Source organism: Erithacus rubecula (assembly GCF_903797595.1).
Source record: "Erithacus rubecula genome assembly, chromosome: 1".
Lineage (NCBI taxonomy): Eukaryota > Metazoa > Chordata > Aves > Passeriformes > Muscicapidae > Erithacus > Erithacus rubecula.
The window spans coordinates 76,054,190-76,197,716 of NC_136658.1; the positions used below are offsets into that span (position 1 = coordinate 76,054,190).

The 143,527-nt window shown below is 42.1% G+C and overlaps 4 protein-coding genes across 7 annotated transcripts; 2 read left to right on the forward strand and 2 right to left on the reverse strand.

Moving 5' to 3' along the window:
- Positions 1 to 1,888: 1,888 nt before the first annotated feature.
- Positions 1,889 to 20,664, reverse strand: POLR1D (RNA polymerase I and III subunit D). The gene is made up of 3 exons (XM_079298592.1): positions 20,504 to 20,664; positions 12,622 to 12,696; positions 1,889 to 4,556 (listed from the first exon to the last, which is right to left on the reverse strand). Exons 1-3 carry the CDS (start codon positions 20,527 to 20,529, stop codon positions 4,271 to 4,273), a joined length of 387 nt encoding a protein of 128 aa, XP_079154718.1. The 5' UTR covers positions 20,530 to 20,664; the 3' UTR covers positions 1,889 to 4,270.
- A 154-nt stretch (positions 20,665 to 20,818) lies between these two features.
- Positions 20,819 to 79,619, forward strand: LNX2 (ligand of numb-protein X 2). Of its 2 annotated transcripts, XM_079298422.1 has the most exons (11): positions 20,819 to 21,290; positions 53,520 to 54,042; positions 61,620 to 61,858; positions 62,258 to 62,395; positions 62,911 to 63,110; positions 66,588 to 66,959; positions 68,403 to 68,549; positions 70,713 to 70,890; positions 72,576 to 72,807; positions 74,473 to 74,631; positions 77,364 to 79,619. In XM_079298422.1, exons 2-11 carry the CDS (start codon positions 53,642 to 53,644, stop codon positions 77,497 to 77,499), a joined length of 2,202 nt encoding a protein of 733 aa, XP_079154548.1. In that variant the 5' UTR covers positions 20,819 to 21,290; positions 53,520 to 53,641; the 3' UTR covers positions 77,500 to 79,619. The 2 variants fall into 2 exon arrangements, with proteins under 2 accessions (XP_079154548.1, XP_079154549.1); XM_079298423.1 differs by lacking the exon at positions 62,258 to 62,395.
- Positions 79,620 to 114,686: 35,067 nt separating this feature from the next.
- On the forward strand, positions 114,687 to 119,840 carry MTIF3 (mitochondrial translational initiation factor 3). Of its 2 annotated transcripts, XM_079314040.1 has the most exons (5): positions 114,687 to 114,825; positions 115,971 to 116,141; positions 116,497 to 116,960; positions 118,200 to 118,345; positions 119,567 to 119,840. In XM_079314040.1, exons 3-5 carry the CDS (start codon positions 116,498 to 116,500, stop codon positions 119,777 to 119,779), a joined length of 822 nt encoding a protein of 273 aa, XP_079170166.1. In that variant the 5' UTR covers positions 114,687 to 114,825; positions 115,971 to 116,141; position 116,497; the 3' UTR covers positions 119,780 to 119,840. The 2 variants fall into 2 exon arrangements, with proteins under 2 accessions (XP_079170166.1, XP_079170165.1); XM_079314039.1 differs by lacking the exon at positions 115,971 to 116,141 and having other exon boundaries at positions 114,695 to 114,825.
- On the reverse strand, positions 119,792 to 123,753 carry GTF3A (general transcription factor IIIA). Of its 2 annotated transcripts, none has more exons than XM_079314003.1 (9): positions 123,598 to 123,753; positions 123,329 to 123,429; positions 122,853 to 122,949; positions 122,587 to 122,675; positions 121,605 to 121,678; positions 121,081 to 121,164; positions 120,466 to 120,695; positions 120,320 to 120,376; positions 119,792 to 120,058 (listed from the first exon to the last, which is right to left on the reverse strand). In XM_079314003.1, the coding sequence occupies exons 1-9, from the start codon at positions 123,736 to 123,738 to the stop codon at positions 119,900 to 119,902; spliced, it is 1,032 nt and encodes a 343-aa protein (XP_079170129.1). In that variant the 5' UTR covers positions 123,739 to 123,753; the 3' UTR covers positions 119,792 to 119,899. The 2 variants fall into 2 exon arrangements, with proteins under 2 accessions (XP_079170129.1, XP_079170128.1); XM_079314002.1 differs by having other exon boundaries at positions 120,320 to 120,379.
- Between the last annotated feature and the right edge of the window lie 19,774 nt (positions 123,754 to 143,527).

Here is a 143,527-nt window from a genome sequence, read left to right on the forward strand (position 1 = left end):
GCTCAGAGCAGCACAACCTCCCTGATTCACAGCAGCTGAGGGGTGACACAGAACCAGCCACTTCCCTAGGAGCCTGTGCTTTCTCACAGAGATTTATTTAGCTACACTCTCTCAGGTGCTTGGCAAGGTCTTTCCAGTAGCCATGCCCCACACAGAATCTTGCTGGAGTCCTCAGGGAGGGAGGTGGAGAGCCAGAGCATGGGAAACTTCACCTGCCTCTCCTTGGGGCATCCCTCAACTTAGTAAATGGACACTAGGAGAGAAAGAAGGGGGTAACACTCAAAGTTTTCTAGACAAAACATATTCTGCTCTCCAGAGACTTAGCAAGTGCATTCTATGCATGGAGGGGTTCAGAGAGATACTGACCACAGAGCACTGCCTGGAGGAGCAGTGGTAGGTAGAGAAAATTGTATTTGAATATAACAAACAGAATCAAGACAAGGAAACAGCTCATGTAGAACCTTGGTTTTCCTTCATGTGTTGCACTCCTTAATACTCTCATTATTTAACTTAAACAACAGCTCATTACCAGCAACTGTCAGTTGTTGCTGGTCTTGATGGATTAGCTGCTTGCTGGCATTCTTCTTTGAGAAATTTTAAATGACTAGCATCAGGCAATTCATCCCTCATGTGCTGCTTTAAAAGACACAGGCAATTCTTTTCCAGGAAGACCTGGAGAATTCAGAAGACAGTCTCAAGCAGAGTAGAATGCTCACTCAAGTTTTCCAAAACCAGACTTTGGTTGTAGTTGCACAATAGATATTGAGATGAGTGGTCATATTGCTGCTGCAGCACTTTCTGCAGGCAAAATTGTTAAGGCTTTCTTTTAATTGGAGCTATATGCTCTTCAGCATTTACCCTTGATTATTTCCTATTGACAGTCACTAAAACAAAGTGCATATTAATGCAGACAGGAGTTTCATTCATAGATGGTGAGCTACAACAGGATTATGTGCAAGTGCAAAGATCACTCACATGAATAAAGATTTGGTGGATCAGTGACTCCACTGATAAAATGACTAAAATCCTTCTTCAAACACAATCCAGATATGTTTTCCTGCTACTTATCCAAGCAAGTCTACTTTTGTATTGTTCCAGCTTAATTAACTGAAAGCACATAGTTATTAGTGAGAGCTTCAACAGGACAGGAGAGGAAACATGCTTCTTGGTGATCAACTTGCAGCCAAAACAAAAAAAAAACCCAAACCAGTTTTGTGCAGGAAAAGCAACCCCCTCCTGCTACATTATTCCATTGATCTACAAACATTTACATCTCCTTTGTTAACTAGTTTTCTGTAGAAATTTCATGATCACTAAGGAACACTCTTTCAACTACATCTCAAGAAACTTCTGGTTTAGAGTGATCCAGTCTAAAAAAGAGGGAGTGTATTTGCCTTTAAGTCGTGTTATACATGAAATCTGTCAGGTTTTTCTTGGACGGTCACAATTCATTGTAAATAATTCAAATTGGATTTACAAAAGAGAAGAGGCTGTACATTGAATGCAAGAACTGCATGTTACTGTCTCTCTGACAGTCAAAACTAACAAAAGCATTTCATGAAGGCTCCATAAAATGCTTTCTCCTCTTCCACATTGTTTTGTGATCTACATTCAGTACCAGATTGATGAAAATTAACATTTGGAGGATTTCTATCCAACATGAATAATAAAGTCTAATGAGTAAATTGTTCTGGCTATGGCAAGAGAATAGTCTCACCTGAATAAACTTTATCCACATAATGTGCACTGAAACTAAACACAGACAGCACTGGTAGCTCACAGATTCAGATCACAAGGAACACTTGTGACGTACAGATGAAGCAACACTTAAGGTAAGGTACATGCTCTTCCCATAAGAGTAACTAGGGAAGCTGAGACCAAGAACATACTATTTATTAACATATTTATTTAAAGACAAGCACTTTTACAAGTAACAAGTGCACAGCAGTTAGTAACACATTTGGAAAAGTCATGTACAAGTCTTAATTTTCAGGGTTAAATCCTATCTTGAAGTTGCCTTACAAACATGTTGGTGCTGCACAATATGAGCAACTGCAGACAAAATAAAAAATTGGCTTTGTGCACCCAAGTTCTTATTAAAAAAGTAATCAATGTGCTCCCTTTCAAGTTAACCCATTCTGTGATTCTATAAATAGCTGCCTTAAGAACAGTTAGTGAGCAGCAAAGGATTTTGTTTTTATTAAGTACACTTACAAACGACAGCATTAAAAGATGGAATTAATCAGTGCAATATTAATAATATGTGTGTATTCTGTAAATCAGAAAAATGTGGAATTAAATTGGAACCTACCACCACCACCAATGAAAAGCTTTCTCCAGTTACCAGTGCAGGTTATGTCAGATCCTTTAGCTGAGCATTTCCACTACACAAGCATTATCAGCAATGCAAACTAATTTTGAGAGCATGCTCTAATCAGTTTCCCTACCTGAAAGCCTGGCATAAATTAATATAGCATCAACAACAGCCCTTATCCCAAAGTGGTGTTTGAAGCCTGAGAGTTGAAAGCTCTGAGGACATATACCAGCACAAGCCAGACCAGCAAGAATCACAAAAATTTGCTCTGTGGAACATCTCCAGTCCAAATCCTGACCAATGGTGAGATGAATTCTCTGCTTCAAAGTCACACCCATCCAGCACTGTCACTGCAGCAGAACTCAGTCCATATTATAGCTGCTTAATAATACAAAAAGGATTATTAAGGAGCAAACAACAGCAATCAGCAAAATAAGGACTGCAAACACCATCCGTTTTTTAAAACTGAAGACAGTCCTTATATTCTCCAAAGTACTACTTTTTCCTTGATCCCATTTAAATAGTTGTAAATTTTCTGAAAGGCTGAGAGTTGTATTTTAGCGCTGTGGGCCTTGCAGGGAAATAGAGGACCTGTGCCTAACTCCTCGGGGGAAATGTCTAAGTATCCCAGTTCCCTGGATATGGTGACCCTGGCAGTGTCCAGAGGGCTCAGAGTGTATGTGCCGCGCCGCCACCGAGCAGAGCCATTGCCAGCCCATGCGGCAGCGTGGCAGAGCAGCGCTCCGCAGCGGCGAGGCGCGCACACGCCCATAGGTGGCACTCTTGCCCTGACTCAGCACGGACGCGCCGTGGAGCCGCGCTCCTCCTGTCCCTTGGAGAGGCACATCCCAGCCAAGAAACCCCTGACAAGCATTAACTCCACAGGGCACCTTCATGAACATTTTCCATTTTATTGTCAACACACTCAAAAACAAACCTATGTTGAAAACAATTATTTCTGAGTACAGTAAAATACAAAATATTTCACAAAGAAGTTTGTTAATGTAACACAAACAGAAGTGAGACGTAGAAGATGCCAATGTTTATAATTTGTGCTCACAGTCACGAGTTTAAGAACTGTACAACTATAGAATTGTCACAAAGCCTTGGAAAGTGAGCACTGGACAGTTTAAGCATCACCTCTGTATTTCTAGTATTACATATTAACTTGGAAATTTTTTAGCAGTAGAAAGAAAACAGAAAAATTATGTCTTCAGGGTTTGTTTTGAAAGCACCGTGACAACAGACTGTTCCAACTACTTCCTTACAGAGGGGAGTCTAAACAGAGATAATTATTGCAGTTGCAGCTTTTTAGAGGTTATGTCTTTTGTTATCTATGATAGGTTTGTGAATATACATTAACAAGCAAAAACAGTATTTCCCAGCAGACCCTCCTGGAAAGCAAACCCAGCGCTGCCCATTTTAAATTTGTTCTGTTTTTATTAAAGAAAGTAATCTCTTATATTCTATACAAAATGCATATGCTTGGTCAGGCACTGACCAGCTTTTTCTTCTTCTAGATTCTAACCCACATAAGCAAAACTTCTTTATTGGTTAGCAGCAAAGAAGTTCTGCAAACTCCACACAATAAATAGAATTCTGCTTAATTTAAATGTATTTCCAAAAGAGTAACATGACTAAATGATTTATATTAGACAGTGACACACGTATCACACTCCAACACCAAGACCCTAAGCTTAGTCAGAAGGGGAGAGAAGAATGGAGTAAAGGGAATGTCTGTTCTAAAACAAACTGAAAGTTTTATGCTGTACTTTGCTTTTCTCTTAAAGGTCCCAAAGAAAAGTTTCTAAAGCTACTTCAAGGTTACTTCTCACACAGGCAACTTAGTTCAAAACTCAAGTTTGAACATCAATTCTTCCCGAAAAACTGTAACATCCAGGCTCTCCTACACTTATGACATTCCTGACTTGTAACAACACATACTTGTCACTCTCCTCATCGCTTGCTTGATCGCTTTTCATGTTTATCCTTTGTGTGGTGGCTCCTGCTTTGGTGCCTCGGAGGAGAGTAGCTGACTCTCCTTCTGGACTGAAAGCTGGGTGTATACGGGTGGATTCTGCGCTTCTTTGGTTTCTCTTCTTTCCTGCTCTTGTTTGGCTCAGACTCCTTATCATCTTCCTTTTGCTCACGCTCTTGGTCTTGTTCTTTTTGAGATGGCAATGTGTTTTTGATGGTATTAATAAGAAATCTTTTATTTGTACCAGCAAGAGGACATTTCAACCTGTAAAGACATTTAAAAGTGATCAAAAGAGAAGGTACAAATATCCCATAACAAGATTTTAACTTCAGTGATTTTAAGAGAGATTTGTGATTTTGGCTTTCCTTGCATGCCACCTAGTGTAAACTCTCAGTACATAAAAGTAAGTTCCAGATCATCTCCATTCCCTTTTTGTCTTACTCTTTATGTGAAGAAAATTATTTTACTTCAACACAGTGAAAATCCACATGTGGTGTGTGTAGGGGGAAGCAAAGGATGACAATGTATTTTAAGGCTGATGGTGCCTAACTTAGGCATTCAGAAATCAAACATTTAGTAACATATTCTAAGTCAAATCAGAATGGCTTACAGACATCATGATCTTCTAAAGTCAGCATTATCTAGTGAACTGCAATATTCGAAGGTAAGATACATGTGCATGAAGAGCCCAAATAGCTGTAGTATAAACATATATGAGACATATCACTTTAAACTTACACTTAGCAACCACCAAATTATTTCTTTTTCTTAAGCAGTAAAGATACTTATCCAACTATTTTCCGTTTTTTTTTTTTTACTTTCTCCTCTCGCAGCTTAACACTTCTGCACATAATTTATCAGCTAGTTTTAGGAAACAAGTATTGTAAATTTCATTGATCTTGCTGGTATCAGCTGTACTCTACTTATTCCCAAAACACCACCTCTTAAAGAATGCAACAAGAAAAAACAAGTTTAAATATGTTCCTATAGAAAGCAGAAATCACTCTGAAAACTTTGTATATAGTCAGAGTCACTGGTGTTTGTCTTCACATTTCTGAGAGAAGTCACGGGATTGCTTTTAAAAAAATCAGAGCTGTTAGACATCACAAGCACTTACTGAATCAACCACAGTCATGGAATCCTAACACCACAGTGCTAAGATTATCTCTTCTACTTGAGTATTTTGTGTAAGTGTAGAAATGGTACCCTGACTATTCAAAAACCTTTGACACCTCTAAACCATCAGAGCTATCAGAACAACAAGCAAACTACAACAAAAATAATGTATGACTATTTAGCATACTTCATCACTTAACTGGACATGAAGTTTACCGTGGTGTTTTGCTTCAGGTCTGCCTACTACGCACTCCTGATAATTGTTCTTGTCCTAAATCCTTCAAGAACTTAGGAGAGCAATTTTACAAGTATACAGCCATGCTATTTAATTTCCACTAGGTTATTTTCTGATACACTTCTACTGCATAGAATTTTAGAATTTTCTAAACTTCCTTCATATAAATCTTCACTATTTTTCTCAAATCCTGGTTAAATAAATAGGATCTTTAATCTAGTATAACTCTTCTCTAAATTAGAGAAACTATCCATTAATTGTATTACTGAATAAAAGCATGAGGCTTATAAATATCAGTAGAAAAGGGTTTGTACTTCAAGCTACGCCACCAATGAACATGGTTCTGAACAAGTCATGGCACAGGTTACACTCAAGACATAACAGAAACCAGACAACATTAAAATCCTTTGTATGTCTTATGAGTGCATTATTGTACCTCAACATTTCCTACCAAGGAGGGTGGCCTTCTTTAGGCTGCATCAAGGCAAAATCTGTTCTTCCTCTTGCTTTTTCTTAAGAGCTAATGCACTGATTTAAGCACTAATATATACAATGCTGGAACGAGACAGTCAATCTGCCCTAAATAAATCCATCTGGCTGAAGCTTTTTTTTTTTTTTTTTTGACACTATGAGTGCTGCCTGAGATACACTAAGAATGAAAACTAATGAGAAATGCTGGACTTCAGAGTCAGCTAAGAGATGCCATTAGTTTACCATCACACTGTGATTAAAGTGAGCCACCAGGCTTCCATGGGGCAGCAGTAAGTCATGGCACTGAAGAAAAACATTAGTTCTTAGTTTTACTGACTTCAGACTTCAACAAAGCAAATAATGCCTTTAAAATCTTAAAGCAAACAAGATGTATGGTATGTACTACATCACATGCACACACAGAGCACATTTTTACATATAGCCAAGGTACATATAGAACTGTGAAGATTAAAAGTGAACTGTATGACTTTACTAATATCTTTGAAAGCATCTATAAAGGTGAGGAAATTAACATCTCCAAAGACAAGCCTTGGGTTTGCTGTAGGGTCTGATCCTGCAGTGCTCAATTCACAAACAGGTTTGCCCTCAGGGGAGTTCTGAAGGGCTGGGAGGCAATCTTACCTTGAGCAAGGTGGAAAACAATACTGCTGTGACCAGCAAACAGTGCCACAGAATTGATTTCAGAAACTTTGCTTTAAAACCAACCAACCAACCAACCAACCAACCAACCAACCAACCAACCAACCAACCAACCAACAAAAACCAGACAAGTTAAAAGAACATTAAAGTTCAGAATTGAAATGTGCCCCAAGCAAGGCTGCAGGCATGTGAGGTAAGCACACAAACTGCAGTGCTAGAGCTGTCCTGTCTACCAGACTCCAGTTCTACAGAAGAGTATTCACCCATTGTAAGGTTTCCTTTTTTGCTCTGTGTGCTCCAAAAGCTAGACCAAGTTATTCTCACTGACAGAATCTTGCTTTTCTCCATAAACAAATCTCACACCCCCCAAAATCTCTCCACTGTGCAATAACCAAGACAGTGCAACACATTGCATTTTGACAATGATATTGCCTTTTGAGAAAAAAAATTTAAATCCATCATTGTGAATACAAGTCAAATATTAACCCTACTTTTGACCTTTAAGTCAAGTTCTGCACAATAACAGAATTTCCAACCAGTACCTGTCATCCAGTGCAGCAGTGCAGCTCAGCACAGAAATGTAGTATTCAAGTTCTTAACAGTAAAAACATGCTGACACCATTTAAGACATGAGCACAGTGCCATGTGCCAGTCTTGACTCTGCTGAGTAACTGGACACACCAAAGAGGATTGGCACAGTCAGCCTTATCAGACAGAGTAAAGCCCATCTTTCCAAGAAAAAAAAAAAATCACTATGGATGAACTGACAAGTAAATTTCTACCATTTCCAAACTGCCACAAAAAATATCATATTTCAATGGAAGGGTGACTGAAGGGGGTAGGGGGTGGGTAGAGGGAGGAAGCAGAAACAGCTAGAGGTTGTTTTGCCAAACCAAATAATCTATGCTGTTACTCTGTTCCAGGGGACCTTACAAAAGAGGACACTTATCTCAGAGGACACTGAAAGCTTTGAAATAATAGTCTTGGCAGCCAGGTACAGCAGGCAGGATTTTGTAGGATCATAGAATCATCTGGTTTGAAAAGGACCTTAAAGATCATCAAGTTACAACCCTGCACACAAGGACACCTTTCACTAGGCCAGGTTACTCAGAGCTCCATCCAACCTGGTCTTAAACACTTCCAGAGATGAGGCATCCAGAGCTTCTCTGGGCAGTCTGTTCCAGTGATGACTTAGGATGTGCCCTGGTTACAAGATTTTAACATACTTACTTTTAAATCTCTGCCTGTACCCTGTTTCTCTTCCTTCTCATATTCAAATGAAAGCTGGGGGAGTAACATTGCAGTGCTCCTGCACAGTCACACAACACCAAAGACAACATGCAACACAGCACTTCACAATTCATCATTTTGTATTCTGCTGCACTTCTAACAGATTTGGTATTGAACAGAAAGCTATCTACAGGAATGAAAGCAATTTTAGGATTGCTTTTCAAAATAAAAAAGAGTTTAAAATAATTTAATGCTTCCAATTTGTTTTTTGTTGTAATTTCATCTGCTCTTACAATGCAGAGCTGAACAAACCATCCAAAAATATCCTGTTTTCCAGTTCTTACTTTACACAAGCTTTTCAAGTAAGATGAGAACCTACATTTGCTTTAGCTTTAGCTCATGTTATCAGCATCTTTGAAGATCAGACCTACACACTGGAAAAAAAGCATCTAGAACTTTTTTCACACAGTAACTTCTGTGGCATTTTAATTTCCTTTCTTAGTTAAAGTAGAGCAACTGCTTAAAATGGGACTTCACTGCTATAAAGAAGCTTATGAATTATGTACATAGAATCTAGAGAAACACTTCAGGGAAGCTGAACTTTTGGCTTTATTTTAACTAGACACAGTGGAAACCCCCAAACATTCCATTTAATCTTTGCTCAATAGCCTGTGATGAAACAAATTTATCTAACCATTTCAAATGTTCTTACATTATTTTCAACAACTTCTCACTCTGGATCCAACTGATCCTTCAAATGTTAGCTTCCAGACATCCACTATGATGTCTTTTCTCATCTCAGAAGTTGCAGCATCACAGCATCATCACTAGGATTCAGCCACAGATTCTGCTCTGTTCTGATTAACATTTCCAGGATTAAGACACCTTCAGAAGAGGGTTCTTCCTTACCTTTCTCTCACACATTTCCTTATCTGTGATTAGCTGTACTAATGCTTGAGCCGGATGCATTAGCAGTGAGATCTACATCATGTGTTATCATAAGGATTCAGGAGACCCCCCCCCCCACAACAAGAATCACCATGACCACAGAGTACATACAAAAGGAACACTGGAGGAACTAGAAATACTGCATTGCTGAATGAAATCTACAAATAAGAATATCCAGCAGTTCTTGGATTCATTTACTCTGGACTACATACTGCCCATATGAGCAGTCCTGAGAGTATGGAGGCCAGTGAGCTGATACTCTTCACCAACAAAGAGATCATGCAGCCCTCTGGCAATACTGACAGCTGCTCCATGTCCAGAGAGCCTCAGATAATTTCCCTTCCCGCACAAACTCTTGGCCAATATCACTGCCAACCTCCCTGCTGGTTATTTGTCCCAAACAGGGACAAGCCTTTCTTCCACTAACCTCTAAGGTTGCACCTGTCTGTGTCATCCACTTAAACTTGTAAGACAACGTAAAACCAGCAAAACATCCCCAAACTGGAAGAAATACTAATAGACACTGTCTTGGATTTCAAGGTTCTGTCTTTGTATGAGAGACTGGGCTGCAGGTTGATTGCTTTATGCATTTTTCCTGTACCTGTCATCTAAGCTGGCTTGGATACTTGTGTTTTAGGCTCCAGCAACAGCAGACCACCCATCTGAAATGATGAGACAGTAAAAGGTTAGGCAAGGGTGCTTGGGGAACTTTCTCAAACTTGAACTGGGGAGAACTAATCACTCTGCAGAGTAACAGAGCAATGGCTTGAACCTGAAAGCAGTCCCAAAACAGTGTTGAGAGTCTTGTTGGCTAAAGTTTTGCTGCCATCAACATCCACCAGGAAACACTACTTCTTTTGTAATGGTATGCACAACACAGTCACCCCACCCAGGAATGCCACTTCTCCATACACCTCCCTTTGATCAACTGTCAAATGCCACTGAATCCAGAAATGTATTTCCCAGTATTCAACAGCTGCTGGAGAGCAACATAAACTGGAATCAGTGAAGTATGAGCAGTAGTAGCCTCTGCTTCTCCTTACCCAAAGATAGATGGCAGAACAAATCTTTTCTTCATAGGCTGAGCTGCTTCAACTTTCCAGTGCCAATGCAGGACTGTTGGCCTTACACTAGATGTCTCCAGGGTTTGTGCATCTCTTCTCCAGGACTACTCTGACAAAGGGCTGAGGAATCCCAGAAGTCCTCATGAAACACACCTGTAAGCATTTTGAGTTTGGCAAGGAATGTTGGTTCTGCGTTTTACCTGTTAACATTGTGCTTTTAGACAAGTTGGTGATAACCTCGTCTTTGCTTCTATCAGTTATGATTTCCTTGATCTGGTCTACTAATACACATTTTAATTAACTAACTTTTCTGCTCATTTCATTTGCTATCCACAGAGCTCTGAGCAGAAATTACCTTCTTCTCAGTAGTTTACAGCATGCAAGGTTTCATGTCAATAGTCCTGGATGTAACCCCTGAAGCCCTTCAGAATCAGTTACACTTGACAGCATTTTGCTGCACTGTGATAACTCAACTGAATATAGCTAAGTTTACTTCCAAATATCTTACCCATTATATCCCCCATGTCTTTATGCAATACCTAGCTGTTGTGCCAGTTCAGAAGCACCAGAACAGCATAACAGGGCACAAGTATTAAAGAGGAGACAGCAGTGGCAGCTTGGAACTGGAAGTAAATACTTATTGGGAGTTTACCTTTGGGGGGCTTTATACTTTCCTAACAGCCACACAAGCCAGCCATACACTAGCCTATCCCAAACCCTACAGCAGTAGATTTGTCACAAATGGGATTACTAGCAGTCTCTCTAAGGATAAATTCAGTGCAACAAAAATCCCTGGAGATGCATTACATACAAAGAAATCACCTCTAAGAGCATGATACTTTGAGGTGCAGAAGAAGTACCTTGAAGAAGGTACTATTGAGCATATTCAGAAACAAAAATATTCAGCAAAGCACTTCCTAGGCACTGGGTATGGGCCACTGATGGACACAGGGCACTGCAGAGATGGATCCTTTGTTTGACCCAGTACAGCTGCTCACATATGCAGTCTAAAGTATTTCAACAGCCTGAGTTCAGGATATCACCATGCCAATCCCTATTGTCAACAGTCTTCCTCTGCCTGAAACCTGCAGTCCTTTCCTCCTACAACTTTAACAGAACCCTGGCCTAACCAGGCACATTAATCTGCAACTTCTCCGAAGAACAGGTCACCCTTGCCTACTCCAATCCCTGGCAGGCCTTAGGCATCAGGCTTTACCAAACTGCATCCTAAGATGATCATCACAGCCAGCTGAACAGGACCACTACCCTCTCATAAACAAGGAATAAGAAGGAGCTACATTCAGGAGCAGATGCTCATACACTCTCCTGGCAGATATTCCAGACTGCACAAGTGGCAGCAAAATTTTACATGGACATGTGATTGTCTCCCTGCAGAAATCTTTAGTTTCCATATCTGGAATCAACTTGCAAATTCACGGTAAGTGGATGCATACATCACTTCATGGTGCTAATTGTGTGCACTGGGTTACCTGACCACATGGCTAGGCTGACAGGGTCAAAGCACAGTGGATCAGTACAGCCAGAGCCACTCTGGGGAATTAAACCAATTAAGCTATTTTAACAGAAAGGTTATTAACTGCATCCCTAGAAGAAACACCGAGTAAAGCATACAGAAAATCCCAAACCTGTTGGAAAACATAAAAGAGTACCTTTTTTTTTCAGCAAGACACGATTTTAATTTCTTCAGAGCTACTAAAACAAACAGGCAACTGAGTTGAGAAATTCACCAACAGTACAGGCCTATCTCTTACTACGCTGATGGAGGAAGCCAAACCTTATCTACAAGTGTGTTGAGTGCAGTCAACTGTTGCACTATTTGTGTGAATATCCCTAGATCCAACAGATTATTATCAAAGTTATATACATTATTTTATGATGAATGACTCTCTTCACCATGTTATTACTTCTGTAACTACAATTACATGCATTACATTCCATGACAATCTAGCTATAAAATCTGGAATACTGCATTGAAGAATTAATGCTGTACTTAATTTAAGATGTAAATACTGTGAGTTTTTTTCCCAGTTTAGCCCCTGAGTTTTTAGGGGCTTTTTAGAATTAAAAACTAACCCTCTTCCAAAACTGGATTATACTATTGAGTTCACTGAGTTCATTTTTGGCTACAATTTGCACATGAATTGTTTACTAAAGGACAGTTTATTGTTTCATTAATATAAGGCTTTAGGTTTCTTTGTCAGGTTATGAATTCTTTTCACTTAAAACATAGTCTAACCCAGTAACATGAAGCCATTATGTAGGTACATGCACAGTGAAGACAATCAGCATTTTAAAGACTCGTGAGATTCCAACTCAAACTTTGCAATTCCATCTATTATAAGAACATATTCCAAATTTTCCAATTGCTTTCTCTTCAACACATTCAGACAAGCAATTTCATGCAGACAGAATTTACCTGAACTTCTTTCTTATTTAGACTGGAATTTTTGTCCAAAAATAAAATGTGGATGAAGACAAATTATTTAAACATGAAACACATAAAAAGGTAGAGACTTCTATCCACACATTAAAGATTTAAGATTTATTTTGGCATTAGCATTCATTTCCTCTTGGCACAACTTACCAACCCATAGCTCCCATTGTTTCAGCTCTGGTTCTCCCACGTTTTGCCTCTTTAAGTAACTCTTCCACAGCCTTCCTAAATAAGAGAAAAAGAAAAAGGTCACCTCTTGTGGAACACAAGAACTTGCCACTTTATGCACTTAGGCAAATAAAACAGATAGCTTTATTCACTGTAGTGAATTAAGCAATAAAGAAGCTACCAAAATCACCTTGACTTTAAGATCATTCAAGTTCCTATGCACCAGGATTAAGAGAAATATTCTAAAATATTAAAACCAACTAAAGTTGTTGCAAATACAAAAGTTGTAACACTGAATAAAGAACAGGGCTTGGGGCACTTCAAATCCTTTTTAAGCATACTTCTGCCTGTGAGGATGTTGTGTATTTTATCATGCCAAAAGAACTCCTGGAAAAGGAGTATCTCCCAGGTAAAGCATCATCTGTTGGAGATACCTTCTCCAAGGTGCCACGTACAGTGTCAGCAACCTCACCAGCTACTGCTGCCTTCCCAGGTGAGAGAATTGACAGTGTGGGATGGCTACTTGCAAGAACACCAAAAAAAGGGTGAAAAATATAGGCTGTAGCACTGGAACATGAGAGATGTTGCATAGACAAGTCTTTGTGACATTACAGCAAAATTTGATTTTTCTCCAGACCCAGAATTTGCAATCTGAGTATCCTGAGCTAAGTTACAGCGATGATGGCAGGAACACGTGGCTTTTATAGAAGCTTGCCCTAAGCCTTCAAACAGCAATGTCAGACAAAGGTGAGGAAAGAGGGGAAGAAAGTGTCTGATTTTTAATTACCAGTTACAAAACTTGGTGATTCTCTTTTTAAGAAACGTGACTAAAAGAATAAAAGCCTGTCATTATTATTGAACTATAAAATCCATCACAATTTATACTTGAAATAAGAAACCAAAGAATCTGAGCTACAAAGCACTAATAAAACTCACACATAGGTATTTTAAACAGCTATGATTCAGTTTTCGGGAAAACATCAAAATAAATTAATATGGTAACACCAATTCTATTAATTTGGGTAGGAATCACATGCCTTTAAGTATTTGAGGCTTTTTTTTCCTTATATCAAAGCTCAGACTGACATGGCATCCCCCTTAGCAGCCTTCTAGGTCCACACCTTCATTATCAAACATTGTTTCCTAATATTGTTCTTTGAATATCACCCTTATTCACTGCACCTTTACAAAGCCCTTTCAGCTTGCACAGACAAATGAATGCAATGCCCACATCCTCCCTGAAATAATGTTTCCACTCGCTGAACTTATATCCTCTACACAAGTAGGCCAAAAGCTATGCAAACAAGTTTTTCAAATTTGCTTTTAGAGACCTCGTGGGACTCCACATTCCTTGCTCTCTTCATTTTTACAGCTTGGTTACAATACAAACAGTTCTGTGGCTGCCAGCTTCAATTCTAAAGGCAGCAGCATGAACAGAGGGAATGCAGTATGCAACTTTCACATGAGAACTATCCAAACACTGGGGGACTGATAGAAGGGAAAATTAGGGACAGGGGCACATTTAAGAACCCTGTCATCATTTTGACATCTTTTAAAGCAATGTTACTTAAAACTTGCTGTGGCAATTATTTTTGGGCAATCGAGCTGCAGAATTACAGTAACATAAAGGTACAAGCAGTGATATTTTTATCTTCAAGAATATGGTACAAGACCTGTTTTCATTTCTGAGGGATTAGACTATTTCCTCTCTATATATTCCAAGGTTACAGGCAAAGTTCCCATAGCATGTATCTTAATAACCAGTATCACAAATGCATGTATCAAAAACATAGAATAATTTTAAAGGCTCCTAGTCAGGCATAATGAGAAGTATTTTCTATTCCTCACTCAGGGGAAGAGCTTAATCATTTTTTTCCAAAAGGTCAATGGATAGACTGAAAAAAAGAATAATTGGTAATAAAGAGGTATGTGTGATAGTTACAGCAATGAAAACACCATGTTATTACAGAGACCACCCATGGTTTGTGATTACAGTTGACTGTCAGAAGGCGTATGACGCTGGATCTGACAGCCGAGAGGCCAGGCAGTCACAGCTCCATGTCCAGGTCCAACCAATAGCAAGGCTGAAAATCAGCTCCTAGGAGGCAGATGCACTTACACTGCTGGCCACATCCATCACACAGGCAGACATACAGTGTGCTCACATTGACAGCTTCATCCTGCTCTTCTCTCCAGCCGGGTGTGGGAGCCCCCAGAAGTTCATCCCAACCACACTGCCTGTACAGACTATCACACAGGGCTGACTGGGACACCCTGGTCCCCCAGTATCCAACCCCACTTCAGTCTTGCCTGTAGAAACACACAGGCACACATACACATCTTATCCCTGACCCTACAGTCTCTCCAACAGCTGGTCAGGATTTCCTGGTGGCCCCAACAGCTTAGCTCCTCCTGGCTCTTGAAGATACAAGATCAAATTCCAGCTCTCTCCTTATTCACCCACTTACCAGCTACTCCAGCTTGATCTTCACCAGCAGCCACATGGTCCCTCACACACCTATACCTGCTCCAGTACTACAACACAAATAAAAACATGGTCCCCAATCCCATTTCAGGGGCTAACACTTGGTTTTACTCACTCCATAAAATGTCCCCAGTTGTGAGCACCCAGGCCTCCAGCCCAGGGTCCAAGCCCAACTGCTTGGCATCCAAACCTTCTCATTCCAGTTGCTGGCACCATGGATACACGGTCCTCCAACCCACAGTCTGACTGTAGCTGCTAGCACTGAGATGAACACCCCCTCCCCTCAGAGTCCTTCACTCAAGACAGAGTTAGAAAGGAATTTAACACGAAGACAGGACAGACTGTAATGATTAGGAGCAGGGCACGGCCAGACAAGAATACCAACCAGCAGCCTACACACACATGACCAGACCCTTTTTATCCTCTTGTTCCTTTATTTTCCCACTCTCACTTCTTCCCAAATCACTTAAATTCCTGCCTTCCCTATCTTTGGTTTCTGCCTTGCACATCCCATAATAAGCCACAAGTGAACCAACACAGACAGGTAACTAGGGTGACCACCAAGCCACAGGCAAAATGCAGAGTGTGGATTTCTTTCCTTACCTTGCTAACAAGGCTGTGCAGCAGGGACACACAGGGACACAGGCTCCATTAGGCTCAGTACATCCGAGTGGCCAGGGCAGCCCCCTGCTCGCCTCAGTTTATCAAAGGGCCTTGCACACGTGCACTTCATCACCTTGCTGTACTTTATATCATCTCTGGGCTTTTGATCTCTCTCTCTCAGCAGGAGGCTCAAGCCTGTCAGTGAAAATGCCTCTTAAGTCTCTGATAACATTTATGTTATCTCTACAGCTCTGTCAAATCAGACAGAGTATAAGCAGCAGCAGGCATAATATGCAAAGTCTTCCCACACTGATATTTAGTATTCCCAGCGGCAACATCACTTGAGCAAAACTACTCCCCTCCTGCCAAATCTTCCATTTTTGACCCTTTCCTCCCAACAGGTCATATGTGACCACAAAATGCTTTTCTTTGGCATCCCACAACCCTATGCAGAAACGCCCTGAAGTTCCAAAGATGCTCCAGCACTGACTCATCTTGATGGGCATCATGCCTGGATGCCCAGGCTGTCTCTTGGGATGAGCTCTGTATGTCCCCATACTCCTTTGGGCTCATGAAGATGGAGATCTGATGGGCTGGTCATTCTTGGCAAGGGCCTGGGAGAAGCCAGGACTGGGTGATGTTTGGGCTCCACCATCTACTATGGTCTCTCTGTAGTCCTCACTGGGAGCTTTTGGCATGTAAACTAAAAAACTCTGCCATCTCCACCCATGCCATCCCCTCACTAAAGATCCTGATGAGAACTCTAATGAAAATATACCTAGTGGAATTGCTTCACAGCGCACAGCCAGCTACAGAAGGGCACAGATCAGTAGGAGGGCAGTGCTCATATCCAGCATCTCCCAGTCAGAGAAGGGACAACTTTAACAAACACATCTTCATCAGTGCATTAACAACTGTTTGCAGTCTATTCCACTACTATTAAAGCTCAAAGACTAAGCTTCTCTTCTACTGCAATTGCCAAAAGTCACACTTAAACCTATTTCCTGAGGCACTCTAGGTCCTGACAGAAAGCTGCAAGCTCAGGAAAAACAATTAGCAATTTCAAAAATCAATTTTCTCAAAGCAGTTTTATGCTAACTATACAACTTATTTTTAACTGTGCATGGGACTAGAAATAGAAGTCAATGTTGGTATTCTAATTACTGCTGAATAATGAATATCGAGACCTTCAGTCAAATAAATGACTGAAGACACTGACAGTGTTATATTAAATCTCATGAGGTGGTCCTATCTGCTCACCCTAAGAAAGCTGATGAAAATGAAAGTCAGGAATAGAACCTATATCATGACTACAAGACCAAGAATGAAAAGAAGCACAATACTCCACAAGCTTCCTGACATTTGTTGAAAGGCAAAGACATTCCACATTAGGAATGTGAATGCTCTCATTCTTTGCTGATCAGGTTCTGTACTTAAATAAGTATTCTATTTGTCAGTCTTGTAAGTGCTATTTGCAGTACATTTCTGCACTGATATTCTCACCAGCTTGAGTGGTGAACATATCACTCCATTTCAAACACCAATCTTTGCTCGCAGACCACTTTTGGCTTTTTTTTGTTGGTTTTTTGGGTTTTTTTGGCCAGGAGTATGAAATATTGAATCCTGACACTTGACTTTAGCTGTTAAAATCAGTAGTAAGAACCATCAGTTTTCTCCAACGCACAAAGCTTTCTTGTTAAAACGTGTAGTTGGGCTGCCTGTGCAGCAAAAATATTAGATTATTGATTCTCAACTCAACTACTCTTGTTACAGAATTATAGCAGTCTTTGTGATTCACAACAGCATCTCCTTAGGAAACTCTTAAACCCAAATAAATTAAATGCTTGGCAGGCACTTCCAATAAAGTATGATATTCAAGGTTGTGAAATATTTGTAGCTATTGAAAGACAGAAAGGATTATGGAAGGATTTGGACACGATTTGGACACACAGTATAACAAAGTTACTTCCTCTATTTGAAGAGGAATGATGCATGTTCTGTGCTTCAAATACACAAAACCACCATGACAATACTTTAAGAAGCAGAGGGGGAAGAAATCCGTACTTTTTTTTTAATATAGGAATGAAAATGGTGACCTCCATAATATCTCACTGTATATTTAGCTGAAATAAACTAGGAAAAACACTTACAGGTACTTGTTGATGAAATAAACTGAACAGCTCCTATTAGCTGATTTACAACTTTTTCTACCTCCTTCTTGGGTCATAACTTCACAATACCATTAATTATATGTTAACATAATTTAGAATTTTCTTAAGAATCATATGGAACCTCAAGGCTCAGAGTCTTCACTGATGTACCAGCAAGTTCACAGGGGAAAATCTCAGTTCATACTTCCATCAAAAGTATTGAGTGAGATGGAGCAGAGGACGTGGTTCAGTAGAATGTAGCAAATATTATTGTTTTACAAATCCATGGTATTTATAGCTTTTAGAGTTTTAAAATCCACAGAATGCAAAAGTCACACAGGAACTTATAAGTTAGTACTAGGAAAACTTCGTATCAAAGTGAGGAAAACATCAAAAGCAAGATGAAGTAAGAATCAGACACGGTAAAATTAAAAAATAATATCAGGAAATATGGCAGTAAGGATAAAATAAAAGAAGCTAGATGAAGAGACTCTCCTTAGATGGTAACAAAAAATAGGGCAACTAACTTAACAGATTACCTTTTGGAATACTGGGACATAAAATTCACTGCTGACCTGAAAAAGCATGTACAGAAACATAACATTCTTTCTCCCTTGTGGTAAATTAAATAAAAGCCTCATGTACAAAAACCTTAAGTTTTTACTCAAGACTTGTGCATTGTAAGACAGGCCTGAATTCAGAAACAGACTACTCAAAATATTTCACATAAATCCATTTTTAAACACTAAAAATCCACCCCAAGTAGTTAATGCTGTTGCTACAGAACAGAAATGCTATTATTGGTAAGTTAAAGCCATATTATAAACCCCTTAAAATTATAAGCCTAAACTACCGTTGCTACACTATACACAGGAGAATATGATCAATAAGTTATTGAATATGAATCTAAGGCTTAATGTCTGTAACCCAAAGGACAAAGAAAAGTCTGTATTGGACTGGAAGGACTCTGTACTGAAGATTGTACAGAGAACCATTGTTTAGAGAGAGTAATACCAAATTACACCCTCTAAATGCACACAGTACAAACTGAATTCAGGGTGCTACTACCAAAATGAACATTATGAAAACTGAAGGTATGAAAAAGTAACTAATGATAGGTGGATCCAGGGCAGAAAGAGCCAATCCTCAAGTGCACTATATTGTAGTTATAATGTGTTTGGGACTGACTAAATACACTCTGAGGTGAGTAGGTGGATTGGTGACACCAGACAGCTAAACCCTACCATGCACCCTTGGATAAGTGACACTGAGCTTCATCCTCATTATCTACCACACTGCCACACAACAGGAATAGCAAATCCCAACTTGGACTGAACCTTTGGGGAAAGGTAAAACTTTGAATGTAGTTCCTGGGAAGAAGAGCATCAGTCAGGAGGTGACTGTGGAGCAGTCAGCTATATCTGGTGAGTTCAGCTATGCCCTGAACTGCCTAGAGAACCCCAGCTCGCCAGCATGGCAACAGCAACCAGAAGTCATGGAAGAACAGCAGCATAGTTTCAGCTTGCCATGAATGAAAAAGGTTCAAGTCTGGAACAGCACTAGTAAAAATAACATTCATGCATACACAGAAAGAAGCTTTAATTATTAAACTGATGATCTGAGAGCAGAAGTAGCTTAGCAAGAATTAAAAGCCTCTTAGAAAGCATTACGCTCTCTAGCCCTTCCACCGTCTCAGTGCTACTGCTTTTGGCACATTTCAACTACCTGCCAGATATAAACAGAAAAGTTATTTTCTATAAGCACTCCCAGGTATGATTTCTGAAAAGTTAAAGGACAGAACCATGAGAAAAATTCAGAAAGCTTCTGGTCATCACTTCACTGGAACAGTTGTTTTAAACACCATAAGGAAAGTGAACAACCCAGAAACAAGCTCGCAAAAAAAAAAACAAACAAAACAAAAAAACCACAAAAAAACCAAACCAATTACACAAACAGGACTGTTTTGCAATTTGTGATAGAAACACAAAAAAAAAACAAAAGGAGGAGAGGCCTACTTTGAGTGTCCAAATACAGAAATCAATGTTTTATTACTCAGTGTTTGCTTGGGAGCACTGCAGCTCAAAATGTGCAGCAAGATGAATCCACTAGTCCCAACAAAATGTCAAGTACAAGCAATTTTTTTTTTGATAAAATAACTGTCAAACATTTTTTATTTCTTTGATAACTGGCCAATGGGCACATATCCAGCACTGAAAATTGAAATTCCTACCAACATAACGTGTTTCGGGATTTTTAAAATGTATTTTACCGAGTACACAACTCATCGGATTGCAACTGACGAGGGGTGAACTGACCAAGACCTTCCAGCCCTGTTTGTAAGCGCCATCAGCACGCAGCCCAAGTTCAGTGCGGCAGACAGGGCAGAAGCAGCTCCAGGCGCTGCCCTCGGGGCGCACCCCGGGAGCGGGTCTGGGGACAGCGGGCAGAGCCCGGCGGAGCTGGGCCCGTTCCGCACGGAGGAGCGCTCGGGCCGGGAGAAGCCGCCCCACGGCCCCGGCCCAGCGCTGCCCGGGCCTGGCGGCGCTGCCGGGCCCCGAGCGGCGCAGCAGCCCCGCACGGGCCGCTGGCTCTCGGGGCCGCTCCCCCGCTGCCGCTCGTCCCTCACCTCTCCAGCTCCGGGTCCTCCTCCATGGCTCCCCACCGTCCCCCGCTGCGGCTCCTCAGGCGCAGGCCGGCGCCATCACCCGCTGTCGGCCGGGCGGGGCGGGGCAGCGGGGCGGGCGGAGGGGACGGCGAGGACCCCGGCGGGAGGAGCCGGGGCGGTGCGAGCCGAGCCCGCCACACCCCGCGGGCACCTGCGGCACCGGTGGTCGCGCCCCCCGCCCCAAGGAGAGCGGGGGCGGTGGGCTCCCTGTGCCGGCAGGGCCCCCGTGCACCTCCGGCAGGGGGGGGAAGCAGGCGGGGCGGTGACTGAGTGTGGGGAGGGCGGGACGGCCGCCGGGGCTCTTAGACACGGAGCCGCCCAGGGTTTGCTCCTCGGGCACGGCCGCAGGGCTCGGGCAGGCGGGGACAGGTCCGCGGGCAGCCCTGGGAGGGCAGCGCCCCACCCGGCCCCTCCTCCGCGCCGGCCCCGCCCGCGCTCCCCTGCGCTCCGGGCTCCGCACCGCCGATCAGGCGAGCGGCGGGGACACCCCGGCCCGGGGCTCCGCCGCGTCCCGCCCCGGCCCCGCTGCCATAGGCTGCGGCTCGCCCGGCCCCGCGCCCGGGGCCGCCGCCGGAGTGGCGGAGCGCCGCTGTCACTTGGGCCGCGCCGCTGCCCGCGGCGGGGGGCGGAGGCGGGAGCACCGGCCCGGCCCGGCGAGACACGTTCTCCAAGTGCTACTGCCCGGAGTTTGCTTCCCGTGAGGCGGGGCGGGCGCTGCCGGCGCGGCTGAGGAGGAGAGCGCGGCGCGGTGAGTAACTTCTGTGCCCCGCGCGGTGCGGGCGGCTCAGCCCTGCTCAGCCTCCCTCCGTGGCGGCGACGCCGGGGGTCCCCGCGGGGCCGGGCTGAGCTGCTTTCGCTGGCAACAAGTACGGGAGAGGGGCCGGGCCCCGGAGCCGCCGTGCGGGGCTGAGGTGGCAGCTGTGGAGCAGCGTCCCCGCCCTGGAGCCCGGCTGGGCGGCGGGGCTGGGCTCGGCGGCGGCTGTCCCCGCAGCGGGTCTCTGCGAGCCCGAGCTGTGGGCTCGGGTGCTGGAGACCCGCTGGAAAGCTCCTGGTTTTGGGTCCCCCGATACACCTATGCTGCTCTCTTGTAGCTTCGTGAAAGAAGCTCCTTCCCGGGAAGGAGTCAGATTACTGCGTGCGGGGGAGGCAGAGGAACAGCTGCGAGCGAGCCCCTGCTGCAGGAGCGGGTTTCAGGTTGTGTGTTTTACAGCTGCGCCAGAGGAACTCGGGGCTGCCTGCGAAATGCCGCTGGAGTCCGTGTGCTTGGCAGCTGTTTCCAGACGTTCGCTCCAGCCCTCGGAGCTCTACCCCGCACTCCCTGGTTCCCCCCTCTCATTTGTTAGCTCTTAGCACTGAAAATGTGCTTAGAAAACTTTTCGTCTTTTGTACTTTTAACAAGGCGTACTTTAAAATTGTCATTGCTCTCGATGGAATCGTAGTACTTGGTCAACGAACTGAGGAAACCGTTCCTGGAGCTCGGCTAGGGATGAATCTGGTAGTCCCTGGTGACTTTTCTTACCGCGTTCATAATGCATCGAGCTGATTGTTTACTTCTCTAGAAATCCATTAAGTATTTCTGAGCTTCCTTTAATTCCTCCTTTAATTACACGATGTTAGGGGCTTTGGTTTTTGTCTGTGTGCAAAATAAAAAATGTCTGTGAGGGATTAGCTTTGGACTACATATAGTCTAAAGCTAGATAGTCTAAATTTCCAATCACGAATACTTTTGAACTTGTGTTCAAAATAGGAACTGGTCTCAGCTGCACTCTCATTAAATAAACACTTTGAATTGCTGATTTTATTTTTTTATTTCTCTACCCACTTCTTCTGGCTTTGAAATGCTTTATTCTAAGCTGCAATCCAGCAGCAGATCAAGGAGGCTTAGGAAGAAACATCAGATGGTTTTGGTTAGTGTCCCTACCACTTGGAAAATAAACATGTTTGTACCATATGCTGCCCCGACTTTATTAAAACAAATTTCCTAAAAATGGAAACAAATTATATCAGTGTACTTGCTAGAACCATAAGACTTAATAGGAGTTCTTTATAATGACTTTTTTTTTTCCAATTATCAGATCACTGAGTAAGGAATCCTCTCTTCTGAACAAAGTACAATATAAAATTATTAACTCTGGAGTCAGCAGACTGTAAATAACACTATTGTACCCAAGTAGATGTTTTTTAAAATAATAAAAAAGGTTATAATGTTATGTTTTAAAGTGCTTGTACTGCTCCAATTCTAAAATCTATGGATATTTTTAAAAGCTCATAATTTTGCTATGAGTTTTCAGTACTGAGTTTTTGACTGTGCTCACCCTTAACTTTGCTTGGTGACTTCAGCCAGGGCCTTGGGCTCAAGTCTGAAATTTGCAAACGTGGTATCTTTTCCCACCTGACTTTTCTGTTACCAAAACAACAAAAACATGTGATAGTTAAGGGGCAAAATTTTGCAAAAGGAATATAAGCCAGTGATTGTGTGGAAAAGTACTGTTCTCCTGAGTCAGGTTAAAAAATAAGCTTACTAAAACCTGTCCTGCCAAAAATGGTGGCTTTGATATTGCAACATTTGGCATTTGTTTGCTGTGCGCTCTTAGGGAAGCACTGATCACCTGAGTGAAAGTTTCTTTTTTTTGTAAGCCTTTGCCCACACTGAGCAGTCTCAATCTTGGTGTATATTTATGGGCCTGTGTTACTAAAAAACAGAGGTCTGTTAGCTACTAGTTAAAGCTGTATACTTGAAAATATGCCAAAATATCCCCCTCTTCTTTCATCTCATTTTTCTGTGCTTCTAAAAAATATTAACATATTTGAAAGCAACTAGGAAGAAGTTATACCAACAGTATCAAAGTGAAATGTGGAAATATGTGATGTGTACTAGACATTAGATTAATATAAATTATTGCCGTGCATCAGCAAAATGATGCTTATTTAAAGAGCTACAGGACATTAAGAGCTGTAACTAATAAGAAAACTACATTCATTTGGTGTTAAAATGCTCCCCGGTGTAAAAGGCACCAGAGGAAGCTGGTTGCCTGTTTGATATGGCTTGTCTTGATTTGTTTGAGTGGCTGGTCTCTGATTTGAAAATTCTTAGTTGATTTGGTTTGCAGAAGCATTTTTAATGTGATATTATTGAATTGCATGCTGTTTAATTGCTTTATTAGATCAGTGGAGTTTGTCCTTTAGAAACTGTAGTGCCTTTTAAAGATGAAAATGCTTTTAAATATTAGTATTAAGTTATATAATTGATAGGTCAAGGTTTCTATGGAGCAATAATATTGTGGAGTCTGATTTTGTGATTTTTGTTTGGTCCCAATTCTGTAGATGTTTGTGCTTGCATATGCCTAGTTCTAAACATCCAAGTATTCTTTTGCAATTAGAGGATCTGTTCTTAGGCTTAATGATAAGCCTACATATAAATGTTTTCGGGATTGGGATTAATGTTCACAAAATTCAGGGGCTGAACTTGTCGTGTGTTTTCATACTGACTGCTCTGTATTCTGCATGAGATAGTGTAGGTGCCCCCAGCCCCACTGCTGTGTTACAGGGGATATCAGTGCTGTACCCAAGCTGACTTCATCCTTGTAAAGTGCTCTGCAATACTACAGGCATGTCTTTTATTTTTGAAGCACTTTGGTGGTACCAGAGATGTCAGTCCTTTATGTTCTCATAGATGCTTATTTCAACTGATGTCAGTTTAGCAAGTAATTTGCAGGCTGAAACAGGAGCAGAATATTTTACAGTCTCTCCTGCTGAGCTCTGTGTTAGGTGGTGAACACAAAAACCAAAGAATGCAGCTGTTTAATATAAAGTCTGTTAACTTGTGAAAATACAAGATTTCAAATGGCTTTGCATTTTTTCCATTTGAATACTGCGAACTATTTTTGACATGGAAACTTGGGTTAACATAGCTCAATATTTGCAGTCTCATTTTTTCTTCAAGTAAGCAAGTCGATATTGCTCTGGAGTTTTGGCATGTTGTTAAGAATGTCTAGAATTTTCTCACTGTCATCACAATAAACCAGACTAAATGGGGTAGGAGAGTGATTATTAGATTATTTTACCCCAGAAGAGTTGGTTCACTTTGGGGTGGAGTGTGTTTTGCCAGGCTGTTTTTCCTTCATTCCACAGAGAGGAATCATTGAGTCATCACAGAATGGTTTGGGTGGAAAGGGACCTTACAGATCAAGTTTCAGTCCCCCTGGGAAGGGACACCTGCCACTAGACCAGGTTGGTCAAAGCCTCATTTAGGAGAAGGTGATCTTTGAATATTAACCAGCTTTTTTGAGCTCCTCTTCCCTCAAGGGCATTATCCCATGATGCTTAACCAAGCAGATCCCTGAAGAGACCAGTCTACTCTCCTGAAGCCCAGGGTACTGAGCCTGCTGTGCTTCCTGCTCGCTGCCCTAAGGTCCTCGACCTCCCCTGTTCCAAGATCACTGCAGCCAAGGCTCTCTCCTAGTGTCACATTCCATACCAGATCCTCTTTGCTGATGAGAACAAGGTTCAGCATAGCACCTCTTCTTGTTGGCTCTTTTGTCACTTGGAAGTGTTTTTGTATTTCATTGGAGAGATTTGACACACTTAACCACTGTTTGATGGGCTGTACAAAATTTTTCAGAAGAACCCTTGTTTGTAGAACAAAATGCAATTTGCTCAAGTAGTATATCCAATATATGAACTAATCCAGTTTAAAAATGTTGTAAATGGTAGTAATAAGTATTTCTAGATAATGAAACAGAAGGAGCTATGACTTACTTATGCTTTTTCCAGCAATAAAGCACAGTGAGAAGTGGTCCATGTTGAATGAGAACCCATATGTGCCTGGGCAAAGGGAGGCACCCAGTAGTTGCAGAAAGGCAAACCAGGACTTTTGGATTGTGTTTCCTGGAGTGGTGTAGTGCTGTCAGATATTATTCTGCACAGTGGGGGAAAATGAGCTACATGCTTCCTGCTTCTGCTTTGTACATTCCTTGCAGTGGGAGTGATTTTGAAGTGTGATACAGGCCGTGTTCCCCCAGCCCCTGAGATCACACTGAGAACACCACTGCATGTTCCCATGACCCTCTCCAAAGAGGTTGCTCAAGCCCAGTGGAAGATGTCAGGATGCCTGTGGTGTGCATTCCCAGGGGCTGGCTCATTAGAAAACAACTGGGAGTAAGTGCAGCTTATTATTGGGTTCAAGTCAGTGTTCTTAAATGCTGATACTTTTATTAACTCTTGCAGTTGAACTCATTGTGTAGATTTTTGTTAATGTTCTTTGCATGCAATTTTTGCTTGAATCTGAGCTCTCTGTCACAGACAGTCCTCTTACTGCAGCGTCATTGTCAAAAACTGACCTCAAAAGACCAAAGAATATTGATGATGGAGGATTTTAAGCTCTTACCTTCCTGTGACTTTCTTTGTTCTTCAGATTGGTGCTAATCCTTGTTTCAGAGTTCATATATAGGAAGAAGAAAGCTGGTGCAGCTGAGGTTTTTTGGCACAACAGAAGAAATCTTAAATTCAACCAAAGCTGATGGAGACTGACTCTACTGAAACCAGTTTGTGGAAAGCAATTTTCTGTGGTTGCTGTCTTGTGCTTGGATAAGCTGTTGTGTTGTGCCACAGGAATGTTATGTTTGCTTTGAAAGAACCAACCCAGGAGGCTTTTATTATGATGCAAAGCAATGTTTCAGAATCCAGGTGCCCTGATTTTTCTGGTCATTGAGTTTTGGTTGGCATTCCTGAACAAAGTCTTAATTAAAAACAAACAAACAAACAAAAAAGCTTGGCTGGTATCAGTGAGCCACCTTTGTTGGTGCATTTTACTTTGTCATGAAGTGAAAGTGCTTTTGTCTCCATACCTCATACCCCCCAGATGAAATGAGCTGTATTGTAGTGGCAGTAGAGTCTCTGGTGGAGGTTTCTGTAGCTATGGCCATGTCATCCAAATAGTTCCTCTAAATGACCAGCAAAACCAAAACACTGATAAGAAATCCCATAACCCCTACAAGGCACTTAAGCTAACCACGTTCTGACTTCAACACAGCTGGTTCTTCCACTGCCATCAGTATCAATCTGTGCACAGCAGCACGTTTGAAGTCCATCTTACAGCCCAGTAGCCTCCATCTAGAGCAAGTCATTTCAAGGGGAATGCTGGAGACATGAATGTCTGGATGTGCCTCATGGATAGTGCACTGAATATCTGTGATAGATTAAATACGCAAGTGTGCATCTTATTAAGTTGCCTCTGTGTGTTTGGAGGTTAAAAGTTACAGAAAAAATCCGAACCAGTTACGGCTATTGCCACTTCATGCAGAGAAGGATTCCTTATTGTTACTTCCAAGTTTATGCCTTTGTTTACCAGTGGCTCACCCCTCTTTATCTTCTTGCTTCTTCTTACTGGATCTATTACCCTGCCCCATGTAATTTTCTCTTGCGTTGCTTTTTTAAATTGAGTTGTTTAACATTTGTTTATAAAGAGAATGAATTAACCATAAGTGAAAGTTGATCGATGCATCATCACAAGACCACATAGATCCTGATGTGTTGTGTAAGCATTCTGATCATGTTGAAGAGTTTGCCATAAACCCTGTCCTGATCAAACAGCTCTAAGTACCCTTGGCACAATGCGTGTGCACCACAGATTTCAGCCAAACCCATGCTGTGCCCTGGGGGGCTACCCCAACTCTGCGTTGAAGTAACTTGTTTTTTTGAGCTTCTCAAAAATATTTTCAGTCAAGCTTCTTCCACAGCAGGTTCATGAGTGTTTCCTTCTGTCTGGCCTCTTTTTCCTGTCTTTGTCTTTTGTTCTAGAGCAGTTTTCTCAGCCTTTTATTGTTATTGTTATTGACAGAAACTAATGAAGGCTCACACAATGAATCAGTAAAATAGTTCATTCCTGCCTTTATGTTAATTAAAAATTAGTACCAGTCAATTCCTGGACTGTTTTTACAATTAGTCCATTGCTAAACTGTCATTTCTGCTTCAAATGAAGCTTGAAGGTTTAAAATTCACAGGATTTCTAGCCTAGTATTAAACCAGTATTGAATGCCTTCATATTTAGGTTTGTTAGTTTTCTTAACTATTTTAATTCCTTTTGGATGTTAAAGGTAAAGCTAGACTCAGATTCAGATTGGATAAGGCTAAAAATACAGATAAGTTTGTGTACTTGTGCATCTGTCATACATTTCATGCAAATGTCTTAAAACTGTAAATTAGGTCTGTACATACACATAAGAAAGCTTTGTAAGAATTCAGTGACAACTGCCAAATGTTTCTTTTTTTTTTTTTTTTTTAAATCACCAATAAAAAAGGCATCTTTCTACTTTGGCAAAGTAACTACACTTCATTCCTGTTATCGGGAGGGTGGCTCAGCATGTCTGCTCAGCACTGATACTTTTATATTTTGTAGCTGGAAGGGATACAAGCTGAATTGGGCTTCACCACATGAACAGCAGCATATATACCTTTGGTGGTGTATTTATATAGTGTTGGAATGATCCTGCATGAATAATCTTTAAGGATTTAGTTGTGAGGAGAGGTTTTTTCCCACTTTGAAATCCATTTTGACTGTAGCTGCTGACTTTCTATTGAATGTGGCTCTCCTGCTTTTTTGCAGGGAAAATAACTTTGCGGTGAAGCAAAAGTGAAGGTGATTCAGTGGTGGTAAAAAGGAGAATCAGCAGCACAGCTTGTCTGGGCATTTGACCTGAGCTGTCGTGCCATGTAAGCAGAAAAAGAGAATCTGTGGGAAAAGTAACAGTAAAGTGAGCGGTAACACGAGATTTTGGGTTACTGGAGTGTGAAATGAGAACTGTTAACAGTCCTTTCTTCGGCAGTAAGGGATGTGTGCCATTGACCAGAGAAACGCTGTAGAAGCGTAATGCTTTCCTAACACATATTTTGAAAAGTTTGGAAAGCTGTGAAGCCAGGAAATGTTCCTGAGTGTTGTTGTGTTACAAAATCAAAGATGCTTGACTAGGAACTTTTGGGTGCAGCTTGACTTGTTGCCTTCTACAATCAGATGTGAGTTTTACAGCAGGTGAAGAAGCCTTTAAGTAAACCTCAAATTCAGTGAAGGCAACTTATTTCACACAGTAATGTCAATTTGTGCTGAGTTTTTTATTTTTACCTCAAACTGTCAAAGAGGAGAGAGTTATGTTTTAGCTGATACTGACTTTGAGGTTAAAGAAGATGGTTTGTTCTATAGTGTTCCTATAGGTGAGTCTGTCTATACCTGAAAACCTGCTAAGCAGGTTGATATGCAGGAGAGGAGCTTAACCACAATGCATCCATGTGCATTAGGAGCAATTGCTATCCTGTGTATATAATTTTTCAGGTGATGTATCATGTCAAGTCCTATTTTGCCATCCCTGTAGCTTGACTTATGCAATTGAATCCACAGGAGTAACTCCATAGGGTGCTTTATGAGATGAGAGTCCTTTTGCCTGCTTTTGCTCCCAAGGAAGTCACTGAATTCAGAACAGTTATGATGATATGATTAAAACAAAGCATCCCTGGTGGGCTTTCTTTGCTAAGGCTCAATAGCTGCTGGTGCAGATCTGGTTAACATTCTGCTTGTCATTGAACTTTACATGTGTATGTATATATTATAAAATTAATTTCTGTATATAAAGAAGTAAAACAGCATAAAAAGAGAAAAAACAAACCCTGTACTTTTTCTTTTCTTCTTTTCAGATCTTAGAAATCCAGATTTAGCTCTAACATTAAGCATTTTTATGGAAGAATGGAGCAGAAATGCAGTAGGGAATGAGAAATCTGATCCAGGATGTTTTCACCAATTTAATTATTGTTCAGTTCAGTAGTTTTTACTTTTCAGTTGTGAAGTAAATAGTGTTCTGACACTGTCAACAGTTACAGCAGTGAGTAGCTTCAATCATGAGATGTTTAAATAGAAGAGCAGTACTGTTAATTGTCAACAGTGATTATAGAAAATGTCATGAACAGTTTATCGGTTTCACTGTGGGGATTTTCACATAAATTGCCACATCGAAACTTCAGAACACAGTAAATGGGTAATGGAAAAATAGTAATCTTTGTAAGATAAAAAGGAACTATTTTCTTAATTTTCCAGCTGATGAGTAAATGTGAAAGGAAAGACATTAAATTGTTTTTGCTGTCATGATATATTTTTCTTAGTCCACATGTTGTTCTGTCCTTATTTTAATATTAACTTAGCTTTCTGACATAAAATTGTCCTGCTTCTCAAATTTGAAATAAATTGGAAGCAATTAATAAATGGAATAATCAAGCAGTTGTTTAATCAGAATCAAAACTATATGTAAATATATTTAAGTATTCATCTATAAAATTGCATTTAAGTATAGTGATAAGTCTATTAGAAAAAAGTGCTCTGATTTAACATGAATTGACAAGGATTAGGATTTAATAATGAATTAATTACTGTTTCCTGTTTGAGGGGGAGGATCTTTTCCCCAAAGATTTTGCTCTTAATACTACCATCTTTTTTTCCCAGATGTTCTCAAATACATTCTGCATTGTTTTAAAACAACTCTAATCTTTAATACGATTATCTGCAAATTTCCTTTGTTTACTGAGGGATTTTTTCAGATTATCAAATCATTTTATATACAAATCCTTCTTTCCTTGGTGCGTACCATAACTCTCTGTTGCACGCCCAAGGCAGTGCCCCAAATGAGAGCAAGTTACATCAGTTATTGATGATTATTCTGCCCGCTGGGAAGTGAAATCGAGTCTCCAACGTCAATTCAAGATTTTTTTCAAACATGGGGTAATGAGAGCAGGTGCAGGGAGACACGGGAGCGTGTGCATTGATTTGCAGTGTAAGCATAGGCAGGTGACTTACAAGTACACGGGGTTGAGAAGAGAAAGTGGTTTTAGCCAGAGTTGTCGTTGCTTCTGAAGAGCTTGGGTGGTGTGTTTTCCTGGTACCAGCACGCCAAAATGAGAGGAGCTTTTTTTTCTCATCGTGGTGGTAATGTGTCATTGCACTGGGGCATGTGATAGCACTTAATAGCAGGGGAGAGCCTCTCTGTTCCAGTTCTTCATCCCTCCTAAATATGGCCTGATTTGATTTGCCCTGATTCAATCAGGCTTCACAAACTGAAACTGTACTCCTTATTTCTCATACACCGATAACTGTCTTTCAGGGGGTTTCCTAAGTGTGAAATCAAGCAACCTGACAGTGGAAGTATGCTTAAGCATCCCTTATGCCACTCCCTTTTGTGTCTGTCCTTTGTGTGGGATTGGGTTGTGGGGGGGGAAAAGCATAAGAACAGAAGCCAGCAACTGGGTTGCAGCATAATTTCAGGAAAAATGAGGGAAAATTGAAAGGCAGTGGATAAGCTAAAACATGGCATTTTTTAGTTTTGTGAGTTAGCTTCATGTAATTGCAGGCATCACTACATCTGATTTTTGACATTGTCTTTTCAATGCAACAGTTGCAGCAACTGCATCATTAATACAATCCTTATTGCTTATAAGATTTCGAAGGAGTTGGCAAATGCTGCCTGAGCTACAAGACAGCTTAGAGACAGCCAAAAACTTTATTATCCTTTAGGGGAAAATAAGTCTGCTTGTATTTTTTGTGGAGGACAAAGTAGTCTGAGGATTTGGGTCCATCCAGATTTCCCCCACTGCTACTTGTTTCCAAATGCTGGCAGCCCCTTTGGGTCTGCCTGCCTGGGTTTCTCTGTAGAGCATTCACTCTTGTGAGTTGTTTTGGTAAGCTGTTTTTAGGCTTTTAAGCAACAAAGATGAAATACACATTGTTTTCAAAACCCAATGTGGAATTTCTTGGGACAGAGCAAGCTGTGCAGAAACCTAAGCATTTCTCATGTTTGAGGTTGTCAGAATCTGTTGTAGGGAAAAGGGTAGGACATGAATACAAGAGTCTGATGTTTCCCCATCAGGGCTACTCCATTGTCTGGATTCAGGAGTTCGAATGCCGAATGTTCAGCAGTAGTAAGAAGTAAGTGAAAGAGGATGCATCTTCGAAGGGCACAGCAGTGCAGTGAGAGCTTCCCTTGCTGATAAAAGCCTGACTAAGCAGGTGGGGCTGGCAGTGTGCCCTGAAGGTTAATGCAGTCGGTCACCAAGCTGGAGGGGAAGGTGAAGCCCTCCCTTCTGCCCAGCTCCTCAAGAAAGGTTCTCTGAGCAGGCTTCTGGCTGCTGCCTCGCATTTCTCCTTGGGTGCTGGGAAAAAGAAATGGTAGCTAGGACCAAGACAAGCAAGGCTAAAGAAAGCCAACCAAAATAATCAATGTGTATAGTATTGATGGCATTTAGAACCATGGTGGTTTCTTTCTTTGGTGAGATCCAAGCAGCAGCAGGGCCAGAGTTTCCTTTCTTCGGCAGCTGAGCTGCCCCAGTGGGCTCAGAGGCTGCTGTCTGCCCACCCAACCACCCCTGCTGCCTGCTGTGCTGCCTGGGGTTTTATGGTGCCTCTGAGGCTATTCCTGGATGACAAGTCTGTATTAGAGAAATACTGACAAATTTTTTTTTGTGCTAATGCAGGAGCGGTCTAGCTGAGCAGACAGTGGTATTGTTAATTTTCCAGGCTGTTGCTGTCTTACTCGCTGTCCCTAGACATCCTCACCATTTTATGTTTCCTCTCTAATGGCATGAGCCAGGATGTCATAATATTCAAAATCAAATGTACCAGAAAATATAATAAATTAGAGTTGGGCTAGCAGAGTAATTGAAGAATAAACTGAATTTAAAGCGAACAGGATTGTGTTAAGAACTGATTGCTATTCACAAAATGCACCAGAGGAGTGTGACTTCATGTAGATTTACTATTGATGGCAGCATTTCCTAGATGGCTATTGGCAATAAAGAAACGAAAACAGTGTGAACTTTTGGGTTAGTACCAGAACATAATAATGCAGTAAAGGAAAAATACCGTTCTCGTTACACTGCAAAGTGATTCTGGAAGAAAAATTTTCTTGTATTTTATTTATTTATTTAAGATGTTTACATGTATGTAGAAATCCTTGAGTTTATAAAAAGGGCTTGGCATGGAAAGAACTAAATTTTTCCTCAACTCTTAATTCTTCTGTAAGAAACTACTTAGGAATTGTAGCATTAGAGTGGGTTCCCCTCAATTTAGGAAATTTAATTTAAGGACATTTGATGTCCTTATGGAATTTTAAGGTTTGCCCAGACAGTTTTACAGCAGGTAGTCTGTGTATTTTTCTTTGAGTAGAATTTTCTGGTTTTTAATTCATTAAAACCAGTCAACGTATGTACATAAGACATACTAAAAATAACCCTCCAGCTATGATGCTAGTAGAGATAGGGAGATGGCATAAGATCTGGATCTGTGAGCTACAAGTTACCTGAGCTGAGCCCTGTGTTCTTCTCTCAAAATGTGAAATGAGAGAGAGCTAGTGAAAGGCACCCTGAAGGTTGCTCATACAAGCAGAAGCCATGGGAAAGCCTGTGGGAATGGAAGCAGTCAGCAGCAGGTACTTGCTAAAAGACAGCAAGTGTTGTCTGAGCTGCTGGGTTGAGGAATCTGCGTGGGCTTGTGAGAGAGGGCCCTGTGCTGAGCAGGTCTGTTGGTGAGGTAGTCAAACTGAAAAAACACTTTATTTTCTATTTATTCTAATTTTGAGAATGCAAAAGAAATTGTGTAAGGATGAGGTTTTTGGGGGTGGTGATCCAAGCTCAAGCAAGACTGCTGCTTTCAAAATTATGTGCTGTGGCAGAATACCAGCAGATGGAAGGACTGTTCAGTGGTAGAAATCAAACAAACCTTTGGTGGCAGTGGGGACAGACAGGAAAAGAGCAATATTACTGCACCAAAATAATTCATTTTGTAATAATAATTTGTTTAATTGAGCTCTTTTAAGTTGAAAGGTTTAAGTTGTATTTAAACATTAAATGGTATTGTTTATTTTCATTATTCTTGTAAAATTTAAATAAGGTTCTCCACCAGGAATAGTAATGAAATCCATTTGATTTTTAAACTAATATTACCAAATGGGAAAAAAAAAGCCGCTCTTGTGAGTTAAATACTTGAATATATACAGTAAGGTTTAGCATTATTAAACTAATACAAAATGCTGTTAAATCCCTTGATTTAAATTACTTCACTGTGCCATGACCTGATGGAATTAGGAATTAATCTAGAAGATGCAATTAATAGACTACTTATATCCCTCATGTAATACTTTAAATGAATTATTTTTGTGTGTATTTTGATCACTCAATAACTTATCTCCTTGCATCCATCCCACATCCTGTAGAAGTAGGTTGAGGGATCACCTCAGGAGGGTGAAGAGCCAGCTGCTGCCTGTCCTTCTGGGCTAACTGGGGAGATAGTGAGGGCCAGTTTCATAAACAAGCTGCAGACCACCTTGGCTCCCTTCAAACTTGTGTAGGAGAGAGCTTGGGAGAATGCTGTTATAAAGGAAAAAATAATCTTCCTAACAGTAGGGGGGAAATAGGTAGCATTTAACCTGCTTAAAAAGAAGCAGGCAGTAGAGGAATTCCTACAGGAAGATTTTGAGGAAGTTAGCTTTCAAGATCTGGTATTTCTGCTTGCTGCAATGGGAAGTTCTGATATTTTGTGAAAAATTAAGAGCTCTTCTGTGCTAGTGAGGACTCATTGTTACTTTCCATCTCTCTTGCATCCCAGGTGGCTTTTGGTGAGTTACAAAACACTGCTTATCTTTGAGAGCTTTTCCCAGTAGAGCACAACACTTTTAACAAGTATTGTATGATAAAGGTTTTTTTCCTAGCTGTAGTAGGTGTCTTTGCTTATGCTTCTTACCTCATTAGCATGTGGAATCTGTGTATTATGGGTGGTCTCTTACTGCAGGTAAGGCCTCTGGAGAAACTTGGAGTGCAGTTGTTAAGGAGAAATACAATGGGTAAAGGGAGTTCTTTCAGAGATGTGGAGTATGATTTTTTTTTTTCTTTCAAAATGCATTTGTGGCATGGAAGGAGGAAACTATTTCTGATAAACTTCATTTCAGTAGTAAACATTAGAAACTATTCAGTTTGAGCAGTCCAGATTGTTTTGGAAGCTGCAGGCAGTTGAACAATGTATTTGAATCTAAGCAGTATATTTTCTATAACATTTGGAAATGGAAAATCTAACCCATTTTCACAGGGTGAATGCATCCTGGAAACATGGAGCAGTTATTATGAATAACTACTGGAAAATACTGCTGTACTCAATCCTGTAGTAATGTGCCCAAAAGTCCTTTGAGGACCAAAGGGAGTAGTAACAAGAAACCCAAAGGTGCTGTTGCTGGGGTGTGGGGTACAGGCAATACCTGGGACCTGCCAGTTTCTGATGTGAATGCTTTCAGTTAAACTGTGAAAGCTGGAAAGACTTTGGAAAGAGAATAGTTTAGAAAAAAATATTAGAGGATGCTTTATGGTATTTATACAAGAACTCTTCTTTCCACATCTGATTGGTAAGCAAAACATAGTGCATAAATGTAATGGGAGCTTTCATAATTTTAAAAAGATGTTTACATATCTGATGGCATAACTGATGGGCAGCAAATCCAGCTAGGTATGCCTGGTAGTCGGTTTGCTGCAGACTGAGTAAATATCATAAACACAAAATGATGGGAAACCCTCAGGAACAGTGAACATGACCAGCTAATACCACTAGGTAAAGATTTCACTCTGGGATCCAGAATTGAAGAAATGTGTATTTAATGTGTACACGTGAACTAATCACTTCAGGTATTCCATTGTGCAGTGACGTTGTTGGGGTCAACATTTAATGCTGCAATTTCTGTTGAGGAATGCTTTTCCTATATTGAGTGGGCAGGGAGACAATGTTATGTAAAGCCATTGATGTCATTGCATGGTGGCTGATTAAGGAAGGACTGGTGGGATGAGAGATCTGAGACGGATGTACAAGGCAGCCACATCCATCCTTGTACACCCTGCTGTGTGGTGTTGGACTGCTGAGGATCATTGTAAGGTATGTCATTGAACCCTGTAACAAATGCCTTTTAAAAGTCTGGCAAGGCAGCTTTGCCATGGAGACTTTTATGCCTGAGGAATCTCTTTAGTCTGTTATTTTAAATTATGTATGCCCCAAAGCAAGTATAAATCATAAAACCAGAAAGTACCAGAGTGGAAGGGACCTCAAGGATCATTTGGTCCACCTTTTCTTGACAAAAGCACATCCTAGACAAGATGGTGCAGCACCCTCTCCAGATGCATCTTGAAAGTGTCCAGCATTGGGGTATCCACCATTTCTCTGGGGACATTATTCCAATGGCTGAATGTTCTCCTTGGCTTCTTTTGTATCCAGTCAGAATCTTCACAGAAGTAACTTGTACCCATTACCCCTCATATTTTCCATGTGTCTACTTGTAAAATAGGAGTCTCCAGGTGGCTTTCTGTGCAGCCACCCTCTGAATACTAAAACATGTTGATAAAGTCTCCCCTAAGCCTTTCCTCAAGGCTGAGCAAACCCAGTTCTCTCAGCCTCTCCTCATATGGCAGACTTTCCAGTCCTTTAATCATCTTTCCCCTCTCTGGGCCTTCTTCAGTTTCTCCACATCTCTTTTGAACGCTTCTAATGTGTTCATTAGATAGGGAGATGAGCTCATAAGTTCAGATATTGTTCTGTTTCATGTTCAGTCAAATAAACTTTGATGGTTGTAATGTAGCAGCACAAAGGCATTTTGAGTTTTGTGAATGCAAAAAGGAATATTAATTCCAGCTTTATCCCTGAAAGGTTCGATGAAAAAAACAGGGAAGAGCCTTTCGCGTTCTGCTACGTTCTTTTCCTACCTTGGTGAGAGCTGCTTCTCTTTGGCCTTTACAAAGGATGTAGTAGCTGAAAGGAAGCTTTCTTCATGTGGAAGAAAAGAAAGAAAGTGAGAAAATTAGTTTAGAAGATCATCAGCAGAAATATTTCATGGAGCTTACAGAGGATCCCTTTGTACGAAAATGGAAGAACTACAGGTACGAACTAAGTCCCTAAATGAGGCAATAGTTTGTTTGAAGTGGCATACCAGTAAAATTCAGCCTTTTTTCCCTTTCAACTCTTCCACATTTCTGAAGAGGCTGTGGAAAAAGCCCATCAGAAAGGTTCATAAAGGTTAAAATTTTATGATTGTCACTGACTTAGAGATTATTGGGTAAAGGCATTAAATAAGTGGAGTATACGGTGACTGTATCATGGGCAGTATGTTTTTTGTTATACCTTACAAAGTTAAAATGTCATGAGTTGAAAATATGTTTCCTCATATTTATGCACAACATAGGCCAGCACAATTGCTCAGCTAAATAAACAGGACATTTTCAATTATAAGGTGCCATTACCTTTGTGTGTTCTTGTCATTTATGAAATCAGTGGGTGGTTAATTAAATTGCTCCTTTGGACTCTCCTGAAGGCTGTGTATTAATTATATTTTAGTGGTAGTGTGCACATTTCTCAACTTTTTAATGAGGGTGAAAGTTGTTTACCTCTTCCTTTGTAAATACCTTTTTAGGTTAGTATAATATGGAGTTTTGTAGTAGATTTTTCTTTCTTGCCTGTAAATCTCATTATTCAGCTCCTCTTTGCAATCACATGTCATGTCTTAGTTTAAATGAAATCTGAAAATGTTAAATTTCATGCTGTGAAGTACTGTTAAAGCTTCAGAGCCTGTGTATGAAACCCCACATTTTTGGAGGGATCAGGTTCAACACTCAGGAGAACAGGCTTCCTTCAGCCACTCGGGTCTTTTGAAGACACAGCTTCTGGGGCTCACACCCCGAGTCCTTGCTCAGCCCGTTGGCCGAGCAGGCAGATTTTGGCTGTCCCCCTCTGCTTTGCTCAGCAGAAGGAGCAGCGCTGGTGCTTGCAGCTCAGAGGGAGGCTTGAGGCTTGTGGAGCACTTTTGTGTGTCAGGGTAAGGGCTGTGCTTACACCCCTTTCCTTTGCCATGTGGTGTTTCACCATGCCGTTCCATACAGCTGAGATCCTCATGGTAAAAATCCTGCTGTCTTAGCACCTGCCATTTCCAGCTATGACTTCATTTTAATTAATGACGTGTGCTGAAGGAAGCCCACATAGGTGTAGTACTGGTGCACTCAAATGGGGCATTACAAGTAGATGTAAAAATCCAAAGAAAACACTGCTAGCCTAGCATAAATATCATTGACATTGTCATTTTAATGCTGTTGGAAATGTTTCTAGCAGAGGTCAAAAGTTTTCTTAGTGCTGTGTCTTTGAAATGCCATAACAGGTTTTATCTCATGGGAAGGAGCAGAATGGGCCTCACTTGTGACTGGAGAATTTATTTAACTGGTCTGATGGTCTCACCAGGGGTGATGTCTCATCTAGGCTATGCAACTCTTCTGTGAACCAGAATGACATCAGTCCTCTTCATTATGCTGTTTATCCAAGCCTGTTTGTTTAAAGCCATACCAAGCCAAGAAGAGACAGGAAAAACAGTTTTGCTGCTTTTTCATAGGGATGATTTACTTTGCAGTCATGTTTTCTCAAGTGGAGAGTATTATAAAGGCCACCCTGGAGTCTTCTGAAGCATCCACCGAGACCTCAAACTGAACCCTTTGCTGCTGGAGAATGCTCTTCTACTGCTCATTTATCGTAGTGTTTTTAGGTTTGGGGATTTTTTTTTAATCCACTTCATGGAACTAAGTGAAGGAAGAGACTGGTCATGAAGGATGTGGTGGTTATCACATTTAGCTGGTCAGTGACTCTCCTGTATATAATTTGTATTATGTCCAGTATAAGGGAAAAATAATACTCAATTATTCAATTTACAAGTGGAATTACTGGACTTCATATAAGCTCCTGTGGAAGGTAGTTGTTTGTAATTTGTGAGTCTGCAAATAAGCTCGATTTTTTAGTATTCAAAAAGCCAGAAACAGTTAATTTGAAAGAAAATCATAGTAATTTTTAATCTTCAAAAGTAAAGCAATTTCAGGATGTAAAGTGGGCTTTCTGCATTGAATACACCTCTAGTATTGAGATACTGAATTATAAAAACTATACAGAAATTGACACTTTTTCAGAAATTATGTGCAGCTTTGTGAACAGTTTCAGTATTTCGCTTTAATTTTCCTCTTTAAAAAATCAGAATTTTCTTAAATGGAGGAGTGGAAGAAAGAAAAAGAATGTTACATAATCCACTTTGTTGTTTTTCTTGCAAGCATTGTGTTGCTTTACATAGTATTTATAACATATAGCACGTCAGGGACCCAACATGTCCCATCTGTATTGTAAAGCCACCATAGGCACAGAGTTCCTGTAAGGATTCCTGCACAGGCCATCTCTGCACACTATGGGATGTGCTTACAAAACTGATGTGCTACGTGGAGTAGCAGGGTTTCATTATGCATTCATGAGAAATTGCTGGCGACATTTTAGCCCGCAGTTAATTTTAATGTTAAGTTTAGGTTTTGAAAAGAACTCGGTGTAAGAAAGTGCCTGCAGATCTTTTACATCGGCTCCTGCTCTGGTTAGTATTTGCTGAGCCACAGTTGTTAAGGTTTCACTGGTATTTGTGTGAGGTTAGGTGATTAATTTGCTACTTTAAGGAAATCAAACCCTGAGAGCTGCTTAGTGGCTTTAGGAGGAGCTGGTCCTGTTTTGAGTACCCGTTGGTGGATGCCAGCACGCCGACAGCCTTTTTCCTTGGAGTTCCCTGTTGTCGTGTGATATCCCCTCCTCAGGAGACCAACAGTATATTCATCCTTCTTTTCCTCTTGGGCAGGTGTTCTGTGTTGTCTCCTCCGCTGGGATGGAAGGCTAAGAAATGTAGACTAGAAAGGTGATGAAGGAAAGGGGCTGTTGTGCTCTGTGTTGCAGGTTTTGTAACAGATCCTAGTTCTGCCAAGGAATCGTACCAGGGTGTTTCCAGGGCTCTGCTCGGCGTTTTAAGGATGCTCCTCTTCAGAGGCTGGGCACCGAGTCCTTACCTGCAGGTTAGACCTTGTGATGAGAATAACAAACAAGCTTTTGGTTCAGCTTGTTTCAAATGCATAGGCTATTCATACATGAAGCATAAAGTGAGTCTCTTTTAATGGCTGTTTTTGCTTTTTGTTTATTTTTTAAAAAAATAATTTGTCCTAAGAATTTTGCTAAATTATATGGTTCTCTGGTTGTTTTTTTTTTTTAAACAGGCTGATGCTTTTGCAAAATGTTGTGGTCAGGAATCTAGATTTCACTTGACTAAATACAAAGGCTCCTTCTGGTGATTTTTTTTTTTTAATGTATGTGTGTGAATTTTTAAAGATTAAAAACATTTTAGCTTTGCGCAGTTGTAAAATTCAATTTTAAAAATACATTTTTAAATAGATAATCTTACCGAGTATCTTTGTAGTCAGAAAGTGAGAAGTGAAATGAAATGAAGCATTTAAGCAGATACAAGCAGAGGTCTGTGTACCTTCTGCCTGAAATTAAACGTCCTCCTTTCTCATGGCTATTTGTATTATTTATAATTGCATGAGATGTGTATCGAAAGGGTGGCTGGGAAATAAGCTCTTAAACGTGAAAGCTCTTTGGTCTCCTAGGATACATATGTAGTAATAGTTGTATTTATCCATAAGGTTTTCCATTTGGCATCCTAGAAACCCTGTAAATTTGCAGGTAGCTTTTATTAACTGCTTTGCAAAAAAAAGATTGCTCATTTTGTCAGGTGCTGAGCATGCAAACTTTAAGTAACCCAAGTCCTTTGGTTAAGACTTTTTAAAAAATCAGGAAGGGATGATGTGCTTCTGAAAAACACAGTGAGAAACTGAAGATCATTTAGGCATTTGTTCCTTCTATTTTCACTAAATCTGTTTGCCTTCAGGATTTGTTGATATATAAGAATTTCAGAAAAACTGCTCTTAATGTTTCCAAGTGTAAATGTTTGTCTGAAAGGATAATTCACATTTTGCTGTTTTTCCAGGATTTGAGGAGGGAAAGGAAGGTAGGAGAAAAATGGGGGAGCAAGGTCTGTCAGAGTTGTTAATTCTAATTGAAAAGAGGTTCAGTGGTTTTGTTGGTGAGTACCAAGCATACTGTGTATCAATATTAAGCCTAATTATTTGGGATAAGATTTATAGCAACTTTGTTACACACTTTGGCGAGTTTTCCACTAACTAGAAATCTCTAAGTCAAAGCTCCCCCTTGGTTGCATTTGCCAATTTGAAGGGAGTCAGGAGGCCAGTGCGAAACTGGGGTCTCCAGCCAGCCAGAGCCTCAGCAAATATGCTGCTCTCAAAATCCATCATCTAGAAAAAACCCCGCACTTTTTATTATATATGAGAAAACTGGAGTGATTTATTTTCACATACTCAGTGGAAACAAAAAGAGTCTTTGTAAACCCTGTTTTGTATTCCATTTGCTAATAAGGACTAGCTAAAGCAACACAACATGCTTTAACAGCAAAGTATCATTATAGAATTTAACTTTATTGAAACTTAATATTCAGTTAAACTGGTCTGTATGGACAAGCAGTAAATCAGAGTTCATACATCTCTCGTCCTCAAGTTTACAAAGGGAAACGTATGCAAATTACTCCTTTTAGCCAAAGTATGGTATATTATTGCATACCTTTCCAGTGCAACTTCTTGGTTCCATGAGTAGTTTTATCCTTTCCATCTTGAAATTCTTCAGCTAGAATGGCCTTTTCATTACTCTGTCCTCCTTATATCTTTCATTTACAGTGTCAAGTTGCCTGGGATATTATCTATTGTTTCTGTGTTCTCATCCCATATGACTGATATTAAGAGGCAGTGTTGCTTGTAGTCGAGACTCCTGCTTTTAAAGCAAGTTGGCTCCTTTGAATGAAAGTTTCATCATGTTCTTGCCTGAACTTCTGGTTTTCAGGTTGCACACAGAAAGGACAGGATAAAGGCTTTTAATTACCCTGCTTGCCCTCCTCTTGGTTCATTAAATCAAAATTATTAGCTTTTTAATGGTGAAAATCAAGGCTGTTGTCTTAATGCAGTCTTAAACAGTTCTTCACTAAAGTGTGAAAAGTTGGCTTCTGTGCAAGAAGTATGTCTGTGTCTAGGTGGAAACTAGTAACTGCAGAGCAGACTATTGTTTGGGGACTTTTTGTGGTGTTCCCTCATACTTCCCTGTATTAGAAGCTTGATGCAGAAGGGACCCTTCTCAGGACAGTGTGCACTTGTTTTCTGGGTATTCCTTAGCTTTTTTAGTGACTGCCAAATGAAGATGACTTGGGCATTGTCTGTTTGACTGATAGACCCCATTCCTATGAGTCATTGTGCTACTCTGAACTTGATGGTAAGTTTGAGTTACTTGTTTAAAGTAACTGGATTTTACAAACAGGCAGTTTGCAGGTGAGCTTCTGAGTAAATCCTTGAATGCCTGTTGCTGCTGATAGGAACAAAAAAAGCTTGGAAGGCTGCTTTTTCCAAATAATCCATTGCATGCTAGATCTGTTGCATGAGGATGTCGTGGCCTTATGAGCACAGCAGCTACTGCTGCTGCCTCTGTGCCAAGGCTAGGCAGTCTCTACAGCTCCTCTGGTCCTGGTGTTGCATTTCTGGCACCCCACAGTCTTTGGGCACAGCACTGCTCCCTTTGAGGAAAAGAAATACATCCCATGGGAATTTGCATCCTTACCTTAGAGAAACCATAATTCTTTGGGCTCATTTGCACAGCTGCCAATGGAGCAGGAGTGTTGTCTGGGGTGGTTTCTGACTCTTGGACAATGTAGCAATTAAAAAAAATAAAGTTTGTAAAGTTTTAAAAAATGTTACATGTAAGGATCTGGCATAAAACATGTGAAAGTGTTTAGTATGAGTTGGGAGTTTGAAAAAGTATGGAAATAACGTGGGTTTAATTTTTTATGTCTGTGAACCTAGCCTAACTTGTTGAGAAGTGCTTGGTTTGGGAAAATGAAAATTGTGGTTAGGGAGTGCAAAGAAGATGGATATTCCAGAGGGTGAGTCGTCTGCCTTTTAAAGACCTTTTTCCAAAAGCACTGCTAATGAAGTAATATCCTTCAAAGCAAGACTGGTATTTTAAAAGCTAGCTCTTAAGGGTTGAATACATAGAATAAATGAGGAAGCAAAAATTGTATCATCCCCCACAGATGCAAAATTTCAGCCTGCTGAGAAGAGATTGGACAGGGAGGAGGAGGAGAAGGTTGGCTCCTTCCCGATGTAGCATGTTTTTGTCAGCCTCTGTTGCTGCAACCATTTTGACCATGGATAAAGAAAAGTGGTGCCTGAAGTTAGGAACCTGAACTGGTAGGACTCTTTAGCACACTTCTCCTTTACCACAGTCTTCCCAAAACATGGTGAATTGGAATTCCTTGCTGATGTGAGTAATACCTTGTATATATTTTGCAAATTCATTGTTAGCTATCCTAAGAAGTGCATTTTTCTGAAATGCATTTTTCTTTCAGATTTCATGCCTTTGATTTTTTTTTTAACAACTTGGTTTTGTTTGCTAGAGGAGTGTAGCAGTTGGAGTCCTGGTGCCTCCTCACTCTAGTCCTAGCCTCCCCACCTGAGCTTTCCCTGTTTGCCTGTAGCCTTCTGTGAGGACTTAACTTTATTTTGTTGAGCAGTTTTATTCTAGCTTATTTCTTGATTTATAGTTCTATTAATGTATCTCCTCTGTATAATTTCTGCATATGACTGCCAGTTTGCCAGCTTGATGTTTTATATAGATGCTGCCACTTACCTTTTTTTTGTGTATTTTTTTTCTTTAGTTTTAATTTTCACTACTCGCTTAGAAGGTAATGATTCTAAAGTTCTACCTTTTTTTAGGAATATTACCTTTTCTTTAAAATAATGAGACTGTTGAGAAAAGCAGACAGAAATGCATTAACAGCAGTTCAGCTTTCCCTCTTCCACATTATTTGTTCTGCAATGGAGAGTTAGGAGATTAGACTGCTGCTTAATATTTAGCCCCTGTCACTCATATGAGAATACATAGCAGGGCCTGCTGGCCTGTTGTCTGTGTGTGCTACTCTGCAGCTTTGTTAACATTTCTCACTGGAATCTTAAAGAACCGTTTTCCAGCACTGAAGTAATTTCTTTGTAAGGGCACTAACAGGATGCAGAGGACATGTTAAAGCAGCCAGACTTTGCACCTCAGGCAGGTAAAAAGCTGCACCATAGAAGCTTCCCTATGTAATAGCAAGTGAAATTATATTTTTTAACATACATGTGCCTGTGTGTGTACATATATATATATACATATATATATATATATAAAATGTGCAATCAGACAAGCTAATAGGGAATGTAAAATAAACAGCTGGCAAACATGGTTACGGAGTAGAGAAGTGTTTTTGGAAAAAAGTCTGGTTTTTTTCATTTGACAACTGTTGTCTCTTTCTTGGTGGTTGTGTAATTACAAGGGCTGAAGTGGAGAATATATGATTCCCTACAGAAGGACTAAAAATAAATGCAATCTTTGCTTTGTGTCTGTCAGATACATACAACCAGACTGGATTTTACATACTCAACTCAATGTCCACTTCCTTTTCTGAATCGTGTCTGGAGGCCTCAGATCAAGCACTAGTCTACTGTGTATGTAAAGATCTGTTTACATACAAAGTATTTAAATAGGTTTTATGTAAGATAATATTTGTATATTGTAAGACTACAACTTCTAGATCTAACATGTTCTAGTTATGTAAATTTTGCTGATGTGTGGAGCCATTTATTTTCAGTATCTGTACAGTGTACATCTGTTGCAGTAAGACAGGTAGCCTAACTGGAAGGTCTCAGTGTAAAGGTTTTAATTTCTGAAAAGCATTCTACAAAATTATATGGGGGTATTGTGTACAAGTCATGTTCTGCCCTTTTTGTGTGCTCAAAGCTGAGTCAGCCAGTTGGCTCTGAAAATAACCTTTTTACATATATCAGAAGGGAAGTTCCTCCTGGAAATTAATTGGAAATTAAGTTATATACAGCAGCAAAGTGAAATGTCTTCAGCAGAGTTAATAGGGAGAGGCACAGCCATCACCCTAAAGTGTTAAGAATCAAAGAATTTGCCTTTATTGTGGAGTTAATTCAAGTGATGGCTAGTGCATGGCATCCTAATGTAATACCCAGGCATGACTAGAGACTGCTCAGGCATGGCAGTGCTTTTGGAATGAGTCACCTTCTTGCCAAGTGGTGGCCAGAGCCAGCCCAGCTTTCTGTGATCCCTGGTTGTGCTGGGCTGCAGACCAAGAGGGGCAGTTGTGGTGAGCTGGTCACTCTGCATGCAATACCCCTGCTCATGGACAAGTCATAATTTGGCCTGCATGTAGGAAGCCTGAGTTAAATACTCTTGACTATGGGCTTGAGAAGGCACATATTTTCCTCTTTTCTTTGGGAGTTCTGATGTGGTGATACTTGTTTTATTTCATTAGAGAGAAAATAAGTAGTCTCTAGGCAGGGCAGACCGGTTTAGGGGGTTGCCCTAGCTCACCAAGTGGTGTTCCTTAGCTGCTGGGGTTTGGCAGGTTGAGGCTAAAAATTGAAACTGCAAGCTTCAGACCAAATCTAGACCATTCTCTGAGCTCCTTCTGTTGTACTTCCATGTTTCTTCCTCTGGCCATGAGTTGTCATGGGTTCCTTGCAGGGCACAGGCACTCACTACTGCAGAGGACTCTGCCTCCTTTCCTGCAGGAGGAGGACAGTGTGTGCCTTGTCATTTATCTGAGCTATCTCTCAAGACAGCCTCTTGGCTGTCTTGCACAGATCTTAGAAATGCTTGTTTTCAAAGAGATTGGAGGTTTTTGTTAGCTTAGGAGGTAGCTTCATTTTTTTCATGGTGTGTCTAAGCTAAAAAACTGCTTAGTAACAGCATAGTTTACCTTTGAAAATAGCTTTCACCATCACTCAAGTTGTGATTGATGGGGGAAACCAGCTGTAACAAGTTATGCAAGGTGGCATACGCCTGAAGGAAGAGATGGGATGGTGTCTCTCCATGAAAATAGTTAAGTCCTACAATTTAACTATTCAGAAAGTTCTTTTATCCTTTCCACCCCTCCACCCCCAGCTTCTCTGTCATCAAAGCCATTTCGTGATTAATCCCAGTGCTGTCTCCCTGAATTTCCTCCATGCACACCCGTAGGGATGGGGGCTGGTTATGAAGAAATGCAGAAAAAGAGAACATAGCTCTCAGTTTCCTTTATTTTCTTTGAACCACTACTGCTCCTTAAAATTTGAATTAATCAAATCAAATTCTCTTTACGCATCCAGGAATGAGCTACGTTTAATCTAGTTTAAGTGTATTCTGTTCATCCACTAAAGTCCCCGTTTCAGGGCAAAGTGCATAGGGGAGGGCTTTCCAGAAGGTTTAGCATCTTGATGGACAGCTTTCTGCTGCCTTCATCTCTCCCAGCAGAAAGGGTGGCACATATGGCAAGGGCTGGTGGACAGATTGCACGGCAGAAAATATCCATGGCGGATAAGCAAATGTTTTACTCTCTCTTGCTCTTCTCCTCTGCTCCATCAGCGAGAAGAAAGCCTCACTAATTGTCTCCTTGTCATGGGTTTTTGACTGTTGGGGTACTTCTTTCACTTCCACTGGATATAAAAGCCCACCTGTTACAGAAGCAGTAATTAAGTACTGCTTTCTGTATTCTTTTTGTGCAAGGAAGGAAATTTGTCATTGGGTCTCCTGGCAGGTAAGTCTGCATTTCCTCACTTTTATTTAATTACCTTTCTTTTTATTTACTTTTTCACTGCTGCAAAAATCCTGGAATGAGTTTGGGAACTTGGAGGTTTCTTGCAGATTTTTTTAATACTTAGGCCTAAAAGTTGCAAACCTGCTCAACTGTTGAGAATCCTGGGAGCATCTTGAACTCCTCAGGGGCTTGTCTTGTGTTTGGGGGTTCCTGCCATGGGGTGATTTCTGACGCAGAGCCCCCAGAAACAGGCACTTACCTTCCACTTAACAGAAAAATTAATGTGCCTACAGAAAGTAGATCTTCTTGCAAATTGTAAAGGCAGCTCCCACCTTTCTCATGAAACATGATGGCAGAGAAAGGCAAATACTTGAGTAACACTTTGATAGGGTGGGCAGCAGTGCCTGCAGAAGAGAGGGTGTGAGCTCAGGTTCTTTTGTGGGGTTTGTGCTTCCTCCAGACCAGGACATCTGACTGGCCATCCGAACCTGGGTTGCTCTAATTTAGCTTGGTTTGAGTGTCCTATTTCCTCCTCTTTCAGCATTACTCTTGTTCAGTAGGACTATGCAAAATTTAATCTGTAGATGTGTAGCTGTATCTTTCTTAAAGATTTATACTTGCCTTCGTTTCTTCTATTCTGAGATGATTTATCGGATGTAGCTCTATATTTGCTATAAAGAATGGATATTTCATTGCAGGAACCTCCGTACAGTCACGGTCCTTATCTTTCCTGTTTCATTCGAGACCAATTTGACTAAAGTAAAGCTATTTTAATCTCCTGGTCCCAAAATAGAAGCCATTCCATTTGTGCCATAGAAGATGGCTGCAGCAGGATCTTTTCCTGTTTGAGCAAAACCTTCTGCCCACTTGTTTTATCTCTGGGCACCATGTCCCTGTTTCCTGCTGTCCCCCCCGATGCCAAGCATCCCTGGCTGTGAGGTGTAGGTTTTGGGAGGTGGGCGCCATCCGTCATCTCTCCTAAGGATGGTCATTGTTGTGCTTCCCCTCGGTTTGCCCATTCCAGACCTCTCTTTGCTCTCTGATGTGCTGGTTGCTCGGATCCCCTCGACCTCTGCAGGCAGCTGCGGGGCAGAGAGGGGCGCACAGGCGGTGCTCCTGCGGTCCCCCTGCCTCTCTGCCCTTGTGAAGCAGGGACCCTTCACGTTGTGCTGGTAATTAAAGCCCACAGCCCCCAGTTGCCACGGAAACACAGCACTACACAAATACAAAACACAATTTACCGGTCTGTTATTTTTCCCAAATGCTCCTTGTTTGTCAGATTTAAGCAGGGTTTCATGTTGCATCCTTGAAAAATGCTGGACTGTGAAAATACCCAGCAGGGGAGTGCGTGTGCACTTTTTTTTTTTTTGAGGAATTGCATATAAAAACCTTCACCTCTGGGGCAGGGAGCAAAAACTGCCACCTGTGACCTGTTGCCTTTGCAGTGATGATGCCACATCAACACCTGGTGAAGGGCTGACTCTTTGTCTTTGAGAGCATTCCTTTGATGGAATAAAAAGACTAGCACAGAGGCAAAAAATAATCTCTAGAGATGTGGTTTTAGTGCAAGCCCACTGTTGCCTGGTTGTGGTTCAGTGGAACAAAGTCACCATTCAGGCACAATATTATTTAGTTTGAATATAAAAATTCCAGTCATACTGCTGAACAACTTAAAAACATGGGAAAGGTTGCTCATCAGCACAAAAAAAATAGGTGTATTGGGTAATTGGCATGCAGTGACAGTGGAGCTGCAGCTTTAGCAGAAAGTGTCCCAGGCTAATTGCTGTGCCCTGTCCATATCTTGTAGATTTTTGACTTGGAACTGCCAGGTACTGTGTTTTGACAAAACTTTCATTTGTTTGCATTTTCAAAAAAGGAGGAGTCTAATAGGATTATTACTTCATGAACTTGAACAAGGATTGAATCTGCGTTTGGTGTTTCAAGGCAGTGCAGCCCTTGGATATCAGTATAATTAACATGGATATTGTAAAGTCAATACATGTTGCTAGTGCTGCTTCACTTGTTTGCTATATGGCTTTAATATTAAAGCAGAGATTGTATCTAATGAGCTAGGTCATGCTTATTGGGAAATAACACTTTTCCCCTATGGTGATGTTTGCTAGCTATTTATTCTCATGTTTTTTACTAATTTCTTCTGTCTTTTATTCTTTCACTTAAGCTGGGGTCTGCTTTGAGCACAGTTAAAAGTCATCAGCCTGATGCTGTAATTCCTATGAAAAATACTGGATTCAGAACCAAGAACTAATGTTTAATTAATGTTATGATGTGGTTTTAAGCAATGGGTTTATCCACTGTGTAGTTTTTCTTTCCTGGGGCTTATGTCAATCCACTCCTGGCTGCTCAGAGGTCCTGATCACAGCCATGACATTTGAATAAAGCAGGGGAATTTGGGAATTATGAGGCCCTTCCTAGCTAGCTTAGGCAGTCCAGGACTATTGTCCATGGAGAACAGATTGTGGAAATCCTGTGGCATTTTGAAATTAAGTCAACCTTTCCTGAAATCCAGGGTGACGACTGTGGTGTTGTTTAGAGTTATTGATTGGTGTGTGTTATGTATTGCTCTGCAAGGTCAAATCTGCCTTGCCAGGACAGGACTGCCTGAATTTAGGGTCACATGTTATAATTTTTTCCATATGTTCCTTTGCCCCACTGAAGAGGGATAAGGAAGGGTGTTCCTGTGATGCCAGGAGGCAGCAAAATTTTGGGATCTCATCTCTGGGATGAAGAGAAGGAGCAACCAATACCCAGTGACCTTTAATTGAGGGGAAAATACAAGTGGACAGTTTTTCACCTGCTGCTAGTTTAAACTACACAGAAGAAATTTATCATTGATTAGTGGTTACATCTCCCTGCAAACACATCCCTCTGGTTAGAGAGTTTTTAGGTGCAGAACTGAGATTTGCATCCCAGCCATTTTGGGATACAGTGGAGTCCTCCAAAGGAACAATACTATCATTCATCTCAGGGTGTTCTTTTGACATGTGATTTTGGTTGAGAAAATTGCATAGGCAGTTGTAAACAAAGTAGAAAATTTGGGTATATTAAAGGCCATTTTAAAAGAGATTAGTTGGTAAGATGGATATTTTGCATAGTTGTTTACTTTGGGTGTGTACTTATTTTTTGTAAAATTTTGAACAGTCAGTTACTGGGCTGTAAATCTCTAGTATTTTAATAAGATAATTTAGAAATAGATTGCTTAAATCTCTGAGAGCATTAATTGAAAAATACATGTTTCCATTAACTTCAAACTGGAACTAGTGTTATTTATTTGTGACTTATGTAAAGACAACTAAGGTAACAGGTTAACTTACTGCTACAGTTCCAGTTTGCTTGTGGCTTGTTTGTTTTGTTTTGGGTTTTTTTTAATAATGCCCATTCAGACAGAAGAAATAAATATTGTGAAATCTGATGTAGGTGTAAAGCTTGACATCTAATGCTTTTGTAAAAGTGGTTTGAGCTTCTCCAGAGAATGTTCTTTGAATCAATAAATCAGGACTACAGGACACCTAAAGATAAGGCTGTCTTTTTTGGTCTAAAATCGCTCTTGTGCACACTCCACTTAAAAAAGCAAAATAAAAATTTGCACAGTTGGATGTCCAGTCTTGCCCAGTTCCCAAGTGGATTGTAATTTAAAAGTGAAAGCAGGGCACCACCTGCACTATTTGACTGTTTTAATGAGGTCCTGAGAAAATTATTTTCTAGTGAATTATATGACCTGAAGAACAGGCCTGACTGGTTCTTTTACCCACTTCATATTTTTTATAATTCTGGTTATTTTTCCTGTTTGCAGTTTTCCTGGGCTGTTATCATCCTGTGGAGCTGGTGATCTGCTGTGATAAGAGATACAGAAAATAATGTAAGGGATGCAGAAAGAGGGTTGAAGTAGGGTATTATAAATGGCAGTGCTCTGGTATTGTGGATTTCAGGGATATAGTACTTTATATCAGGGAAATTTAGACCTGACCTGCCATCCCAGCTGTTGCTCAGAACACAAGACTCTGTGCTTGTCAACTTTGTAAATAAGTTGATATTTTGCACTGGGAACAAATAGTAAAATGTCTTAAGAATAATAATTAGGCAGCCATAGTACATGATCAGTTAAAATTCCTGGCGATTTTTTCATTGGTTATGGAATGTGCTTGCCCCAAGTACAGCACAGCAGTGTGAAAGTAAAGAAATCTTCATTTTTAAATTTTTTTTTTGAGATGGTTCTGTTTTAGTTATTTATGTATTTATTTTTGTTGGTTTCTGATTTTTTTTGGTTTTTTTGTAGTGGCAGTGAGATTTTTTTCTTCTGAATCTTCATTCTGTAATTCACCATCTCTTTCTGCCACAGCTCTGCTGGCAGAGAGGTGGTGGAACTGTGGTCATGTCAGCTGCAGAAGAGGTGGGCTTAGTTTACATGGCATTTATTGATGGTTTAAGTCCCCAGGGCAGTGTCAGCACCGAGGCAGTGTCAGCTGCCACCAGGAACAGTCTCTCTCTGGCCTGGGGTAGCACATCTGTCCCTGCACCAGCAGCATTCAGACACTGGGATGGGTCAGCCACAGGAGCAGGTGTGTCTGCTCACCTGCAGTGGTAGGCAGTGAAGTGACTGCCTGTGTCAAGCTCTTGGGATTACCCTAAATAGAGCCTGTCTTTGGGTATACCTGTCCTAAGAGAGGAGGTTTGTCATTATAGTTTTTTACGTGGCAGTGAATGCCTGAGTGCTCAGTAATGTCTCTGGTTTTACATTTTGTTCAAAATTTAAAGGAACTTGTTAAAATTTTTAACACAAAAAAGGATTTAATTACAACCTCCTAAAAGAGAGATGCAGATATCTTTGACTATAGCCAGTTATAGAGCTCAACGTATATAATGGGTTTATTTACTGTATGCCACTGACTTGTGGTCTGTCACAGACTGCCATGTGAGTTACATGGACTTCAAAGGATAGAAATGCTAGAAGCCTTCAAGGAGGTGAATTTGGGATTGCCACACTCAGGAGTTCTGACTGGATCTCCATTACAGTAGTGCACAGAATGGTGTTGGGTTTTTCCATAGCCTCACTGATGGTCTTCAAAATGCTCATGGTGGGAAGGGGAGGGACAAGTACCAATATCCACACTCCTTGTGACCAGTGACAGGACTCAAGGAAACAGCATGAAGCTGAGGCGGGGGAGGTTTAGGTTGGGTATCAGGAAAACGTTTCTCATCGAGAGGATGGTTGAGCACTAGAATGGTGTCCCCAGGAAAATGGTCACAGCACCAGCCCGACAGAGTTCAAGAAGTATTTGAACAATGCTCTCAGGTGCATGGTGTGATTTTTGGGGTTTCCTGTGAAGGGCCAGGGGTTGGACTTGATGATCCTGATGTATCCCTTCCAACTCAAGAGTATTTTATGATTCTGCATATAAGGACTTGGTTCTTTCTTGGGTTTGTAGTTGCTTGGACAAAGAGAAAGAATCCTGGTCAGTAGTAGGAGCAAGTCTACAATTTGGACAGCACACTTGTACAGTGGTTTTTGCTGCCTTTTCTGTGTCACTTTGCTCTGCAGGGCCTGTTGATGTTGCACGTACCCCCAGTACAGTACAACTTGTGCTATTTATTCCTCTCCTGGTGCCTTGACTGCCAAAATAATTTGATAAAGGCACAAATCAGTGCTGTGTTTTCTAGAATATTTATCTGGTTTATTTTGTATTACATAAAGACCAGCCATTAGATGGGTCGCATCCCTTCTGTTTTAATCCAGCAGCATGAATGCAGAGCGAGAGAGCTGTGGTTTGAGCACGAGGGATCCATGCGCTGCTCTCCTTATCTGATCTCCAATCTTTGAGCTCTTACATAATATGTTTAAGACTGTTTTTTTGACTAATCTCTTTTGGGGTCTCATTTTGCATTCTTAGTCTCCAGTAACAAAGAACTGGTATGCTCTTCCCTTGTGAAATCCTTTCCAGAAGGTGCACATTATCTACTATGAGACAGGGCAATGATGAGCATCAATTTCCATGGCAGAATGGAAGCCTGGATTACAAATTACTATTTAATCCTTTTTGCGTCAAAGGATATAATAATCCTTGTAAAATGTGCTCTAAGTCTCGTGCTTGGCTGTGTGAGGTTATGGGGCAAAAATCAAAATAAGGAATCTTGTAAAAACTAAGACATGGGGAAATGTATGTGTTCCACATGAATTTCAGAATGTTTATGTTGTTATGTGTAGAACTGCGTTTCAGCAGTCAGAAATAAAGATGATGGGCTGATACCTAAACTACTAGTTCTCATTTCTCTGTATCCTTTCTATTGCTCTGCTAGAAAACAGTCCCTGAATGTTGCTTGCTGAATTGCAGTAAAGAATTTAGGTACAAAGTAAACATTGCTCTAATTTGTTTTTCTCCACCCACAAGTGAGAATGTTTACCAAAACTAACAAATACAGAGGTACCTTAAGACTATGAGAAAATCTGTTTTATTTTCTAAATCATCATGCTATGTGTGTCAAGCAGTGTGATTCTGTAAGGGAGGGAAAGGTAAATAAGGTTGGGAAGGATAAGGATTTAGTGTTTGAAATTGCAGACTGATGGCTGCACAACTTCCTGCCCAAGCAGCTATTTTAAGAGGAGCAAAGTTTAATAATATAAAAAGTTTAGAAAATAAATCCCATGGTGACAGACCTCAAGTCCTTTCTTGCCACACTGCGTGTGCTGTAACTTCATTAGGTAGAAAGCAAAACAAGTAAGTTGCTTGAAACCAGTAGTTTCATATGATTGGCTTATTCCATGTTTTTATTACTGGGCTCTGTACTCAATCAGGGCATACTGGATAGAATCTGTCCTTCTTACTGTGTAGCAATGCACAGAGAAAACCTAGAAGTAAGTGATGATATATCTGCAATATTACTAATGGAATGAACCAGGGTAATCCGTTTGCTGCTATTTTCAATGCAGTGTATTTAAAATGTTACTAATAACCTAATATTCTGTATAGTCTAAATCCTAAAACCAGAGTAGGACCAGATTAAAATTGTTATCTCATATTAAAGAACACATTTAATTATTTGATCATATAACCATCATTCCACAATAGGGTATTTTTGTGCCAGATGCTAATTGCATGCTTCTAGTGTGACAATGCATAATGTGGTGTCCTTGCTGTCACAAAATGGTCATCTTGCAGTTGAAGACTGCACTGCACCAGCCATAAATTGTTTGTGTTGTAAAAGGATTCATATTTGTAGATTTTTTTTTGTCATAGAAAAGAACAACAAACTTACAGAAAACAGAAGGAATATTCCCCTGGTCTATCTTGGTGTTGTATTTTGGTAAACCCAGCAGTCAAATTTTTTGAAGAGAACTTCCATATTTTCTGCAAAATGAATAATTTCTATTTCTTCATGTGTTGCAGAAAATGACTGAAGAGCATATATAAAGTCACCCTGGAAGAAGTTGCTTCGCTGTGAGCTTTTCATGAGCATCTGCATCCTATGAGAAGGAAGAGAAGGATCTGTCAGCCTTCTTAGCTGCAAAATGGGGACTACAGGTGACGACATGGCTGCAGTGGAGCAGAATGCCTCCTTGAACCCTCTGTGCTTTGAGTGTGGCCAGCAGCACTGGACAAGGGAGAACCATCTCTACAACTACCAGAACGAAGTGGACGATGACTTGGTCTGCCACATTTGCCTTCAGCCCTTGTTGCAGCCGTTGGACACTCCCTGTGGACACACTTTCTGCTACAAGTGCCTAAGGAACTTTCTGCAGGAGAAGGATTTCTGCCCACTAGATCGAAAAAGACTCCATTTTAAACTCTGCAAAAAATCCAGCATCCTTGTTCATAAACTGTTAGACAAGCTTGCTGTTTTGTGCCCCTTCTCTTCCGTGTGTCAGGAAGTGATGCAGCGATGTGACCTGGCAGCACATCTTAAAAACAGGTGAGTGCTGCATGTGCTCGTGTTGCATTTTCCCTGAGGCTTGTTTGTGGCCAGTTTGTGTAGCTGTAGAAATTGTGGGCAGAAGAGGGGGAGAGAGAGTTGGTAGTGGCTTTTAAATTCACAGCAGAAGACCCTAGTAAATGGTCAGTCTGTAACTGTGCAGAGGCAATGCACTTGGATTACCCAGAAAATAGTGAAGACTTCTTGATGATAGCTGTAGGGAGAATTACGTGGCTCATGACAGATCTGAAGAAAATGATTTATCAAAAAAGTAAAATACAGTAGCAGTTGATTACAATAGGGGAAAAGAGGCTGAGGGAGTGGGAAGATTAGAGATGTGCAAACTCTGTCTGCAGAGAGGAGAGAACTCGTGCAGTGGGAACAAAGAAGATCAAGTTCAGGTTTTAGGGGAAGAAGCTTTTTAATAGTCAGGCACTGGCATAAATTGATTAGGCAGTAGTTGTCCATTCCCCTTTTTTACAAGTCTTATGAACATGTTAAACAAACTTTCATCAGGAGTACTTATATGAGAATTGATCCTGCTTTGAGATAGGCAGATAGACACGGTATCTCTCAGGGCTGGTGGTCCTTCTCTGCCTGCCCTCCATCCAGTCCAGGGACACTGATGGCCATCTGGACAGAAAGGTTCATTTGGGAAGTGCATGGACCCACTCCATGGACTTCCTTCCAAGTCTTGGTCTTTGCCCATTTGGAGACTATCTTCAGGTGGAGAGTGTTGCAGAGATTGGGAGCATGTGCCTGTGTGCCTACAGGCAATTGCTCTGCAGAGAAAGGGAAAAGGACAGACACCACCTGCCTTGGAAACTGTTTTTTCACATTCATATTTCCAGTGTGCCCTCTTCCTTTTTCCACACATCCTGAAGTCTTTGGGGATTCAGAGGCTGGGAGGACCCTGGGCATGCAGAACATGCAGCAGCCCTGTGGACTGTGGTGAGCATGGAGGTGCTTGGGTATTTTTAGTTATTGTAGTATGGTGTCCATGTCAGGGAGGTAGAGGGACTAATTAGGAGCCTTTCTCACTAAGTTTTTACCTTCTTTTCTTTTTTAAATTCTCCAGATGGCTTCCATGTTAGCTTAAGGACTTGCTTATTTACTTGTGGCAAGTAGTTTCTGATCTGTGTGATGACTTGGGGATGGTGAAGAGGCCAAACTGTTTTATTATTTATAATCCTGGTATTTAACTGATTCAGTTTTAATGACAGGCAAAATGCTAGCAGGACTACTGCTAAGTATTTGATTCATCTCTGCTTTCCCACTGTCATATCCCTCACCTCTTCAGTCCTTTTTCCTTGGTTCACATTGTTTTGAATTATATTAGAGCTGTTTACAAGAGGGTCATGTAATTTATTTGTACATAGAACACTATGTGTGAACTCTGTAAGTATACATGAAACATCCATTTACTTAATGCACAAGGTTGCTGTGGAATCCAAGTGAGCTGAGTCACAGGCTTTTGCTGTATGTCAGCTGGAAAAAAGCTTTCAGTTGCAGAAGACTGCTCATTTTCAATTCCTTCTGTTGTCTTGGTTATCTTGGCTGATACACGTTTTCAGTATATGTTGATTTACAGTTTTCAATTAAGTTTATTTGCAAACATCTGAGCACCTATAAATTATCATTGCTGACATAAATGATGGCAGCAACTGCGTAGTTTGAATTTAATTCTATATGGATTAGTGAATCCAGTAAAATTCTACTACTGATCATTACATTTAGGAAAGTAATATAAGTCAGTATTATTGTAATTGTCTGCGTTGATTAATATAAACCAGCAAGTCTTAACAAGCCTTTACATGAGCTGGTTTGTGTTTCTAAAGAAAGCAGTATGGTTGGTTAATTTTCACTGTCTAAAACCCTTCACACTGGGTTTTTTCCAGTGTTGTTTTATTGGCTTCATTTGAGCATAAAAGCTGGAAGAAAATGTCATTGTATCCGTCAGGTGCCTCAGAGTGTAAGGAACATTACTGCAAGATGCTCCCACAAGGAGATAAGAGGCATCAGACAAAAGCCTGATTACTTCACAGTCACTAATTGCACTCCATGATACCTCATTGCACAAAGAAAATATTCCTGATTTTTCAGACTCTTGAGTTTCATTACATTCACTTGTAAACTTGGTTTTTAAAGTTAAACACAGTGATGTAATACAATTTAAAGGGAAGAACCATATGAGTCATGTTGTACTGTTTTCCAGTCACTTGGTATAGAAAATTTGTTAGAGTTTGGTAAAGTGTCAGTTTCATTCCCTGGAGTTGTTTAAGAAAGGACTGGATGTGGCACTCAATGCTGTGGTCTAGTTGATGTGGTAATGTTTGGTCATGGATTGGACTCCATGGTCTCAAAGGTTTTTTCCAACCTAGCTAAAATGCTGTGATTTCTAAATATCAAAGGTAAATCTATGAAAAGAACATCTGACAAAAAGTCAATGGGATTTTCTGTGCATGATTTTAATTGAGTTAATTCTAACAGGTTATTCAGAAGTGAAAGAAGTTTATTGCTTTTGAGTTGGCTTTAGCTTTTGCCTCCTGTATTTCCATATGGTAGCTTAGGTTACCATTTTGGATGGAGACATTTTTCCAACTGGGTAACACTGCAGATAATTTTATGTCAAATTAAGTTTGAACTTTATATAGGATTGCATTTCTTGGAATTAAAGAAACAATTGAGCTATTCACTGTGTGTCCCTCAGCATGCCTAATATATGGTTTAGAGTAACAAAATCCATGGGAAGACAAGTTGCAAATATACAGAATTTTATCATTCAAAATCCTGGCAATCCCAGTTATTTTGGTGTTTATGACAGTGCTGTTGAGCCCTATTCTTCCCACACTCTCCATTAGCTGCACTGTCCCTGTCTGGCACTTTGGAGCACCAGAAGTGAAGAGGATCTATGGGATTTAACTCTCTTCTGTGTAAGTGGATAGGCAACAGATTCATAGTTTTTATATGCCCTATGGACTCTACCCATAGCTGGAAAAGTAAACAATCTCTCAGTGGTTGTTCTCTGCTCTGAAGCTACTTGACTCCTTGTAAGCTTCTCACATTGAGTAGGAGAGAGAAATATGCAACAAAACCTCTTATCTTATTTTTCCTTAGTCTTCTCTGATTCCCAAATCTATATAACTCCTGGTGCCTCATTTTCCTCACGTTTTTTTCCCTTCTTTTTTTTTAACTGTCAAAAGAGAAGCTAAGACCCAGACACTTAACTTTCCATAGCAGCACCAGGTTTTACTTTGAATTGCAGCTGTAAATCTTGCCAAAATTACTGCTTAAGGTCACTTTGCTGGCAAAGTTTTGTGAGCAATAGCAAAGGCACTTGGGTTGCTTCTTTGCAGTCTTTGCTTAAGTACAGCTCCTGCTTGGAAAATGATTTAGTGCAACTGGTTTGAGGTTATTTAGTGTGTTTGCTTTTATCAAATCACTAGGCTGGGCAGAAGCTGATGGCGTAGTTTACAATGAATTCTTTCTTTTCAGTAGTCAGTGAGCAAATGTGTTTTTCAAGCTCCTACTGTTATTCTGCAGAAATACCCTGTAAACTACATCTTAATTTTGTATGAAAGCTCTTTTTATCAGCAAAGAGGGATTGCCGCTAGTGTTCCAAGAAGTCAGCTTTTAAATGAGAAATCCAGCAGACTTGGCTGTAAAAAAAATACAACAAAAACCCACCAAACAAGAAGACCCATTTTTCTTCTCGGTCTGATATGAATTAAGAGAAATTGAAGGTAAGAGCTATACTTTGTCACCATCCAGACTGGGCAGAAGCAGGTGCTGAATAAGAAGTTGAATATAAGCAGAAGCTAATTTCACATCCCTATAAAAACTGCCCTTCAATCTTCCTATTAAGTAACATTGCTCAATTGCTTTAGCTGGGTAGTTTTAGTATCATATAATAGTTTGAGTTGGAATCTTACTCTTGAGCATCTTGATTCATGAAAGAAATTAAAGAATTTCTAAAAAATTTTAAAGCAGTCCTGCCTTTGTTCTTGCTCCTAAACAAGATATTGTGGCTTTGTAGGTAGGTATGAAATACCATTTCTCTAAGTTTGAATTCAAGCCTTATTTATGCAATTTGTTTTACGAGAATGTTTTTATGAGTAAAGGAATCCAATCTTCAAAGCTTGTTTGGATTACAAGATGCCCATCTGTGTAAAAAACTTGTTACAGGGTTTAGTCCAAAATGCTCTTTATCCCAGATATTTGGTATTAGTGAAAGTGTGCACCTCTAGAGATTTATTGGTGCTTAACTGTTACAACTGCTGCATGATTTTGCTGTTTGTGAATAATACATTCTTACTGCCAACAAAACTCTTTTTGTGTTGCAAGTGGAAAGAAAAAAATATCGTATAGATGTGCTTGAATATCAGTACAGGGCTTTGCTGCTTGGTAGGTGGCATGCTGTGTTTAAAGACCTAGGAGCTGGCATCCCATGAATTAATATCTCCATTAGACTGCTACTTTCCTGCAATGCAGTTGCACTGTACTAGACTGAAATTCAGAGTCTATTACAATTACTAGTTAATTTGGGGAAGAATCTGGGGGGTTTTGCCCTTTTTTGTCTCATACAGTAAGGCACAAAAGAATTCCACTGAACTGAATAGGTGTGCTCACAAGGCTGTTTACATTTCTTGGTACTAGCTTTTGAAATTATAATTGAACATCATTGGCCAAAATAAACCTCAAATCTATTTATATTTTGTATGATGACTTTCATCAGCTGCCAGGTAATGATGGGAGAATGTGCTCTGTGAAGGAGGGTGGAGGAGGACCTGGCTGTGGTTTAGAAGGCTTTGACAGAAATAGGACACTTCCAGGGATGAGTTTCATGCTGTCCTGGTTTGACACAGCTTAAAAAACCCCAAAACTCTTAAGGTGTGCTTTGCTACCTCAGGCAGGTCCTTTGGGCTCCTCAGGCCTTGTGAGATGGCTGAGTCAGAGCCAACAGCAGTGCAGTGGTTTGTAGGAGGTATCTAAGGAAGCGTCTGGCTCATGGCTGTATCCAGGGAGGCTGGACTTTTCTGTCACACTCAGAGGGATTGAAGTGTGGTTCTCTGACAGTGTTGGTTTTGAGCTGTTTTTTTACCTCTTTGCTGAGAAATCACCCCTTCTATAGCACAGCCGTTCGAGGACAGCAAGGACATACAGCCTGGGCTGGTTTTGTCCTAAATTCTGGTGAATCAGTGTGGGAGAGCATGTCTGTCTGAGCTCCCAGCAGACAAAAGATTTTCTCAGATTTTCTCTGCAAGAGCATTTACCCCTTGCTGTGTTGCTGCAGAAGTGAGTGATATTGGAGATTGTTCCTTTTTTTTTTTTTTTTTTTTTTTTTCTGCCTGTTGCCAGCATTAAGATTTGAGAAGGCATGAGGCTAACCCATCAAGTTAAAGTATGTTAGAAATACTAAGGGAAATGATAGCATCCTTCCTTTTCTTATTGTCTTGGGACTGTTGTTTTGAGATTTGCATTGTGAAGTGATCAATGATAGAAATTTCCTCCTGATTTTCGCCTGTAACTGTGTATCTCTGGCCACCAGACAGATATATCAGCCAATCAGTTCTGCTGTACCAGTGGTTTTCTGTAGTAAATAGTGTCTGGGCAAAGCCAGGAAATAGGGTTGTGTCCCATCATTAAAATAAGGGAAATGTTTTCACAAAGCAAAACCTTTCAAATAATTTTCGTCTTTCCTGCTTACACTTGCTTAACTTTGAAGCACAAAATGACCAGCAGTTGCTTTGGGAAAAGCCCCAAGGAATTATTTCTGAAGTGCATCGTGACATAATACGAACTGTCTCTAATGTATGTTTTTATGCATATTTCAGTTGGGTTATCTTTTTCTGCTCTTCTAAACACAAACCTCTGGGGAGGCCTTATAGCACCTTTCAGTATCTAAAAGGAATATGAGAGAGCTGGAGTTATTTTTTTGTAAGGGCATGTAGTAATAGGTTAAGGGGAAATGGCTTTAAACTGAAAAATGATAGATTTACAATAATTGATAGGATTAAATTCTCTACTGCCGGGGTGGTGAGACACTGGAAGAAGTTTCCTAGAAAAGCTGCAGATTCCTCATCACTGAAAGTATTTAAGGCCAGGCAGGATGGGGCACTGAGCAACCTAGTCTAGTAGATGTTCCCCTGTCTGTGTCAGTTTAAACTGGATGATCTCTAAGATCCTTTCCAATCGCAACCACTCTATCATTCTATGTATATGATTAAGAAGGAAAAAAAAAAAATCTGAAAATACCTGTCTATATATCTAATGTTATGTATGTATAACGTGGCTGGGGATCACAAAAACTTTATCAACATTCTTTGGATCTGAAAACTTGGTTAGCAGGTTATCTTCAAAATCCATGCTGAAATAGTCCAACCATATAATTACCAAATCCCTTTTACAGAATGTCAGAACAGAACTGTGATTTTCAAAACATTCTGCTTTAATAAGTTAGGATGTCATTAGGCTTCTGCTGTCTTTTACTCTGTTAACACATTTCTTCTCTTGCAAGAATAAATAATTTATTCTTTTGTTATTACAATCTGCCAAGTTCCCAAACACTGAATCCTTTCAGGAATGTGGCTACTTTTTTTCCTGACGTTGCTACAAATATGAGTGTTTTTAGGTGGTCAGCAGCTTCAGAAGCAGGAACTTGTAAGGACATCAAGGGCTGTAAGAAGTGATTTATCAGACACTGGCAAAACTGTCACAGAGGCACATGTAAGATTGATGTCCACACCTAATTATGTGCACATAATTGCAAGACGATTCAATAAATGAAGGTTTTACATAAATTTGCAATATTGTGGCTCTTTTTTGTAATAAACTGTTGTAGGCTTTTAAACATAAGTTAAAAAAAATACTGCATTAAGAGTAATGGAAACTTACAAAACTGACTTTGTAGTGGAAAGCATCAAATGCTTAGAGAGCATTGTTGCATAAGGGAAACAAAAATTGCACCTCCTATGTGATGTCAGAAAGAAAAAACAGGAGATGGGAGATGAGAGCACCTTCTATTGGGCCAAGGGCTGTTACTTTTGCTAAACCTCTCATACTGATTCCTAGAGAAGCAGAGTTTTCTTTCAGTATTTTAACACTTAGATGGCAATACAGGTAAAATTTTAATCTCTTTCCTTCTTTGAATGAGCTCAGGAAAATGTGATGCTTAATCTTTCCAGCAGGTTATCTTCCAGAAACTGAAATGTACAAAATCCACCTTCTAGTGGAAGGTGACCCTATCCATGGCAGAGGGGTTGGAACTAGATAATCTTTAGGGCCCTTTACAACCCAAACCATTCTGTGAAAACAGAATAAGTCCACATTCAGAAGGTGTTACAGCACATTGAGTTCATGGCCAAAAAACTACCTAGTATAAGTTTTGTGAGGAAAGCAGTATTGGGGTTTTATCCACTAACACGTATTTTGGCCTTACAATTCAGTGTGTTTAATATTTTTTTATGCTGCATTTAAAGCTGTGGCTTTGAAGAAGACTGACTTAATGAAATACTTGGGGGTTTTGTGCTACAAACAGGGTGCAGGCTTGAGGCATAATGTCAGTGTTGTCTTTCCAGGTGTCCTGGGGCTTCTCATCGGAGAGTTGCTCTGGAGAGGAGGAAAACGAGCAAGCTGCAAGGCGAAGCAGAGGGCGAGAGTGGTGTGGGCGGGCTGGAGCAGCCCAGCAGTCTGTCTCCAGAGCCTGAGCAGGGACTAGTGCCAGCTGAGCCGAGCTTTACCTCACCCGCCCTGCCCGCGTGGACAGACGAGCCTGGCATCGACAGTGCGCCTTTCGAGGAGAGCACAGTAACAGACAGTATGTCATCACTTCTCTTCTCCAGTCTCTTTTATCAGATGTGGGAACATTTGTGGTGTCAGAGCTTTTGTCTCTTACCAACTGTGTATGTGCCTCTTCATCTTTGGCTCTTTTCTTTTGCAATTTCTGGAGAAATATTAGTGGTTTTGATTATGTGCAAGTTTACAACTGAGATAAAGTCACAGGAAGAAAAGAAATTTCTCAGAGTCTGTGCTGGCTAGTGTGGTGCTGTATCGTTATTTATTGTGTCATGGTACAGTAGCTCATGTTCATCTCTTAGTGGTACTGGCCTCACCAGTGAGATGGAAGGAGTGTAGCTTCTATAAAATTACAAAAGTTGTTTTCTAAGATGAAATCTGTTTTTCCCTCTTCACCCTTTCCCCCCAACTGGATCAGCAGCCTTCTCACACATGGAGTGCTGTCCTGCTCGAGCAAAAAGGCAGCTGAGTTACCCCTGCACCCATCACCGAATGAGCAGTAACACCTTTAGCATCTGGGATTTTAGAGAGGAAGTGCTGAGCCTTACTGCAGAGGAAGGTGGTCCTGTCCCCTTTCTTCTTCTCTATTTTTGCCATCCATTAGCATTCTCATTTTTCCTCCTTAGTTGTCTCCATGTTTGCTTCAGAAATGAACTGCTTCAGTTTACCCAGTAACTCAATAGCAGCCCCTCATGCAATTGCAAGACAAGGAGTTTATTGTGGGGTAACCCCTAAAATACATTTTTATTGTCATCACGAAATGCAAATCCCCAGGTGACCCAATGAAGGATATGAAATTTATTACAAAGGATGGGATCCAAAGGGTTTAGAATATCCTATTCCAATCCAAATGACCCCATTTCAGCAAGCATGGATGCTACTAAGTCATTAGTTCCTGTCTAACAAGCTAGGGCTTTCAACAAGTAGTGAAACTGATCCATTTGCACTGGTTTAGTTTTTTGTTAAATTGCTGCTTTGTGGTCTGTCTACATTATTTTTTTGTGATTTATTTTATTGGAAGTGAATGAGGTAGAAAAGATATTAATTGTCTTTCTTTTTAAAAATAATTGGCAGCAAATCAACAGCCACCTACCTTGCCTGAAGGAGAGATCACTACTATTGAAATTCATCGATCCAATCCTTATATTGAATTAGGAATTAGCATAGTGGGTGGCAATGAAACACCTTTGATCAACATTGTCATTCAAGAGGTTTATCGAGATGGGATCATTGCCAGAGATGGAAGACTTCTTGCTGGAGACCAAATACTTCAAGTATGGAATCTAATTACATATTCTGCTTGCTTTCTATTCACTCCTTACAGAATTGTTAAAATGAGATGGAAGATTTTCCTTGTCAGACTATGTTGTGTCAATGTTAGCTTTGCAGTTATCAGTTGGAAAGCAAATTAATATTCAGAGCAGAGCCTGTTGTTCTAGCACTTTTGGCTATCATGCTTTATGTTGTTTGTCGGACCAGTCCTTGGAATTATCTTCCCTCCCTAGCATCTGTTGTCAACTTTTAAATACAAGTTTATTTTTCTGTTTTTAAATGCTGTGGGACTTGGTCCTTATTTCAACTTTATGCATGCATTCCAAAGGAGCCCAAGGTTATTTCTGGCTAGCAAGTTGGCGTAACTTGTCCTATGTAAAAAACAATTTGTGGATTGTAAGACTGGCTTCATCTAAACTGTTATTTTAATCTGGCTTCACTCTTGCCTTCCAAAAGCTGAGTCAGTTGACCAGCATCTTTCAGTATGTATAAAAGACTCAGTGATAGGCTTCAATGGAAGGATTTAAAGCAAAGTGCTCGAAATATTTAAAGAAAAAAAATAAACAAAATGTAAGTTGGTTTTGATCGAGTGTGTATTTTTGGTTTGGTTTTAAGTAATTTGCCACAGGCAGTAGAAAAAGACCAAATTCTATGAATTTAGAAGTTTCAGTTTTTATATTAGGGGAAGGGGTTGTTTATACTACACTTAAGAATGGCAGTAACTGAGTGGTACATAAACAGAACTGTCATCCAGCTTCTATTTTTAGTTGTTCCACCTGAAACAAATTCAATTCATAGTTACTTCAGTAAGAATGTTTGCTTTTGATCTGGCAGCCTAAGATCAGCCCAAATCTAGTTGTAAGCCTTCTTCATTTTACTGTTTTGAAATCAAGCCGATAGAAGTAGCTTAAATACAGTAGTTACCCTTGGAATAGAATTAGCTTGCACTTCAGAAAACAAAGTCCCTTTTGAGAAATGTGCCTTTTTCTGCTCTTGGAGTGTAAGCATAGTGGCTGGCCAAGAAAACAACCCAACAGGTTTCCAAGATGTTGCCTTTTCAACAAGTAATTGCAGACACTGATTGAATGCTGCCTCATTTATTTTTATACTAAGGGCTCTACTTGTTTGACAGAATAGGGAGCTTGAGTTCCAGTGAAGCTTTGGAAATTCCTGCTGTTTGGGCAGGTGTCAGTTACAGTTTCCAAAGCCATAAATGGCAGTGAATTGACTGTAAATAGGAATTTACTAGCTGCAGTGAGTTCGTATCAACAGCCTGATGGTGGGGCTGTCAGATGCTAAGTGGGTGTCCATTAAAGTCCTTCTCTCATGCCAAGGGAGAGGTACAGAGGGTAAAATCTAAATTTTTGAGGGAGATAGAATATCTTTATTTCTTTGAATTTACCTGTGCAGGTGCTGAGCTGTAAAATGATCAGGTTCAATCTCTGCCATCTGTAATTAGGTGCACTTAGGTGCAGCTCAGTGTGTACACTTGGGTTGGATATTTCTGAAAATGTCTTCCAGGACTTTTATGAGCTGTAAAGGTCTAAAAGAAAGAGCCAGAAAGGACTGTGAGATGAAACTCAGCATTTTCTTGCCCAGTCAAACAAGAAGTATTGCGCTTTTAAGAGCTTTGGGAACAGCATTTAGTAACAGCTACATAAAAGCTTGTGTTGTCTGCAAGGTACAGATAGGTGCCTAACATTTTCAAAGTGCTCTACAAATTGTCTCTATTTTGTGCTGGATTGTGACTGTAATTCATGTGAAGCATGTCCTAATGAGAATTTCTTAGTCCAAGAAGTGCTAAGGCTGTTTTAATCTGAAATTTTAAACTGCCTTATAGAAAGAATTACATTTTATTGCATATATTCTTCTGTGCCCTTTGAGTACTCTCATATTTTATGTATTTACTTTAGCTAGCTACAGTTAAAAATAAAAATGGATTTAATTTAAAGGCTCTGATGGATGGGCCTTAGTGGCTTTTGCAGGATAAAGTTCTAAATGTTCTTGCTCCTAGCTGTGCCTCTTTTTGCTCTGCCCAAGGTTACAGCTTGTCTTGGGGCAGTAGCAGAGCAGGACACCATTGTGGCTCTGTCTGAGCTTACAGAACTGCCAGCAGCAGTGGCATTGTGCTGGGTTTTGGGCTGGAGGTGTCTCAGGGAGGGTGCAGTCCTCCTTCACCATCAGAAACCCACCACAGCCAAATGGTTCAGCACAGATTTCTGGGAGCTCAGGTGTGTGATGTAAATGTGGCAGCTATTGTACATAGATTACTTGGTATATTTTTATAATTTTAATATTGCTGTTAGATGGTGGGAAGCCGCATGTTTGATTTTACTTACTTAGCTTGCAATGGGGAGTATTAAAAGGCTTAGGTAAGACACATAATCAGTATAGACCATTTGGTGTTAGTTTTTATCTGCTGAAATTGTGGGGCAGGGGCTCCTCCACCAAGGCTAAGGATCAAATTCTAATGTTAACTTTGAATCCTTTCTTACAAAATAAGGCAAACACAGCTTTTGTGCTGAATTTTTGTCATACTCTTCTGCCAAATCTCATTGTATTGTCAGTTCTTATTTTTGCAAGAAATGACTGAAGTTTCTGTTCTTTGGATCAGTGGGCCATATAACAAACACAATTCTTGGTTCTAGGTAGAGAAAGTTTAATCTGTTTTTCATTTACAATCGAATTTTGGGTGATACAGGTTATAAGTCTGAAACTCTGGCCTGGTTGAAATCTGTGGAAAATTAAGTTCATGCTAAGACTTGAGAATTAGTACAACTGCCTTAATGAACTAGTTCCATTATTCTTGACTTCAATTTTTTTGAAAAATGTTTTTTCACATAATGAATGTACTGCATATTGCAAGACACAAACTTGCTTCAGAGATTCGGATGCATTCTTTTTATAGCTGTTATTTTGCAGTTTAAAGTGATTTTGGGCTTGACACTGAAAGCACATACCATGTTCTCCTGGAAAACAAACAATGTTTGTTCTAAGATCTAAGGAAGACAATAACCTTGGCCTGTGATGGCAGAGGGTGTTCACTTTTGGGGACGTGTTGTCACCTTTGTGAGAAAAGGCCTGAAATAGTGTTAGGAGAAGCTTAGATTGGATATTAGGAAAAATGTCTTCCCCTAAATGGTTGTCAAGCACTGTAGCAGGCTGCCCAGGGAAGTGGTGGAGTCACCATCCCTGGAAGTGTTTAAAAGATGTAGAACTTGGAGACATGGTTTAGTGGTGGAGTTGGCAGTGCTCGGGCTTGATGATGTTGAGGATCTTTTCCAACATAAAAATAAGTTTATAGATTGAACAGCCAGTGTGAGTTTGAAGAAAGAATGGAATGACAGGAGGGGAAGCATGGTAAGGTCAGACATGCAGGCTGCTCCAAGGCTGGTTTTGCAGCGAGTGAACTTAGATTGTAAAGGACTTAACCCAACACCTGAAACCGTGGTTGTGCCTCTCCTTGCCTTGTTCTGCAGGTGAACAGCTTCGACATCAGCAACGTGTCGCACAACCACGCGCGCGCCGTGCTGTCGCAGCCCTGCTCGGTGCTGCACCTGACGGTGCTGCGGGAGCGGCGCTTCGGCAGCCGCACGCACGGCCACGGGGACGCGCCGGGCCCCGGCCGCGAGGACAGCTTCCAGGTGACCCTGCACAAGCGCGACTCCAGCGAGCAGCTCGGCATCAAGCTGGTGCGCAGGACGGACGAGCCGGGCGTCTTCATCCTGGACCTGCTGGAAGGGGGCCTGGCTGCGCAGGACGGCCGGCTCTGCAGCAACGACCGCGTGCTGGCCATCAACGGGCACGACCTGAAGCACGGCACGCCGGAGCTCGCTGCTCAGGTTATACAGGTGATGCGCTTCCCCTGCCCGAGCCTCAGCTCGGCTTTATTGCTGCTTCTGGGAGGCCAGAGAGCCTGGGTCGGTGTAACTTACGACGATTTACGCTCTGGAAATAATAGGATCTGCTTCCTCAGAAGTGAAAAATGCATTTGTCTCCACTGGAATGCAGCCTGAATGTTAGAAGACAGCTCGTGTGAGCAAGGAGAGTAGCCTGTTGTAGCCTATTGTTTAGCAGGGAAGAAATAAAAAAAGAGGATTATTATTGTTCTATTTACGTATGTATTGTATTTTAATCTCTCAGTAAGCTCTATAGTAGTGAGCTTTGTTTTTTTGTTGATTTGCCTGTGCATGGAATTGAGTTAAAACAGAAAAGTAATTTGTCAGATGTTAGTCAACAGGTAGCAGCTGAGAAGTCAAATAGAAGTTTTCCATGAGTTGTGCATGGTACAACTCATTTTCTGAGTGTTCAGAAAGGGGCAGTTTCCAATATCTGATTATGTTCCGGACACAAATATTACCCAAAGCTTTTTGCAGTGTGACATATGACCCTTCTGACATATGACCCTTCTGTGTCCCTACAGGACAATCTTTACTGCATGCCTTTCTCCCAGTCTGTAAGGAAACAGATGTAGCACTTTGCTACTTCCTGCCAATGGAATGTTGGTTAAAATGGCTCTGTTTTTAGGAAAGTGGGAATATACCAGTAGTATGTTCCTGCAGTCCAGTGCAGTCATCTTTGCTTAAAGCACCCCACAGAGAACTCCAATACAAATGAGTAGTAAATACGTGTTTCAGGAAATAATTTCAGAAATTTTCCTTGCAGGGAAATGAAAATAACAATGATCTTGGGAATTGTAATTCCCAATTTTTATATACAGCGATTGGAATTTAGCATTGGGTAAATTTTGAGGTGTGGCTTTATAGCAATAAAAAGAGTTGATGTTTTATTAACATCTGGTAACTAGGTCTCCTAATATTCCCCAAAATCAGGTGGTGTGCTTGTGTGCAACATCTTTCTTTCAAATACCTTTGGGAAGTACCAGAGGTGTTCAGAGCTTTTGATCAAAAGATGCAGATCTTGGAGCTATCACATAGGTATTTCTTCCATTTATTGTTATGTGTTCCTGGAGTTCACAGCGGCTGCAAATGGAATGGGGTGAATTTTAATGTTTGAAGCTTTGTAGTGTTACAAAGTGAGAAATGGTCCTTTTGACAAAAGGACTTTTAGCTGATATAAAGGTAACACCAGAGCTGAAGGAACAATGTTAATTTTCCCTCCATTCTGGGGGGAATTGTTAAAAGAAGCAAGTAAAGGAGTGTGCACTCTAAAAAGGAACTGGAAAACAAGGTGGTCTTGTCTTGTTTCACAATCTGTCATGTGTTTTCCTCCCTTTCTAATAATCAATATCCTATCAAACTTGATGATGTTTGGTGACCTAATGTATTAAACAGGCGAGCGGGGAGAGAGTGAACTTGATCATCTCTAGACCCCTGAAGTCACAGACAGTCAGCATTATCCGTGACACCGGGACTCACAACAGCAGCTCACACCAACACCAGTCCCAGCAGCTGTTTCACAGCAGACCTAACTCACATAAGGTTGGTGCTTCTCCTTCTGAAAGGAAAAAATACTGGCTTCCTCATGTGGTGGTATGTGTAGCAAGGTGAAGCTAGAAGAAAGGATTTTTTTTTTTTTATTTATTCTAATTAATAAAAAAAAATGGTGGTGACTCTCAGGTACTCAAGTCCTGCATGGTGTCTGGAGTAGGAGCAAAAGATACACAACAGATTTTCTGTATGTTTTTGGATTTGCTGGCTACAGTGAAAGAAAGGAGTTCTGTGAGCTCATCCAGCTGTAATTGTTAGACCTTGTCTAGAACAGTGGCTGGTACTCCTGCATGGAAGGGCTGTCATTCAAAACTGTTACATTTTTTGTTGCTGCTGTGCTGGCTGTGTGGTGCACACCATCCAGCATATAAAGAGCATGTTGGAGGGATGTGTCATCTCCTTCATGAGTCAACAGTCCTTGGCTGCAAGACTGCTGGGTACTGCAGGGGCTCAAGCAGGGAGAGAAAGGCAAAATGAAGAGATTTTTGTGAAGCTAGTATCAAATTGTTTGGAAGACATGCAAAAATAGAGTCTGTGTTTGAGATGTTCTTATAATTAGAAAAATACAACTTCTCACTCTTAAGATGTTGACTTTGTGAAATAATTATGTTGACCATGTCAGCAAATTCACTTTTCCACCTGCCCACTCTACCAGCTTTACTATTTAGTATCATACACTTCTGTTGGGATAACTTACATGCATTGATAGTATTTTCTTTTAAAAGTGGGGATCATTTCAGAAAAGAGCAAATGAGGCTCTAGGAAGGTTGTTTTCCTCCTCAGGGACAAAAGTGAGGCTCTTGAATATCAGGCTGTGGGTACAGGCCACAGCACTGAGTCATACCCACACTATTAGTTTGTTGATATCAGAGCTTGAAGCAAGTTTGTATATGCCAGAATGAGCTGTGCTCTTACCACAATTCCAAAGTTGATCCAAAGTTGGATGAATGGATTTCTCTCATCAATTAATGCTGTGTGTAGGCTCTTTTAAAATTGGAAGTCCCATGTAACAGCAAGTGGACATTTCTCCTGTTTTGTATCATTTGTCTTTCTCTCATTAACCTGTAGTTGGCTTTGAAGCCTTGTTGCTTAAAAGATGTTTGTATGATTGTGTGGCAGCAGCCAGTCCTGAAGACTGAAGCCTTAGAAATGAGCTGTATAAGCTGAGGTGTGTTTACATATAGCTTCTTCCATGATTAATGTGTATGTGAGGAGCAGAGCCAGTCAGAAAGAGCAACATGGCTTTGGAAGTCAAAGAAGACAATGTTGTCATTTTTCACTTTGAAGAATGTCCCAGATTACTTCTTTCATTGTTTTGGATTCCTTGCAAGTATTCTGTTAATTTAAGATGCTACCACAGGTGTATGTGCAGTGGTTTGAATCTTTTACTTAATAGTCTGAGGGAAAGGCTTTGGCAAATCAAATTTACTTTGATTTAGATCTCTTTTTATGGGGCAGAACTAAACACAGGCTGAACTTCATCATTCAGTTGTTGGAAAATTTAATATAGGATCTTTTCTTGTTTCAAGCTTGAGTCTTCATTATAATCATTAAGGAGGCTGCCCAAGGTACCCATTACAAGCCATTAGCATCAATTTCCCTTGGTTTGTGCTCTGGCAGATTCTACACACCAGCTGAAAAAGAGAACAGGATGCATAAGGGCTTTAAAGGGTCTCTTACTGTCACCATGAAAACTCCTTTTCATTTCTTAGGAGCTTCTTTGTAGTTCTGGGGCATATTCTACTGACAAATGAAGTAATACTGATGTTCGCCAAGACATCAAAAGATTTGTATCTGGGTTGACTCCAGACATTTTGACCGTATGGTTTTGTAGTGCAGTCCTAAAATTTAGCCTCTTCCAGTGCAGGATGTTAAGAAAAACTAGAGTCAAAATGGACCTTTATAATCTTTCTATGTTTAAGTATCTACATTCATGGGTTTTTTTTTGGTGATTTGGGGTTTTTCTGGAGGGGGGTGGATCTGACCAAGAAGAAATCCAGCCAAAGCTGGTTTCTACTATTTAGTCCTTTTAAACTGTTCCATTAAAGTGCCAAAATGTGGCTTTGGGATGTATTATTTGTTCTGTTCTGGTTTTCAGTTTTGGTTTGCTTTTTTTCCTCAGTTTTAACAATGTTATTTATCCTTATTAAACAGGATCTCTCCCAGTGCGTTACATGCCAAGAAAAGCACATTACAGTGAAAAAAGAGCCCCATGAATCTCTGGGAATGACAGTGGCAGGAGGCAGAGGCAGCAAAAGCGGCGAACTGCCCATCTTTGTGACAAGCGTGCAGCCTCACGGGTGTTTGGCAAGAGACGGCAGGATTAAACGAGGTGGGGCTTGCCTTCCCTGGTGGCATGGCTGCCTCTGGTTGCTTTTTGATCACTGCATTCTCTGGAGTCAAGTGGTGTCAAAAAGTCTTTTCACAGATGTAGGAAAATAGTTACGGATGCTTTCCTTCATGATTCAGTAATGGAAATACAGTATTTAGTGTTGCACTTTCACCTTCTGTGGGAAGGGGATGTTTACAACATGATAGCAGGGGAAGTGGATAAGATCAGGAAATGTATGGTTAAATTCTTTAAAGCTGATGATAATCCCCTGAGCTGAGGGTCTACTGTGATGCAGTTACATCCTGTTTTTGCATTAAATTTAGTGGGTTTTACCACATCTCTGTCCAAGGAATCTCTGCTCCCTGGTATAATATCTGAACAGCACAAAAGCTCTGACAGGCCACAGCTCACCCACACAAAATTTGCCCCAAAAGCTACATCAGTGTTAATCCTGGTTCCCAAAGGCTTTCTTATCCTCTGGGACAGCATGAGTTTGCTGGTTTTCAGGGGTGCTGCAACACCTATCCTAGTTCCTTGGCTTTATAAAAGGGAATGAGGAGGTGGAGGTTAGGCTCAGCATAGGTGAAGGCAATCCTGCATAATTGATAGCAAAGCATTTGATGATTAGAACTTATTATGTCATATGTGAATCAGAGACTGCCTGTGGGATCTCTGCGATTCACAGTTCACAGAATTACAGAACGTTTCAGGGAAGAAATTTAGGAAAGAAACTTCACAGATTGTACATTTAGAAGAACAGTGTGGGAGCATCCTTCTATGCTTCTGAGAAAGGGAGATTTACACCCACACACCAGCAGGTACACTTTCTTTTTCTGCACTACTATGAAAAACACACTTGGTAGAAGAATCACTATTGTTCTTTCATTGTGTAACATTAAAGTAGCCACAGAAGCTACTGGGAGGAAAAACCTTTTAAAAGCTGAGTCTCACACCAAATGGGACCCAGGTTTTTGCACTTTTGATCTGTTTTTTCTGGCTTTCATTGGGGATACATTGTGTGAAAAAGGAGTCTGCCACTGGATAGTTAATAACATTCTTGTTTTCATCCTGGTGCTTTTAAAAAACACAAAACTAAAATTGTGGAAATCTTTCTCTGGCTTTGACTTTTTGTAGGGCTGTTCCACGTATTCCTTTGAATTAACTGAGTTTTGTACCAAGTTTCCAGTAGTTTTTGAATTCCATTTTCTTCTCCCAAGTAACAAGGTATTAAAACCAGATTAATGAAAGCACTCTGTGGAGCCTCACCTGTCTACAATAATTGGTTACTATGAGGTGCCTGCATTGTTCCTGCTGTCATTCTTCCTTCACTTTTAAAGTTGGGGTGAACTCAAGGTCCACACCTGGAAACAGTTGTGTCATGGCATCTGCAGTAGCAGTTGCAGCCGAGCTGGTGAGGTACTTCAGTAATTTCTATTTCTGATTATCAGGGCAGTATACATAGGAGTTACAGTTATGTGAAAATAAATTACACTGATCCAACTTGATGAAAGCTCAATGCATTGAAGTTTCAAACTGACAATGTAAAGGCTTCAGAGCTATTGGTCTGTTAGTTCAGACTGTCTCAGGTCCCAAGACTCCAGTAGGGAATGGAACCCTGGCGTGGGAGGTGCTGTGGGTGGGCAGGACTGTCAGAGTGATGTGCTCTCCCTCGTGCCTTTGAACAGGTGATGTGCTGCTGAACATCAACGGCATCGATCTGACCAACCTGAGTCACAGCGAGGCCGTGGCCATGCTGAAGGCTAGTGCTGCCTCTTCAGTAGTTGCCCTGAAAGCCCTGGAAGTCCAGATTGTAGAAGAACAGCCCCAGGCTAATGAAGAACAATTGAGTACCATCAGTGAAAATGAATACGATGCCAGCTGGTCACCATCGTGGGTCATGTGGCTGGGACTTCCAAGGTATGGAATTAATTGGTTAAGTACTTACTTAAGTGTTTTAAGCTAAGTCTTGCAAGAGACATAAAGAAGCAGAGACCTGCTTAGTTGCAGTACATTTGCCCTTATTTCTGCCTGGCCATCTTGGCTGTATTCAGTTGGCAGTATGTTTAGGAAGTGGGCTGTGAACAGGAGCAGTGTTTCCTTAGCAAACTTGAAGATAAATAGAGTGGATTTTTCCCTTCACAAACCATAGTAACTACCCATGTGGAATCTTCTGTTCAGACACAATTCATTTTTTAAATTGTTTTATTGTAATGTAACTTTCTATAGAATATCTGAAACCAGGGCAATTATTAATAAAACCACAAAGTACATATCCATCTTTCTCTTTGCTCATCTGCTACCTGAGTGTTTGAGGCCAAATATTTAATTTCAGGATATTGCATCAGATTTTGGCCATTCTGACAGAGCCTTAACATGTCCTGTGCCAAGACTGTAGCCATGTAACTATAGGCTCACACTGTTTTTTTTCTCAAGAATCCACTACCGTCTCTGCCAAACACAAAATCTTAGAGGATTGCAGCAATCTCCCTCCCCTTAACTACTCTGCAGTCTGCTGGACATCACTTCATTTGTACTCACTCTCTTGAGGCTGCAGCTGTAATCTCATTCTGGCATCACATGTTATCAAGAAGAGCTCCTACTGCAGCTAGTAGAGTTGTTAACTTCAGTCAGGGCATGCAGGTTAATTCCTTTCCCTCTGATGGATTTACCAGGTCTGTACTTAAAAGTGTAAAACCACAACATGAATCAGACAGACTGGAAGCAGAATACAGCTGAAGATAACACAATCATGCATTGGCCTTCCAGAGGTTTCACTTTTTCTGAGTTTAACTGTCAATTAATTTATCTTCTATTAAAGTGTTAATGAGTAATCTCAATAAATGGCTCTTTTTGGTAAATAGCTACAGATGCCCGTGTATGGCTCTAGGTGATGCATTATGCTTTAAAGCAGTGTCAAACAACAGTAAAAAACTTAGTATCTTTTTACTGAAAAGTTAATTTCTATGTTTGTTTTTTAAACTACAGTCATTGCCAACTTCACTGGCAAGACTTAATTTTCACTAGGACTGATAATATATAGCAGTACAGTTAGTGAAGTGTGATCTGAATTATTTACATTCTGTGTAATAAAATGGTTAGTAATTTATATTTTCATTACTGATGATGAATCAGTACAGAGGTAATGAAGATTGTGCATGGATTTTTAATTTTTACTTAAAGCAGAAAAAGCTTAAACTGGCTGGGGGTGGAAGACAAATGCTCTGCATTTTTGACTTGCAAACTGAACACTTCAGGTATTGATTTTCCACCCACATTGTTGCCACCTGTGAAATCCCTAAAATGCAGTTCTATTACTGTCAGTTTGCAGAGTTAACTGTGTTTAAGTAATTTTTCTAGGACTGCGTTCTTCTTTTAAAACACTTTTCTGTCTCAAGATTGTGGGATTTTTTTGGTAATTGGTTCGAATATTACAAAGTTACTCTGGGAACAGAGATCTAATCACCATCCCTCCCCTTGTCTTCCACACTTAGCCCAGTGGTAAGGATGAGATAGCAGATGTTGTGCCTGCAGTAGAACCATACATGGCTTTTTGTCTTGTTTTCCTGTGCTTCCATTCCACAGCTGCCTGCATAGCTGCCATGACGTGGTGCTGCGGAGGAGCAATTTAGGGAGCTGGGGCTTCAGCATTGTTGGTGGCTATGAGGAGAACCACACAAACCAGCCTTTCTTCATTAAAACAATTGTTCTTGGAACTCCTGCCTACTTTGATGGAAGATTAAAGTAAGCCAGAGTAACAGTGGGAGAAATAATAATAATAGTAATAACAGCAACCATATGAAACACTTTTAAACAGTTATGTGCAACTAATTGCTTTAGCAAATACATTGTAGCATCTTGTGCTGCTGGATCATGCAGGCCTGTGGTGCTTTGCCTCCCTGATGAGTGGGATGCAGGGAAGTAACAGGGTGTTTATGTGGGGAAGGGGTATCTCAGAGGTGGTGGCACTTCCTGTGTTCTTCCCCAGCTGTGCTGCTGATGTCACCTGTTGTCTCCCTGTTGAACTCCACTTTAGGCAAGAGTCAATGTGCACTGTATATGTGCAGAACTAGCTAGTTTTTGTCTTCCTACAGAACAGGTAAAAGTTAGAACTTCTGCAAAGTGGCCAAAACTGCTTTATGCTTTCACATAACCTTCTAAAGCCACTGCTGGAAACTGATACTGAAGATGGGTGCTGCTGCTTTAATAGAAGGGCAGGAAAGTAGATGATAAAGATTTCTAAAAAGATTTGTAAGGGACCAAGTCCCCATGGCATTACACTGCCATTGGTTGGCAGGAAAGTCATTGATAAATGAAGCAACTTCAGCAGAAGCCCTTAAGGTGGTGGAGCTGGAGCACATGTCCCACAAGAAGGCTTCAGGGGCAGCCAGCAGCCCCTTCCAGTACTTACCTGGAGATTATCAAGGAGACAGAGCCCAGGCTTTTCAGTGGTGCAGTGGATGAGCGACAGCAGGAACAAACTGAAGGAGACTGATTATGAGGAGAAACTATTTCCCCATGAGGGTGGTCAGGCAGTGGCATAAGTTGCATTGTCTCTGCCCTTGGAGGTTTTTGAGACTACTGGGTAAAGCCCTGAGAGTCCTGGTCAGAGCTTACAACTGACCTTGCTTGCAGTAAAGGTTGGGCTATAGACCTCCTGAGGTCCCTTCTGACCTTAAAGATTACATGACTTTCCTTACACATTACATTTGGATGCAGCCCCCAGGTTTAGTATCCAGATACACATCTTAGTCTCAGTAGGATTCATTCAAAACTAGGACTTAAAATTCCCATTAAGGGTTCTCTTGTTCATAAACTTGATTTTTTGTGAAGGTGGCAGTTAAAAATATGCAACTTGAAGTTTTGTAGCATGACATGATTCTTACATGTGGATTTTCTTACAAAGTTACTTAAGAATGTACTTATGCCTAGAGCCTTGACAGTAATTGATTTTTCAGTTCAGTGACTAAATAAATGAAAAAATAACTTGGCTGAACACAAAATTACTTTTTTTTTTTTTTAACAACTGTGGAAAAGCTTGGATTAAATTAAAGATCTAGATTCAACTCAATTTCAGATTGGGAACTTAATAACTAGAAGTCTTCACACAAACAAATTTAAGCATCATTCCTAAGAAGAGTGGAAGAATCATCATGGTCACATTTACCCTCTTGTAATCTATGGAAAAATATGCTCTTGTGTGATAATGTGATATAGTACTCTCTTTTCAAATGTACTGTTCCACTGAAAATATGGACTTAAAAATGGGCCATCAACAAGAGAGAGCCCCTTAGAATTTGCATCTTGAGTTATTGTGGGCCAGGTCTCTTCTAAAGCTGTTCTGTTTTGTTTAAATTATCTAAATATTAGGCTGAAGAGGAAGAGGGAGTAAGTCACTTCACAGTTCAATAGTTTGGAACAGTTTTCTGCATACATGATCTGTCTGGAGTGATCTTATAGAAGGCAAAATGACTTCCCCATGAAGGCTGTGGGAGTGAGATGTCATTCAGTGAACTGTAGCACTTTGGTTTGGGTGATGGAGTTCCTTGGTTCAGGCAGAGAAAGACTTTTGAGTGCACATTTGAATGGTGTTGGTAACTCTGCTTCCTCTTCCTGTGCTCAGGGAAAAGACATGGAAAAGCTCAGGAAAGCATCTTTTTGCCACTCATTTTGGTGCCTTCAATACTTGAGTGGATCAGTTTCAGGAAAAGTCCTGTTTGATCTTCAAGTCACATTTGACTACTCTGGGGAATGTCACACACTCAAGTTGCAAAACAGAGGTGTCTAGAGAAGGAGCATGCTCAATACAGAAAGAAATTCGATGCATTTTTGAAGTCTTTTGAGGTTTTAAAAACCAGAACTTAATCCTTCAAGGTGAATTTTCTCAGGGCCAGCAAATGGCACCCTCACAAATTTGTTACCCATTTCAAAATGCAGAGATGCTGCGATTGAACCATCTGCTGAGGGAGATTTCAAGCCAAATGGTTATATTTGACAAAATCATAAGCCACTGAAAAAAAGGTTCTTAGTTGGAATGTGGTTGGTTGGTAACCATAAGTATCTTTACTTACACCTCCTACAGTGAAGGCATGTTTGGTGTAAATGTGTTATAATCCACACAAACAAACAGAGATGCTTCTGTCATGCACATGCTATCTCATCTTCTCTTGACTCCATTAGGTCTTTCCAAATGTCTTTTCTCATGTTTCTGTACAAGTCAGCTCTTAATGCAGAACTGTCTTGGTATTAGAATTGAAATAGAGTGATTTGGGAGTTTCCCAGATGAGGTTTAGATTAATCCTAGAATAGTTGGAAGAGACCTTTTAAAAGTTATCTAGTCCAACACTCCTGCAATGAGTTGCACTTTCCACCCTGATGCAAACCTACCATCCCAGCAGTGAAGTGCTGTTTGTTGGTGTGTGCTAATTACTGCAGAGCAGGACTCATGTGTTCTCTTTTCTTTTTGTGTTTCTCAGGTGTGGTGATATGATTGTTGCTGTAAATGGACTATCCACAGTTGGAATGAGTCATTCTGCACTCGTTCCCATGCTGAAGGAGCAGAGGAACAAAGTGACTTTGACCGTGATTTGCTGGCCTGGAAGCCTCATATAGAGTTGTGAATCACTTGGGTTCAAGCAGCATCTTTTTCTAGATAGCTGGCACAAAAATCTCCTCTATCTTTTTTTTCCCTATTGATACAGCTGGTTAAAAGCAGGGCCAAAACTGCTGTATTTTCCTTTTATAGAGGCTTCTCAGACTACTCTACCTGTTTTGCCATCCTGAAATAGCTATTTTTGTTTGCTATGTCTGTTGCTGACACAAATGCAAATGTATTCGAGCTCACAGAGAAACCCCCACTCAAATATGGCTGTCATTGAGCTTTTCCCATCAGGCTTGTAGGGTCAGCAGAAGAACTTAGTGGTTCTTTGGGTTTCTCTGCAAAGTCCTCAAGTTGTGTTGTGGTACATAAATGTAACAATCATTGCTGACTCTTCCCAGCAAAGAGAACGTGTGTCAGTACCAGAATGACACATCTGTCTGCTGCTCTGAACCAAAACCTATTTCCAAAGGTTACATCTCTTCATTTCCTAAACTTTTCCATTTTTGATATGTTGGGCTGATTGACGTATTCCATCTTACTCATCAGAAATTACTTGGTCCCCCAGATTTTTTTTGCAGGGCATCAGTGTTCATAGAAAAGTAGGACAAAAGCCTGATATTACTAGAATTTTTATAAAGTGCAATAATTGGACTCTTTGTTAGGAAACTTTAATATATTACAGAGTTTGTACCCTATACTGACAAGAAATATGGAAGTAATTCCCATTGCAATGCTGGCAAGGATTCATGTGCCCAAGGTCGCCTTTGAGTGAATGGCTTGCAGTATTAGACTTTACTTTACAAATGAATGTTTTGCTATGTCAGAGAATTTTGATGAACATTTTTATGAAGATCATTTTTACCGTTTCTATTGTAGTTGTCAGCTCTCTTTATTCAAGTGTGTAAACAATACTTTGACTTGTACTTTCTAAATGAGAAAATTATTTCCAGGGAAAAAAGCAAGCTATTAAGAAACCATATGTTATGGTTTACAGGTGAGCAGGCTAGAAGGAAAGCTCTTTGATTTCAAGTCCAACTGCAAAGTAAGCTGCAAAGTTCACTCTTACTGTCACTTCCTGACAAATGTGCAAATGCCTTGATATCAAATGCTGAAAAGATCTCTTTTGCATTTCAGGATATTTTTTTCCCTTAGAGAGCACCTGCTATTAAGTTGTCAGTAATACTGTTTGTCTTGGATTGTATTTAATATTTTTACAAACCAACCTGTAACTTCTAGACTTTGCCTTTTCATGGTATTTGCAGGCTAAGCACCCACTTGTTTAAGAAAAGAGGGATGGAGCACAGAAAGAAATGTGCTGACCTGGAGCTAACCCTGTGTGTTGTCAGTGTTCTCAATATTTGAAAAGAGCTTCATTTATAAACCAGGTTCCCTACCTGAACTGATTTTATGAATGACCTCAGTATTGTATTATTAATTACCAGAGAATGTATTTGAGAGTCACAGCATATTTCAATTGTGAAGCATGAACTTTATTTTCAAACTTAGCTGGTATAATATTGGGGCATATTATCGCATGTCATTAATTCCAGTAGCTTTGTTTTCAAAAGAAATAAAGTTACTCCTTTGCAAATAAAAGAAAAAAAAAAAAGAAAGAAAAAAGCAAAAAAAAAGTAAAAAAAAGGTAAAAAATCTCATATGAATGGTTCTGTTCCTCTCTGTAATGTATACTATTGGTTTAATTTCATAATATTAAAATACAAAAGAATGTCCTTTCCAGTATATTACTGTAGTGAGAATCCTTGTTTCTGAAGCAAACACCAAATTTATTTGATACTCTTAACTGATTTAAGAACCAGTTTGCTCCCATCCCCAGATGGTGTTTAACTGTATACTTTGCCCTTAATGCAGGTTTTTTGTGAAGTACATCTTAGTGTGTAGGCTTTAGGGAAATTTTTGACATATGTACTAGATTTAGTGTTTTTTATTTTAAAAATTACACTTTTCATTCAAAATCCTGCAAAAAATATTTTTAGATTTTTTTTCCTTTTATATGTTAAATGTAATAAAAGCATGGGTTAGCTTAAACTGTGCAGTTTTGTTTCTGTGTGCTGTAGCTTTTGAACAGAATATCTAAGTGATAAAACTTTTCTGAATAAATTCGCTTCCTGAATCATTTTTCCCCTTTCTCTTGTAGCAGCATAGTTGGGTTTGGTTTTCTGTGCCTTCTGTTTTAAATTATTTCAAGATTATTTTTTTCCAAATATTGCTATCTAATTGTATGGTAATAATGAAGGATGAATGAAAATAAAAGTTCATTCTACACATTGTAATAACTCAAAAGTATCGTCTCGCTCTTTGCAAAAGATACGGGGAGTTCAGTGCAAACTTGGTTTAAAGATTTTGGTTTTTTTTCTCCTGTGATTTGTCATAAATTACAGTTAGTGAAGGAGGGTATGCTCATCCCAGGGTAACATACCAGCTGTTTAACCATTAGTCCCAGCACTGAGAAGTGTTTCTAAAGTGGAGGTAAGATCTGTGCTTTATGGTACTTTGCCACAAGTAGAGTTTTCTCTTTCCCCCTCTGTGCCAGCTGGTACTGATCAGCTGGAGGATGTTTTCACAGCAGAGCCTTGATGCAAGGAGACAGTCTTGCTGGAAACATCAGTTTCAGAGCTGAAACTTGAGCCTCCTGGTTATCAGTTCCCATCTCCTGAAGGCAAAGATGCTCTATCCTTAGATGTCTGCAATGCTAGAATGAGTCTAAAAGCAATTTCTCAATGATGTGCAGTAAAGTTGCCTAGGCTGTATGGTGCTCCTTGCAGTAATTATGAATAGCTGAATTCCTTTAAAAGAGAACCATGCCTATGTACAGAAATGCAGAAGAAACCTGCCATGTCTGCCAGCAGGCTTGTGTCTTGTATTTCTTGTAAGGTAGGAGCCAGAGCATCAGAGTTTTGATTTACAGACAGATGAATAAGTTCATTGCTGCAGGGGGATGTGCACAGAGCTTTGTGTGAGGTGATGGGCTTGGTCATCTGTTTGCTGGAGCTGTATGCGAGAAACACCTTTTCCAAACAACCCTGGGGATTTCCAATTAAGAATGTAAAAGAGTTTATTCTGCAGCACAGCATGCCAATAAAATGAAATCTGGAAAGCTTGTTTGCCACTCTAAACTTCCTCTTTACAGTCATGAACAACCGAGGGAAAAATCAATGTCACAGAAGAATAAAAAGTGCATATTAAGTATATATTTCCAAGTTCTATAATAGATCTGGGGTGGGTATGATGAATATCTAAGCCTGATTCTCAGAATGTAACCCAGACAACATAAACAAGGCAAGTTACCTTTTTAAAGAAACTTGACCATTTACTTCTGAGGCAATTTTAATGGATCATAAACACTTATTAACAAGCTAAGGTAGAAGATCCTGATGACTTTAAAGTGTGTGTGTGCCAGGCAGGACAGCAGTGATGGCAAACACTGAGTTAAGGCAATACATGCCACATGGCCCAAGAAAAAAGGTGATGTACTGCCAAGGAAGGTCAGTGAACATCCTCATCCCAATTGTCTCAGACAACTTTAGGTGAGCCTACTTACCTAAAAAGTGGTTCTTTGTAGACAGGTGACCTTTTCACATCTGAAATAAATGTCTTGTCAGTGAAGAACAATTCTTAAATTACTTGTTGCTCAGAGGATGAGAAGGCTTTAGACTTTATACTTCTGGGACAATTCAAATACCATTATGTGGATAAGAAAGCTTACTCTTAACTAAATGTTGATGTTGTCCTTCTGTTTGTTGCCATACCACACGTGGATGAGTCTCCTGAGTATCAGCAGAGCAGATACAACACCCCTGTCAATGATGCATTGCAGCAGATAGAATGGTGAAGAAATCCCTTCTGTAGAGTCGTGCAGAAAACTCAAAAATCAAATTGGCCCAAGAGTCTGGTTACAGGCAGCCTGCCCAGCATCAGCTGTGGCATCCACTGGGCCTGAAGCTGATTAGAAGGAGAAGGAATGTTTTTGGGCTTGGGTGTGGTTTTTGTTGTTGAGCCTTGCTGGTGAAGGCTGCCTGGAGGAGTCTGTGGGTTGCAAGCACAGCCAAACAAACAGCATGCTCCTCAGTGGTAAAAGCCAAGTTTGTTTGCACAAGGAGGGATGAGGGCCAAGTGCTCCCATCTCAGGCTGGGGAGGAAATGGGCATGAAATAGAAGGGCAGAGCCTGTTCTGTGACTCTGAAGCGCAAGTACCACATCTAGGAGGGGCTGCCCCTCTTTGCTCTCCTGCTCAAGTAGTAGCCTCGACTTCCCTCCCAGACCTTTCCTACCCTGGCTTAGCCACAGCAACCAGGTGTACAGACCATGGCTCAGGTTTGGAGAGAAGAGGGGATAGTTTTGAGGCCACTTTGCATCACAGCAGCTTGCTGTGCTGGTGAGCATGAGCTTCACCTACATGGGAGCTGGTGGTCCCCGTGTGACACAGTTTTGGGGGGTCTTAGAGGGAGGTGGTCTGCAGAACAACCACCCCCCACTTTTAAGATGCAGGTGCAGGGGTTGATACAAACACATCAGGAACACTCTCTAACTTGAGTCTTGGAGCTATGGATCCATAGCACACCGAATAACCTCTGCTGTGTAGGGGGTTATTCTGCCAACTCTTTTTAACCCCGAAGCATTATCATGTACTCACAGTGATGCAAAACCACCAGGCAGCAACACCCAAAACGTCTTTTTTCTGCCCATGAACAGGCAGCTATTGAGCCTTAAGCAGCCTTAGGGCACCTGGTTCCACAGCCCTTTCTCAGTGAACAGCTCCACTAAAGCCAAACAAGCTGGGTTTGCAGTTTGGACACAGCTTTGTAGGGTAAGGAATTAAGTACATATTGAAGGAAAACATTTGGTATTTTGTTTGATCTGGGACAAACCAAAGTGCTGGTTGCTTTGCCCCCAGGTTTTGATATAAAGTGATTGTGGAAAGCTACAGAAGAGAAGCCTTTTAATCAGATTAGAATAGATAAAGAGTATAACCCCTCGGTTATACAATTGAGCTTTCTAATCATATTAAACTTTAATACCAGCATCAGTGCCATATTGGAACAACAATAGCAAAAAGCTGTAAGCATAAAATATTACAGATCCTTAAACATATTACAAAATGTCATCCACTAAAGTTAAAAAATATTATCGTGTTTGGGGAAATGTGCCAGCTGAAAAAAAAAGCAACACCCGTGAGGCTGAAGTCCTGTGTACATGTGCAGATTAAATGCAGCACAGCAGAGGCAAGGCTTGACCTTTTTGTTTCTTACATTTTTATTAATTAAATTGCTTCCCAAGCAGCTACTTCTGTCGTGGCTATTACCCACCTTAGCCCTCAACTACCAAGGTGCTAAGTACACTTAACTCTTTTTGCAATCAGTTAAAGTGTCCCTTGTTGTAGGATGCAGCGAGAGGTGGATCCTCTTTAATGGTGAAACCCCTGGAAAGAAACATCTTCAGCTCTCTTGCCCCTCCACTGCTGCAGCCAGCGCTCAGCATCCAGCAGTGCTTAAAGCCAGAGGGGACTGAAGCCAAGAGCCAAAGGAAAGGGATGTGAATGCATTTCAAATGCCTGATGTAAGTGGGTTGATTTTCTGGCATCTCTGTGTTCAGATCCTACAGATCTGAATTTCCTCTGAGTACAAAGGAGCCTGTTGGAGTCAGTGGTGCTGCCCTGAACCTCTGCCCGTGGCTGTGAGTCCTGCCAGGACGCCTTGGGGCTGCAGCCGCCTTGAATCCTAGCAGATGATTGTGGCTGTGCCTCCTTGAGCAAAACAGCCAAGCAATAATTCAAAACTGAAGGTTTTCCTTTCTTCTTCCCTCCAGATGGAGTTGCCTCTTCCTCCAGACATGCCAGAAGTGCTGTGTGGTTTGTTTTGATTGAGCAGAGTCAGGGTGGTACCAAAGACCTCAAATTTTCAATTTTCAGTCCCTTTTGGCTGTGGTGTGAGGTGGCTGGCAGCTTGGCACGGGGTGATGGCTGAGAGGGCAGTCAGGACAGGCCAGGGGCCACCATGCCACCCACCATGCCACTGCAGCCCTCATCCCATCCTCTGGAGCTGCTCAGGGATCCTGGGTCAGCTGTTCAGACACAGCAGGTTTCTTTCTCTGGAAACCACTCCCTCTGTGGTTTTCACCTTGGAATGAAATTTTATTGAGTTGAATATTTTGCATCTCACAGTATCTTTCTCATCCTTAAACTAAATAGCATTTATTTACCTTCAGATATTTCTTCCCAAAGTTTCCACCATTTTTTCCAGCCCTTTTGTGAATTTCCTGACCACTGTCCCTCTGCAGTCCCTACAACTGCTGCTTCCCTGCAAATTCCTTTGGCTGCTTCTCTACCCCTGTCTCAAGTGCTGTATTTTCCAATGCATTTTCCAGCCCACTGATGCCTCCTCCAGGCTCCCAGGGTTATCTCTGCGTCGTCCTCTGACATGTGCTGGGGGCTCAGGGTGGCACCAGGAGAACTGCTGGATTTTCTGCTCCCCACCTGGGAGGACTGGGACCATCAGGGCTGGTTCTTGGAGGGGTCCCCACCTCTGATGCCCAGCCCAGCACCCCACACAGCGGTGGCCCCAGGCTGGAGGGTGGGGCTCTCTCTCTAACAGCCTGGGAAGTTTGGCTCTTTGTGTTTCTTTGTCATTGGTGCCCTGGTAATTATGCACCTTCTGAAGATATCCATGTAATCATACCCTTCTAAAAATGCCTCGGATTAAAAGCTTTTCCTGGGTCTTTAGGTGATAGGTCTGCAATTACAGAAAATGAACTGCATTTTAGCTTTCCATTGAAATTAATAACAGTGGTTCTCCAGTTGACTCTGTGAGTAGTTAATGGAACAAACTGGATGCTCCACTACAATGAGGGTTTTAAAGCTATTTGAGAGAAATTCTGTGTTTCAAATAGGAAAATAATTCACACAATGCAAAATAATTTTGTGTTTGCATCTTTGAGGTTATAATGGCTCTGTGCAGCTTCGAGATACAACTATTTATCAATAATTGTTTCAATGTGCTCTTCCATCCTTTGCTGCACTGGAAAAAAATGACCTGCAGGGAACTCTGGAAAAAGAAAAACAAGTCAAGGAATTAACGATGCAGAAGGAGCTCCAGCCTGGGCTGAGCTCCATGAGGGGGTTTTACCATGAACCTTGAAAAACAGGTTTGTGTGAGTTCTTGCAGGGTGGAACAACAAATATTCTGAGGCTTGTTGATTTTCAGTTACTCAGCTTAGCTAAACTCAGCCTCTGTGAATAGGCAAATTTTGGAGTGCTTCTGATGGGTTGCAGCCCATATCAGGGAGAGAGGAGCCAGCCCCTCTCCTGGTTAACCTGGCCCATGGGAGGCAGGTTCTTCTGCATCTTCTGCTGCATCAGCTTCCCTTCATAGATTCCTGCAGAGTAGAGGTGTATTAGTGCATCATTCTCCAGGGGAGTGGAAAAGCAAGTGGTCCTTCTGTCCCCAGTGCCTTTTTCATCAGCTGAGTCTCCTGGAATTCACACAATCACAGGAAAATATTCCCTCCTATCAGTGGCTATGTATGCAAACCTGTAATTCACCTGCCTCCTCAGGTACCCCAGGGAAGGGTGAGAGGGACCAATTTCCAGCAACCATCCAAAACCTCTGGCCTGGGCCCAGAACCTCTTGTAACAGCAGTTCTTGCACAAGAGCATGTTTTGGCAGTGTCTGGCTCCCCAGCCAGGCTGGATGTGATCAAGAATGAGGGTGTGTAACCAACCAAAACCTCAGGACATGAGACTGTAGGTAGTTTTCCAGGATGTTTATAGATAATATATTTCCATGCCTATATCTTATTTATTACCCATATATTATAGTTTCCCATACAATTAACTAAAACTACCTATATGAGATAGGTTACAAATTGTGGATAATTACCTAAAGGTTTGCAGCTTTTGGGTGGCCCAGTGGGCAAGACTGAACTTTGCTCATTTGTTCTCCTTCCAGACTTCCTCAAGGCATAGCTCTGCTTCCTTACACAGCTGTAAATCAGCCTAAGCTAGACTAAAAACACCCACCCACACTCAGCTTTCCTTTTTTTCCTTCTCTTCTAATTCACCCTCACTATTTGTACAGCCTACCTTCTCCAAAGGTGCAAGACCTGGGAAGGTCTGACCCCACACCCTGGCCCAGAGCTGCTGCTGTGAGTACAGCCAGGACAGGTGGCTCCACCCCAGCACAGGCTTTGAAGGCATCCAGCAGCAATGCTTCTGTCTGCACTTACTTGATTTCATGTCTGTGTCTCATTATTTTTGTTGGCAAGGAAGGTACAGGGAGGAGTTTCTCATCAGGAGTGGAGTCAACCACGAAGCACCACAGAAAGATCTTTTGGCAGCTGCTGCAATCTCATCTTCCATGAGGCAGAGGAAATCTTGCCTAATCTAATGAAGCCTGAAGCATTTGATTTTACAAAATCCTTTCTTTTTTGCTATGATTGGTTAATTCTGTTAGCAAATAGATCAACTGCACCCATGTCTTTGTGTGTTCTGGTCTCATGTGCCACACAACCACACTGCACCTGGATTATCAACAGGAGGTCCCTGTCGTGACTGTGCCTGAATCCTGAAGCCACAGCTCCTCAGCTGTTGCTGGTGGTCATGGCTGGGGCACTCAAATGCCTGTTCTTGGAGATACAATTACACAAAAACTCTCTCCCTAAACAAACTCCTCCGTGCAGAGCTCCAAAGCAAATCAACCTTCACACTCATGTGCCAAAGTCCTGGAAGAGGCAATGCTGCCACTCTGATTTCTGGCCTCACAATCACGACTCTGCCCAGTGCTGGTGGCCTGGTGGTGGCCATTGGCTGCCCCAGGCTGGCAGGATTTTCCTGGGCACAGCTCTTTCTCAGGGACCCCAGGTACTCAGAGTGAATGAGAGGTGGGGCTCAGGCTCATCCTTCGGTTGTTATGATCCAAATGAGCAGCAGAAGGACACCTGCCTTGTTTCAGGGTAAACGCCTTGTCAGCCCCACCCTTGAGATGTTGCTTTGCTCTCCCCTGTCTCCCATTTACAGGAGATGCTCACCTGGGCTTGAGAGTGTTTGATTACCAATCTTATGGGTTCTGATGCTGGGAATGGGAAACCTATCTACTTCATCTCGGGTGGAAGGCTGAGCACAGAGATGCATCTTTGTGATGCAAATTTCCCCTTTGTTTAGTGTTATTTTTCATTGTGGAGCAGATAAAAGCTTAGCAGGGAGCAAGGAGCAAACCTGGCATGTTGTGACAGGCACTTGCAAACAACAGACAAAATGTGCCGATTCCAGCTTCAGCCAGGTGTGTCTGACTGCCACTCCGTGAGTCTTTGGAAGATTTGAGTAGCAGATATTTTAATTATAAATGCTCAGTCAAGTCAATACATTTCTCAGTACAGAAGCAGAGAGAGACAAAAAAAAAAAAAAAAAAAAAAAAAAAAAGGATTTTCTTAAAATTCAGCATTCACAGCAAAATCCACAAAATTTAAAAAACAAGATAAGCACATCTTAAAAAAAATACAAATTAAAACTCATATATACAAATCAGAAAGAGCAAAATACACCTCTAGGGAGACTGCAGGTAAGCTTCAGCCCAAGCTTGGAAAGACACATAAGCCTTGGAAGCCTGGAAAAACATTCCATTGTGTAATTATGCTGCACTCTGATACCCAGAAGTAAAGCACAGCTGTGCAATCTTTGGGCAACCCAGGATCATTGTGATGGAGAATTACAGCAGAGGAACATCTCCCCCACCCATAGTCTGGGAGTGAGGCACAAGGACAGAGATGCTCTGCCCAGGCACAGGTACCTGTCAGGTTGATACCCAATGTTTATACCAGGGAGCTTGAGCTCCCTTCCTCCTTTATGGACAGAAACTGGCAATTTTGGTGCTGTTCATCTCATCCTAGTGTAGTAGTCTAAAACAAATCAGACGACTCACACTGTGGGCACAGCTTTTCTTCTCCCCTCTCTTGGAAGGGAGTGAGGATGAGCAGAGCAGCTTTTGCACAACAGTGTCCAAAGCTCGGTGAGAGGAATCCCACCACAGACAGCAGGAGTTTTCCAAGCTAGTCAGAGGCAAACCCCTGAGCAGGGCAGCTTTGAGAGCAGCCAGGAAAGCGTGTCCCCTGACTGGTGAGGGGGTTTGCTGAGCCCTGGACCCGATGAGGGGAGCTGTCATCACACTGCCACAACCAAGCAGCAGTGCTGGATGTAGGCTTACAGGGCAGGCATTTACAGCAGGCATAAGCAGTGGCTGATTTCAAACACTAAAACAGTGTGTTGGTTTGACTATCACTGTAATTCATGGTTTCTCAGAGCCACGTGTTACCTGCTGTACCTGAACTGAAGAAGTGTCAACTCCCACCTTGAGGGCATTCAGAAGCTGGCTGGACATGGTCCTAGAGAACTGTTCTAAATGACCCCCCAGAGGTCCTTTCCCACCTCAAACCCTCTGTGATCCTACGAAATAAAATAATTTCATTATTAAAAATAATACAGAAATTTAGAATGTTCTCAATCAAGCTCTTCCTGAAAGACAACTGAGGTTTTCAAAAATAATTCCTTCACTCGGGAGCACATTTTGTTTGAAATTCCATGAAAATACACTTTTGTGGAAGCCTGCCAAGACCCACAGCTCACCGAGCACTTTCCAGCAGAAGGGATCATCCTCCTCCCACCTGGCTGGAGCCCCAGGGCACCATCCTCTCCCAGAGCACTTCCTCCCCTCCTGGCCTGTCCCTGCTCCCTGACACACGGTGGGGCCATGGCCATGGTGCCAGGAATCCCTCCTGGTCACCCCACAGCCTCACGTCTCACTCCTCCTGCTCAGATTTCACCAGTGAGACATGGACAGCAAAACCTCATCCCTTCCTCTCCTTCCCCTCTGCACCTGGAGGGCAAGAGGATCCTGATGTTGTTGAGAGACAAAGGTAAAAGAGAAAGAAAAGGAGCAGGAGGAAAAATTATTCTTCCCCAATGGAAAGCTCTCCTGTTTGTTCAGATCATTACCATATCAGCAAACCCACATAAAAGTACCATTAATTTTAATACTTTCCCAAGACTAATTAGGTTTAAATTGGGTAGAAAATATTGTGCAAATAACTAGCCATGCATAAAATCCTCGGTGAAGTTTAATCAGGAGGAGTAGAAAACAGGGAAAATAGTTTTTATTAATGCATTTACACCATCTTAGAATTTCCCTGAATTGTGTTTTACCTTGGCTATAAAAATGAAAACATTTAAATTTCTTTAAAATTACATTTGACTTAATTACAGCCAATCCCTAATACCAGCAAACAACCCATTTTGCCTACTTTTCAGCATAAATAGCCACCAGCCTCATCATTTCATAAAGAGTTGTTTTCTTACATGATGTTCTCTATGTGCAGAATGTTAATAGCTACTATAGCTGAATATGAATAGGCTTTGTAGCTCCACTTGAAATATAGAAAAATGGCCCAGACATTAAAAAAGATAAAAGGGAAAAGGGCAGTAATGAATTTAGAGGAAAATGAACATTAATGGTACTAGCATTACCTCATGTTCCACATAACAAATTATTGGAAATCTGTCAAGCACACCAAATTATCTACTCATCTGCTGTTGTGGGGCCCTTTGGAGCCATCCAAAACCAGCAAAAGCAAGACAATTTAAGCTAATTTTACTATTTATAACAATAGAACAGACCATTAAGATAAATTAATGTCATTATCAAGTTTCTATGAAAATGACAAATACCGCTATTTCAAGCAGCTTTAGAAGCTGTTGACTATAATGAAATCTGCTGTACAGGTACTAAAAAGAAACACTCCAAGTAATTATTTTCTAGTAGCTTGTTTGTTTCCTTCACATTCATTTACTTTCACCACAATTAGTTCTGTACACAATATATGGTAACTAAACAGTCAACACTACGCAGCATTAGGACTAATTAGACAATTATGATGCAGTTTTCAGCCTTTTAGGTCCTAAAGAGAGCCAGGAGTAAACATTTTAGAGGCAAAAACAGCAGCACTGCATGGATTTGCAGGTTTGGAGTTTGAAGGAATACAAAGCAATGTGAGAAATAAAGCCAGGTAAAATGCTTTACACAGAGCAGCCTGAATTGAGATGGCTTTTGAATGATCTAATGGCTGAGGCTCCAAGCATGAGGCTGGACATGGCCAACAGAAACCAGCCAGGGTGAGGATGTTGGAGCAGGCTGTGGAGCTTGGGGTGGGAGCAATGCCAGGCCAGTGCTGGATCAAGGATCAAGGATCAAGGACCAAGGCAGCCAGCTGACCAACAGCCAGCGTGACACCAGTTGTGGATGGTGGGTGGAAAAAATGCATGTCCTGGGAAGATTTACATGTATTCTTCCAGAGCTCCCTCGATGTTGTAACTGCAGGTGTTTCACATGTACTGCCCCATCCTGTCAAACCTCCAACACCATTGTGCTGGACAGAGAACTCTGCAAAAAGAATGCATTTTATTGACTTTCTGCTTCAGAGGATAAAGGAGACAGAAGCTCATGGTGCCTCCTTCTCTGCCACTTGGGTTTCCTAGACAAGGCTAGGAAGGGTCCACATGTGCTGCAAACACAGCACAGATGTCACTTGGTACCTGAACACATTCCAGCCAAAGTATCCATGTTCAGCTGCATTTTCCAAGCACAGTGGAGGTAGCCATGGAGTGCTAGGTGGGGATGTCACACTTTCCCTGGCCAGCGTTGAGTCTTTTTTCCCACCCCACTCACTCACACAGAGGCAAAAATGCAGGATGAGGAAGCTTAGCATCCCTCTTTGAACTCCTTTTCACTTTCCCCATTTCTGTAGCTGCCAAGCTTTTATCAGCTCTGTGCATGCCACTTCATGCCAGCAACATAATGAAATAATTTGCATATTTGCACATAATTTCCAGGGAACCATCTCCAACTTTGAAGCCCCTGTATGGCTGGGCTGTGGTGCCAGCTTGAGTTGCAGGGATTGTTTCCCTGGTGTGATGCCTGAGGAACAAAGCTCTGCTTTCATCCCTGCTTGAGGACAAGCAAGTTGGGCCAGGATTGTCCTTCTTGCTTCAAACACAGCAACCAGCTGCTGACAAGAAGACCCCTCCTTTCTCTTTTTCCTCCTGGCTGTTTCCTGTCCTGCATCTGGCAACACCACCATGGCACTGAGATATCTTAGTTTGGGTGCTTATCAGTTCTGTGCTAATGATTGTGAAAGGTAGTTAGTCTATAAAAACATTATCACAACATTCATTGTTATTTATGACATTTTATTAGTACTATCAGTCAGGAATTTCATGAAGCAGGGGCTTTATTTTTCCTTAATTAGATGTTTATGAGAGAATATCAAATCTGACAGTCCATTTAGAAATTTATTACAGGATAAAGAGATTCTAGCTGAGAGCCTGCTTTGGTTTATATGACCAGTTTTGCACTGGATTTAACAGAAGCTGCATCTATCTGCAAATTTGACTCAATGTCCCTGTGATGGACTATGCATCCATCAGTTTAGGGAAGGCTGAACTACCCATCCTGCTCAAAGCTGCTTCTGAAGGCTGGAGATGCTGGGGCTGTGTGGGCATGCAAGAGCAAAGGTCCTGGGAGCTCCTGCAACAGGATATTTCTTGGTGCTCATTTTTACAGTAACTGCCTAAGTGAGTGCTGAAAAAAAGTGCTCAAAACCTTCCTAAAGCTCTCCCAGGAGCAGCTGGAGCCCAGCAGCCATCACACAGCAGGGGCTTAGCAAGCTCAGTCAGATGCATGCCTGAGCCCTTGGGACCTTCACTTTGGTTTCTGTCTCCTTACAATCTTTGGCCCTCGTGCTTTGTCCTGCATTTTGCATTACCTGGGCAGACACTTGCATTGCTCCACCTCAGAAAGATGCTAAAAGGAATTAAAATTCAGCACCTGAAAGGGATGATGACCTGGCTACCTCATCCACTTCTCACCTCTGCAATTCTGGAAGCTGTTCAATGTTTAAGAAGTTACAGTTAAAAAAAATCAAACAAAACCCTAAACATTTCAAGACTTGGAGAAAACACTACTGTGAAAAACCTGACGTGCTTGCAAAGGATAGTGAGAGCTGACCTTGCTACAATTTGTATGAACTTTTGTTCAGGGAGAAAATAAGGGTTGCAAAGGAACAGAGAGAGGAGAAAATCATAGCAAAAACTGAGGAATGAAGCTGCAGCCTCACAAATTCAGCCTGGAAGTGGAGTGCAAACCTCCACCAGTCAGGGTGCTTAACCATTAACTCTCAGTGCCAAAAGCTATAGCCCTTGCCAGCTCAAGGCTCCCACACAGAGGTGAGAATGAAATGTAATAGCCTGTGATAGACAGGCAGGCTGCACAAGGGATTTGAGGTTCACTTCTGTCCTTGAACACTGCGGGGTTGTGAGAAGGATCTGTGTTTGTGAGCAGCCTGAAGAGCTGGGTCAGCAAGGAGCTCACCTGGGCACTCCCTGTGATGGAAATGGCACAACAATAGCACGTTTGCTGACTTTTCCAGAATTCCAGCTCTGCAAATAAAACACACCCTGGGAAGTTTCTGAGAAAGTAGGATTTCTTTTTTTTTTTTTTTTTTTTTTTTTTTTTTTTTTTTTTTTGTGGTCCTCTGCGAACACAGCATTGTGGTGGAGGCAGGAAGGGAGAGATTTACCCCAGGAGCTTAAATACCAACTCTCCTTGTTCCACCCCAAACAGTTGAAAGCCTCACACGCTTTTGCCTCCGATGAGGCAGCTGGAGGTCACTCGGCTCTGGCAGCAGAGCAGAGCAGCAGAAGCAGCCAGGAAATGTCAGATGCCCGACAGGCGCCCAGCCCCGCGTCTCGCACCTCAGCTGCGCTGCCAGGCGCCTGGGGCTGCATCCTCTTTGTGCAAGAGTAATAAAAATTAACACAGCAACAGGCCGGAGCAGGGAAATGAATATTCTTCTCCTGATCCTTCCATCCTGCCTCGTGCACAAACTGCTTTTGTCTCTGTGTGTGTGTGTTAAGGAAAGGGACAATGGGAAAAGCTGCAGGAGCACTGGTGAGGTTACAGTGAAAGAGAACAGAGCTTTTCCCCATTTCTCCTTGCTTTAGGAGATGCAGGACACCATGGCTGGCTTTTTCCTCCTGTCCTTGCCTTTTCTTGTGCAAAATCCAGAAAGTGCCAGTTCACCTGGAAAGTCCCTCTGCCATGACATATAATATAGAAAATTATTAGCAGATTTCCTGTCCATCAAGCTGATGCTTTGCAAGGGATCCAGCCTGAATAACCCAGAAAACCATGTGGTCACTGGTTTATGTTGTCTGGACTTTTCTGAGTTTATTTTTAAGCTTTCCCTCAACATTCCAGAAGCACAACCTGGGTAGTGACAAAGAAATCTCCTTCTCCCACTATCACAAGTATTTTTTCTTTCCCCCTGCTTACAGCTGATGCGAGCATGCCAAGATCAAGGGAATGAGATGGTGGTCAAAGTCTGCAGGCAGCCTGGCACAAGCCACTCCAAGGCATGGGCTAACAGGATAATTTAAGCAGCAGTAAAGTAAAATCCAAAGTCCTCAATGTGCACCTTACTTAAAATGGAAGTTTGTGAGCACAGAGACAACACGGAAGTGTACTAGCAAACCAAAGAGCATCAAACTGATCCTATTGTATAGTCACAGTGAGGTGAATTTCATCAGAGTTCTCTATTTTAAGAAACAGATGGGTTTTCAAGGACTTTTCCATTCAAAGAGCACAGGCAGCAGGAACCTGGTGCAGAGCTGACAACCAGCTCGCTGCAGTGTTCAGCAACCTGCAGACATGATGCTAATAGCAGCTTATTACATCTTTCTCCAGGCTGGATGCAGACACTCAGCCTGTTTTACAGGAAAATGGTCCATAGTACAGGGTGTGCCAGGCTGTACTAAAGGAACAGATATAGTCTCCTGAATTGTCTTTAAGCATCTCTCCTTCTTCCAGGAGAAATTAACTATCATCTCGTTCTGAAGATGGACAAAAGTGTGTTCCCTTCCATAAAACCAACAAAAGATTACAACTACTGAACACAGTTCAGTATGAACTCCAGATGAATGGATCACTTGGCAGTAATTGCTGTCCCCACACCAATGGAACTTTTTAATCCCAGCAACGCTTCCTGCTCCCTCCAGAGAAGCCTCCTGAGAAGGCTGCAGAGCTGGGTCTGGAGGCTGCAGCCCACATTTGCTGCCCCTGTGAGCAGATGACCTTGGAGAGGCTTTGCCATGGAGTGTATTTCACACCCAGTGGATGACACTGGATTGCCTTTTCCCTCACACCCCCTGTGTGCAGGCAGTGCCAGGCTGTCCCAGCCTGTCTGGTGCCCTGTTACCATCAGGAGCTTCTGTGCCTTTGATGCCAAGCCATGCCTGGGATGTTCCAGCACCTCACCCACATCAGAGCTCTGCTGCCCTCAGAGCTGGGAATGCCCTCAGAAGGATCCTGTGTGTTCTTGGCCTGAGAAGGACTTGGGGGACAATGCCATGTGTGTGATTTATAGCCAGCTTGGAACAAACTACTTTAAACTGAGAAATTATTTGGTCCAAGAGAGTTTTGGAGCAGGTGCTGGATGACAGGGGGATTATATGACTTGCTTCAGCAAGTTAAGGAAAGGAACTGGCACAAAGCTGTCTAGAGAAGCAGATTGCAGATGTACCTGCCTTGGGGAGATGAGCAGCTCCTGCCATGCCCGAAGGGACCCTGACCTGCTTGCTCCAGGGCTGCAGGAGGGACCTGCCACCCCTACCCCTGCAGAGCCCTGCTGGCACACAGGGTGCAGACACCCTGCCAAGACACAGGGCTCAGGGGCACCCACAGGCTGTCAGCTTCCACAGCTTACCCATGTGTGTGCCTGAGCTCATGGGGAGGGCTGGAGCACCACTTATTCTGCCCACAGTCCAGAGAGGCACACACACACAGAAAGCTGACATGGAAACCTGCTAAGCAGCCTTGTCTTATGTCTCCTGTCCTGGAAATGGCTTCCAGCTGGAGAGCAGAGGGAAAGGCACTCACATCAGTGCACCCTTGTGGTATTTGAATTGAGCAGTTCATCACGCAGCAGCTGTGGGACAAAAGACTCTCAGGCATCAGGAGCAGCAACTATGGATGCTCTGCCTGTGTGGTTGGGCTCCAGAGTAGGGATGGGGGCACACAGACACCCTGCAGGTATCACAAGTCCAAATATTCCAGCACTGCCTGGGGGATTCTGGTGTCTCCATGTGAGACATGGTAGGACCTTGGAAATGTGGGAAGCGCAGAATATGATTCCTGGGCTGTACACATTTCAAATGTATTTGTATTGTGTACATTTCTAATCGCCACTAACAAGACAGTCAATCCATATTTCCTCCCCAAATCCATCTTCAGCATTTGCTTCTGCTTCTGGTCTGCCCACCAATTGTGCCAGCACAGTCATTTGTGCAGCACAGGGTGAGCAGGACAGGGTGAGCTGTGCTTGCTAGGATGACAGATAACCCACCTTTCTGCAAAGTCATTTTTCAGCTGTTTGGCTCAGCAGCCATGGAGCTGCTTGTGCCAGCACAGCACAGGTGGTAACGTGGTGGGTGGGCATGAAAGGGCAGGGAAAGGAGAGGAGAGCAGTGGCTGATGAGAGCTGTCTCCACATGAGGCTGCAGCTTTGTGGCAAGCAGCAACACATCTCTGCTCCCTCACTGCTGCAGCACATGCCTGTGCCCACCTGGTACCCTGTGACATCATGGACCTGGAGCAACCATTTTGCAGCCACCCTGTGAATTGAGCTGGTGCTTTTGGCCTCATCTCTAAAAAAGAAAAACTCTGCAAAATATTTATTTTTAAACAGGATCAGCTTTTTAGTCACGATTCCCAGCACAGACGTAAGCTTCCCACTCAATTCAATGGGTGGTGTGACATAGCATGGGCTGGAACAAGGGAAATGCAATTTACAGCAGCTGCTGAGACTGCTTCATAGAGTAACACCATTGAGCACTCCAAGTCAGGACCAAAGTGGGATGTGTGGGTCCACAAAAGACTCCACGACAATAATCACAACATTCTTCAACACCCCCACACCCCTTTAAGCTTAGCAAGTGCAATCTGCTGAATGGCTAATGATGTAAGGCTTCTTAAAGGAGTCTGTGTTGCTTTCAAGATTTGTGTGATAAAAACAAAGGAAGCAGGAGATGTGCATTGTCACACTTCATGACAGGGATTGAAGAGATAAATATGGAATATGAATTGTTTTGTGATATTGTGGTCCCTGAATTTTATCTCAAAAATCAAGTCTATAAATGATAAGGCATGATAAATAAATTAATATAATAAATAAGGCTTAAAATAAATCGTGCCAGCTCCAAGCTGGACCTGCTGCTGACGAGGGCTGAGCTCATCAGACACAGTAATAATGCCTCTGTGGTAACATATCTAAGAAGGAAAATATTACTTTGCAGAAGCAATTGCAGCCAGAGAAGAGAGGAGTGGAAATATGTGAGAGAAACAGCTCTGCTGACACCAAGGTCAGTGAAGAAGGAGGGAGAAGAGGTGCTCCAGGTGCTGGCACTGAGATTCCCCTGCAGCCCGTGGTGCAGACCATGGTGAGACAGCTGTGCCCTCGCTGTCCATAGAGAATCAGAGAAGAGCTGATGCTCTTTCCTCAGTGGGCCTTCTGCTCACACTGCTGCGCCCTTTCAGGTGAGAAATAAATCCTCTTCTCCACTGCTGGGCATACCAGGGTGATGAGCTGCACCCCAGGGCCTCAGTCCCACCAGGGCAGCTCACTGCACTCTCCAGACAGAGCATTTTGCACAGCACCATTGCCACTGGCCTGAAGGACACAAGCAAGTCATAACTAAATCATGAAATGGCAGCTTGAATTAAACATCAATTCACTTCCTTAGAGCCCATTAATAGCAAGCCATCTCTAATTGCTATAATTTGCAGTAATAAATGACAATTAATATCAGATTTGACTGGGAGAAAGATAATTTTCTATCTGAAATGAGGGACATGAAATGAATTATTATGCAGGTGCTGCTCAAATATATGATTTGGGTTGCTCATGGGGACCATCACAGGCTAGGCCAATGCTTTCTTGGGTCAGGACAGTTATGGGAGAACTTGACAAATTAAACATTCAGAGTTGCAGCTGCTGTGGATGGATCCTATGGACTTTGCACTGACTGCTGAAAAGTATGATTTAAAATGTGGATCTTAAGGCTTTCTTCAGCCAGGGCCTGAAACTCTGCAAGGACTGAGATTTTCTGGCTGCCTGGGAGAACATCCTGTCTCCATGGAGCATCTTTACATCCAAAGAGTCGCCTTAGATATTTAATTCTCCACCTGCTTTCATCTTACCTCAGGTACAACAAGGCCAGTAGGAGCTTTGCTTCACCCACTTTCATAAGTACTTTTCCCTCTGGGTACAAGGAACTTTGTGCTGCTGCTCTTTTTTAGCTTTTTCTCCAAAAAGCTTCTACTCAGGAACCTCATGAAGAATCTTACAGAAGTGGAGCTGTCACAAAATATCCTCCTATGAGGATTAACGACTAATCTAAAGTGGTTAAAAGATGTGAAACAAAAGGTGAACTAGATGATACAGCTTTTCACAGTAAAGAAGATAACCACTGGGGAGCTGTGCTGGCCAAGATTTTCATAAGTGATTTGGACAAGGGGTGAAGAGTGAGGTGACAAAGTTTGCTGATGTTGCAAAATTGCCTGGGAGTAGCAATGACAACTAGGTATGAAGAGCTGCAGATGGACTTTATGCAGTGCAGTGACTTTGAGGGTAAAACAGAAGATGAAATCCAGCACTGGAAAATGCCAGGTAATGTGCATGAGAGAAAACAATCCTAGCTATGGATGCTCAGTGATGGGCTCTAAATTAGGCATTATCAGCAGGGAAGAGATCTTTGAACAGCTCTCTGAAATAACAGCTCATTACTCAGTGGTGGTCAAGAAGGTAAATATGATGTCAGGAGTTATCAGGAAGCAAAGGGACAGTAAAACAGAAAACACCATTATGCTCTGGTCTGGATGTACTCAGACCCTGGATATTCTATCAGTTCTGTCTCACTACCCTAAAAGCATTTGCTAGAGCTGACAAATGATAAGGATATTAAAGCTATGGAGTTACTTTTATGGGAAGTGACTGCAAATATGAGAACACTGAAACTTACAAAAAAATGAAGACTGATACAGATAAATTATTAATAAATTATCAATAAAATATTAATAACATTGAGAAAACAAAATGGAATGGCTATTTGCCACTTCTCAAAGAACAGGTTTTGAAAGGAACATAAAAACACTTAAATTTGGCAATTGCCACAAGTTATGAGAAACATTAAGGCACAGATGAGTTGTAAAAGGGATAAAATACAAATAGCATAAGGAAAAAAAACTCTATTAAACAAAATAAGAAGGTAATGCAACTTTTAGCTCGAGAAAATAGAAATACACATTTCCATGAACAGAAATCAATATGTAAGTGCAAACATATATATGAATGCACACAAACACAGCTATTCCAAAGCCAAAAGGAAGAAACACCCTGTGCTGTGTCAGTACATCCTACTGTAAACATCCACCCCGAGCACTGTCAGGGGCCTCTCTCCCAAGACTCATTGCCATGTCCCCCCCTTTCCTTTCAGGATCACTGCCACAGATGTCAAGCACTGTTCTCTGCCCTCAGGTCTCTCTCTGGAATTGATTCTTCACATACAACTGCTTCCTGGGACACTGGTAGCTGTCTTGAGCATTTAGCAAGAGAAGGTGCTTTTGTTTGTGACCATCTCTGTTCACAGAACAGCATCTGTGCATTAATAAGAAGGGCATGTAAAAGAGATAAAAATTATCCACAATTTATAAATCTGCTGATTACTCCTGCCAGAAGAAAACTAAATTGCAAAAATCCTGAATTCTGCTGGGATCTGACAGGTAAGAGTATTGATATTCTGTCTTCATATGGAGATTTGGAATTTTGTATGACAAAATTAAGTCAAGAAATACCATGTTTACAGAGGAGTTCAGAACAAAAGAGCTAACAAACACCAGGAGGAGGGTCTAAGTCTCCTTAGACCTGCAAGGGCAGGATTGGTGCTTGCTAACAAATGTTTTAGTCTATGTCACACTCAGCTTCTTTTATAGCAAAAGTGAGCATCCTGTTGCTCTTTTCCTTTTATGAACAAAATAAACCTTGTGACTGGGAGGTGCAGGCTGGCAGGAAAAACATGTGAGACTGCTCTGATGACACTGCACGTTCATTCCTTCCTCATGATTCCATGGACAGGTCTGGAAAAGGTGAACATAGAAAAGGACATCACATTTCCATACCACTGGGAAATGAATAATGCATTGGAAAGCAAGCATAAGCACCATTTCTCTTCTAATCAGTATCTGGTGGCCTGACCAGGGCTGGATGCCAGGTGTCACCAAAGCTGCTCTGTCATCACCCTTCTCAGCTGGGCAGGGAGAGAAAATAGAACAAAAGACTTACGGGTGGAGGTAAGGGCAGGGAGACATCACTCACCAGTGACTGTCATGGGCAAAACAGGCTCAGCTAGAGAGGGGAAATTATTTATCACCAATCAAGTAAGGGTAGGATAATAAGTAATAAACACAAATCTTCAAACAATTCTCCATGAACTCCTCCAGTGTGAGTCCTTCCCACAAGCTGCAGCTCTTCACAAGCTGCTCCAGCATGGGTGCAATCCTTCAGGAACAGGCTGCTCCAGTGTGGGTGCCCTGTGGGGTCACAGCTCCTGCCAACAAAGCTGCTCCAGTACTGAGTCCCAGAGGCCACAGTCTGCTCTGGGGTGCAGCCCTGCAGGTCATCTCTGCTTCACTAGTCTTCACCAAGGCTGCAGGGGAACATCTCTGCTGCCTGGAGCATCTTCTTCCACCTTGCCTTCTTCCCTGCATTGGTGTCTGCAGAGCTGCTCCTCTTCTCTGGCTGCTGTTTATTTCTGCCCAGCATCTTTCTCCTCTGTTCTTAACCATGTTATCCCAGATGGCTGCTGCCATCACTGCTGGGTGCCAGGTGTGCCTTGGAGCTGGCTGGCTTTGGCTCTGATGGACACAGGAGAAAAGCTTCTGGCAGCCTCTCACAGACCAGTCCTGTGGGTCCCCACCACCAAAACCTCACCATGTGAGCCCCACACAGTACCATGAAGCACATTACAAATTAACCACTTTCCCCAGACACTTGCTGTATTAAGTAGCTCTAGGCTGGGCCCCTGTTGGGGTGGACCATGCCATCTGCATTTAGAAAATTGCCCATACATTTACTAAAGTGAAATTCACCCATTAATTAGTCCTGTCAGCGTTTTCCCTGGAAACTGTCATTAGCACATTGAGCTAATTACTACAACTAACAGCACTAGTGAGTGTGAGTATGTGCAGGGTGGGGAGGAGGAAAGGTTATTCTAACTAAATAATGAAAAAGATATGCCATTCTTACATTTACATTAAAATCTAAATTCAGAATAACATTGGGATGAGATAAGCCTGCCATTTTATTTACTTTCCATACTGGAATCTTTGCTGTAGGTAGAAAAAATATTCAAAGCATAGCAGAAATCTTCTGAAGCTGATAAACCAGAAGGAACAAGAGTCTTCTAGTTATCCATTCCTACACTACTCTGTGATGTTAACTGTATTTTGACCTAAGTAAAGGAAATTGAATTTGTGAAATACTACTTGGTTCGATACCACAGCAATGCTACTCAGGTTCTTTTCTACAAATATCCTTGCTCAGGATGTTTTCCTACTTGCTTGTGTGAAGACCCTGGCTGGATTGAACATACCAGAGTTATCTTGTTCTGCCCAGTTCCTCCTGAGAGGTGAGCCAGGGGTGAATGTGGCAAACTCTTGGTGTGACAGAACCAAGCAGCAGCATTAACATGAACCTTTTTAATGAGGTGTGTGTTAAAGGATTTTCCTTATGTGTCCCACAGGTTAGGAGCAGCTGAGCAGTCAGGGAACTGTGGCTCAGATGATGGACAGTCTTCTTTGCTGCCAGGGCAGCTGTGTGTCCCTATGATAAAGCCACTGCATGAACATCAAGTGAAATACAGTGAAAACTCCTGGGGGAGTCTGCTGGCTCATGCAGCAAGGCAACAGGTGGGAGGGGAAATGGCAATACTGAGAAATGAAATTACTTTTAAAGGTCTTGGGGCAAGAGGAGGCAAATACTAAATCGAGGAATCTTCTTATTGAGCCAGTGTCATGGTTTTGTCTGGGACAGAGTTTGTTTTCTCAGTAGCTGGTACAACCCTGTGTTTCAGATTCAGTGTGAGAATAATGTTGGGAACACAGTGATGTTTTGGTTGTTGCTAAGTAGAGCTTACCCTAAGTCAAGAACTTCTCAGTGTCATGTGCTGTGGCAGTGAGGAGCTGCACAGAAGCCAGGGGAGAGCACAGCCAGGATAGCTGACATGAACAGGCCAAAGGGCTGTTCCATCCCATGAGCATCATACTGGGCATATTAACTGGGGAATGCTGGCTGGGAGTGGGGTTGACTGCAGCTCAGGGACAGCTGGGCATCAGCCAGTGGGTGGTGAGCTGTTGTGTTGTGCATCAATTGTGTTTCTTGGGTTTTATCACCCTCACTCCCTCTCCTTTTTGTTATTAATAGAATTAGCATTGTCATTATATTTTATTTTGTTTCAGTTGTTAAACTGTTCTTATCTCAACCCACAATTTCTATTTTCTTTTCTTTCCTCACTCCTCTTCCCATCCCACAGGTGAAGAGTGTGTGTGTGTGTGGGAGGGGGAGAGGGTGTGTGTGAAGTGAGGGAGCAGGTGCAGGGTACTTAGCTGCCAGCTGGGGTTAAATCAAAGCAGCCTTGCCAGCACACACAGTTGCCCACCCTAAACATCTCACCATTTTTTCCCCCTATTTTAAAAATTCACCTTATGCTGCACGTGGATACAAAGGAAAAAATAATTTTAACAACTCCTCTCCATCACACTCCTGGAGCTTAAGTGCAAGTACAGCTGTGACTGCCAACATTGCCCACAACCTTTCCACATGGACAGCCCTCCAGCTGCAAAATGGGAACAGTTGGGAGGGGATGGCAATAGTCACAGAAAATACAGCAGGCAGATGGGCACATTATCCAGCTGATGGGCCCAGGACACGCATGGGGAGAATGCCACAGCAATACCCACATACATGGGCTTTCCAGAATCACCTAACAAAAGAGGGTGGGATCTGAAAGCATTTGGTAAAAGTGAATGTTTAGAGACCCAAATATCAAAACTGATGTGTGTGCTGGGAACTATGTCAAGCTCCCCAGGCCTGCATCCTCAAGAGAGAGGAATAACTGCTGGTCATACACAAGTGTCAGAATTGAGGATCCTCTCTTCTCGAGACACTGCAGAGCACAGCACATATTTATAAGGAAGAGACTATATAAGGTCACTGTAAAGAACATTCCAGCCCAATTAAACATCATTTGCTTTTATTAATTTCACTGTAGTACAATCCTTGTAACTAGAACTATCCAAAGCTCTAAGCAAAGATGTGTGCAGGTACATACCAGTGAGCCCCTCAGCAGTCCCAGCTTTTCAGCACTCTCCTGCATACATAACTTTCCTCAAGCCTTTTATGCCTTCAGAGTCATTAGGACAGTCCCTATGTGTAAAGCAGTTCCAACACACAGAATCAGACCCTAAGTAAATGCTTTGTTAACCCGAAATCATTTTCTATTTAATAAAGACTAGCAAAAAGTGGTTTTTGTCAATGAGACAAAAATACTTTAAATTAAATCAGCTCCCTGACTTCAAATAGGGAGCTGGATTACTTAAATTTGCTAGGATTCTTCCTTGCCTTCTAATACTGACAAATTTCAGCTGTATTCCTCTAGCAACAGATTGATTCTCCTGTGGCTAAAATAATGGTATAAATAGGGTGGCTAATCTTCCAACTAGTTTCAGCTGATTAATATCAAGTTGTAGAGACAGTGAGTTCAGCTTGTACTTGCATAATAATATCTATTAACTTCTGCCCCCAATCTCTATGTGAAGATACTCCAGCAGAGAAATAAGCACAAGGTGCAAAACAATTCTGGTGTTGAAAACTGAAAAGACAAAAAAATTAAGGAAGAACTTAATCTGTGTCATTCATGCCAGATGGCTGCTTATTTAAGTAATCAAGTTAAGCAAGATGTATTTAGGACTTGTTTAATTTGATTATTTAACTGAATAAACTGCCTGTAAGGCAGTGGGGTTTTGCACATATAATCAGGTCACATTCAACTCTGGTTCATATTTGCTGATTTTGATATGGTTAGTTCATAATTTCTCTATGTAGCCAAACTGTTTTGCTTGCATGAGGAATGTTTTAGATCAGATGAGAATTACTCTGAGGCCCCAACTGATATTATGTTAATGCCTGGCAGATTAATGCTCCAGCAAATTTGCATATAATGAACACAGATCATAACCCTTTGCTGAAGTGCACATCCCTACGTGCCTGCCCCAGATAATGGGCCCTTTTCCTATCAACAGGGATAGGGAAGGGAGGAGAAGCAGGTTCTTTAATTCCTCTTTTATGCATTCAACAAAACTACCACCATAACTGCAGAGGTATCGAGTAGTTACTGCTACAGGAGTGATTATGCAAATGACATTATGCAATTCCAGTGACTGAACTAAAACCACCCTAGGACTCTACATTTGTTCTACAGCAGATATTTCCAACCCATATAGTCTTCAACAAAGACAAGTTCTTATATGGTCAGTAAATAATGATGTTCTGCCCTTTTTCCTGGCAAACTTTGTGAGCAGTTATTATCTAGTGGTTGTCCAAAAATTTTCCACTGAAACTGTTTTTATGGAAAACTTCAAGTTAAAACTGAACAGCTTTATTATTTTTTTTTTTTATTTTTACTGAAAGATGTGTCCTGTCTGTGGAAAGTTGTCCCCCTTCTGTCCCACTGAACTGTGTTCCAAACAAAGCACATTTCCATGGGGATATGCTATTCTGAATATTCAAAGAAACTCAGAGTGGGGAATCCTTTGAGCTGAGTGGGTTGACTCACCACAGGGTGCTCAAACACTGGAACAGGTTTCCTAGGGAGGTGGCTCACACCCCAAGCCCACCAGTGATCGAGAGGCATTTGGGCAATGCCCCTAAGAAAAATTCTTTAACTTGTGGTCAGTCCTGAAGAGGCAGTTTGACTGCATGATTGCTGGAGGTCCCTTCCAACTTAAATATTTCTGTATTTCTGTATTTCTATATTTCTATTTTATTATTTTCAGGGCTCATCTTAACTACTGAGGCACTATTTACTGAAATTAGTAATTGGTGTAATTAATGAAATTTAGTTCAGCTAGAAAACCCAGCCTGCAGAGGGCAATGAGGGTATGAAGAGCCTCAGGGCATTTCCATATCAAATCATTCAGCTCTACACTTTGACAAAATCTGTTCAAGAGGAAAAGATCAGTAGTTTTGTCCACTGTACAAAAACATACTGATTGCCAACCAAAGCTAATTATTTAATTTCATTGACCACATCCAAATTTGGAAATTCTGTAAACTTTTTCTGTTTCTCCTGTGGTCAGTTTGTGAATGTGGGAATGAGGAAAATTAGGTTCACATACCTAGGCTGGAGCAATGAGAGATCCCAAATTTTGATATTAAGCTGATAAGAGCAAAAACTGGAACCTCTGGAGCAAAGCCTTTGGCTCCAGCGAAATGCTACATTATATACTGTATTTCATTTAATCAAAAATACATCAAAGGATTTATGATTAATACAATTAAAATAAAATACAGTGGAACAGCCTCTATGTATTTATTCAGACATTTGTCACATTTCCTCTATATAAATCACTTTGCTTGGCTCATGACTGGGGTTTTTTGACATAATTAGAAGAAACAGTTTACCTTTTAGGGCATCGTTAATTATACTTCAAGCTCACAATTTACAGTTGTTTTTCATTATCCACATATGGAACTGTAAAAGCAAAGCAAATGCTACTGTTATAACACAGCATTCCTCTCCAAAGTTTACAAAAGCAGGGTGAGCTAATGGAAAAAGAACCACTAAATAAAGCACCAACTGGCCCGGTTTCTAAGCTTGCTTTTAACTTTTTCCCTTTTTTAGCCATTTCAGGAAAGACACTGCGATTTCTCCCACTTTATTTTTAACCAGAAATGAAATAGCTAACAAGAACTCTTATCTTTTTCAGAGACATGCTGAAACATGTTGGTTCAGATTAATGAGATTTGCATCTTAAAAAAATTATTCGAGCTCTGCTGCTCTATTTTCTTGTAAATAAGCAGACAAACAAGAAAGTTCAGTTTCTCTATGCATGCCTATGCTCTTACCTGTTAGGGCCAGACACTAAGTTTATACTACACTGAACACAGGAAAACACTATATAACTGCAGATTAACAAATTCACATTTTTTTAAAGGCAGTGTTGTGGTCAATAATACTTACAAAACTTCTTATTAGCATATTTTGCAGAATGTTTTTCCTTCTACAAATTTAAACAAAATAAATGTATGTGAGCCTTTGCAGCATAAATAAATGCTCAGTCCTTCTAACATCATCTGTGTTTGATGGTTACTTAGTTTTAGCTGAATATGGGAATAATTTGTTTGATTTCTGAGTATAATTATATGGTCTGATGCAGAGCAAGTTTCTGAATTCTTTAAAAAAACAATTACCTCCTGCTGTAAAGAAAAAAATTATGACTCATTTCTGTGGCTCCATTATCCATGTTCAATTTATTTAAATAACTTATGGTCTGATACCATGTAAGCATCACTGGCATATGAATCCAAATAAATATATAAACTGATTGGAATGCAGAGTTGTCTCAGCACAACTAAAGTGCTTTAAAGTTATTGACAAGTCTTCAATGTTCTATTCAAATACAGATTATTTTCTTACACTGAAGTGGACTGAGCTTGTAGGGCTGTAATTGCTTCTATGAAAATGTATATATTAAGGGTCTCCACCCTTTATTAGAATGTTAAAGGGTAGCATCATAGAATCACTCAGGTCCTGCTGATTCCTGAACTGATTCAAAGATAAGTAAGGGTTTTTTATCACCCAAGTTGAGGTCATAGTCCAAAATTCTTAGTATACCATTGGAGCAGATGACTCCCCTGAGGTTCCTTCCAACCCAAATTATTCTCCAATTCTGCACTTCTATCACAAAATACTAAATTGTCTTTGACATCCCTTTCTCCTGAAGCCAAACACTTATTCCTATAATCCTATATGATGTGGAGGGAGGGCAGAAGGGAAAGGGGAGGGAGACTATCAAAGTTAAACAGGAGGTAATGCACTGGGGAATCTGGAACCACAACTGTACAAAGTCTGGGATCTGACAATTTATGCAGGATGCTGAAAGCTGACACAGCTGTGAGAGCTTTTCTGTAGATGCTGTCTGACAGTACACCTGATATAAAGACAAAAGACACAACACTAGGAAAACGTGATACACAAAATCTTGATGGTGAGTTTCCCTACAGATCTCATGGAAAAATCCTGTCTGAATTCTGGTTGGAACAGAAGGAGATGCAAGGGCAGACACGGATTATTGGTGTGCATGCTTTGTTGCTGAAGGATGTAATTTTTTTCCCCAAGAGCATGCTAGGTTTTTTGTATATGATGTTGGCATCCTGGACAAGGTAGAGCAGTGTATACAAAGAAAATTGAACTTAAAGAACATACTCAATTTTGCTGAGATCACATTGCAGAGCCAGTTATCCCAGCACTGGACCCCATCCTCATGGGGATAAAATAGAGTAGGTTTCAGAGGTACTGTGTAATTAATTCTGGAGGAGGCTTTGTCCCCAGTCTCAGGCACATGAAATGCACCTCCACAAAACAGCAAAATTAAGGAAAACCTATCAAAACGAGTAGGATATATAGCACCATGCTGGTTTATAATTCACTTTGAAGAAAATTAGGCACTGTGAAGTGCTGAAGTTACTGCTGAGATTTCAGGAACAAAAAATATGTTACCAATGATCAGGAAGTATGAAATAGTATAAATCACTATTTTCTGACAACCCCGGGATCAGAATTTATGTTTTTTCTTGTTCAAGATGCTGCAGAAAAAGCAGGCAGTTGGGCAGTAGGCAGGAGCACTCAGTCTTTTGAGGGACTTTTATTTTATTAAGGTTGTCAGTGAAACCCTGAGATTACAGGAGAGTCCCAGTTAAGTGCTCAGTGCAGGATTTCTTTATGGTTCACTCAGACAATAGCAGTGCCTAACCTGAGAGCACAGCTGCATTCTGACAGCCTTGGTCCAGATGTATAATTAGGGAAAGACACTGCAAGGAAAAAGGGAGAGAGATTCTAAGTGAGCAAAAAGATAAGAGGAGAAGCACAGGGATGAAGAGACTTGTCCAAGGTCATGGGGCATGTCAGCACTGCAGACAAAACTCACATCTCCTGACTCCCAAGCCAAGAATCACCCAGACAACAGAAGCATGAGACAAAAGATGTAGCTGAACTTTAGGCTATGTGAATCCAGGGCTCTCTGGGCTGCTCTAACTCTCCTTCTCTGCTGCTCCATCATTAAAAGCAAGCTATGATTGCTGACTTGTAACAAACAAATAACCTTGCTTCCATGTCTGCAGCCATCACCCTCTCAACTTACTTCACAATTCTCCTCCCCAAACTTCCACTCAGCCTGAACTGTTTGATGCCTGCTGCTTTTGTGAAGCTTTTGAAATTAATGCTTTAAAGTCTGTAAGAGCAGTGCAGAAGGGAAAAAAAAAAAAAAAAAAAAAAAAAAAAATTAAAAAAAAAAAAGACAGTTTTACATTTTTAAAAAGATGCTCTTATTCTTCTCACAGCTGAGTTTTGGTGGCAACTTGTGAGCAGAATAGTAAGTGGGAGTTTTGTTGTGTTTTTCCAGGCCAGTCTGTCTGGGCTATGGAGATCCACACTTCTTCTCATTTGTTTTTCACTGCAGTTAGGCCTTTCAAAGTCACCTCCTCAGCAGAGGCTGCCCCTGTGTGGACCAAAGAGAGGCAGGTACACAGTGCTCAACTGGTTGAGCTGGACTGTGCCCCTTTCCCCATCCTTGGGGACAGAGCAGGCCCTGTATTTCTCCAGCTCCCTCCTCCCCTTCTGCAGTAATTAGCCAGTCAAGAGTCTATACACCTGTCTGTACACCATACCAGTGCAAAGGCTTCTGTCTACGACCTGCACAGACTTTCTCTAGATATGCCAGCTGACCCTTAGGGAAGAATTAGCTCTACACCAACAAAAGAATTCATGCTAACTGATTCCAAACAGAACCCTCCCAGAATGGTCAAAGTGACCACATGCACCAAAAGGCTTAATCCAACCCTCTGGAGAGCAAAATCAGCTCTTGGTTCTACGGCTGGGAACCCACCACTAGCCTGAGTTAACAGCAAGTGGACTGAAAATTTCAAGCCTTCATCACACAGATAGCAATGACACCACAAATCAGATTAAATTTCTCCTGTGAGCAAATGAGCACTGAAATAACTAATACTTGAATTGTTGAGGCTTGTGTTGTCAGTTTCCAGTCTTCTTACCTTCTACAGCAGACCTATAGTATCAAACACCAAGATTATAGATCCAAATCACCCCAGCACATTCCCTACACCTCCCAATTGCCATCAAAATGCTCTGGCTCCTTCTCCCATCTCAAAATCCCCTCAGCCTTACATGTCACCTGTGCAGCCTCTGAGCAGCTGGCAAGGCAAAAGACACTGTGGACTGTAGCTGATCATGGCATCACAGAATCATAGAGTGGCTTGGGTTGGAAGGGACCTTAAAGATGATTTAGTTCCAACCCCTCTGTCAGAGGTAGGGATGCAGTAGGGATTTAATTCCAACCCACTAAATTATGTTGCTCAGTGTCCCATCCAACTTAGTCTTGAACACTTCCAAGAATGGGGCATCCACAACTTCTCTGGGCAACCTGTGCCAGTGCACCACTACCCTCTTGAGTAAAAAAAAATTCTTCCTAACATCTACGCTAAAACTCCCCTCCTAAAACCACTCCCTATGCCCTACATGTATCTGCCAGTGTAAAAGTTTAATTTTCCTCTTTTTTACAAGCCCCATTTAAGTACTGGAAGGCCACAAGCAGGTCTGATAACACCTGTGTGCTGCCAGGGCAGCCCATACAGCCTGGTCAGCTGGATGAACCCTTCTGCCAGAAGAAGACACCAACTTGAAAGTCTCTCCACTGTTTTTACAAAATTTTTTCGAAAGACATATAGTCATTATAAGTGTACAATATATTTGAGGCTCCTATTTTTTTGCCAAACTGGGCTGAAGTGTCCAAGAAATTAAAACTGCTGAGAGAATTTGCAGAGAGACAGATGGATAGGGAGACAGGATGATCGCATAAGCTTTTTTTTTCCCCTTGAGGAAAATATGTTAAAAAGAAAAAAGAAACCTACCAAAATGCATTGTTTGTACTTATGAATTGCTATCAGACTTGACTAAATTTTGATTTCAGTTCTTTACTTTGTATCAGGATAAAACAACAAAAAAAATAGTGATTTTATTAAATTTGCCAAAAAAATAATTGGCAGAAGATTATCTGTACAAAAGTGTACAAAAGTGTGAAAAATGCTACTGAACCTTTTAAAAATTATTTTTCTTCAATAATTTTCAGAAAGACTTCAATTTTCCTCATTTTGCATTCCAAGAATTTGAGAACCTAATGCTGCAGTTACACTGAGTGCATTTTCTAGTTTCTGCTTCTTCACTAAATTGGGAGAAAAAAACCACAAAGAGCCCACCATTGTACATCACAGACTAAAATATCTTGAAGGGAGATGATGAAGACTGTTGTTAAAGGCATTTGACTTTGATTATCTTTAGAGGGTGATAAAAAAGAAAATAAGGTTACCTTGGAAAAAAATACATACTAAATCAGGCAGATTGTAAGGCTTCCAACAAAACACTACTCTTGGCAAGCTACACAGGAGAAAAAAAAAAAAAGGCAGTTCCTCTGTCCATAATGTATATTTTTTTTAACATTTACAAATTATTTTTGACTTAGCCACGCAGGGAGCCTACTTTCAACCCTCAATTTGAAAATCATGGAGGCTTTATAAAGTCTTCCACCTGCATCTCTTTTTTGCATCACAGTTCTTTATCCTCTAAAGGATGAAAACCCTGGCATATAAAAACTTTGTTAAGCTGTCACTATCAATAGAGTAAAAAAAATAATGGTTGACAAAGAAGAAACAAATTGCATCTTCGAATAAGTTTCCTTCATGCTCTTGTTAAAAGCTATAACCTCTGATGTTAACTAAATTTAACCCGTTCTGACCCTTGTGGTGGCCCTTAACCTTTTCTTTATTCTGCTTCCTGTGGTTGCTGAAGAAAACTGGCCCAGTCATTGGAAAAGCTCTCTCTGTTGCACACAAAGCCCCAGCCTGGCTGCTAGTCTGTCAGGAGGGATAGAATAGACGGGGAGGTCAGCACCTGTGCTGAGAAGCAGGTGACAGGGAACTGCTTGGACCATTCTAGGGCAAGTTGTAATAGTTTCTACCCTTTAAATATCGCACTGTAGTTTTGGGTATTCAAGGCAGCGAAGTTCACATTTTCTTTGTGAATGCAGACTTTAAACAAATTAATCTATTGCTGTTCAACTGACTGTAAAATTAGTAGATTTACTGTTGCAAAAAAAAAAAAAAAAAAAGAAAAAAAAAAAGAAAAAAAAAGGAGAGAGCTTTCACTTTACTTTAATAAGGTCACGGATGTGTCCTAGGCTGCCAACAAAAGCAGCTTTTAAAATCTTCGCAGCTGAACCCAACAACTTGCAAAAGCTGTAGAACAATGTCTTCAATGTACAGTGGAAACTCCTCTCCCTACAGTCAAGATGTAAAACTAGACAGTTAAAAAACTTTCTATACTGTGAACTTTTAACTCTAATTGCATCTCACCCCAGGGACCCACAGGCTTGCTCTATGATTAACATTTTAACAAACTCAGTCAGCTTGCTTTTCAGTGAGCAGAATTGGTTCTTTGCCTGGATTCAGTAATTCAGCCCAAGCAATTTAATGGCAGAGCATGCATCTTCAAAAGATTTGTTTTAATTCCCACAACGGGGGCAGATCTCAGAAATGAAACAAAACTTTATCTGTTTCAACTATATTTGTATATTCTGTGCAGGGCATCAGTTGGCAGTGACCATTTACCACTCACTACAACAAAATTCTGGGGTTTGCTTTAATTTTTTGCTGCCTCTTGCTAGAATAAAAATAGAGCAGTTTGTGTAGGAAGCAACTTTCAAAAGCTGTGGATGGAAAAGGAGTAAATGAGCTACCGCAGATCCAGAAAAATGGACCTACTACACATCCAGAATCTCTGTGTCCTTTAAATACATGTTTACTCTGACGTGTTCTCTGCCATATGGCAATGCTCAGCTCAGCTCAGGGAGTTTTTCATCTGAGCTATGTGCAAAAGTCTTTCATAAACACTAACGGGAAAAGGAACACTAAGGAGTGTAAAGGGGAGGCTACGGCCCCTCTCTGAAGCAGGGGTCTGCAGAAACACAGAAACACAGCCACGATTATAACCAGCAGGAAGGTGGAGGGGGGCCATGCCAGCTGCCAGCAGGACTGGGGAGTGGGGAGGAGTAAGAGACTCTCTCCAAGTCTTCTGCAAAGCTTCCCTGCTGAAATGCCCTGTGAAGAAGGGAATTACACAGAAAAAAACAGGAAAACAGAGGTGTACAGGGTAAGCAGCTCTCCAGAGGCTCGGTACTTTTGTAACAAGTGTGCAGGACTAACAACAGATTTTGTAATGAGTGAAAAATCCTGCTGTCCCACCCACTGCTTCTGTTCCAAGGGTCCCAGACATTGCATAAACCCCAAAAAAATCAGTAATAAATTCCTAATGATCTTGTTTGGCACTTGAATTTTTTTTGACCAGATATTCATAAGCACAGCTAGAGTTTAGGAAGTAGCAAGATGAAGTAGCAACTGTGGACCAAGGAAAGACCAGTCCTCCACTCAGAGCCAGCAGGTAAGAGCTCCTTGCAGGCAGGTGTAAGGCACTTCAGCAGCTTGCTTCCTGCTCCCACGGGTGATGAAGTGTGAATGACAGTAAACCATAGCCTGGGGTCTCCAGGTGAACACACTGTCATCCACATAAGGGCATCCTCACCCTCTGCTGAGCACTACAAACTGCTCACTGTTCCCATAATGAATAGATTTGGGGGGAGATTTTAAGGGGGGCTATGCTGGTGCTGGGTTGATGGCTAAACTAGATAATCTTGAAGGTCTCTTCCAACTGGATAATTCTGTGATTATTTGATTTTGAAATTAACCCCAAAACACAGAAGGACTGGAACCAGTTTCCAACATCCTCGGGGAATACTGAAACCATCCCCCAGAGACCAGTTGTTAACGTGGAATAATTTTCTCAGTAGCATCTTGTGCCTCACAATAATTATTACTAACATTAATAACATCCACACTAGCAGATCACTGCAGTGTTCATGTGCAAGAACCAGAAATCTCTCCATCCACCCATCCTTTCCCCTTCTCATATATTTGCATTTAAAATTATCTGGGGCATTAGTTTGGCACAAGGTCTAGCAGAACAGGCCTTAATATGGCACAAAAAATAACGAAGTGAAAACAACAACTCTATAAGTAAATATCAAATTAAAAAAATAAAAGGAAAAAAAAAAGGCAGATGACAATTTAAGAATTAAAAGCAAATAAATGACTGAGTGTATTGTCAGAGGTAGGCAGAAGATGATGTGCAGAAGGAAGAAAGTTGTTATTATCTTCACTTCTTATGATAGTGTCTTTCAAATAATTAAGACTGCAGTCTCTCTGTGGCAGGCACATATAAAAACATGGCCCCAGGACAATTGCAGTGTAAACAGACATGAGACAAAGAACAAGGAGAAAGAGTACAATGAACCCCCAGAAAGATGAAGTTAATTGAGGACAAACAGCATTAGAAGGCTGCACTATTTCTTGGCACATGGTATTTAATTAGAAAGGCATGAAGTAAAACAAGCATCGGGTTTAAACTTAACAGAATTCAACAACGGGAAGAGAGAAGGAATGCAGGTTGTATGCTTTGAAGTACCTTGCTTTCATGCAGGTAGTTTTTATCACAGTGAAGAGGATTATTAGCTTTATTGTTGCTACTAACACTGCTGAAAATTATCTGTCTTGTGGGGATGATTCTCAGGGTGGCAATAGTCACTAACTGCAAGGGGGCTGCTGACATGCTCTCTTCTAATGCATATTGCAGAGCAAATGATGAAAAAAATATCTCTCCAGGCCTCAGCTCTGGCAAAATTTCCCTTCATGCTTATTCAAATTCCACACTTGATTTCCAGACCATGAAAAGAGCAGTAAAAACCTTTCTTGTCTCGCCTTTTCTTATTGTGGAATATTTCACTCTCCACAACTGGATAGTGAAGAATTTCAATAATTTATGTTTCAATAGCATCAAACTGTGATCCAGTTTTCTTAGGCATTCTACTGATGTAACTGTAATCCCTGCTCCCAAAGAGCTTACAACTCTAAAGGTATAAAGCCTGAATGAATTAAAAAAAAAAAAAAAAAAAAAAAAAAAAAAAAAAAAAAAAAAAAAGCACAGAAGAGCAGGATGGAAAAATTCAGCTCTATTTGCATATAATAGAAGCTACAGTTGTTATTCAGGGTCTTAACACAGCTCACCATCTACTTGGCTAATTCTATTACTGGCATTCTTCCAATTTCATTACTGCTGGCAGGGACTTTTAATGAGGATAAGGTGATATGAATGAACTTCAGATTGTGAACTGATTTAGTAAAGTTTTCTGGGTTTGCACACGATGGCAATGACAGACCTTTTTCTACATATATTTACCACAATGACAAAACAAAAACAGCAATCACATGAAACTAAACCATTCTAAGACCACAGTTAAGCACAGATAGCTTTCAACCCAAAAACATAAAGGTCAGGTTTTCATTGTATTTCTTCTTCCTGGACTAAAGAGGGGGAGAGGAAAGAAGGGTCACTTATAAGCATATAAGCTAACGAGTGCTGGTTGATTTTAGGCTGGAAGGACAGCTGCCTCATTTTGTACTAAATTCTGAACTCAAGCACACTTTCAGTCCGAGTGCTGTTCCAGCTCCTGCCTGGATGGCTAAACAGCATCCCTCGATAGAGACGAACCCCTGGGCTCAGGAAGGAGGTCCTGAGCAAACTCCTGTGCTGTTCAGTGGCTGGCTGCTTTAGCGCGTTCCTTACAGCCGGGGAAACTCACTGCACATGAATTTCAGCTTCTCTTTCAGAGGTTTCTGTCTCCAAACTGGACCAAGGAGGTCGCAAACCCGAGGCAGAGCGTCTCGTACCAAAGAAGGTAACAAGCCCAAGCATCCAGAGCCGCACACGCTGCTGACCCCTGCAGCCTCAGCTCGGCCGGCGCTGCCCGCACAGGGCTCGGAGCCGCAGCCAGAGCAGAGCAGGGACACAGCGCTGCTCCGAGGGCTGGAGCCTGTGGAGACAGGCCGAGAGCCGGGGCTGCTCCGCCTGGAGAAGGGGCTGCGCGGAGCCCTCGCACTGCTAATGCTAAAGGGGGCCTGTAAGAAACACGGAACGGACCTTCTGGCACGGCCCTAGCGACAGGACAAGGGGTTATGGAACTAAACTACAAGAACCCTCTTGTAGTTTAACTCCGTAACGTCTAGACTAGAGGTGAGGAAGAAGTTTTTACAGGGAAGGTGGTGGAACACTGCCACAGGTTGCCCAGAGGGGTGGTGGATGCCCCATGCCAAGAAACATTCGAGGTCAGGACACAAGGGGATCTGAGGAACCCGATCGAGTTGAAGATGGGCAGCGAGATGAGTAGATGAGCTTTAAAAATCCTCCAACCCAAATCCAAATTCTATGATTCTATGCCTCAACACACACTCAAAGCACTCAGCACCCACACAATCCCCTCGCACGACCAACCGCCCGGCTCAGGGCCCCTGGGCACAGCGCGGACCCTGCCCGCCGCGGCCCCACACACGGCAGCGCCGCAAAGGCACCGCGGGAACCCACAGAGCGATGCGGGGCAGCAGCAGCTCCCCACAGCCGGGCACACAGAACCGGGCACGCCACGCTGGAAATGCGGGAGCCCGCGGGCACCGGGACACACACAGAGACACAGGCACCCCGCTCGCACCCACGGGCAGGCGCGCTCACGAGGGCGCGCACCCACGGGCACGCGCGGGGCGGGGGCGAGGCGGAGGCGCGCCCGCAGGAAGAGGAAGAGGAGGAGCGGGAGGAAAAGGAAAGGGGAGAGGCGGGGCGTCCCGCAACTTCCCGGAGGCTCGGGCAGGTTGCTCGGCTACCGCGGTGGGCCGGGGCCGGCGGTCCGGCTCGGTTCGGCCCGGCCCGGCCCGGCCGGCAGGTAAGAGAGGGTCGCAGGGAGCCACGGGCACGCCACAGGCAGGCACAGCCGGAGCGCGGCCGCGGCAGGGCACGGTCACACACCCGTGTGCAGCCCTTCTTTATTCCTGTTTGCAGCTCGGACAGCCACGGGAAGCAGCCCCTCTGTAAAAAGGGTTATTTTCTTTCAGATAGCTAAGGCTAGATATGATAGATTTAAATAGCGTCGGAGAATGAAGGAGGATACCAACAACAGCATATGTTTAGCAGAGCAAAATCAACATTTCCTTAAAACAAGCCGCTGTTCCATTGGTGTCATACTGTTACTTAGTGTTATAAATCAGTAGCTCTCAAAGGCAAGCCAGGCTCCTCTGATTGTAAAATAAATTTAATTACGGCATTCAGTAATGGAGCAGTGGTGCCCAGGTTGTGGACCAAGTCTGCAGTGGATGATCCAGAGCTGGTTTATGAGATCATTTAAAATAATAAGGACTTGGTGGCTTTTGTGTGGCCGCAGTGATGATGCACAAAGATATTTGGTTGTTGGCAGTGGGTGTTCAGTCATAGGCTGTTTTTACAGGGCAGAGGCAGATCCCAGGACAGGAAGGGATGGTAGCACTACCAGCTGGTTTTAGGCTGCTGTGGAAACCCTGTTACTTCTGTGCCCTGCGGCTAGCTTGAACTCTGGATCCAGCTGTAGCACACAGCTGCTATCACACTTCCCTGTTCATGAACTCATTTGGCTCCTTGAAGCAGTTTGCATGGACATTCCCTACTGCTGAGGTATGAAGTCCATCCCAGGCTCCAGACTGTCCCATTTTCAGACTGAGTTAATCACAGGCAAGTAATTTTACATGTTCCTGTGCCAACACTGCTTAGAATTATAAGTAGCTTTTTATCCTTGCTGCTGGTTTACACCTTTTCCATGTGTATGTATGCACATGGATTCATGTTTACACAATGTCATATATTGTATTTATATTTATATTTATAGAGCAGAGTCATATTCCATCCTGGGCAAAAGAGGTCTCGCTCTTGCCAACTTCTGTGGTATGACACATGTTTTGCTTCCTGCATCATCCTTGGCTTTTCCTGCAGTGGCTCCCTTTTAAAAATAAAATAGGAAAACCACAGAGAATACTCACAGTTTGCTCTTTATTTCCCAAGTTTTTTGCAGCTGTTAGAAAACGGATGATTTCTGAAGGTCTGAACAAAATGCAAATAATGGTCAGCTGCACCAAAATTGCCAGGGGGATTTCATGAACCGGGGAAGAATGGGAAAAAAAATCCAATGGAAGAAATGTCTCAAAGATAAGTTTCAGTAGTCTTCAAGCATGGGTATATTTTGAAGCATGTTTGAAAGTTTATAGCTTAGTGGTAGATGCCTGTAATTATTTAGATTTAAATTTGAAAGTGAGGAGAAAGGAACTACAAGTATTAGATTCTTTTAAGTAGTTCAGGCTCAGATTTTAAGATACTGAAGGTAACATCAACTCATACACTTTGCTCATTTGTCAGATTTTCTCTCTGGGTTAAATTCCTTTGTTACTGTAAAATGACTCTTGAATGCTCATTCCATATAGTATCATTTTAAAAGAGTAGTTACAAGAGTTTACTGAACTTGAGTCAAGTCTTTCTAGTATAGCTATAAGAATCTGACTAATGGGTTAACTTGTTTTTTCTTCTTCCTCAGAATGACTGCCTTGTGCACAATGAAACATTTATGTCAAGCAACGAGAAATGAGAACATATACGCAAAAAGGTTCTTTGGTACTCTTCTGACACAATCAGCACAAAAGTGGCTCTTTTCTCCATTCTGGATAGTGCTGCCTGACCCTAGGAAGTCTGCTGTGTTTGGGCTTACTCAGCCATATTGTACAGGTGAAAAATCTCACGCACAACCAAAAGGGAAAACAGCCTTTGGAAGTGTTGGGCGAAGAATTCCCTACCGTATTTTGCACGTAATCAACCAGGATGGGGAGAGCTTAGGAAACATGCACCGAGCAGATGCACTCAGACTGATGGATGAACGTGGCCTGAAACTGGTTCTGCTTCGTGAGAATGTAGAACCTCCCGTTTACAGACTCATGACTGGGCAGCAGATTCACGAAGAACAGCTTAAACGTGCAGAGAAGAAAAAATCAAGTCCAAAGCCAGGTATGTGTTCTGTAAACACTACAACACTGAGGACTTTGAAAAATGCTGCATTAAAAGTGGTTTCAATAGATTAAATCCTCTTACTTGTATTTGTGTAAATCCAAAGCAATGTCACTGCAGTCCATGCTATTAAGGATTTACAGTGGTGAAAATAAAATTTTGGATTAGTCCAGTCTTTTACAGAGAAGCCTCCTATTGCCCTCCCAGGATTTGCTATTTTGGCATCTGCTGACTTGTAAAAAAAATATCTTTATTTGAGTGACTATAACTAGGCTCTGTCTCCATGAGACTTACTGAATTTCTGTTCTTTTACTAAGGTATAGAGTGACAGGCAGTTTGTAAAAACTAGTGACCAGATACACCGAAGTAATTATATACTTTTTCACCAGTAGTCATGAAAAACTCTCTTCCTTATTTGCTGCTAGGAAGACAAAGTCTGAAGCCCTTTCTTGTACAGAGTAAGAGAACTTTTTCAACATTGAACAAGTTTCAGTTTTGTTTTTTTTTTTTTTTCTTAAGACTGCCTGCTCCAGCAGTATAACAAACTGAGTTTGGCAAAGAGGTTTTAGAAAAGGCATGTTACCTTGTATCTGCTCATATCCTCAGGCTAACAAAGTGCTTTGGGTAGAGTTCTGATTTTAGAGGGGGGCATTATTGTGGTAGTGAGTTGTTCTGTTCAAGAAACCACAAAAATGTTATTCAGGTGGTAACTACTTTAGAGAGGCTTGAAGGAGGAAGAGGCTGTAGATTGTTCAAATATATGACAAGGCATCATTGTACTTCCAGTTGAATACTGCACTTCACCATTCAATAAAATGGGCTTGAGATGAAGAGCTGTCTAACGTCAAAGCTTTTACCTTCAGCTGTCCTACATGCAGAACACAGGAATTTGCACACTAAGTCTTTAATTCCAGATCCAATGCTTACCTGTTTGTTAGACCTACATTGTGGATCATATGAACAAGAATGTAATTAAAAATACCTTAAGCCTTCTGACCCTGAAGAGATTTCCCTGTGTGCCTCGAACATGCACTCAGTCTCCGAGTTAGGGCAGCAAGTATCTAACAGCCACCCTCTCAGGTGGGTGTGGTGCATGCTGAGACAATGAGATCGGGATGCTCTAAGAAGGCAGCATGAGGGGAGGGAGTCAAGCAAAGCACCATAGGCTGATAAAAGAGAGCAACTAGTACAGGTTTGTCAAATGTTAAGCCAATACAGTTTCAGTTCTGTTTTAAACAGGGGTGGTTCAGAAGGAGTTATCCTTTTCTTCAGCTATTGCCAAGAATGACTTAGAGACCAAGACTAAACAGATAGCACAGTGGATTGAAAAGAGACACCATGTTAAAGTTACCATCCGGCAAGCAAAAGGTAGCAGCACAGACATGGTAAGTGCACTCCTGAAAGTTGGACCAATGTCATTAAACACGTGCAGCTGTATTGACCTCCCCTATTTGGTACTGCCACAATTTTAGTACCTCAGTGGAGATCTAGGTCCTGTACATGTAATGATTGCCTGCCTTAAGCTGCTCCTGTTCAAACACTGGTGTAGAAAAGTACTTCCAGAGAGACAGTTCAGACACTGTTCCTGAAGAATCCAGCTGCAGTACTGGCTTGGACAGCAGAGTCTAAGTAGTTCCTACTAGAGAAATTTTCTCATCTACAGCTTTAGCCGGCTCACCTACTGAAAACTTTCAACAGTGAGGTTTAAAAAAATTGTATTTCACAAACTCTTCTTCTGGAGCTGCAACTTTGGCTAAGATTAGTTGTCCACTCCTACATGAGAAACTATTGAATGGTATTCCAAGACTAGCAAAGTGAACATCTCTAAAATGCTAAGGAGCTGATGGCAATTTCCCAGTATAATTTCAGGGCCTTGAGACTTCATTGTTATTCACACAAATCGGTTTTTTATAGATATTCTGGGTAAGACTTTTTTTTCCCTTGTAATATCTGTAGTGAATTATGTTTCCTTGACTATTTCCTCAACTAAATTGCTGGGGAAAATTGTGATAGTACTTCATCGAAAAAGAACAAAACTTTATATAGGAAGTTAAACTCACAGGGAAAGGGTAACAGGAAGAACTGATTATGGGAGGGAAAAGAACATTTCATGACATAGTCCTGATTTACACTGTCCTTAAATTTAAAGGCTTAACAATGAGGTTAGGAATTCAGCATGTCACATGAATGCACTGCTACCACTCAGTTCAGTCCTACCAGGTCCTGCTAACCTTAGAACAATACTACCCCCTAAGAAAAAAGCCTCATATAATAATATATCTGAATCTACAGGAGGAGGAGGGTGGAGAGGAGTCAGATGCAGACCACACTCACAGACACCCTTAAAGAGCAAAACACTGTGAGTCAGCAGTACAACCTAAATGTTAAGAAATGACTGAATCCCCCTCTAGTGACTTGCCTAAACCTGCTCATGAGTAAAGAACAGTTAGGAAAAGACAGGCTGAAGTGCTCAAACTAGGACCAGTAACTAGTTTGTTTCAGCTAATAGCTAAACTAAACAGATCATTTTATTCCAGAGCAGTTTGAAATATTTTTCTACCTGTATTTGTGCATTCATTTAGTTCCATTTTTCTCTTCCTTTTTAGTTCATGGTTTTTGATCAAATTTTAGAGAATGTGTCTGAGAAAGCCACTTATCTTTCCAAGCCAAAAGTTGCTAGAGAAGGAGTGAGTACCTGTGTTTTGAGGCACATGTCTGACAAAGAGTTGAAAGAACGCCAGAAGATGGAAATCAAGAAAAACAATACAGTAAAGAAAGATGAAAATGAAGATCTGAAGTCAAATGAGTTGCATCAGTGACTTTCTGAAGCAGTGTAAACAATATATATTTATTTAAAAAATAATAAAAAAAATAGATAAAGTTGTTGTTGCGCTTTGCACTGGTCATTCCATGAAGAACACTGTCTAGGTTAACCTTTACTACAGAGTCCGAATTTCAACAGCTGGTATTCCATTTTCCAGAAGCTTGTCTACCGTCTTGCTTTCCATCACAACCTCATCCTTTCCTGGCTGCTTTTTAGGAGGAATGTAGCCACTGAGACGAGAGGCTAAGCTCCTCTTGGGACGAGAATGCTTTGCCTGGCACAAATAGATCCAGAATTAGTAAATTTAACGGGTCTGTGGAGCAAAGACTACTGTTGTGGTGGAGAAAAAAAGAAATCAATGTACATGCCAGGACTGCATTAGCTAAAGGAGCTTTCATACATCAAGATTCTCACAAATTACCTAGATATTTGACCTGTTTTCCTGCTTGAAGTCACATTTTAGAAAAGGTAATGTTTACTCTCCTCTGCAGTGACAGGGTAGGGGTGAGAAGACTTTTCCAAAAGCGTAACTTACTTTCAGGTTCAGCTTTCTCTTTTCAGGATCATGTACAACTGCATGCCGGGCTAGGCTCTGCTACAGTTACAAAGAGGGGGAAAATGAGTTAAATTTATAATTTCCAATAATGAGATTCAGATGAGAACAACTTAAAAAATATGTACCTTCATTGCAAACACTTTTCCACAGCCTGGATAATCACAAGAGAAGGGTTTTTTCTCCTCATGAAAAGAGAGGATATGGCTTTGAAGGTTAAATAAAGTTGTGTAAGTTCTTCCACATCCTTCTCTGGGGCAGCGGCAGACTTCCCTCTCCACAGCATGTGTCTTTTGATGCTGCTTGAGGTAATCCTTCCGTTTAAAAGTTTTGTTACATTCACTGCAGACTATTGGCTCTAAGTGGGAGAAAGAAAGAGTATAAATTAACAATTTTCTTACAAAAGCTCTGAATCAAAAGCCTAGTGGTCTATTAGAACAATGCTAAAATCAACATGAAATGCAAGGAAACTTAAGACACTTCAGGAGGATAATGCAGTATGAATTATCCAGATCTGAAATCCTACATAAAACAAGTTTTTGTTAACTGAATCAAGAAGTTAAGCTGATATATTGAGCAGCATTTTCATCAAAAGTCTAGCTGGATTGACAGCCACTGTACCAATAAAGCTTAGACAAGTTTGGGACACAAAAATTCATGAAATGAGTACAGCAAGGACTCTTCCAGATTAGCAGTTGGTTTCCTATTTGTATCATAAGTTTACTAAAGCATTTGGAATTTACCTGTATGACTGTCTTTATTATGCTTCAGCAGCTCTGTCCAAGTTTTTCCAATATATAAGCAGTTTTCCTTTTTGCATGCATAGCCTGTTGGACAGGACAGATGTTTACAATCACAAAGGGTCTGGCAAACAGTCCAGTTTTACAAGGGGGAACTCCACTTGTAGCATTTGAAAATTAAAGCCAGTTATTCCTTGTCTCCTCCCATACTGCACAGGAATGGGATAAGGCTCATGCCTTAACCATCAGCCCATCTCCAAAAGATGGATTATTTGCAAGGAAGCACCTCAGGAGAAGAAATAACTTCTCCTGAAAGAATCCTGAGCTCTGCTCAGACTGCCACAAACACACCATAACTGAACACAGCAATGCCCACAGTTATATCCCATTTTACTATTCAAAACAAGTGCTCTTGTCTTGTCTGGATCACTAGGCCCAGAACACTTTCAGATCTGTCACACATCTGTGCATGCTCAGCAATGGGAGCAATCCAGTCCTTTGCTGAAACACATCTTAAAAAGAAATACCTTCATGTATCTTCTCATGCCGCTTTAGTCGACTTGGAGTAGAGAAACACTTTCCACATCCTTCTTTATTACATCTAGGTACAAAATAGCAGTGGTTTCATTGCTTTCACCATATCTATGTAGTTTTTGTCAAGTTAAGAACAACTAAAATCAACAAAATAATCCAAGTTTCCCTTTGCCTACAGATCTGCGTGTGTCCCCTTAACTTGTAAATTTTGTAATAGTTTTTAACTAGACTTGGATGACTTTGAGAGTTAGAACTATAGTGTGATTTCCAAATATACTGCAAGTTGAGCTTTAGCTGAAGAGTCCAGCCTTGTATCATCCCTACACAGAGGTTCTTCAAACATAAAAGAAGAACAGAAGGTGGAAGGTTTAAGTGGCTTCTACAGAACCAGCAGAGCACTGACATTTTTGTCTGTCATCCAACCATAGTAGAGAATTTCACTGAAGTGGAATGAACACTCACGTTAAGTGTGACCCACTTGTTAGAAACACAAGACTGAACTTTGCTTTAAGCAGATCTGTAGTGATGTGCTACCCAAATGGAATTGCAATGCACAGCTTCCAAGATTAGTGTCCCCTTTTTCTAGGTACTACTCACATCAATGTCAGCCAAGTCACTGCTTCATACTGAGAAATAAAGGTAGCTGCATTTTACATTACTCTTTTTACATTACAAGTTACTTTTTACATTACAAGTGCAATCTCTTACACTTGTATTTCAAACTACGAACTTAAAACGGGTGTAGGAGGGTGTTGTGTTATTTTTTTAAACTGCTAGAATGCTGATGTTGCAGAGCAACAAGACTTGCTCAGAACAGATCACTGAGCAAAGGACTAGTACCAGAAATATACTTGCAGCCCTGACTACAAACTGATTTATTTTTTTTACTGACACATCAATGAAAAGGCTGAGAAAATGCATTTTCATCTACAGTGTTCGAGTATTAAAAGTTCAGTATTAAAATTATCCACGTACTTGAAGGGAGGTTCATTGGTGTGGTGACACTGATGAACTTTAAGTTGTTGATGCTTCTTGAAAGACTTGTTACAACCTTCAAAGTCACACTATTGAGGAAATTAAGTTATCATTAGGGATAGTTGAGTTCATGTGCTTGCTGAAATCCTAGTCATGGTATGTGAACTTACACAAGTACTGCATAATAACAAGTTTGAGTATTTCACCAGATACACAAGAAGGAGCTTGTTTAGCCTCTACTGCACAGTACAAAGGTAATTACTTACCACATATTGCTTTTGCTGGTTTTGATGCTTGCGCTCAACGTGCTTCTTCATGTTTGATTTTGTTCCAAATTTCTCACTGCACCCATCAATTGTGCACCTGCAAATGAACTGTAGTTTTATTACTGCTGTCAAACAGTGACTTGTTCCCTAGGCAGATACAGAAATCATTGTACAAGAAAACGCAGAATAACTGAAACTCAAATCAATAAATACAGAAGTTTGAAGACACTAAAAGCCAGAGGCTAATTTAGCCTTTTAATAATGTATTCTTGGGGGAGATCTGCCCATTCCTTTAAGCACCTGTTACATATCACTGCCAGAACATGGTCAAGGTTTGATCCCACCCTGTGTGCACACGGTTATGGCAGTGGCCATGACACCAAAGGCATGCATGCCTTGTACCACTGCCCTGTTTTTGCGTCTTTTCCTAATGAACAACCGCGCCTCAGCTTAAGAAGTAAAAACTCGGGCCTTACTCGAACGGCTTTTCCCCGGTGTGCGTGAGGAGGTGTCGGGCGCGGTGGAAGTCCCTCGTGAACCCTTTGCCGCAGCCTTCATAATCGCAAACATACGGCCTCTGAAAGAGAGGAGCTGTTCCAGGGGCAAACCCACCCGCCGCCAGCGGGATGCCCGGGACACAGCCCGCAGCCCCCGCCCGGGGAGGGAACGCGGCCTGCCCGGCCCCCGCGGGGTCCCAGCGCGGCGCCCGCGCCTCGCTCACACAGACGCCTCCCTCGCGGCTCACCTCGCCCGTGTGCCGGCAGAGGTGGGCGGACAGCCGCCAGGCCTTGCTGAAGGTGGCGTCGCAGTCGGGGAAGGAGCAGATGTACGGGCGGACGGGGAGAACGCTCCCGCTGCCGCCGCCGTCCCCCTGCGCGCCGGCCATGGCGGAGGGCACGTGACGGGGCGGGCGGGCGGCGCGTGCTCGGTGGGGCGGGGCCGTGGGCCGGGCCCTGGGGGCTGTGAGGAGCTGCGGGGACGGTACGCGCAGGGCGTGGAGCCCCCGCACAGAGTCACCGAATATCCTCACGGGGGAGGCGCCCACCGGCATCATCGAGTGCAACTCCTGGCCCTGCCCGGGACCATCCCCAGGAGTCACACCATGTACCTGAGAGCACTGTCAGGCTGGCGCGGTGACCATTTCCCTGGGGAGCTGTTCCAGTGCCCAAACACCCTCTGGGTGAAGAAACATTTCCTAATATACAACCTGAACTTCTCTTGACACAGCTTCAGGCTATTCCCTGTCACTGTCCCCACAGAGCAGAGCTCAGTGCCTGCCCCTCTCTTCCCCTCCCGAGGAAGCTGTGGCTGCAGTGAGCTCTCCCCTCAGTTTCCTCCAGGCTGAACAGACCAATGGCTGAACAACAGCTTCTCATGCGGCTTCCCCGCCACACCCTTCTCCATCCTTGTTGCCGTCCTTTGGATGTTCTCTAACAAATTAATGTCTCTCTTAAACGGTGGCACCCAGAACTGCCCCCAGCACTGGAGGTGAGGCCGCCCCAGCTCAGAGCAGAGCAGGACAATCCCCTCCTTTGTCCAGCTGGCCATGCTGTGCCTGATGCTCCCAGGACAGGGCTGGCCCTCCTGGCTGCCAGGGCTCTGCTGGCTCGTGTCCAGCTTGCCACTGACCAGGACCCTCTGCTGCCGTTCCATGGCACTGCTTTCCAGAATCGCATTCCCCAGACTGTGTGAACACCCAGGGTTGCCCTGTCCCAGGTGCAGAATCCAGCCTGCAGAGATCCACACCTCTAATTCTGTGTCCTTGCCGCCCATAACAACCCTCCTGAGGTTTTAAGGACTTAGGGGCTCTGCTGTCTCCCTGAGAAGGATTTCTTGGATTTTACAGTTGCCAGGTCATGTCCTGGGGCACAGGCTCTCCAACCAGGTTTCGTTTAGCTCCCTGTCTTGCCCGAGGATGAGTCTGGATAATGCTGGTCAGCCTCTGGTCCAGACCAGGGGAATCTCATGGACTCTGCTGGATGATGCTTAGCACCTGCCCCAAACTTTGGGTGTTTTCAGTCTGGCTTGTTTGGGATCCTATGGCAGACGGCCTGTCACCCCAACCTGTGGTCTTGCTGTGTCCCCAGGCCACCTGAGGCACAGCTAGAGGAAAAGGACATGAGGCTAAGCTGAGCTGAGGGTCTGTGATACTTTGCTCAGCACCTTCCTGGCACTGACTTGAGCTGAGGGAGCTGGGGGTGTTTAGTGTGGGAAAAAGGAGGCTCAGGGGGGACCTTATAGCTCTCTACAACAGCCTGAAAGAAGGTTGTAGCCATGTAGGGATAGGTCTCTCTCTTCTCCCAGGTATCAAGTGACCACACCAGAGGAAATGTCCAAGTTGTGCCATGGAAGGTTAGATTGTATATTAGGAAAAAAATCTTCAGGAAAGGGTTGTAAGGCATTGGAACAGGTTGCCCAGGGAAGTGGTCGAGTCACCATCCCTCAAAATATTTAAAATATGTGCAGATGTGGCACTTGAGTACATGGTTTAGTGGTGGACTTGGCAGTGCTGGGTTACTGGTTGGACTTAATGATCTTAGAGGTCTTTTCCAACCTAAATGATTTTATGACCACATCATCTGCTCTGTTTTGCTCTATTTGAGTTGTCACATGAGCTTTATTTCAGATGACTTCCTTCATCTGCTGCAATTCTCCCCACAGAATGAGTGTGAGGAACATGGTAAGAAAGCTAGAATATGATTGTGACAAGGGAACCATCATGTGGAGAAAAAATTGCCAATCTGTGGAGAAAAAATTCCCAATCCTTCTTCCTTGTTTGTGTCCTCAGAGCTGTTAAACCTGAGCACATGGTGGTGCTTGGAGGAGGCTAGGGAATAGGAAGAGGAAGAAAAGGGGAATAAGGGTCAGGAATCCAGTGTATGGGGACTGAAGGAGGGAAGGGACACATGAAGTGAGGTGGCAGAAGTGCCAAAGGATGGGAAACCTAATGATTGGGGAATCCAATGTGCACAGCACGTTGTGGGGAGGGAAGATGCTGGGCAGAGTGAGGAGTTCATGCTGGCCAGGAGCAGATTCCCATGGCTCCGGGGGATGTCTCTTATCTCAGTCATCTGTAGCTGGATTAAGGCAAGGGCTGAATCAGTCAAACCACAAAGCAATGGCAAGAAACCATCTTCTTTTCAGCAAGGTAGACAGTCTGAAAAAATCTCAGCTTCTAACAAATACTAACCAAAATATATGGTTTTGGTTGTTCAGGGTTTTTTGGCCTGGGAATTGCAGTCCAGAAAGTTAAAAAACAAGTTATAAATGTTTCCTGTTTGAGAATATTTTTTTTTTCCTTTCCTGTGAAAACATGACATTGCCTCAGGCCACTCTAAAACAGGTGAGGAAATAGCATGCAAGGCGGAAAACTTCAGAAATGTTGCTACTGGCTATGCAGAGAACAAACATTCTTCACATTGGGTTTTGCACTTTGCAATGCCTGTTTGAGATTTTGGCAGAGTCCTGTGGGACCTTTAATCCACTTTTGGAAATGTATAAAGAGTGGGTGACTCAAGGTCAGAGGGATTCTTCTTGTGTTGTATTTTTGATGTCTTCTGACTTGATTATGAGAGGGAGGGTTTTGAAGAGTCCTCTAGGAGAGCTAGAAAAGAGAGTGGGTTGCCTTTCAGATTTGATATTATAGTTTTCCTCTGTAGGAGGTGGAAGGTAAACCTGCTAAGAGGTAGGCATATGCCAGAGCAAGGTCCACACTACAGCTGATAAATTATAATAATCTGTAAGCTGAAAAGGAAAAAAAAACCTCAAAAAATTGTGACAGTTCATTCCCTAAGAAAAAAACACAGAACGCTTTCACTCAGACACATAAACCCTCACAGGGTAGTAAATCCCTCAGACTGATTGAAACTATTTCTTTAAGCTACCAAGATCTACTCAGAATTAAGTCTTAATCAGAGAAAGCCTTCACATAGTGCTGTGAATACTCCTATCCCTCTGAAGAACTGCTGAGTGAATGGGCCACATGTAGTTTTCTACCAAAGGCTGTTTCATCTTCCCATCCCACCATTCTGCTATAAGTAGTGGTCTTTACCTCATCTCCAAGGTAAGTTGCTTCTCTTTGTGCAGCACAGTTGAAGTCAAAAAATCTAATGTTTATGAAACATTCTGTTTTCTCTAGACTTGTTGTTTGTTTGAGGCACCATATCTAGAGGGTCTCTTGGCATGGTCCAGTGGCGGTGGGATGCAGAGAGACTGTGACTTAAGAATGACACTAACTACTATTTATGCATTCTGAGCTGCTCCCAGTAAATTTTGTATTGGTGGTTCAGCAATCCTGCAACAAGACCAGACACATCTAAAAAATGAAAAGCCTTTCTACTTTCCAGAGTAAGAGGAGAAATTGTGTTGAAGTTGGCAAGAGTTGTCAGGAAACTTCCTGCAGTTATTGGAGAAGTTCCTCACTTATACATGGTGAACATACAAGGTAGGATAGAAGTAAAACATAGCAAATAAGTAATTTTAGCTTTTTTTTTATAGAGGTGAATCTACAAATGTGAATGAAAAGAGCAGAGGTTGGGAGAAGGGTCTTGGTGGGTAGCTGTATTAAGAAGGATCAGCCCAAGCACATTGGAAGTAGTTCCTGTGTCTACTGTATTATTGCTCTAAACTTTTCTGTCAGTTTCCTCTACTCCAGTCTACTTGCAAGGTTGTATGGACCCCAACTCTCTTTCCCTCCTCACAGCAATCACTTTATTCTTTCCTTCATCAAGTGTGGACTCACTCTTCCTTTTTCCCTGAATCACAAACCTGCTGCACAGCTAAGGGAGCATAGGATGAAGTACATGTGAATTATGCAACCTGGATGCCAGAGGTGAATTGCAGTCAGGATAATGTTTTCTTCATCTCTCTGTTTACTGAATTATAGCTGGCTTGTAATGGTGCCAGCGTCCTCAGGAGCCCTTTCTAGGGATTTCTGGGAACCACAAAAACATGTTAGGAAGAGGATGGAGTTAATCAGTTGGGCTTTCCTGCTGCTATATTCAGCCCAGCAAGCCGCCTCTGACAGATGTTTCTGCTTTTAGGCCACAAGGAATATTATTGACTGGCTTTCCCTGTGTTCAAGAAGCATGTAAAGCTATCAAAGACTTGTTTTCCATAAGAGCATTTTCTTGTCAGGTGATGTTTTTCTATCTCAGGCACAGTGGATTTTAATGAATTTCTCAATAGACTGATTCCTTGAAGAGAAGAAACAGAGGAAATCTGCATTAGTTGATCTTTCCTCCTGTCTGTGGGAGGCATGGGATATAAGTGATGGTGAAGTTGCACAGCAGAGCTGTGAGAAACAACACAGAGAGCCCTCTGCTGCCCATCAACCCTCCCATTGACTATCCTGACCCACTTAGTTTGAATGAAATTTTCTGTATGTGATACAAAGTAAATTTGAGCCAAGTCCCCGGTGTTCCTTGCATAGTTTGAGGCCAGTCAATTCGTATTGCTACCTGGGTCCTGGATCTCTACCAATCTTCCATGACTTGCATGAAAAGAAGGGAAAATCCTGACTCGGTAATCTGCTTCCCCATGAGCTCTTTCTGGGTGGGATGGGGCAAAGGAGAATTTGGGCACAACCCCTCCTTGGGCTGTGAGATAATGGAGGGTCCTTCTTCTGGAAAACACCTATTTTCACCCCATTTCTGCATTCACTCTGGATGATTTGCTTACCCATACATTCAGCTTACCCATTGTACAGCAGTTGGACAGGATCAGACAAGACCAGGTTAAAACAAAATGGCCCCAGTTCTCCTTTCCACCATGGCAGTCCCCTGAAGTGAGCAGAGATACTGCTCAGTTCCCCAGCTCAGCTCTGGGAAGGAGCTGCCTGCTGGAAAGACATTGTGCCAAGGAGTTGGACAGAAAGCATGGGCAGAAGCTGATGCACAGGAAGTTCAGATGAATATGAGGAAGAACTTCTTTACTGTGCAGTGATTGTACACTGGAACAGATTGCCTAAAGAGGCTGCAGAGTCTCCTTCACTGGAGCTATTAGAGAAGGGTCTGGACACAATCCTGTGCCGTGTGATCTGAGATGGCCCTGCTTGAGCAGGGGTTTGGCCCAGATGACCCCCTGTGGTACCTCCCAGCCCGACTCATTCCATGATTTGGTGTTGTTGGGGTAATACTGACTCACAGCACAGGCAGTTTTCATATAGGACATAACACTCAGCATTATGTCTGCTCTGCAGATGGTGCCTTTCCTAATAAGCCACAACTATTTGTGCCCGCAGCACTGGGCTCTTGAGGAGCCCACATGACATGGGTCAGTAAGGGCTGCAGTTATCCATCTGACCAAAACTGCAGGTGCAAAATTATGCCTGCAGCTATCTGAGGCCATAAAAGCAAGGCTCCTCTGAAGCTGCCACTCAGTAGCTCAGTGAGCCCTTCCTCTTCCAGCCAAGCCCCATGGAATGCTTGTCTGGCTCATGGTCTGTTCACTCTGACTGAGGAGAAATGCAGTCTTACCCCTCCTTTCCCTGCAGCAGTGGCTAGGAGGGTTGGTTGTTTTAGTGGACCATAACTATTGTTATAATTGCTGCTTCATCAGACAGAACTATTAGTCTGTCAGCAATGTATTAGATAGCAACACTTGTCTCAAATGCCTGTTAATTATCTAAAAAAGCAAATTTGCTTCCTTTCCCACCATGGTCACTCGTGTCTTGTGCAGCTGAAGCTGTGATCCTTCAAATACCCCTGCAGATAGTTGTTATTACAAGGGTTGTGCCCTCAAAGCACAGAGCCTGCTGATATGGGGGGGAGATGCTGGACTAGTTCCTCAGGGCTTGATCCAAATCCTTTCAAAATCAGTAGAAAAATGCTCCCAGTCTTTCATGGCTTTGAATTATATCCTCAGATAGTAACTTTTCCCAGGCAGGAATTTTGCTTCAAACATTGCTTGAATACATTTGAGAGATCTGGCTGTTGATAAAATACTCAGCCTTGAGTCAAAATAACCAGTGAAAGCCCTGAATATAGTGGGGTTTCTTCACTGTAATGGTACTTTTCTTGGGTAAAGCAACAATCTGATCTGCTTGCTTGTCCAGAGTCAGACCTGCAGTAGCTTTTCAGTTACTTAGAGACATCCAAAACATGAAAATGTGCTTATCAGTGTAAGGGTTTGGGGCAGCAGATGTCCACAGGACTTTAGAGCATTCTCTGCGTACTGCACAATCAGAGTCATTTAAATGCCAACACTCTGCTCCAACAGGCAGAGCTGCCTGCCTTCTCCACCTCACAGAAGCCAAAATCCCATAAAAGTATAATACCACCATAATGGGTCACAAAATGAGCTGACTTCCCTGCAACATTCTGTACCCTGCTGCCTCCATCACCCCAAACCTTCCTCCAGGCTGCTGTGCGTGGGCTGTGGCAGTGAGCTCCCTGTCCCTGAACAAGAGCATCTTCAGAAGGAAAATTTGTGCCTTGAAGCCGCAGCCCCCAAGAAGATACAGCCTAGAAGCAGGTCCCAGGGGCTGAGTGTGGCACAGGATGGAAATCGTTGACATGGGGGCAGCAACCCTTGAGCAGGGGCCAGGTGACCCCAAGGGTGGCTGGTTGTGAACAAGGAACCTGGAAAGCCTCATGCCATCAGTTTTCATCATCTCAGGAGTGTGCTGGGAGACAGGTCCTCTTTGTATCCCATCTAATAAAGGATTGAAGAAGAGAATTCTTCTTCTACACCAACCTGCACCTGAGTTAAATGCCCAGCAGCTTCTTAAATTCCTTCCTTTTTGGTTTAAATCTGCACAGCATAACTGCTGGAGGAGTCTGAGATAAGGAAATAGCTTCTCCACAAGGGTACCGCTTCATACAAATTTCAATGCATGAGTTTTCTTGCAACAGTATTCTTTTTACTCAGGGAAGTTACCAAGGATCTAATGAAAACCATCATCAAAGCCCAGGTAAATTTTTCCACCTCCCTCAGATTTCCCTTCCCAGATATGACTGATGACCCTGCAAGCACACAGTTCTAGGACTGCAGATCTGGGGCTGCAAAAAGAAAGCCGTGTCCATTTAGTGAAAGGAGATAGGGCCATCTAGTGACAAGAGAAACTTGCATTCTTCATGCCATTCATTCTGTTCTTCATTCTGTCCTTCCTTTCACAAGCCCACGAAAACCTGTTCTGGCCATCAGGACTGGTATGGGCAGCTCCTCGCCCAGGGACGTGCATGGCTGAACCTCATGAGGTTCACACCTCTGGAGCTTTGCATGGCACTCAGCAAAGCTTTTGCATGCAGAGGTAGTAGCACGAAGCAGAAAGGCTGCTGGGATCTCTGACAAGGTTTGGGAAGAGTCCCTGGTGCCTCACAGGCAATGCAGGGGCCAGTTGTAGGCAGAGTTTGACCCGGGATTGACAGTGTGAAATGGGACTCTTGTGTTCATTGGGAGGTGGTTTCCCCAAGATTATTTTTTTTTTAAACTGCTCTAGGGAATCAAGGAAAAATTCAGGACAGGGAAAATGCTTCTTACAAAAAAAAAAAAAAAACCAACAAAACAACCCCAAAAACTTTGTTTTGAAATATGCATGAGTTTTATTTCTTAAAAATAACTAAGAGATTCTAGAAACTGTAGAATTTTTGTTCTTTTTAAGTAAGAAAATACTTGCGCATGGCATTCTCTCTGACCAAAACAAGTCTTCCATAGTATCATTAACATACCGAAAAAAATTATTTCTTGCCAAAGGAAGCATTTTTTTCTTCTTTCTTTTACTTCTCTCTTTGTCTAGCACATTCCTCCATTCCTCTGAAGAATGCACACAACTCATCTTGTTATCAGTTTAGTTAATTACATTACTGCACTTCCCAGCAAATTAAGATCCAAAGTCTGCTGGTTTACAGTAAAATCCACAAAGAAAGGGATAATGAGTTTACTTTGCAGGTTTTGTTTCTTGGGTCATTTCCATACACTTAGTTTATAAAGTGGGAGATAAGGTAGCTGCCATAGCTTTTATGTTACCTTCCCAAGCATAGTCCAGATCTCCCAGCACTTCTGGGAAGGAAGGGATTCTTCTGCTGGAGACTCAGAGGTGAGGCCATTTTCCTCAGGTTAGAGAGAGAGAGAGACACACCTTATATGTGCTGAAAGCAGAGCCCAAACAGGGATCATTTGTATGCCTTTGGCTGTATCCATACTGCTCAGGGATGGACCCCTGAGCAAAGTGGTTGTGTTCCAACCACAAAGTCCTCAAGCCAGGTCTTCTACTCAAGCCATGAGATTTTCCCATGAGCAAAATAGGGTTGTTACCTTGTGCTGGGAGCAGAAGCCACTTCCAAGCACCTGAAATGGATGAGGGGTGCACAGTAGCCCATCAGAGTGGTGCCTTCATAGCAGGAGGATGGAGATACCTGTGGGAGTGTGGCATGACACTGTCTGAAGATGTGGGGCTGGGACCACCACACCAGCTCTGCACTGAACCAGCAGCAGGCTAGCCTGGGGCAAGTAGGGACAGACTAAGCTGTACCAAGCTCTGCAGGGAGGCAAAGAACTTGAACTCTGTTTTCATGAGGAACTTCCAACTGCAAAGTTTGGCTTGACTCAGAGTGGAAAGAAACCAAACATTGTCTGAACCATAAAACATCCCAAAGCAATGATGTACTTGTTTGGATTATCCTCTGATTTCTGCTTTTCTTTTGAAAATATAGGTCAAAATTTAGCTTTTGTTATTACTACAGAAAGGTTTCTTTCTATCAGATAACAGGTTTTGGACATTTTCTACTTAGTGGTTTGTTCATACCTGCAGTCCCAGCCATAAACTCAGCATTAAAATTTTGGTTATTTCACACATCCCTAATTAAGCTAAGGTGACATGAGTGGGTGTAATAAGATATCAGAGTGAAGGGCATGGAAGGAGAAAAAGGACAATGCAGTCATCAAAGAAAGAAAAGTGCTTTTGTGTAGGCTTAAACCAAGAATTTCCTATAATTATTGTGGCTGATCTCTATCACACTTTGCTTTGATTGTTTTGTTGTGTTTCCCTTCCCAGATACTCTCATCTCTCTTTGGCCGATTGTGGGTGAAAAATTCACCCACATATTGTGCTTATTCATAAATCTGCATACTGAAGTCTGGGGCAAGAGTCTGTGCTACATGTTCATGCAGCTCTTGGCATTCCCCAGTAGGGATTCCAGCCTTTCACTTGGCTGTTACAAACACAGAACAAGTGCCTCAGCAGTGCATGGTTCTCCCTTACCCTTTCATCTGAAGGTGTTACTCTGGTCATGGTTAATCAATTGTGAGCCTGGGAGTGACAAGTCAGTTCAGTCAAGTCATTTAATCACTTTAGAGCCAGGTCCAAAGACTGTAGCTGTCCCACAGTGCTGGCTGTGACACTTGGTCAGGGTCAACATTAAATTAAAAGATCTAGTTCTGAATGTATTTAAACAGAAAGCTCTCTGTGAAGATGTAGTCCACCAGACCCCCCAGCTGCTAGAAGCTGGGCAAATATGCACTGTGCTTTCTGGAAAGGATTCCAAACAAAAGAGTTTTCTGTTGAAAAGTCTCCACATCTCCATCACAGTAAGCAGAAAGATACAAAGTTCCTCTTCACTCTGCATCAAGCTGGCAAAACCAAATACTTTTCACTATTCTACCTTATATCTATTAGTAAGTCTGCGACTACACCCAGCTTGGATGATAAATCACCAACCAGATTTACTCGTTAGGCTCTCTGGCTCTCTACTTTGACCTCCATTTTCCTTGCCCACCTAAAAGATGTTGCCATGCTCCATAGCAAGCAGCTGCCATGCCTTTGATGGGTGTCTTAAATACATCATCTGCCTCAGAGGAAACTGCCTTTCCCTGCTGTAGCAGATTTTGGGGAGTAGAAGGCTGAGTCATTCAACTCATGCTCTTAGAAGTCTTCTTACCTCATTAAGAGAACTAGCTCTCCTTATAGATTTTAATTGTAATTAGCACATCTGGACCACATAATTTTTTTCTTACATCTCTCCTATTGTCCATGCTGCCCCTAAGTCATGCCTATTGTCTTCCCTTGTGCCATCCCTGGAAGTGTTCAAAGCCAAGTTAGATGGGACTTTGAATGACCTGACCTCGTGGATGGCGAGGGGGTTGGAACTGGTGATTTTTAAGGTCTCTTCCAACCCAGGCCATTCTAAGGCTCTGTGTTTCAATGATCCAAACCCACTCACAGTGGTGCTCCTTGGGTGCCTATCAGACCAATGCTCTCTGCAAGCTCCAGTGTCAAGTGACAAAGACCTGATGAGCCATGTGCTGCCCAGGAGAGTCAGGGAGGGATGGCATCAGGACAGGGAGAGCTGCAATGGATATGGTTTGCAGGCAGAAGGACAGATTGCATCGGTTAACTAACAATGAGCAGGGGGTCAGTTGAACCATTGAGCATTCACACAGAGGCATATTTACAGGTTTGCCATTCTCAGAAGGTACTGTGTACATGTGCACAGTGATGTGTTGCAGTGTTTGCAGCTGCCCGTGTAAAAGTGCCTGTTGGTTGAGTTTGCTTGTTTTCTGTGCTTTGGTCTATTGGTTTGCCACCAGCTTGCAGCTATGTCCTGCACATGAAACAGTCCTGCTAAATAGATGTCCTGTCCCTTAGGAGAGGGATGAAACAGCAAGGTTTTGGAGCCCAGCACAGACTCTCTTTTTTAGCAGTCATGTGTTTTCAAGGGAAAAAATGATGATTAATTAATTCCTGAGATCTGAGTCATTGACCATGCCACTGAGTCAAAACCATATGAGTACAAGGCAGAAGAGTCTCTACAGGCTCTCTACTCTTGTACCCCGTCTGTCACGCAACTTCTGAAGCTTGTAGGTGATTTCACTGAGGTTTTATGACAAAAACAAGGGAACTAAGATTGTTCAGCAAGACACAGCCTGCAGCATGTTTTTTATGACCAAGAAATCTCAGCGTTCCTGGCTTCATTTCCTCAGTGCTCACAGCATTCCCCCTTTATGGCAGGGCTGTGCCCCACCCCAACATACAAGGCCACATCCTGGGCTCAGTCAAATCACTGGGGCAGTCGAGACCTGGGATTCAAAAGCCTACATGAGTTAAAATAAGGTTAATCTAGGCAAGGTAACAGCTGAGAGTTTGCTCTTACAGCCAGCATTTTCAAGGCACAAATATACTGCCTGGGCAGGGCTCCAGTGACTTTGAGTGGCCGGTGGGAAGGGCTCCATCAGTGTGGGGCTGGGACCATGGTCAAACACAGAGAGACATCATGGTCTCAATGGCTTGCAGTGCTTGAGCTGATGTGCTCCAGACCAGCTTGGCTACCTCTGCCCACTGCTCCTTGGAGCTATTGCAAAGGCACAGCCAGCAGATGGGTGAAAAGCTGCTGTCACTGATATCCCTAGTGCCAGGTTTCCTGGGCTGGTGGCCAAGGGTTTTGCTTATCAGTAGGCACTTTATAATGTTGCGCTTCTGCTCACTCAGCTCCTTTCCTTCAAAAGAAAGGAAATAGAGAAATACATTCTCAAATAATGGGATTTGTTCTTAAAAAGTCAATAAAGCTGGTAGAGGGCCTAATGGCAGGGCCTGGCCTGCAAAGCATGTGAGGAGTACAGGAATTGATTGACTTCTGTAGCTGTCTGATCTCTGGCAATGACAACAATTGGTCATGAAGATACAGCATTTTGGAGGATGAGGTAAGACCCTACAGTTCTGGAAATAATGCAAGATCCTTGGAAGCCAGAAACACATGTCAGACCTTATTTTCTCCCATGGCAGTTGAACAGTAACAAAGCTCACACTAAGAAGCACTGTGTGGCTGGCAGGAGGAGTCTGATGCTCTCTGCAGTGTGCCTTCTCCTTCTATCCAGGCCCCACTGTTGTCTCACTTCAGCTGCACGGGCTAGAGGGACTCCTGCCTTTGCTACTTATATGGTCAGGTAAATCCCAGTGGATGCCCACAATCCATGTCTGAGGAAATCTGGATGGAGCAAACCTGAAATCTCCTGAGAGATGAGATTTCTGTGGCTGAGCTTGCCTTCTACTGAGCAGGGATTTCTGTGAGTCATAACATTTTTTTACTCCAGCCTTTGCTAAACTTGGCTGTTCTCCAGTCATTTTAGCCCAGATTTTTCTAGGAAGTGAGGTTTGGCTTTTGCAGACATGCTGTGTATCCCGTGAGGTTTTTACCTTGCTCATTCACAGGCAAAGAAAGTACCATTTGTTGTATAAGCATATGAGACAAGCAGCAGCTTGTAGTTTCATTATTAATTATTTACCAAAGAAAGCTTCCCCACCTGGGAATGTTATATTTTCCCAGGGTAGAGAATAGACACTCATGACATGAGAATGCAGGAGTGATGTTGGTATTCCCAGCTGTTAGACAAAGAGGCGTCCATTGCTACAAAATCATTAGAAATTACTTGTCTATGCAGGGAACCTGGTCATAACCCTTTTTGAGATGTTCCTGTGCAGAATTGCACACTGTAGGAAATCAGTCTGACAGGTACAGTAACCCTAATAACACTGCCTATATGGCAGCAGTTCAGCTCTGAATTATAACAAGCTGGACTCTATCTAGACATTTGAATATTAATCTACTCACAACTTGAGCTGTCCTCCTTGGGATTTAAGTTCATGGTTAATTTAGTAAGAGTGTGAATAATCCAGTGAAACCCTCCTTAGCTCTGTTATGCTACAAACCCACAGACCAGCTGAAAATATTTGTGTTTGAGCACAAAAGGAGGTGCACAAGCTCCTTGATGATCTAATGCTGCCAATCTTTCCCATTTTTTCTGTTTGCATCAAGACAGGAGGACATCATCCTCAGTCAGTGTCAGTCTTCATCCCTTGGATAACAGTAGGAGGATGGTGGGTGCAGCTGGGATTAGGTGCATTTCTCTGCAGGCATCTCAATGCCCAGCCACTTCATGCACAACATTTTTAGCATAAGACTTCTTGGGAAAAGGAACCAGAGTCAGTGGCTTCAGGCAGATCTTCCACTGTTGTAAATAGTCACAAGCTCATCTCACCACCTGAGATACAATTTTCCTCCTGTACACTCACCTTAACTCTTGTCACCCTGTGGGAGCTCACATTAGAGAGTAAAACCAACCAGCCTGAGGCAGAAGCATCATGTAACCAAGAATCCTCTGGCTGCTGCTAGGATAACATAGCAATTTACCATCTTCCTTTTCCTCTCTTGCCTGTAATTATGCTTCAGTTACTGGTCATCTGTTCTCTTCAGACCTATAATCCAGCAACCTTTCCGGTCCTGTCACCTACAAGTACTTATTTGTTTGCACAGTTAGGAAGACTTAGGCTTCTTTTTCTGCCCTTTTGGGAAGACACAAACTGCAGCTGTCAACATAACACTGATAATGTTCCTCACTTAGAAAAAAATCAATAGGTGCTGTAAGTGTTAACCATATGGACATGACAGTAAACATGCTTTGAAAGCTCCAGGAAATGTTAAATGAAAGCAGAGATGCAGTGGGGAAGGCAGCAGGGTAGCCATGACTCAGTGCAGGCAAAGATTCCTTTTCGTGTTGTACGTGTAGTGATGCCCATCTCTGACATATTTAACGAGATATAAAGTTGTAGTGTCCCGTATGGTTACTAAATTGCCTTCTGTAAGCAACTATGCGTATTTGACTTAGGCACCTTTCTAGCAGTGTGGAAAGCGTTTGTAAGGGACCATAAAAAGTCATTACATATGCAGAACAATTGAACCTCCTCAGCATCTGTGGTAGGAAACACATCTGTCTTCTGTCCCTTTCTTTCCTAAATGTCTCCCTGAATCAACTTTTATGGGAGGGTCGTAAATATCCCTTTCTATTCGAATCCAGGAGTTAACAATACCCCCTGTGACCATAAACACAAGATGTTTCATTGAGGAAAGAGGTGCACTCAAGTAAGCAGAGATCTTTGTGACAGTTGCTGCCAGTATGGTCCCCGTGCACCGCTAATCACATTAGTGGGAGAGCACCGAGGTGGCCAGCAGACAGCAAAAGAAAGAGGGAGAGAAAAGCAAGACTAATCTTGTTAAAAGGGAAGCAAAGATAGACGCTACTTTTACACAGAAGCTTATAACGTTCCCATTTTCCCAGGGCTGGAATCACCTGGATGCTCTCTGAGCAGCACAGCTTCTGCTGCTGCTGTTGTAGAAACAAACAGCCCCACATCTCTTGTGTTATCGAGGGCTGGTTTTTCTTACAGCTCTTTGCCGTCTGTGGTCTCTTGGTTTCTTCACAGGCAACCTTGAGTCCTTCTTGAAGTCGAGGTTTACTTGCCTCTGGATGATTTTAAAAGCAGTACAACTGGTTTTAATCCCCTGCACGAGATCCTTTTCCACTAGAGGAAGACCCAGAGTTTTCAGCAGATAAAACAAATGCCTGATCTAAAATACTCACGTGTTTTCTTATTCTCCTCTGGAGAGGCAATATCAGATGTTTTTAAGGTCCCTTCTTCCTGAGTGAAGTCTTTTGCTCTCTGGTTGCATGAGAGTGATGGACAGATACCATATGGGCACTTTTCTTACTTGAAGAGGCACAAAATAGACCCCAAACTGGGAACTAAGGATCAGGCAAGCAGTCACTAAATGGCCTCTGGCAGTGCCCCCCAGTAGGATTTCATCCTTTGGTCCTGGCACACAACATTTCCATGCTGTGAGCCATGATGCAGACACTTTATCTCAGGGCTGAGGTGCTCTCTGCCCACTCCCTCCTCCCACATGTGGTGAAGAAGGGTGAGGGAAGGGGGTTCAGGAGGAGAGGTTCTCCTGACCAGACATACCCACGGAAGAGTAGGTACCAGAACATGCATTAACTCATACACAGCTCAGTGAGCAGGATGCTGTAAACAATGTGTTGAGGCTCTTCAGCCAGCTAGGAGTCCAGAGCCCACAGCACCCAAGCCAGTGAGCTTTCAATTCAACTAAGCAAGACTAAACTTTGGGGAAAGATTTTTGTCTTTTGGGGAACCAGAGAGGCATCACCTGTCAGAGGTATGTCAGGGTAACTCTGCAAGCCAGTGCTTGGAGATGGGTACAGCATTTCCGGGTACTTCTCCAGCAAGACAGTCCCTTCTCCCACCACCCCTGACTGTGTACCTGGCAGAATTCTGTTAGAGGACCTCCTCCCAGAGAGTTTAATGTTAGAAGGGAAAATACTGCCTTGACATTTTTTTTTTGCCCAGCTTGTTTATTCAGTATCATACTACAGAGCTGAGGGTGGATAAACAAAGTTTTTGCGTCAGTGGTTGTGATGCCTACTCTACAAGTGCTGGTGCCTTGCCAATTAATTAAATGGAGCAGGGGAAGGAGAACCTGACAGATGGGCAGGATAAATCCTTGATGGGATATCTGACTTGTTGCATGGGGTGGCAGTGGCAGGAGGGAGGCAGCAAAAAAAAGAAGAAACAAATGGAAATCTAGAGGCAAGGACAGTGATGATGGCTTCAAAGATGAGAGTCCATGGCCAGTCAGGTGGGGATCAGCCACTTGTTGCCTTGATATTTCATCCAGTTCTTAAATATCAAATGCAAAACGGAGACCATTTTGGTATTAAAGCAATGATTTTGCTACGGATTAGTGGTGGCTAAATGAGCTGGGAAGTGGCTGTTGTCAGTGTCCTGGGGCACTTGAGCTCCCCTTGCCATCAGAGCTGGGCCTTTCGGGAGGGGCCAAAACACCGGTCAGGAGTGGAGCCCCTGAGGGCAGGAGAGATGGGCTGCAGGAAGAGGAGAGGCTATGAAGAAAAAGCTTTAGAAATGCTTTCAACGAGGTTTGGGAAAGGTGGTTGGACTGGGGACAGTTCTGGGGAGCAGAGTCAGTGCAATGCAGAAACCCCTGCAATATAGAGGAGCCCAGGCAGACACAACATTTCTGAGCATCAGACAGCAGGATGTCTTGGTACACAGTTAACTGAGGGGAACCTGAAATCCTTGCTCTCCCAAGAGCAAGGACTGTTTTCCAGTCCTAGGAGTGGATCAGTTAAACTAGGACCCTCCAACCCTGCTTCTCCACTCTTCTTTTTGCTCCCTTCTCTCCCTGCAGGGATAATATTGCACCCCAAGCTGGGTGGCATCAGGGGTACCTTCCCTAGCCCCTGTAGCCTTTCCTGCCTCACCTGATCTTGACATTGACCATTTAATCATGGCTGGGAGAGAGCCTGAGACCCACACAGAACAGGGAGTCAGCAGCTGAGAAGGGGAGAAAAGGCAGCAAAGGGAGTAAAGGCGATGGGCTACAGATACCAGGAAACAGAGCAAAGAGGTGCCTGAAAGGAGGAGGAAGAATAGCCAGAAAGAGCTGCTGGGAAGCTTGTTTGGTACTGCAGAAAGTCAGCATTTATTCCTGTGCAAGCCTCTTGCAGGGGACATTGTGCAAGTACCCAAATGCACACTGCATTTCAACTGCAAAGGCAATGGGTAGCTGAACCTGCATCCTACTCACCTTTTCTGTAAGGGCGTGTCTGCATTACTATTACTGTTAATTATTACTGGCTGTAATAGTAGTACTTCTATTAATAATATTACTATTATTATTATTGTTGTTTCCTGATTTTCCCAGGAATCAGGACTTTTGTCTCATGCAGGCAAGAAAATAATCTGTGGTTTGTCTTAAAGGAAACAGCTTCTTTTTCCTTCTGCTGATGTCTGTCCCTCGGTTACAATTTGTTCATCCCCTTGGCTAAGACAACATATTGATCCTTCCCCTGATCTCTGACCCCTCCATGTCTTCTCTGTTTAAAGAGTTATCTTTAGCATTCCTGCCTCCTCCTCACTGCTCAGGGGCAGCAAACATTTCAGGTAAAATTGATCCAGTGGATATGAGGAAAGACGTCATGAAAGAACCTGGGGCACGAGGCCATTTGTGGCCTCTCTACCATCCATAAGCCTGCTGTGGATCAGTTCAGCATTAACTGGCTCCTGAGGTGGGTTCTCATAAAAACCAGTATTGGGCAGCTCTCCCAGTGCAAACTGAGGTGTCAGTACAATTACCATCATTGCTTTTGTGCAGTGAAGTGCACAAGCCCTAATTCCACCTTTCTCCTGAGATATGCTCAGAGGTTTTGAAGGCTAGACAAATGATGCAGACCACCCAGTCTGACCTGAAATTCAACAGCCCAGAGCCTCTTACACTTAGTTTCAGCTTCAGCCCCCTGTTTTTTTGCAAGTGCACAAGTTCCACTTTCAGAAGTACAACAGACTCTTCTCGGTGTTTGTCAACACCTTCATCTGACCTGCATCCAGCTATGCAAGGGCAACTCAAAACAAATGAACTCTTCTTGGGAACATGCTGTATTCTTTCCATCTTGTAACCATAGATAGGCTACGAAAAGGGTATATTAGTAACTGCTTTCAGGTCCAGTCCCTCTCATCATTCCCTGGTCCTGTAGACCACGTTCATATGGTTGCAGATCGATACAAGTCGTACTGGAAACCCATCACTTCCCTCAGGGAAATTACTTCGCCTTGGACTACAGTGTCAAGCTCCTATGTAGGTGCCCTGCTTTTCCTCCTGAAATGTCACATTTTCTCCTGCAAAGTGGCCTAAACTCAGCCACAGGGATGAGGTGGTGGTGTATGACTTCCCTCTCAAAGGAAGGAGAATGTTTAAACTTCAGGCATAGCATGCTTGGAGTGGCAGTACCCAATTCCTCACATGACTCCATTGCCTGCCTTTCCCCAAGGTGTGTGATCATGACTCCAGCTGTCCTGTTCCCAGAGGAAGTGGTGGGGAATGTGGGAGGGGGAAGAACCCACAGTTCTCCCCACAGATCACAGGCAGTGGCCTCAATCCCTGTGCAAAAAAGTGAACCTGCCAGAACAAACCTCCATAAATTGACAGTATAAAGCTGCACATTGACAAACACTAAGTAAAAAGAAGTAAAGTTAAAAAAAAGCATAAACAATTCCACATGTCCAAAAATCATGTTTTGCCTACTCTAAGTGATGGTGCTTCGAGCACCATTAGGTGAGGGCTCCATTCCCAGCAGCTGTGGTCAGCTATTTAAACTCCAGGTCTCAATCTTTAGAGGCATTTGAGTAGCATGCAGCTGCCACAGGTAGGCTGGCAGGAAAGCTGCTGTCTGGGTTGAGGTCTGCTGGAGCAGCTCAAGGGCTGTTTGCTTGCTAGTTGTTCTAGGCAAGCTCATCTGATTGGCCTTTAGTTCTGCAAAGAATAAAATTTATCTCATAAAGTTGGACGTATAGGAGTTTTCCCTTCATCCTAGTTCTATGTGATTTTTATATGTCTGCTTATATGTATAGCTTTTTTCTACTGTTGTTTGTATCAGAGGAAACCTGTTTTCCTGGGTGGGAAAGTCTGTGAAAGGTGGTTGTGATTTTTCCCAGGGAAAGGCCAAAGCAGCTTAAAAAGTGTCTTGGTGGGGCCAAGCTGACTTGATGCACCCCTCAGCCATCTCCAGCTTTTGAATACTTTTGGAGCCCAGGTGATGAAAACTGCAGCAGCACCATTCCTGGGGAGCAGCAGGGACTGGTAAAGGTGATGTCCTGATTGGCATGGGGACCCAAATACATGAGGGGGATATAAGTGATTGAGTATTATTTGATAAATATACCAAAGAACTCCAACCCCAAAGCTTCATGGTCCCTAATAAAGTGATGTCCCTGATCATACATAACTTATCAGAATTTGGTTGTCCACAACTTCTCAGTTGAACATGTCAAATGCAGCCCAAAACAGGCTGTTACTTCTGGCCCCAGCAGGGCATATTCATCCAGTCACTAGGAAAGGAATAGTTAGGCAATTCTGCAATACAATTCTCCTGACTGATTTAAATTTAAAAAAAAAATCAAAACACAGCCCAATGATCAACACAGAAACTGGGGTGCCTGAGGGAACAGGACCTCTGTTAGTGTTTTTTATGCCATTCTCCAGCCTTCAGGCTATACTTTTCCGACACTTTTGAGATTTCTCTCTGCTTATTTGGTCTTTCTGGTTGTATTTACACACACACTTCCATTAAAATATCAATTTCTGTTTTGTGTTTGCAATCAGAACTAATAAAAATCCTCAGTTTGCTTAGCTTGCTTCCCCAGCAGCTTCTCAATTTATATGTTTTCAGATTTTGTTCCTATTTTTCATCTCTCTTGTACTCAAACAGAATCTTTAATGTATTAACCAACTACTGAGAGAAGGCAGCTGTCACATACTTGAAATGAATGGGAATGAAGCCCCTGCATCTCAGAGGCAAAGCTCACCATGGACCTGGCTCCTTGAACTGCCACATGCCTTCACTTCCAGAGCAGCACACTCAAACCATGTCAAGAGGTCCTGTCTCCACAGTATTTAAAAGTTAGGAGCCTAATTTCTAACTGAAGTGTAAATCCATGGGCTAACACTTATCAGCTAGTAAAAAAACTCTACCATTTCCTGAAAGGAGATTATTGAGAAGTGTGTGTTGGTCTCTTTTCCACATAACAAAAGACAGGATAAAAGGAAATGGCCTCACGTTGTGCCAGGGGAGGTCTAGATTGGATATAATGAAAAATGCCTTCCCCTAAAGGGTTGTCAAGCACTGGAACAGGCTGCCCAGGGGAAATGGTGGAATCACCATCCCTGGAGGTGTTTAAAAGATGTGTAGATGTAGAACTTGAGGACATAGTTTAGTGGTGGAGTGGGCAGTGCTGGGTTGGACTCAATGATCTTAGAATTCTTATCCAGTCTAAGTGATTATGTGATAGTCACTGCAGGCTGCCACCATTTCAT

Coding starts and splice junctions, on each gene's coding strand:
- POLR1D (XM_079298592.1), bottom strand. CDS start 20,529: ATGGAGGAGGACCCGGAGCTGGAGAG. Junction 12,697..20,503: donor GAGGACCCGGAGCTGGAGAG/GTGAGGGACGAG, acceptor TCTCTTATTTAG/GAAGGCTGTGGAAGAGTTAC. Junction 4,557..12,621: donor ACAATGGGAGCTATGGGTTG/GTAAGTTGTGCC, acceptor ATGTCTTTACAG/GTTGAAATGTCCTCTTGCTG.
- LNX2 (XM_079298422.1), top strand. CDS start 53,642: ATGGGGACTACAGGTGACGACATGGCTGCAGTGGAGCAGAATGCCTCC. Junction 68,550..70,712: donor GCAGACCTAACTCACATAAG/GTTGGTGCTTCT, acceptor CTTATTAAACAG/GATCTCTCCCAGTGCGTTAC. Junction 70,891..72,575: donor AGACGGCAGGATTAAACGAG/GTGGGGCTTGCC, acceptor GCCTTTGAACAG/GTGATGTGCTGCTGAACATC.
- MTIF3 (XM_079314040.1), top strand. CDS start 116,498: ATGACTGCCTTGTGCACAATGAAACATTTATGTCAAGCAACGAGAAAT. Junction 116,961..118,199: donor AAAATCAAGTCCAAAGCCAG/GTATGTGTTCTG, acceptor TGTTTTAAACAG/GGGTGGTTCAGAAGGAGTTA. Junction 118,346..119,566: donor AAGGTAGCAGCACAGACATG/GTAAGTGCACTC, acceptor CTTCCTTTTTAG/TTCATGGTTTTTGATCAAAT.
- GTF3A (XM_079314002.1), bottom strand. CDS start 123,738: ATGGCCGGCGCGCAGGGGGACGGCGGCGGCAGCGGGAGCGTTCTCCCC. Junction 122,950..123,328: donor ACCGGGGAAAAGCCGTTCGA/GTAAGGCCCGAG, acceptor GTTCATTTGCAG/GTGCACAATTGATGGGTGCA. Junction 121,165..121,604: donor GCATGAGAAGATACATGAAG/GTATTTCTTTTT, acceptor CCTGTCCAACAG/GCTATGCATGCAAAAAGGAA.